The 144,179-nt window shown below is 32.6% G+C and overlaps 1 protein-coding gene across 1 annotated transcript; it reads left to right on the forward strand.

Annotated features, from left to right (window-relative positions):
• Window positions 1-39,137: 39,137 nt before the first annotated feature.
• On the forward strand, window positions 39,138-41,093 carry LOC107933882 (transcription factor bHLH19). Its single transcript, XM_016866191.2, has 4 exons — window positions 39,138-39,478; window positions 39,572-40,024; window positions 40,128-40,499; window positions 40,613-41,093. The coding sequence occupies exons 1-4, from the start codon at window positions 39,443-39,445 to the stop codon at window positions 40,688-40,690; spliced, it is 939 nt and encodes a 312-aa protein (XP_016721680.1). The 5' UTR covers window positions 39,138-39,442; the 3' UTR covers window positions 40,691-41,093.
• The last annotated feature ends 103,086 nt before the right edge of the window (window positions 41,094-144,179 follow it).

Here is a 144,179-nt window from a genome sequence, read left to right on the forward strand (position 1 = left end):
AGGCATCAAAAGATGAACACAAGGCACTTAGCCCATATTTATACATTAGACATTAAAGTCTCATACATGCAAAAATCATGCATCAACACAACATATTAGCTAATTTCTTTGCCCTTGGCCGAATATGCATGTCCATTTTTGGGGTCGATTTCAACACTTAATACACACATATACACACTAGTAAAGCATCCTCCCCCTTTTCATCAATTTAACACATGCATTGCTTATTAACATGCAAAGTTACATTCGGCCTTAGCACACATCTTGCTAGCCGATTCTTCTCCATTTAGCAACCAATGCACATATGTGCTCACACAAAAAAAATGCTAAAAAGGAGGTTCAAGAATCATCAAGCCATCATCACATGCATCATTAACAAGCTTCATATTTTGCATGCAATGGCATTAACACAACCTCCACCTAGGCCGAATCTTAACTCATCCTCATGCCTCATCACCACAACATCAAACATCAACCAAGAATGATTCATCCATGGTCAAGTGCCATTTCCATCACATAGCAAGATTTAGACCATGGGTTAGGTAGAACTCAAGCTAACAACTAAAACATGCATGCCTCTCATGGAACATCATCAAACATACCCTAGCCTAGCTACATGCATGGCCGAATCTCTTCACCTTTCTTCTTCTTTCCTTTTTAAAATTTTTGGCCAAGGATGAACCAAAGGATGAGAAAATTTTTCTTTGTTTTTCTTTCTAGTTTTGGCAAGCATGAAGATGAGAAAAGGATGAACAAAATTCCCCCCTTTCTCTTCTTTAGCTCACGGCAATGGGGGACAAACACTACACACACATTTTTTTTCTTTTGTTTTCCATTTCTTTATTACCCATACTCCTTATTTTATTCTTCCACTAACAAAACATGTTTCATGACATGTTTTGCCCATCCTTCCTTGTCATGGCCGGCCACTACTCATTAGGGGGGAAATTTGACATGCAAGTCCCCCCCTTTGTCCACATGCACTAATAGGTCCTCACACATTGACCTATCACATTTTAGAATTTTCTCACATAAGTCCTATTGACTAAATTCACATGAAATCAACCAAATTGAAGCTTGAAATTTTCACACATTCATAATTACATATTCTACACAATAAGTATCACATTCAAACATTTCGGTGACTCGGTTTAGCGGTCCCGAAACCACTTCCCGACTAGGGTCAACTTTGGGCTGTCACAAATTTTACCGTTTGAGTTGTTAATTCGGTAAAAAGGATTAAATCGCGTAGAATGCAAAAGTTGCATGCTATTAGTAAAAGGGAGTTATTTGTCCTTGGCTTTTAAATTGAGGGTCCTCAAATGGTAATTAACCCATTATAGAGTTAGTGGATGGCAATGGTTTGGCAATATTGAAATTTTGGGTTGGCTTTAAGGTTAAGTAAGTAAATAGTTAATAAATGTTAAATAATAAAGAAATAAAATAACACATGCATTTTATTTCTTTTGTTTCTTCAATCGAATATGAGAAGAAAGGAAAGCCATTGAAGCTTCTTTATGTTCGGCACTTGCATGCCTTGGTGGAGGTATGTTTTGTGTTTGGTTTTTAATAATTTTTACGTTTTTGAGATCGTTGCTTCATAATCTAGCTAGCCCATACCTCCGATTTCAAAATTGTTAGAGTATTTGGATGATTCCATTATTGAATATTTGAGTATATTGATGTTTAATGATAGAAAATAAATCTTTGATGGTAGATTATTGAGTTTTGTTAAGTAAATTTTGTCAAAAATGTCAATTTTGGACTAAATTGTGAAATATAATAAATTGTGTGGTAAAAGTGTGAATAAATTAAAAATATGGATTGATATGAGCATGTATGAAATTTGGATAGCTTGGGCTATGATGAAATTGACTAAATTTGCATTTTTCGATCTTAGGGACTAATTTGTAAAAAGGTCAAAAGTGTAGGGGTAAAATAGTAATTTTACCAAAATATGAAATTGAGTTAAAATAAATAGAATATGAATTGATATAGCTAAATTTGATTGATTAGATCAAGTTAAGCCTCGTACGAGTCTATATCGAGGGAAAAACAGAGTTTCAGACTAGTCGATCCATTTCAACGTTTTGACAATCGAGGTAAGTTCATATGTATTAAGCATTGTTAAATTTATGCTTTCAATGCTTGATATTGTATAAATTTTCTATACGTGATTATTTTTATGATTAACGACTTATCGGCTAAAATGGCACTTAGTGTGCGGTTCGAATTAACTTCGGCTTGAAGTGGCACTTGGTGTGCAAATTGAGATAGCTTCAGCTATATTTATATAAATGGAACTTAGTGTGCAAAGTATCGAGGATAGCACTTAGTCTGCGAAACATCCGGAATAGCACTTAGCGTGTGAGGTATCGAGTATGGTACATAGTGTGCGAGACATCGAAGATGCAACGGCATTATGTATATGTAAGAAATGGTAAGGATCGGTACAGGTATGTACAGAAACTCAACTTAATATGAAATCCATGAATGGTAAGTCCATGAGCATTATGAAATGATGTTGTGTTAATTTGGCGAATAATGATATATGTTTAGAAATGTATGGATTTTTTAATTGAAAGAAAGGAAGGTGTGATAAATTTAGTTATTATGATTTTCTTACTAAAACAGTTTTGGACAGCAGCAGTAGTCCAGCTTTGAAAATACACCAAAAATAGTAGAAAGTGAGTTGAGATTAAATAAAATATGGAATTGAATCTTATTGGGTATAGTTTTTTATACAAGAAACGGTGTCAGCAAAAGAATTTTATATTATGAGATATTTGAAGTTGTGTGAGACAGAGTCAGAACGATTTCAAAATCTCCTACTCTGAATTGATAAAATAATTAAAAATTGTACAAAAATATTTATGGGTTATAATTTATATTCCTATAATTCTTAATGAGTCTATTTTCAAGATAATTAATTTTTAGTGAAGAAAGGTCGAAGCTGTCGGGCAGCGAAACAGGGGTGATTTTAAAGAATAAAATGTACTAATTGGCTAAACCAAAAATTCTTAAAATTTTATGGTAAGAAGATATGTTAGTCTAGTATTAAGGAAAATTAGTGGAACTTAATTTGGAGTTCCTTAGCTCTAGATATAAATAAATTAGTGACTGTGATTCGAGAAAACAACTTGACCTGAACATGAGTAAAAATGTAAATATTGTTGTTTTACCTTGAGAAGCAAGTTAATAAATTGCTTATTATTTTCATATGAACTTACTAAGCTTTATAGCTTACTCCCCTTCCTTTTCATCTCTTATAGGTTTATTTAGCTAGCTCGGGTTAGAGATCGTCTGAGATTCAATCATACTATCAAGCTACCATTTTGGGTATAAGTATTCAAATACTTAAGTCTATGGCATGTATAGGGGCTTTATCTTTTGTAATTATGTCATTACTAATGTGGCCAAATGTGTTGGCCTATAATGGTTATAGTTCAATTTGTGTATAGCCATGAATGGTGGCTTATGTTGATTCTATGATTATATGCCTATATCATGGAGATGAGGCTTGTGATCATGTGTATGTAATGAGTTATATTGTTGGTGGTGAATGCTTGAGAGTTTAATTGAGATGAGATGATGTGTTGATAACTAAGGCTTACATGTGTGATATGGGAGTAATCTTATAAACTTTGATGTATGAGAATTAGTAAATTTGAGCTTGACTAAGCATGATGTTTTAAGTATGTAAAATATGATATGAGGTTACCATGATCTTGTATTGTTTGTGGATGATTGAATGTTCAAATGTGCCATGTTAATGGTCAATAAAAGTAAGCATGTGAGTTTGTTATTGAGGGTGGCAATTGGCTTGGAAAATAGCCTAAAAATTGTCCACATGGGTAGACACACAGGCATGTGTCAAGGCCGTGTGCGACACACGGCCTGCCCTCATGGGCGTGTAGTTTGGCCGTGTGTCCCCTACATCATGTACTTTATTTTCGAATTGGGCACACGAGCTGTAACACGGCCATGTGTCTCAGCTATGTGAGGGACACGGCCTGGAGGCACAGGCGTGAGCCTTGGCCATGTGCCCTTATTTTTGTGATGACGTCATAAACAGAGAGTTACACGGGCTGAGGACACGGGCATGTGACCCTGTTTCATGATGAAGTTTTCTAGGTTTTCCAAAAGTTTCCAAAGTTCTCGGTTTAGTCCCGAACCACCCCCGATGTATGTTTTGGGCCTCGTAGGCCCGTATAAGGGATGTTATGCATGTGTATGAAAAGTTTTAATTTGGATGAAATTTTATGGCCTACTTTTGTATGAATGTTTTGATGTAAGTCTGGTAATGCCTCGAACCCTGTTTTGATGTCGGATACGGGTAAGGGGTGTTACATTTTTGCTTTTGTTCAGCTATCAATGTTGGGTTAATTCCTCTGGACAAGGTTCTAGAAGAATTGGAAGTATTGATAGAACCATGGGTTGAAATAGCGCTTGTTCCAACATGTGGAGAAGTGTCAGGTTTAATAGAACCAACATATGGTGTCAATGAAGATCTAAAACGAGTTATCAGACTAGAGGCCGTAAGAAAACTCTCTTTGGAGTGCCACTCACAATAAACTCTACCTTCCTAGCTAACATAAAGCCTTCAGCCAAAGTTTGATGCTCAAACAGTTGCAAATATTGACTTACCTCATGCTTCAAGTTGCTAACAAAAATATCTAGGGCATAAGGTTCAGATAAGTTCAGTTGATTCAGAAGGCTTACAAAAGAGTCGTGGTAGCTCTCAACCGAGCCTTGTTGCTTTAATGAGACCAGCTCTGACATGGGGTTCCTAAACGTGTTGGACCCAAACCTTTCTCTCAAAGCTTCACCATAGTCGATCCAGTTGAACACTTGCATCCCTCTTATTTGTGGACATAAAAGTAGTGTAACACCCCTAACCCGTATCCATCGCTGAAATAGGGTTACGAAGCATTACCGTATAAACAAAACATTAAATTATTCATTTCAGACATTAATTCAAATATAATCAAATTATATTTAATCACATAAATAACGTCCCTTAATCGAGCCCTCGAGGCCCTAAAAATATTTTAGAAACAATCTGGCACTAAATTAAAAATATTTGGAAAGTTTAAGAAAAAATTAGAAAATTTGGACTGCAAGGGTCACACAATCGTGTAGCTAGGCCATGTAACCTTCGAAATAGGGACACACGGCTATGTCCCAACCCATGTCCTTGCCCGTGTAACTCTCTGAGTTGGGTTACACGGCCAAGCCACACGCTCGTGTACTAGGCTGTGTAACACTTGAAATAGCCTCACACGCCAGTGTGCCAGGCGTGTGTTAGGCTGTGTAACTACCTGACTTGTGAGCCTTAAAACCTACAGGGGACACACGACCATGTCGTATGGCCATGTGTCACATACGGCTAAGTCACATGCCGCTGTCTCAAGTTGTGTGAACCTAAAGTTAACCTTAAACAACAAGTTTACCATTTCAAGCTTTCTTGGATTCTAAGTAATCTATTTACCAACCAAAACACCTATTCAAAGTGACATTAATTAAGCCAAAAACATACCAAATCAACTTGTTAAGTGCCTAACCAATGTACCTCCATTGCTACCACAAGTATATACAATTGTACATCAAAATAAAACCTAAAACACAACTTATTAAGTCATCAAATCAACACCTAACTAATGTACCTATCGTAGGTACCTCAAATGCACATATCATTAATTGATGACATTTCTATTTGCATTAAAACATCTACCTCATTCACATATATTATATAATATGGAAATTTACACATAATATTATACTTAACATTTTACTTATTCCAAAACATTAGTAATAACTACATAAAAGCCTATTACATGCCATATAAACCGAATCAAACATTCCAAAAACTACTGAAGTAAGCTGGATAGTGTGACTTGAGTGCCGATCTGATTGTCCAACCTTCTGAGTATCAATAAGGACATTAAACAACACAAGTAAGCTCAATGAAGCTTAGTAAGTTGAACGTATTTAAACGATAAATCTTACCGAAGTAATTACAATAATTCAAACATTAACTATTCAACCACAAAGGTTTCCTGTCATCCACAATCTCAACTGATAAATCATATACGTTCAATTTAATACTCAAATGTATAGCAAATCCATCAAATTCATTAAAAAAATTACCTTATCAAGTTTTTTTATTCGAAGAATAATTTATGGATAGGAGCACATCATCAGCCCAACCATAACACGCCTGATGCTCATACAATCCAATCCCTCCAAAACACGCCATATGCTCCAAAGATCTGGTCCAACCGAAACATGCCAATGCTCATAAGAGCTAGTCAAACCGAAACATGTCAATTAGATAGTATAACACGAGAGTTCACAAAAAATGCTGAACATCGGTTTACTTAGGAAATATATAAACACATCCCTCCAAAACCATCTCTACTCCAATCCCCACATCACACCATGTCACGACTATACTCTATCCCACATTCAATCTAATCCGAACATCAAATTCAATAACATATCTCAAATAATCATTCATTATCAGCAATTAAATATATATATTGTATCATGTTATACTCTTTAATAATTCATATAGATGTTAAATTTTAAACCGTACGAACTTACCTAGACTAAATTGTAGCAGTTGCTGAAGTTCAGGAACTACTCCGTAATTTTTCCTTTTCCACAAATTTCTATGGGGTCTTAATCTAAAATATAAAATTTCTCAATTATCAGCTTACATTTCACATTCCAATCCATTTTAAAATTAAGACCCTTTTATTTTTTAAATTTACACAATTACCCTAAACTTTTATAATTTTTGTTATTTAGTCCATTAACTCAAAAAATTATCAAATTAATCGTTTTTCTCAAGTAACAGTTATAGTCGAATATATTAGGCCTTTATACAATCCTTACTAAACATCAAATTCACTATAAAACTCTAAAATTTTGACATTTTCACAATTTAATCCTTAATTCAAAATCTAACAAAAATCACTTCACAATTTCATCAAACAACACAACCAAACCTTCAAATACACAATTATAATAAAAAAAGTTCAAGGTTCATCACTGGCAACTTTTAAAATTTTTAACAGGTTCAAAAAACGAAGGTACGAGCTAGTTGTACTTAGTTGCAACAATTTCAAAAACATAAAATTTACAAGAAACATGTACTTCACTTACATGTAAGGCTTCTATACTTAGCTGATTCTTCAAGCTATTTTCTATGGTTTATTGGCAATGGATAAAGAAGAAATGAGGAAGAAAAGCTTATTTCTTCTAATCTGTTTTATTTTAATTTTCATTTATTTACAATTATGCCATTATCATTAATTTTTCTATCATTTTTAATTCTAATTGTCGTCCCACACATTAATTGTAGTTTAATTGTTACTTAAGTCCTTCCTCAACTATTAACTAATCAATTTGATTGCCTAATTTTAATAATTACTAACTTTTGTACTTTTTACAAATTAGTCCTTTTTTTCAATTAACTATTTAAACATTAAAATTTCTTAACCAAAATTTAATACGACTTTAATGACTCTATAAATATTCTAAAAATAATATTTATGAGTCAACACAATCGAATTTTATGGCCTCGAATCATTGTTCTGTCACCACTGAAAATCGGGCTGTTACAAGTAGTGCCATTTTAGAGCCCTTCCCTCGAGATGTAACAACACCGTCTTGATCTTGTCACCTTTAGGCTAGCTTTAGCCTCAAAATACTGTCTTAGTTTGATCCACCATGCCCTGAAGTCCGAACCATCGAAATGAGGACAAGCTATTATGTAATTTCTTTTTAACAACACTTCTTGTAGGGCACGATTTGGGTCACCTTCCACCATTGATGGTGTTCTATGGTGAGAACCTCCTGCTATCTCTTTAGGAGGAAAACCAAGGGGAGGTCTTCTTAAGATCCCTTTTTCTTTTTCTCGAGCAGCTTCGTTGTTGGCAGACCCTGATGAACCAAAGTACTGTTCAAATCAATCGAGGAGTCCAATTCTAAATTCTTACTTGAACCTAAGTAAGCGGACTTCAAACTTGGCATCCAATCTCGACTCCATTTTTGATAGTTCACCTTGCACCTTCACCATTTCTTGTTGCAAAATATTGACTTCCTTTTGAACATGAGTAGTTACACCTTTCTTGGCCATCGAAATCGGTAGCTCTGATACCTTATTAAGAGTTAAACCAGAATGTAGAAATTTGCAGAAACAAGGTTGAAAGGAAGAAAAAGAGAGAGAAAGAACTTAGAGGAGGAGAGGAAAATGTATAAAAACTATACTGCTCGTCATTCTCCTTACATCCAGACAATATTTAAAAGGAAATAAAACAAACAATTGACAACTGTCCTGCCAAAATAACTAATCATCTGTTACTTAAAAGATTAAAATGCATTGTTTTCATTAAGGTCGAAAGGTTCTTTTTTGCTCCAAGCCAAATACACACCATTTTATTTTGCTCAGTTTTTAGCTCATATCATTGAATTATTATAAAAAAAATATTTTAATATCTTTTAAGGAATTTAATATTTTAAGTGAATGAAGTTATAAAATATATGTTGAAATGAGAAAGGAGAAAATAAATAAAATAAAGATATGAATATCTTAACACACATATAAACTTATATAATAAATTTGAGGAAACAAGTATTTTTATTTTCTTATCTTTCCTTGTTTGTCATTTCTCTTTATTTTCCCTCATTTCCTCTCTTTCTTTACTTTCTCTCTTGCTAAAGTGCCTCCTAATCCTATGCATTCTTTTTATAGTGTTTTATAGATTACATATTTTATATAAAATGATTGTTTCCTATAAAAAGGAATTAGTTAACCATTGAGTGTTGTTGGAAGATAAGCAAACATGTAATCTACTATTTAGTTAACTCTGTTGAAAAATAGGTATAACTATAAATTTAGTTTCTCAATCTTTGCAACTTTTGTTAATTTGAATCCTACTATTTTTATTTTTTTAAAAATATAATTAAATGGTTGAACTTAATCTCAACTTTCAAATAGATAATAAACTTTCAATTTAATCAAATTACATCATTTAACTTTAATTACTAACAATTTAAGTCACTTAAAAACGTTGCTAAATTTTTTTTAATGAAGTAATTGAATTAACATTCTTACTTTGCGTGCTTTTAAGTTTATTTTTTCAAAGTTCAATAAGGTGACAAGATAGGGTTTCAATTTTTATTTTTTTCTTCTTAGTGCCAATGATAATATGAGAATAAATATTAGATTACCATTAGAGATTAATGTTAGATTGGTATTAGATTATGGTTTATTTTAAAATTAATAGGATACCGTTTAGGTGATTATTATACATATTTTGGCTCTCTCTTCGCAATTAAACTATACTGGAAAGCGACTTTTCTTTAGAATTTCTTCAAGCTTTGGCTTCTTGAATTTGTGTATGTGTCGAATGGCTTAAAATTATCTCTTTTTATGGTGTCAATTGCTTGAATAAAAGGGAATACTAATAGAATTTAACTGCTTCATTTGATTATTCTACAAGAATTTAAACTCTTTTATTTATTTTTATCTCTTAATTAATTTTAATTAATTAGAGAAAAATGATTATGACACAAATATGATGTTATTATTTTTATCAATGGTAGTTTTAGTTTGACCCACGGTAATTCCAACTTGACACATGCCACTTTGTAATTGGTCGGAGAATTTTCTTCGTCTACAAACCCAAAAATTGATGGAAAGTTAATATCTGTTAACTTTGTTGACGTGACATCCACGGTATGTCACATAATCAATTAATTAATTTTTAAAAATTAAAATATATTTTTTTTATTTTTAATTTTTTTAATTTTAATTAATTAATCAATTGCTGAAATGGAATCCATATGACAATTTATAGGTATGTCACGTCAGCAAAATTAATAAACATTAACTTTTTGTTGTAAAGTTAAATGGAGCGCTAAATTGATTTTTTTTATAAAGTTGAAGGACTAAATAAGTTATTATGCCTTTTTGATATTACATAAAATAAAAATACAACGTAAAAATATATTTATTTTATGAAAAATGTATTCATAGCATTACATATTTATATTAAAATTTTTATTAATAGAAAAAGTAATTAATAATAAATTTTTATGTTAAATTATAATATTAAGTCTTTAAAAATACTAATTTGTTATAAAATAAAGAGAGATGAAGAGAATAAAGAATAAAGAATAAAGAAAATATGAAAGCAATAGAGAATGAACTTTATTGATCGATAGGGGTGGTTACAATGCTTCATCAGAGCTCTATTTATAGGCATACAAAGTATAAAAGAAGTAGAGATCTAATTCTAATAAATACTAGAATTTAAAGTATACCAAAACTTTATCTTGATCATGATGGACATCCATTTAATAAGATATTCATAACACTCCCCCTTGGATGTCCATTGGTAGATAATGTGCCTCATTAAAATCTTATTAGGACAAACCCTATGGGATAAAAACCTAACGAGGGAAAAAGAGTACACAATCTATAATACGCATAATATGTTGCCTCATTAAAAACCTTACCAGGAAAACCCAATAGGACAAAACCTTGGTTAAGGGAAAACGAGTACAACGCGTATTTACTCCCCCTCATGAAAACATCACATACTTTATCATATTCTATATACTCAATCTTGAATACTAGTTTTTCAAATAACTATTTGAATGTATTTGCTAAGTATTTATATTACCATTCTTTTAAAAGTCATGAGTGAGGGAAATTTGGGGAAATATATTTTGATCTCTTCAGGAGATTCAATAATAATCATAACAAACTTTAATCATGATTCTTATAAAAACACAAATAAGTATTTTGGATCATTTTATAATCCTCCTTCAACTACTCAAATTTTCCACATATGTTCAAATTATTTCAATTCATATAAATGAATAATTTCCCAAGAATTTCAATATGCTTCTAGCATTCTAAATCCTTCAAGGATTTTAACATAAACTTTACTTTATAGTGATTTATAAAGGTTGTAACAACAACCATTAGATGCAAGTTAAATCTTTTATGAATTCTCAATTTAATAATATATCTAAAGGTTGTTGCATCCACCACAAAAAAAATATTATATCTTTTCATAATCAATACTAGTACTTAGCGAAAAACTTCATATTTTTATTCCGCTTTTGCAAAACTACTTCATTTGTATCCTCATTGGCTTCATACCTTTAGGTATTTGGACTACTGGTCCAAAAATTCTACGAATTTAGTTGTACTTGAGTTGCTTCTTTCTATTTTAATCAATTTATTCCATATCTATATTTTTCAATAGATTTATTCAAGATCTTTCTTTTATTTCATTATTTCAATAATAATATTGCATGCAAAATCATTGTCAACCACTTTTATTAATCGGTTCCACATTTTCTCGAATTGACATAACTTATTGAGATATCTTATTTTCATTATTTTAAAATTCAGTTTTAGGTACCTGAATCTCTTCTGAAGTTTTACTTATTAGTTATGTCTTGGGTTTCTTTTGGAACACCCGCCTCTACTATATGACCATCTAGAAGAATTTTTATATTTGGAACTGATCAATCTATTATTTTATTCCAACTGGTTGTCCTATTAGGATGTTGATTCAAATAAAAATATTAGATGGTATATAACACTTGGTTATTCTTATTAAGTTTGTAAATACATCTAACAGTTAACTTGTAATGGGTTATCCTTATTGAACTTCTGGTTCAAATTACTCTCCCTCTAACTCATTACAAGTTATTATTTCTCTCCCCCTAATGTTGGGAAATCTATTGAATCAAAATTGTAATCACAAATCATATCATAATTGAATCTTCAGTACATTCAAAACATCTAATAATACAAAGAAACTTGTAATTAATATATATTCCCAACTTTCTTTGAGCATTTATTCATCTTTGTGCATTGTGGTGGAGCAATTGGAACATATATGCACATATAAAAATTCAAGGATGACAAATATTTAGCTCTTGATCAAAAACCAACTGTAATGAGGAGTATTTATAACTTATTGGCTTGATAAGTATAACACGTAAATCAATATAATCTCATGTTGAAACAGAAAGTTTTGTTCTCATAAGTAATGATTTAGCTATTAGTTGGAGGCATTTGATAAACAATTCAGCTAAATCATTTTGTGTGTGAACATGAGTTAGAAGATGTTCAACTTTTATCCCAATTGACATGCAATAATCATTGAAAACTTTAGATGTAAACTCACTAACATTAGCAAGATGAATTGTTTTAATTGCATAATCTGAAATTAATCATTTAAACAAGTAATCTCGCAAACGACAGATTGCGAGTTGATAACACATGTGATTATTTTGTAGATGCATCTGTCAAAATCATATAATATGAAAACCATCCACATGGTGGATGAATGAGCCCATATTCATTTCAGAAATGCAAGACATTAAATCTCAACTTTAGCTAGTGAGTTTCTATTAATCGATTTTCATTGAGAACAAACAAAAAATGAGAATTCTTTAAATTAAAGAATCTTCTGGTTCTTTAATTGAATGTCCATATGAATTCTCAATTAATTTTTGCATCATATACGATCCAGGATGGTCTAACTGGTCACGGCAAGTAGTAAACGCATTTGTATTAGTAAACTTCTGGCATGTGTTTCAATTGTGCTAAATTGTAACAAATTGATAATTTTATTATCATTCCTTTCAATTTGTATCCACTTATAAGTACTATTGTGACATTTACTACTGGAAATGTCTAAATCAATGTGAAGTCTGTAATGCCACGAAGTCAATAAATATAATTTCCAAATAATTGTATGCAATATTCGCTTCAGGAAATATGCCAAAATCTTCAAATGCCCAAAAATCTATTAATAGCAGACTTTGAGAGTGAATCTTTTTTTCCATATGTATAACAGGTACATAACTAATGACTTTTCACACATAAGTTTTCTCTCTTGCAAGTTTTTATCAGCAATATTTTACCACGTAAATTTAATTTAGAACTTATTTTGAATACTGTAGAGTTATACTTACAGTTTTTTAAAAATACTTGCAACTTTAGATGCATTCAACCATAATAAGCTTTAGATAGAATTATCATATTCTATTGCTCATGAGTAGATCTTTCACAGTCAAATATTTTGCTTTCAACCCTTTAATAGGGATGATGACAAAGGAATATCATAAATATTACAAATTAATAATCCAATCCCCTTTTTTTATTCATATGGAATATAATATTTTCCTCGTTCACAATCTCAATATGAGATCCATTACAAATAACTTTTAAAAGTAATGCATTAATCATCACAAATTTTGTACTTTTTAGATAGTGATATATTAGCTTTTCTGGAGCTTTCAATTAATTTTGTAATATCAAATATTGGAATAATATTTGTTTGTTTTAGTACCAAATAAGATAAATATTTTCTATCTGTAATGATAGAATTCATTACTACATTTTCATATCATTCCTCAAAGAATATTAACAGAAACAGAATACTTGGGCATATGCCACATACGTGGCCAATAATTTTTCATATCATACTGATAACATAAGTTATCTTTACCTTTTGAAAAGTTATCTTGAGAACTCTCATTGTTCTCTTATTCATTACTATGTTCCCACTTGTGAAAATAAAATAAAAATAAAATAAAATAAAATAAAGAACACACAAATTTTTGTGTGGAAACCCTTTCCAGAAAAAACCACGGGTAGAGGAGAAAAAATTCACTATGTTGTATTCGAATGATTACAAGAGGAATAGACTATGTCTATTTATAGGCTTGCAAAGCCATATTCTAGTAAGACTGAAACACCTTATTCTAATCAATATAAAATAGATGGAGTTTAATAAGGTTTAAAAAACCTTATTCTAAAATAAAATAAAAGAAGTGTAGTTCTATATGGATTTTACTTTTATTTTATTTTACCACTGTATTTTACTTAAATAAGGATTCGGGCTATTTAATTCTAATAATCTCCACCTCGACACAAATTCTCAACGAACAAGTTCTTTATCGTGAACTCTCAACGAACAAGTTCTCCACCTCATCCATAAAACCCCTTAAGGGTTTAACTTTAACAATAGACTCCAACCAAGTCTGAGTAATGCTCAAACTTGGTTATAGGAAGTGGCTTAGTCATCACATTTGTAGGATTTTCACGAGTACTAATTTTATTCACAACAATATCACCACGAGTAATAATATCACGAACAAAATGATACGAACATTAATGAGTTTTGTTCTCTCATGAAACATTTGATCTTTTGTATGGAAGATTACACTCTGACTGTCACAAAATACAGTACTAATTTGAAGGTCTTCATTGAGTTCACTAAAGAGTCCCTTCAACTAGATAGCTTCTTTACAAGCCTCAGTATTTGCCATGTACTCAGCTTCAGTGGTAGACAAAGCGACTGTAGTTTGCAAAGTGGTTTTCCAACTGATTGCACAACCTTCGATTGTAAAGACATAATTTGTGAGAGATCTTCTTCTATCAAGGTCTCCAGCAAAATCAGCATCAAAATACCCAATGACTCCATCTCTAGTTCTTCCAAACTGTAAGCAAACATCAGTAGTACCTCGTAAGTATCTTAAAATCCACTGAGCAGCTTTCCAGTGTTCTTTACCGAGATTCAACATGTATCTGCTAACTGCACTGACTGCATATGATAAATATGCACGTGAACAAACCATAGCATACATGAGAGATCCTTCTGTACTAAAGTATGGAACATGTGACATGTACCCAATCTCATCATCTGATTATGGAGACAAAGCCGATGAAAGTCTAAAATGGGCTGCTAAAGGAGTTCTAATAGGCTTAGCACTCTATATATTGAACCTTTAAAGAACTTTCTCAATGTACCCCTTCTGAATTAGGTAAAATTTACTTGCTTTTCTATCTCTGAGAATCTCCATACCAAGTATCTTCTTTGCTGGTCCTAAATCTTTCATCTCAAATTCTTCACTTAGTTGGGCTTTGACCTTTCTTATCTCTCCTTTATCTTTTGCTGCTATCAACATGTCATCAACATAAAGAAATAGATACACAAAAGAACCATAACTGTTTTTCTTAAAGTAAACACAACAGTCAAAACTACTTCTTTTGAAATCATGAGAAGTCATAAAGGAATCAAACCTCTTGTACCACTGTCTTGGTAACTGTTTCAAACCGTAAAAGGGACTTTTTCAGCAAGCAAACATAGTCCTCTTTTTCTGAGACTGTAAAACCCTCTGGTTGTTGGATGTAAATATCCTCTTCAAGTTCTCCATGCAAAAATGCAATTTTTACATCTAACTTCTCATGCTCCAAATCATGCATGGCCACAATACCAAGCAAAGCTCGAATCGAACTATGCTTAACAACTGGGGAGAACACATCTGTGAAGTCTACTCCTAGAATTTGACTGTAACCCTTTGCAACAAGCCTTTGCTTTATTTCTGGGTTCTTCAAATTGTGGAGTCCCTTTTTTCTTTTTAAACACCCATTTACAACGAACAACCTTTTTACCTTTAGGAAGTTTCACAAGATCCCTTGTTCTATTTTTGTGGAGTGATTCCATCTCCTCTTGCATAGCAAACATCCACTTTTCTAAGTCTTCACAGCTAACCGCCTCAGAATAATTAGATGGCTCTTGATTCGCATCTATGTCTTCAGCCACATTTAAAGCATAAGCAACTAGATCAGCCTCATCATACTTCTTTGGAGGTTTAATTTCTCTTCTAGTTCTATTTTTGGCGATAGAGTATTACAGTGAAGAAGCAACTCTATTTTTAATTTTTGTACTAGCTTGAGGAGTGACTCTGTATTAATCTGATGCTCTACCTGCTTTTGATTTCTTTATTGGAAGAGTCTTTAAGAGATAAGTTAGGTAGTATAGCAGTTTCATCAAAAACAACATCTCTGTTAATCACAACTTTTCTATTTTAGGACACCATAACTTATACCCTTTTACACCAGCTTTATAACCAAGAAAAACACATTTAATGGATCTCAGCTCCAATTTTCCATTATCAACATGAGCATACGCAGGAAACCCAAAAATCTTTAAATCAGAATCATTCGCAGGATTACCAGACCATACCTCTTGCGAAGTTTTTTTCTCAATGGCAACGGATGGGGATCAGTTGATCAAAAAACATGCAGTAGAGGCTGCTTCGGCCCAAAACGACTTAGGTAAGTTGGCATTTGACAACATACATCGAACCTTTTCCATGATCGTTCTGTTCATTCGTTCTGCAATGCCATTTTGCTGCAGAGTATGGTGAACTATCAAGTGTCTCACGATCCCTTCTGACTTATACAATTTATTAAACTCATTAGAATAGAACTCTAAGCCATTATCTGTGTTGAGGTATTTTATTTATTTTCCCGTCTGTTTTTCAATCATAATTTTCCAAGACTTAAATGTGAAAAACACATCGCTTTTCTGCTTTAAGAAGAACGCCCAAACTTTTCTGGAAAAATCATCAATAACGGTTAGCATATAATTAGCTCCACCTCTCGAAGGCACTTTGGTTGGCCCCTACAGATCAGAATGAATATACTCCAACGTTCCCTTTGTGTTATGGATTCCTCTGGTGAATCGAACTCTCTTTTTCTTTCCAAAAACATAGTGCTTATAGAAATTCAGTTTGCAAATTCCTTGCCCATCAAGAAGTCCTTTTTTGCTCAATTCCGCCATGCCATTCTCACTCATATGCCCTAGCTGCATATGCTAAAGTTTAGTAATATCATCATCTGGCAGGGAAGAGGAAGCGACAGCTGCATCAACAGTAATAGTAGAACCCTGCAAAACATATAACTTGGCAGTCTTTTATTACCCTTTCATCACAACAAGAGAACATTTGGAAATCTTTAAAACCCCGCTTGCAGCTGTGCATCTGTACCCTTTTGAATCAAGAGTACTCAACGAAATTAAATTTATTTTCAATTCTGGAACATGTCGTACATCATTAAGTATTCTGACAACTCCATCAAATATCTTAACTTTAATTGTTCCAACACCTGTGATTTTACACGAAGCATTATTTCCCATCAAAAGAACACCTTCAGACACTGTTTCGTAAGTTGTAAACCAAACCTAATTGGGACTCATGTAGAAGGTGCAGCCTAAATCAAGTATTCACTCCTCGCTCACTTTAGAATTGTTGATCGAAGCGACTAGAAGTTCACCATCGCTGTAGTCTTCTACAACATCAGCTTCACCAGAATTTTCTGGTTGTTTTCCCTTTTCATTCACAGCCTCCCTTTTAATCTTGTTCTACAGCTTATAGCACTCAAATTTAATGTGCCCTTTCTTCTTGCAGAAGTTACAAGTTTTACCTATGTTTGAAAACTTTGATCTACACTTAGATTTACCGCAAAGATTCCGTTCCTGTGTCCTTCCACGATCATTACTACCATTCCGATCTTGTCTTCCATGAACAATAAGACCCTCTCCTTGAGAGTCGTGTTTAACCACAAGATGTTTCATCTTATCATACGAGGTCAAAGAATCATAAACCTCATCAACTGTAAGAGACTAGCGGCTATATAAAATCGTGTCTCTAAAGGTTGAGTAAGATGGGGGCAACAAACAAAGTAGAATCAACCTTAGATCTTCATTATCATACTGAACCTCTATGGCCTCCAAGTTTGAGAGAATTATTTTAAACACTGTTAAGTGTTCGTGTACAGACGCACCTTCCTCCAAACGATGAGCATAAAGACACTGCTTCATATGCAGCTTTCTTGTTAGAGTTTTCGACATAAATATTTGTTCTAGCCTCTTCAATAATGCAATGGCGGTCTTCTCTTTCATCACATCCTGCAAATTTTGTTGGACAAATGCAGATGTAATTGTGGTAACGTCTTTCGATCCTTATGCTTATTCTCTTCACCTGTTAATGTTGAAGGCATCTTATCTATCCTCAGTAGGGCATCCTCCAGATCCATCTACGCAAGAACTACTTGTGTAACACCCCTTACCCGAGACCGTCGCCGGAGTCGAGCATGAGGCGTTACCTGACTTACTAATTCGGGGCGTAAAATTTTCTTTTAAAATTAATTTATTTACATTCATTCAATATGTCCCAAAAAAGGCCCTCGAGACCCCAAAACGTGCAATTGAAACGGTTCAAAACCAAACCGAGAACATTAAAAAATTTTCGAATACTTAGCCAAATCAAAACAATTTATTTCATTATTCCTTATAAAACTGCCCACCTGCATCATAGTCAGTAAATAAATCATAACTGGAGTCACAAAACTCAAAATTTAAATTCGTGAATTTTTCCTGAAACTAGACTTATATATCTTCTTACTAATTTTTTCCAAAAGTTTTGGTCTAGCCAATTAGTACAGTTTATTAGTTAAAATTTCCCCTGTTGCACTATTCGACTACTTTGCCTCTCCTCACTACAAATCAATTTTCTCCCTGTACAAAATTCAAATAACCATGCCATTTGTTTCTCTTGAAAGTATATTCACTAAGGAATATAGAAATATAAATTATAACTCCTAATTATTTTTGTACAATTTTTTGTGAATTTATAAAGTCAGAACAGGGGATTCAGAAATCACTCTAACCCTGTCTCACTAAAATTCAAATATATCTTAATATACACTTCTTTTGCTTACTCTATTTCTTTCATATGAAAATAGACACAATAAGCTTTAATTCTATACTTATTCATCACCTAATTTAATTTCTACTATTCTTGGTGATTTTTCAAGATCACGTCACTGTTGTTGTTCAATACTATTTTAATGCTTATTTCACTTGTTCATGATTTCATTGTATTAACTACCATTTAGGCATACATAACACCGAAACATGTTCTTCATTAGCCATTTCAATAGCTAATAATTATCAAATATTTACATACCATTCTTTAGCCATATCATAAGGACATACACACAAACTGGCTAAGTCCTTATACATGCCATAAACTAGAACGTTTGTAAACAAAGATACCCATTTGGTAACTTGATAGTCGATAGTGTGAAATGATCTCCGACGACCTCCAACCCAAGCTTGCTTTTAAATACTCTGAAACATGGGAAAGTGAAAGAAGTAAGCTTATAAATCTTAGTAACTTCACATGTAAAATAATAAGCATTAGCAATCAATTTAGCTTACTATTATGCTGTCATAATTTGCTTAAAAAATGTTTAGTTGTTACTTTCCCATCTTACTCATCGGTAACCTTACTAAAGGCTCAGAATACAAAAGGCATCTTACTTAATAGCTTGTTTACATACCTGCAACATCTCACTTAACACATGAGTTTTCTTTCATAATATAAGCATATTGCCAATCATGTCATAAAGTGTCACAAGCATAACTGAAAATTCATCACTTACTTAATACTTGATAATCTCAATTACTTACAATCTCAATATTAAATAAGCCTCAAATGCATACATGTACTCTTTCTTCATGTTCTCACCTTGTTGTTTCTTTAACTTACTCTTTGAATTACTCGGGAACCTTTTCCTTTTTGAACTTACCATTGCCATGTCTTAACATGGTCTTACGTGGTATCCTTGCCTTATGACCTCACCAATGCCATGCCTTGGCATGGTCTTACATGGGACCTTTGCCTTATAGTAACTCACTAATGCCATGTCTTGACATGGTCTTACATGATTTCCTTGCCTTATAGAACTTATCAATGCCATCTTTACCTTACCAAATGCCATATTCCAAACATGGTCTTACATGGTATCCTTGTCTTAGTGCCAATGCCACATCTTCATGTGGTCTTACATGGTATCCTTAATTAATGCCGATGCCATGTCTTGACTTGGCCTTACGTAGGATCCTTGCCTTACCAATGCCATGTCTTAACATGGTCTTACATGGTATCCTTAACTGTCAATTCCCCCTTAAATGCCATGTTATGAACATGGAATTTTCCATCAATTCTTCCTTAATTGCCATGGTACAACCATGGACTTTGAGATATCAATGCCTTGTCATGTCATAGCTGAAACATACTTGCTCAAATTCTCAAGGTTAGTCACATAAATTAATAATAACAATACTAATAACAATAATTGCATAATAATAAAGTGCTACTCAACTTACATACTTACATTTTCAATCTCATCATATCATCAACTTAACTTATTCTCATCAAACTATGCTAGTCCATACTTTCTTGTTATCATACAAAGCCATAATACAAAATATGGTCTTACATATAAATTATACAAGTTCTCTTTCCAATATCTAATTGTTATCGAACATTAGTCATTATATTTGAAACTCAATACTAAACTAATTATGGCCAAAATATCAATTTATCATTCAAATATGCATAATTAAACGCTTATTAAACATGTGAACTTACCTCGATACCAAAACGACCATTTTACCAACTTTCCTGATTTTCGATTTTTCTCCCGTTCTAGGTCCAAATCTCACTTTCTAGGATCTAAAACATCATATTTCACTTATTTAATTAGTGTAATATTCAAACATTCCATAACTCAAACTTTGGCAAAATTACAATTTCCCCCTAAATCTTTGCAGAATTATGATTTTGCCCCTAGGCTTGGAAATTAAAATTTATCCATTTTTCTTATGTTTTATGACGCACTTAACATTTTTCCCTTCTATGGCAACATCAAATTCCCACTCTACCATGTACTTATGAACATTAGGCATTTTTACCTATGTCGTTTTACTCGTTTTCACTTAAAATCGCTTAGCAAAAGTTGTTTAACATAATTTCAAGCTTCATATTCTACCATAAAACATCAAAATAAACACATTTAACTTATGGGTATTTTTCCAAATATGAACCCTAGCACGAATTATTGCTAGAATAAGCTAAATCAAGTTACCGGGACTCCAAAAATGTAAAGAACATTAAAAACGAGGATAGATTTTTCTTTTTTAATTCTTTTAATTACTAAATAACCAAAATGCTATATTTAGAAAGCTTGGAAACCCTAACCTTGGCTTCCCCCATGCTATATTTGGCATCCATGAAGAAACTTTATTTTCCTTTTTTAATTCTTTTAATTACTAAATGACCAAAATGCCTTAAAGGCTTTTCTTTCAAATTTGTCCTATTCTTGTCCATTTTTCTCCAAACTTAAATATAATGGCCTAATTACTAAATAAGGACCTTCACTTTAAGAACCCATTTCAATTAAATCCCCTTTATTATCTAGACCACACATTTTGCTAATTTTATAATTTAGTCCTAATTATTAAATTAGGCACTTATACATAAAATTTCTTCACAAAATTTCCACACAATTATTCAATCAATGAATAAACCTTAAAACTTAATCGGAATAATTTTTTTTGGCCTCAAATTCGTGGTTTTGCAACCACTATTCCATTTAGGCCCTATTTCGGGATGTTACATTTCTCACCCCTTTAGGGATTTTCATCCCCGAAAATCTTACCTACAAATGGATTCAAAATTGATTTCTAGCAACACTATCAAATTCTCATTCAGCCTTGGCATACCCAACATTTTACTTCTTAAACTAAGGCTCTGATCTGGAATACCTACTGATAAGTAACTGACCTTATTTTATCATTAACCTCATACTCTCTGATGAAACGCAACTAACTCTTCTTTTCTTACCAAAATGGAAATTCTCTGCCACTAATTACTTTCAAAAAAAAATACTTGTTTCTCTTTTGAGTATCAATATTCTTACCTTTCAATTCTGTATACAATTTTTGATAATCTGTCTCTGTTTTTTGTAATTAATTTTCACTTTGCTCTAATCCTTTCTACTCAATTTAATTCTGCAAATTTCTCTTCCTCAATTCAACTATTAGTACAAAGGTGACATGCAGTAACATTTAGCAATCTCATGGTCAAAACTTACTGTAGCTTTCTTCTGAAGTCATGGTGCAACCCTGGATTTCCAACCATAACAACTAAAATTTACACTCTGAATGAATTGAAAACCTCAAAATGAATAACTCAGATAATCCTTCAATAGAAAAACTCATTCTTACTGAGAAGAATACACAAACTTCTTCGGGCAATCAACCATAGCTCATTTAACCTTTCGGTGATAATGCTAATTCTGTTGCACAATTCTTCGAAATACCCTCACATTTTCACACAAACATCAATACTAACTGTAATAGCTTCTGAGATACTTGAAAATCAACTTTAACTCTCTAAAAGTTCAGGTTTCGGATTCAAAGTCTGGTACATAACATTTCACACTCTTACTAGTATAACTAAATCAAGTTATCATCCATCTCTGTACTTCTCAAATAATCAAATAATTATCACTGTGCTAGGCATCATAAATGTTGCAAAATCTCTTGATTTCTCATTAACACATTTCTAGAAACCATAAACTCTTTATTGAAACCAAGTTGAATCATAATGGATACTTCAATTGTCAATATCTTCAACTATTTATACTTTATTAGCATGAATTCAAGCCAAACTAAACTTCATACAATGAGAACTTTAACAATCAGGCAACTTGGATTTGCAAAAATATACCTCTGATGTGACCATTCTAATATACGTATACAACTCTGTACCATAACCTCTAGAATATGTGTAATACCTCATACCCGTACCTGAGACCGGGATAGGATACGAGGCATTACCGAAATTTTCAGAATAATTTCAAGTAATTTATATTATTTAGTATTCATTTTCATGTTTCATGTAACATCCTTTTCATATATTCAATTCAAAATATCATATAAAATACGATATAATACTTAAATTGTCATATTTACTTGCTCATTCAGGGTATCCGAACCTACCTGACTAAATTGCAGAAATACCAAGATTTAGGGGCATATTGGTAATTTACCATTTTCTCAAATTTCACCCAATCTTAAATTGATAATTTTATTTAATTTATTAATTTAGATAATAAAACAATTTTTTCCCTTCAATTTAGTCATTTTTGACATTTTTACAAAATTGCCCCCTAAAGTTTTACTTTTATTCAATTTAGTCCATGAGCTTAAAACATGCAAATTAGCCATGCTAACTGAATATTCATATATATTTTTTCCTCCTCCTCCTCTCCATTCCACATCCTTAATGTATATAACATTCTTGTAAGTACGATTTCACAATTTACTTATTAATGCTCACATCAATCTGTTCACACGAGTCATAGTCACTCAATTATTTATAATTCGAGCTACAGAGCTCAAAATTAAGATCCCTAAATTTTCCCTAAAACTAGACTCACATATAATTCCACCATAAAATTTTAAGAATTTTTGGTTTAGCCAATTAGTACATTTTATTCATTTAAGTTTCCCCTGTTTCACTATCCAACAGTTCTGACCTCTCTTTACTAAAAATTAATTATATCATAGTACAAAACTTGGATAATGTTCCCATTGATTTATATTGAAAATAGACTCATTAAGGATTCTAAGCATATAAATTTGAGACTCTAATTAATTTTCTCCAATTTTTTGTGATTTTCCAAAGTCAAAACAGGGGAACCCGAATTCATTCTAACATTGTCTCACAAAATTCATTATATCTCATAATTTACAAATCCATTGCTTACACCGTTTCTTCTATAAAAAATTAGACTCAATAAGCTTTAATTTCATATTTTATTCATCTTCTAATTCGATTTCTAAAATTTATGGTGATTTTTCAAAGTTAGTATACTTCTGCTGTCCAATATTGTTTTAGTTCAATATGTTTATTACCATTTTTCCTCTAAATTTCAATGGTCATACAATTCAGTCCTTGCTCAATTAGCCCATCTATTAAGCTAATTTTTCTCAATTAACATTTTATTCCATCATTCTAAACTATTACACAATCTTTAAAAATCAGAATTTTAACACGAAACCTTAATTCACAACTTTTTCACAATTAGGTCCTAAAATCAATTTCTATTGAAATTACTTGATAAAATCATCAAACAACAAAATCAAAGCTTAAAATTCATTTTATTTCATCATAAACAGCTAACACTTATCAATGATAGCTTTTAATTTTGTTCATAAAATCAAAAACTAATGAATTAAACACTTGGACCTAATTGTAAAAGTCACAAAAACATAAAAATCTCAAAGAAAAGGGTAAGAATTGAACTCACTTATAAAAATATTTATGGCTCGGTTTATAAATTCGAGGTCTCGATACCTCGTTTTCAACCAAATTTACCTGATTAATTCTTTTAAAATCGCAAAATTCACTAATTAAAAACAATTCTTTTAAGTTCGCACTTGGCCTATAATTATTATTTGTTAAAATTTCTAAACATACTCGTCGGATTTAGTGATCTCGAATCACTGTTTCCGACACCACTGAAAATTTGGCTGTTACAATATGTACTATCTACTCTGGTCATTTATCTATTTATACATGAAAAATCAGCATTTACCTCTGAAGCCATGAATAATTCAAACATACATATAACTCAATCAACTGCTCAACTGAATCAGTCTCAACTAAAAGACAATAACTTTTCAAAAACTGTTCTTCTCTATGCTGTCATGATATCTCTAACATACATTCTGTCGTGATTTCTTCAAAGAGCTAATCACAAATCATTATTACTGCATACCTCGAAAGAACATAGCATTCGGTCTTTAACTCACTGATATATATATATATCAAGATTATGTGAAAAATGAAAATCAATACACATGTCTGAACTGAACTACACTGAGGCCACAATACTCATACTACTCAAAAATCATAATGCCATAATAAGACTGACTTCTCAATTGCTTTAGTAAATAATGTCCCGGGTGAAAATAAAACATCCTGATCATCTAAAAGATTTAAACAAAAATTTCAATAACAACCAGTGCAAAAGTAGAATCTTTATACCTCTGATAACTATACCTCTGTACTTTCATTATCAAGCCCGAACTCGTAATCATCATAAACATACTCATAATTAGAAGAAACCATTTTCATCAATAGAGCATTTTCTGCTAATGTCTCATGGCTGATACTTTGAACAGTAATTTATTAATAAAACCAAGATAATAAAATCTTAGAACATGGAGCTACACAGAATTCTTGATAACCACATCTCATGTAGAACAGTTAAGGTTTCAATAGCATCTTAGAAAATTTCCAAAAGGAAAGGATAATACTCACAAGCACTGGGAACAACTATGACAGAAGCCATAAAATTTTCCTTTACTTTCATTAAGCAATAGTTAACAATATAGATCACTAACATCATACAGATGTTACTGTCAACCTTCCATCTGTACGCTGAAGTAGAAAACTAGAATAGATAGAGCAATATCAATCACAGCTCAAACAAACTATAATGCTTTCATCTGTCTGTAAATTTAACTAACATTCTCATTGTAACACCCCTATCCCGTAACCATCGCCGGAATAAGTAAGGGGCATTACCGGACTTGTAACTCATGACAGAACAGTAAAACTTTTTTTTTTAAGATCATTCATTTGGATAAACACTAAACACAGCCAGGGATAAAATGTAAACTTCTATAAGTAAACATTCAAAAGATGTCATTTTCGCATGGCTTATATACAATAACCAAATTATTCTTTCGCTACTAGTCTATTCTATACATGCCATAAGATAATCCAATCTCATGGCTACCGTAATGGTAGATAGTGTGATGAAGTGCTGACGATCCCCGAGCTAGTAGTCAGAATCCACAACCTACAGACCAAAAACATGAACGAACAGAGTAAGCTTTCGTAAGCTTAGTAAGTTTTAAGCAAAACGATAATTTTGTTGAATAAATGACGTTTTTCACATATACTTAATCTAGATAAAATCTCATTTGACCCAATATACCTAACCAAAATTTCACATAATTTAATTCGCCTTTCTTTAGCCCTGAGCTTTAAGTCGCAAAGCGTTTTCATTCAATATCTTTGGTCATTGATTTCAACTGTTCGATGAAGTTAATCTAGAGTTTCATCTCGAACTATAATATCAATAAACGCATCACTTAACTCTCACATATATATACATTCGTACAATAGTGATCTAGATGGTCGAATATTTCCAAAGCACATTCTTCATCAACTGAAGATGGATTCACATGGTAAGTACATTCTTCACCAATTTACAACTTTCAATAATCCTTTCCACTTGTTCATAATCACATCCATATTTTCAAGTATTTCAACATGACAAGTACTAAATTTCTGTAGGCACCTAAAGAACCAAACATATTCCTTATTACATATACGTAAGTTTACAGAATATAATCCTTACCTTGTACTGGCACATCTAGCTGAACCCAACCCGTACTCAAATCATAAGGCCTTTGGGCAGAATATGCACTAATACATAAGAATATTTCATCCCATACTTCATTATACAAGCATACCATTACCAATTAGATCATTCTCATATTTGAAGTTATAATATTGATCACATTTACGTAATACTTATTTGATGGTAACTTACTGCAGATACTCAATATCAAAGTCTTACTTGAATCTTCAGGTCTTCAAAACCCGGATATAGTACGAGCACAAAGCATACAGACATTAATTCAGAATAATATTCCCGCATAAAGCCTGCGTGATCTTAACCCGGATATAGTACTGGCACAAATGCCCTTCGGGACTTATCACATTTATACACTTTCACATCCATCACATTGGCCATTTGGCCTTATCACATATATACACCTTCACATCCATCACATCAGCCATTAGGTCTTATCTCATATATACACTTTCACATTCATCACATTGGCCATTCGGCCTTATCACATATATACACTTTCACATTCATCACATCGGCCATTAGGCCTTGTCACATATATACACTTTCACATTCATCACATTGGCCATTCGGCCTTATCACATATATACACTTTCATATTCATCACATTGGCCATTAGGTCTTATCTCATATATACACTTTCACATTCATCACATTGGCCATTCGGCCTTATCACATATACATATCTTGTACATCAATTTCATCATAACAAAATTGACTAGGTATACTAGTCATTTACGGCTTATAGTTTCACTTTAATACGGATTTGGTACTTTGATTACTAATATTTAATCGATAGCTTATAAGCAACTCAAATAGTTTTATTAAGGTTTACAACATAATCACAAATTCAGCACAAGCTGTTTTTCCTGAGCAACAGTCATTAAATTATTCGTAAATGGAGCTACGAAACTCAAAATGAAGTACCGTTAATTTTCCCTGAAAATATACTCATACATATTTTATCCAACAAATTTTCATAATTTTTGGTTTGGCCAATCAATACCAGATTTTTCTTAAAGTTTCCCCTATTTCACTGTTTGACTATTCTGGCCACTCTTCACTACGAATCAAATTTCTCATTGTACAAAATTAAAAATATGTTCTAGTTTATTTAATTTGAAAATAGACTCACTAAGGCATCTATCATATAAATTTTGTCTTTTAAAAATTTTTGTACAATTTATAATGATTTTCTAAAAACAGAACAGAGGATTACAGTGTCATTCTGTACTGTCTCACACAACTTTAAATATCTCATTATCGGAAATTCCTTTGCTTACACGGTTTCTTTTATAAGAAACTAGACTCATTAAGGTTTAATTTCATGTTTTATTCAGCCTCTAATTCAAGTCCATAAATTTATGGTGATTTTCTAAAGTCACGTTACTGCTGCTGTCCTAAGCAGATTATTTCAAATTACACTTAAATTTCCAAGCTCAAACACTTAAGAACTTACCATTTGAGCTTAGAACATATCATGGCCCATCATATCTTATTAAATCAACTCAATATGTTCTATTACGATTGAATTTACTCAACGTTTAATCACTTAAAACTTACCTCGGAAGTGGTCGACGACTAGATATCCACGGCTATTCGTTTACTTTCTCTTTTCCTTTATCCGACTTTGATCCTCTTTGCTCTTAAGCTTAAGTGAAACAATAGATTGGCTTAGGTACTTAACTAATATTATTCACTTGACAATCACATTTGGCAATCACATATCATTTTCAATATGTATTAATTAATAAAACATGCCATGACTCGATTTCATGCTTATTTAATTTATATCTAATTCACATTCACAAGCAAAGAGTCACTTAATTTATCATTCTTTCTTATACAAGAATTTAATCATATTGCCAAATGTCCTTAAGTGTACATGGTACATACATAAGGCATACATATACATAATTCATATTCATTCTATTTAAGTACTTAAAACTTACAAAGGAATCAAACTCAAATACTTAAGAACCTACTTTTCAAACACACCTATAGCCGAAACATATGTATATGAATATAAGATTTTCCCTCATTTGAAGAAAGCACAAATACATAATTCACTCTCTCACATACCCTTTTTACACTTCACATTATCATATCCATTCAACACTTTCACTAAGTGTAGCCCAATATCTTATTCAACAACTAATTCGGATAACACATAAAGAACATCTCAATTTATATTCATTCAAAATCAAGCTAAAACTAAATTTAATTACTCAACTTAATATGCGGCATTTATCTACCAATTCAAGTGACAAGTTGAATTCATGGTCGAATGCAACAATCAACCCAATTACATAATCAATTTATCACTTAGGTGCTAATTTGAATAATTCTCATACAACTATTATCAATACACATTAATTTTTGTATAAGCCCCCACATTGCTGATTTTCACAATCAACATAGTCACAAGGGCTCACCCTATCCACTCAAAGTTCAATTCACCAATTAAGCAAATGCTATTAATGCTAAGAATTTTTTTTTTACAATTTATCCTAGTTTGCCGAAAGAAATTATGCCCTAATTCATGAACTTAAACAACATTGGCCAACTTTCCAAGCTCATTTGAGCCATCAAGCACATTTAGTTTGTTCATACTCAACTAGAATCAATTATCCTTCCAAAATCATCAAACATACAAAATATACCCCATTAAGCTCATGACCGATTGCTACATGCTTCATGAACACAAAAATTTTCACATGGGTCTTGTTGCAAGCTTCAAAACCAACCAAAATTCACAAATTTTCAAAGAAAATAACATGAACCTTACCTTATTTGAAGCCTTCTTTTGCCGAATGCCCTAAGCTCAAAGGTTTCTATTTTCTTTCTCAACTCACGGCAAGAAGAAGAAGAAATGGCCTTGTTATTTTCACCTCAAACATATTTTATTCATTTATTTTATTAACTTTTATTATTTCTATTTTATGAAACCATTTTCTTTAATATAAACAAATATATTATTAACATTATTTACTAACATACAAAGCACAAAATGCCAAAACAAAGTCATCATTACCTTCCACTAACATTAAAAGGGAAAATTTGACATGCAACTCCACTATTTTGCATGCATGAATCAACTAGTCATCACACATTTCCCCATCATACTTTCAAAGTTTACTACTAAGCCCTTTTTAGTGAAATTCACATTTATAACTCTAAGTTAAAACATCAAAAATGTCACACATGAATTAACACATATTATAGGCATCAAAATGAATATTAAATTATTTTTATGTCTCGGTTTTGTGGTCCCGAAACCACTTTCTGACTAGGGTCAAATTAGGGATGTCACACTCATACTGCAGGAATTGCATCTATGATCTTGCATAAATTTATATATATCTCTGAAAGTAAATGTACACATATAATAGTCGGAAAAGATTTTTCTATAATTTCTCAACTATAAACTCTACACTCAACTATTAATACGGCTCAATTATTATTCCTCTGTCTAATTTTGTCATTACTAAATTCACATTATCCCATTCACAGTTGGAATTTATTCAGAAGAAACTCTAACAATCATATAGCTTACACATCATACTTGAATGAGTGCATTAGCTGAGCCTGGCCTTTCTTTTATTGTGACATTTCAGTTATCCGAATGATTTTATTATTAACCTGGCATCCTTTTTGCAACTATGTTCATTTGCTAAATTATTCTCGACTCTGATTACAACATCAATAAATCTGTCACTGAACTCTTTAGTTTTCCACTTTAGCCTATTCAATCTAAATTTCATGAAATCTCATTCTGAATTACCTTGCTAATAAGGGGGTGAGGTTGTAACACCTCTGACTTACCTCTTACATACTCATGCATATAACTGAACACTCATCATATTAAAATATTATCACAATTATACAATTTGCTTCAAGCAACTTAACATGCACGTTCATAATACAATGACTTCATGATCATCTTATGAAAATTAGTACACTTATGCATATTCATAAATCTCGAGTAAAATTACTCATAGCATTCACTTAACTTCTCTAGTTATACATATAGCATCATACAAATTACAATTTAACATGAACACTTATCTCAATATAAACTTTCCTTTCATCTTATCTCATCTTTCATATTTCCCGAACAATTCTTATTCACAATTTATTCATTATCACATAAACATCATGAACCATTATTCTTACATTTTATGAGCCTCAACTCATCATAAACATATTGTCTGTACTATCAAACTTAGCTCGGTTGGAGTGCGCATCTGTCTGACAAAACATTTTATATCTGGGTCGGGAGTCGTCACACTATCATAGTTCAATATGGCATGTATAGATGGACTTTTACTCATACTGAATATTCTGAGAATAGATTAAACCTTTGGTCTGATACCAATAAATGTAACACCCCTTACCCGAGACCATCGTTCAGAGTCGAGCACGAGGCGTTACCTAACTTAACTTCCTAATTTGGGGCATAAAATTTGCTTTTAAAATTAATTTATTTACATTCATTCAATATGTCCCTAAAAAGGGCCCTCGAGACCCTAAAACATGTAATTGAAAAAGTTCAGGACCAAACTGGGAACATTAAAAAAATTTCGGATACTAAGACAAATCAAAACAATTTATTTTATTATTCTATATAAAACTGCCCACCTGCGTCATAGTCACTAAATAAATCATAACTTGAGTCAGAAAACTCAAAATTTAAATTCGTGAATTTTTCCTGAAACTAGACTCATATATCTTCTTATTAATTTTTTTTCCAAAATTTTTGGTCTAGCCAATTAGTACAGTTTATTAGTTAAAATTTCCCCTATTCCATTATTCGACTACTCTAACCTCTCCTCACTATGAATCAATTTTCTCCCTGTACAAAATTCAAATAACGATGTCGTTTGTTTCTCTTGAAATTAGATTCATAAGGAATATAGAAATATAAATTATAACTCCTAATTATTTTTGTACGAGTTTTAATGAATTTATAAAGTCAGAACAGGGGATTCAGAAATCGCTCTGACCCTGTCTCACTAAAATTCAAATATCTCTTAATATACACTTCTTTTGCTTACTCTGTTTCTTTCATATGAAAATAGACTCAAAAAGATTTAATTCTATACTTATTCATCACCTAATTTAATTTATACTATTCTTGGTGATTTTTCAAGATCACGTCACTGCTGTTGTTCAATACTATTTTAATGCTAATTTCACTTGTTCATGATTTCTTTGTATTAACTACCATTTAGGCATACATAACACCGAAACATGTTCTTCATTAGCCATTTCAATAGCTAATCATTATCAAATATTTACATACCATTCTTTATCCATATCATAAGGACATACACACAAAATGGCTAAGTCCCTATACATGCCATAAACTAGAAAGTTTGTAAACGAAGATACCCATTTGGTAACTTGATAGTCAGTAGTGTGAAGTGATCTTCGACGACCTCCAACCCAAGCTTGCTTTTAAGTACTCTAAAACATGGAAAAGTGAAAGAAGTAAGCTTATAAAGCTTAGTAACTTCACATAAGCTTATAAAGATTAGTAACTTCACATGTAAAATAATAAGCATTAGCAATCAATTTAGCTTACTAGTATGCTATCATAATTTGCTTAAAAAATGTTTAGTTCTTACTTTCCCAACTTACTCATCGATAACCTTACCAAAGGCTCTGAATATAAAAGGCACCTTACTTAATAGCTTTTTTACATACCTGCAACATCTCACTTAACACATGAGTTCTCTTTCATAATATAGGTATATTGTCAATCATGTCATAAAGTGTCACAAGCATAACTGAAAACTCATCACTTACTTAATACTTGATAATCTCAATTACTTACAATCTTAATATTAAATAAGCCTTAAATGCATACCTGTACTCTTTCTTCATGTTTCACCTTGTCGTTTCTTTGATTACTCTTTGAATTACTCGGGAACCTTTTCCTTTTTGAACTTACTATTGCCATGTCTTGACATGGTCTTGCGTGGTATCCTTGCCTTAAGAACTCACCAATGCCATGCCTTAGCATGGTCTTACATGGGACCTTTGCCTTATAGTGGCTCATCAATGTCATGTCTTGGCATGGTCTTACATGATTTCTTTGCCTTATAAAACTTATCAATGCCATCCTTATCTTACCAAATGCCATGTTCCAAACATTATCTTACATGGTATCCTTGTCTTACCAAATGCCATGTTCCAAACATGGTCTAACATGGTATCTTTGTCTTAGTGGCAATGCCACATCTTGATGTGGTCTTACATGGTATCCTTAACCAATGCCAATGCCATGTCTTGACATGGTCTTACATGGTATCCTTAACCGTCAATTCCTCAGTAAATGCCATGTTATGAACATTGACTTTTCCGTTAATTCTTCCTTAATTGCCATGGTACAACCATGGACTTTGAGGTATCAATGCCTTGTCATGTCATAGCTGAAACATACTTGCTCAAATTCTCAAGGTTAGTCGCATAACTCAATAATAACAATACTAATAACAATAATTGCATAATAATAAAATGCTACTCAACTTACATACTTACATTCTCAATCTCATCATATCATCAACTTAACTTATTCTCATCAAACTATGCTAGTCCATACTTTCTTGTTATCATACAAAGCCATAATGCAAAATATGGTCTTACATATAAATTATACAAGTTCTCTTTCCAATATCGAATTATTATCGAACATTAGTCATTATATCTGAAACTCAATACTAAAGTATTTATGGCCAAAATATCAATTTATCATTCAAACATGCATAATTAAATGCTTATTAAACATAAGAACTTACCTTGATACCAAAACGACCATTTTACCAACTTTCTCGATTTTCGATTTTTCTCCAGTTCTAGGTCCAAATCTCACTTTCCGGGATCTAAAACATCATATTTCACTTATTTAATTAATGTACTATTCAAAACATTCCCTAACTCAAACATTGGATAAATTACAATTTTTCCCCTAAACCTTTGCAGAATTACGATTTTGCCCCTAGGCTCTAAAATTAAAATTTGTCCATTTTTCTTATGTTTTATTACACGCTGTACATTTTCCCCTTCTATGGCAACATCAAATTCACACTCTATCACGTACTTATGAACATTAGGTATTTTTACCTATGTCGTTTTACTCATTTTCACTTAAAATCGTTAGCAAAAGTTGTTTAATATAATTTCAAGCTTCATATTTTATCATAAAACATCAAAATAAACACATTTAATCTATGGGTATTTTTCCAAATATGAACCCTAGCATGAATTATTGTTAGAATAAGCTAAATCAAGTTACCGGGACTCCAAAAAAGTAAAGAACATTAAAAACGAGGCTAGAACGGGCCTACTATTGAGCTTGGAAAGCTTGGAAACCCTAACCATGGCTTCCCCCGTGCTATATTTGGCCTCCATGAAGAAGATGGACCAATTTTGGCTTTATTTTCCTTTTTTAATTCTCTTAATTACTAAATGACCAAAATACCCTTAAAGGCTTTTCTTTCAAATTTGTCCTATTCTTGCCCATTTTTGTCCAAACATAAATATATTGGTCTAATTCTAATTAAGGACTTCCACTTTAAGAACCCATTTCAATTAAATCCCCTTTATTATCTAGAACACACATTTTGCTAATTTTACAATTTAGTCTTAATTATCAAATTGGCACTTATACATAAAATTTCTTCATGAAATTTTCACACAATTATTCAATCAATGAATAAACCTTAAGACTTAATCGAAATAAAATTTTTTTGACCTCGATTTCGTGGTTTAGCAACCACTATTCCGTTTAGGCCCTATTTCGGGATGTTACAACTTGCATCTTAATCTGCCACAACGCAAATCTAGTGTTGCGATCCAACAGTAGAATTTCATACTTCAAACATGCCATTACCGTGATCGAGATAAAGTACAATGCATATTTACGCATAACATGTTGCCTCATTAAAAACCTTACCAGGAAAACCCAATGGGACAAAACCTTGGTTAAGGGAAAAAAAGTACAACGCGTATTTACTCTCCCTCATGAAAACATCACATACTTTATCATATTCTATATATTCAATCTTGAATACTAGTTTTTCAAATAACTATTCGAATGTATTTGCTAAGTATTTATATTACCATTCTTTTAAAAGTCATGAGTGAGGGAAATTTGGGGAAATATATTTTGATCTCTTCAGGAGATTCAACAATAATCATAACAAACTTTAATCATGATTCTTATAAAAACACAAATAAGTATTTTGGATCATTTTATAATCCTCCTTCAACTACTCAAATTTTCCACATATGTTTAAATTATTTCAATTCATATAAATGAATAATTTCCCGAGAACTTCAATATGCTTCTAGCATTCTAAATCCTTCAACGATTTTAATATAAACTTTACTTTATAGTGATTTATAAAGGTTGTAACAACAACCATTAGATGCAAGTTAAATCTTTTATGAATTCTCAATTTAATAATATATCTAAAGGTTGTTGCATCCACTACAAAAAAATATTATATCTTTTCATAATCAATACCAGTACTTAGTGAAAAACTTCATATTTTTATTCCACTTTTGCAAAACTACTTCATTTGTATCCTCATTGGCTTCATACCTTTAGGTATTTGGACTACTGGTCCAAAAATTCTACGAATTTAGTTATAGTTCAGTTGCTTCTTTCTATTTTAATCAATTTATTCCATATCTATATTTCTCAATAGATTTATTCAAGATCTTCCTTTTTTTTCATTATTTCAATAATAATATTGCATGCAAAATCATTGTCAACCATTTTTATTAATCGGTTCTACATTTTCTCGAATTGACATAACTTATTGAGATCTCTTATTTTCATTATTTTAAAATTTAGTTTCAGGTACCTGAATCTCTTCTAAAGTTTTACTTATTATTTATGTCTTGGGTTTCTTCTGGAACACCCACTTCTACTATATGACCATCTAGAAGAATTTTTATATTTGGAACCGATCAATTTATTATTTTATTCCAACTGATTGTCCTATTAGGACGTTGATTCAAATAAAAATATTAGATGGTATATAACACTTGGTTATTCTTATTAAGTTTGTAAATACATCTAACAGTTAACTTGTAATGTGTTATCCTTATTGAACTTTTGGTTCAAATTACTCTCCCTCTAACTCATTACAAGTTATTATTTCTCTCCCCCTAATGTTGGGAAAACTATTGAATCAAAATTGTAATCACAAATCATATCATAATTAAATCTTCAATACATTCAAAACATCTAATAATACAAAGAAACTTGTAATTAATATATATTCTCAACTTTCTTTGAGGATTCATTCATCTTTGTGCATTGTGGTGGAGCAATTGGAACATATATGCACATATAAAAATTCAAAGATGAGAAATATTTAGCTCTTGATAAAAAATCAACTGTAATGAGGAGTATTTATAACTTATTGGCTTGATAGTATAACACGTAAATCAATATAATCTCATGTTGAAATAGAAAGTTTTGTTCTCATAAGTAATGATTTAGTTATTAGTTGGAGACACTTGATAAACAATTCAGCTAAATCATTTTGTGTGTGAACATGAGTTACAAGATGTTCAACTTTTATCTCAATTGACATGCAATAATCATTGAAAACTTCTGATGTAAACTCACTAACATTAGCAAGATGAATTATTTTAATTGCATAATCTGAAATTAATCATTTAAACAAGTAATCTCGCAAACGACAGATTGCGAGTTGATAACATATGTGATTATTTTGTAGATGCATCTATCAAAATCATATAATATCAAAACCATCCACATGGTGGATGAATGAGCCCATATTCATTTCAGAAATGCAAAACATTAAATCTCAACTTTAGCTAGTGAGTTTCTAATAATCAATTTTCATTCAGAACAAACAACAAATGAGAATTCTTTAAATTAAAGAATCTTCTGGTTCTTTAATTGAATGTCCATATGAATTCTCAATTAATTTTTGCATCATATACAATCCAGGATGGTCCAACTGGTCACGCCAAGTAGTAAACACATTTGTATTAGTAAACTTCTGGCATGTGTTTCAATTGTACTAAATTGTAACAAATTGATACTTTTATTATCATTCCTTTTAATTTGTATCCTCTTATAAGTACTATTGTGACATTTACTACTGAAAATGTCTAAATCAATGTGAAGTCTGTAATGCCACGAAGTCAATAAATATAATTTTCAAATAATTGTATGCAATATTCACTTCAGGGAATATGCCAAAATCTTCAAATGCCCAAAAATCTATTAATAGCAAACTTTGAGAGTGAATCTTATTTTCCATATGTATAACAGGTACATAACCAATGACTTTTCACACATAAGTTTTCTCTCTTGCAAGTTTCATCAGTAATATTTTACCACGTAAATTTAATTTAGAACTTATTCTGAATACTGTAGAGTTATACTCACAGTTTTTAAAAAATACTTGCAACTTTAGATGCATTCAACCATAATAAGTTTTAGATAGAATTATCATATTCTATTGCTCATGAGTAGATCTTTCACAGTCAAATATTTTACTTTCAACCCTTTAATAGGGATGATGACAAAGGAATATCATAAATATTATAAATTAATAATCCTATCCCCTTTTTTTATTCATATAAAATATAATATTTTCCTCATTCACAATCTTAATATGAGATCCATTACAAATAACTTTTAAAAGTAATGCATTAATCATCACAAATTTTGTACTTTTTAGATAGTGATGTATTAGCTCTTCTGGAGCTTTCAACTAATTTTGTATTATCAAATATTCGAATAATATTTGTTTGTTTCAGTACCAAATAAGATAAATATTTTCTATCTGTAATGATAGAATTCATTACTACATTTTCATATCATTCCTCAAAGAATATTAACAGAAACAAAATACTTGGGCATATGCCACATACGTAGCCAATAATTTTTCATATCATACTGATAACATAAGTTATCTTCACTTTTGAAAAGTTATCTTGAGAACTCTCATTGTTCTCTTATTCATTACTATGTTCCCACTTGTGAAAATAAAATAAAATAAAAAAACACACAAATTTTTACGTAGAAACCCTTTCAGGAAAAAACCACGGGCAGATGAGAAGAAAATTCACTATGTTGAATTCGAATGATTACAAGAGGAATAGACTATGCCTATTTATAGGCTTGTAAAGCCATATTCTAGTAAGACTGAAACACCTTATTTTAATCAATATAAAATAGATGGAGTTTAATAAGGTTTAAAAAAATATTCTAAAATAAAATAAAAGAAGTGTATTTCTATATAGATTTTACTTTTATTTTATTTTACCACTGTATTTTATTTAAATAAGGATTCAGGTAATTTAATTCTAACACCATTTTTAGTGGTCCATGAGTATATTTTTTATTTTCTTTATGTTTACATTCACTTCGGAGAATGCAACAAATCTAGTAGGATAGACTTATAAACATCCCAATAGATTCTTTATTTCATAATAACCATCGCAAACATGCGTGAGATTTCAAATCAAAATCTATATATGCATGTTGTCATGATTAGTCTCCAATTATAATAAACAATAAATAAAACATAGTAAAATATACTTGAAGATCTTTAATGTCATTGTCATCACTAGAAGGTATGAGATAGTTCGAAAATATTCTTGATTTCATATGGATAACGATATCAAATCTTTCACCATCCTTAAGAATAAAAAATAAAATAAGTTAATCAAAACAATGATAACATATAATGAAAGAAGAATGAAAAAAAATAATCAAATATGAAACATTAAATAAAAGAAACTTCCTGTAAAAACTTTGCATCTTGTCGTTAAAGAAATTGAAAATCATGGAGGATAAATTTGATCGTTGATAAAAGGAACTATCACTTTAAGCAAGATTGTGCTGATAACGTGTTATAAAATAAAGAGACATGGAGAGAATAAAGAATAAAGAAAATATGAAAGCAACAGAGAATGAACTTTATTGATCAATACAAGTGGTTATAATGCTTCATCAGAGTCTATTTATAGGCATAAGAAGTATAAAAGAAGTAGATATCTAATTCTAATAACTACTAGAATTTAAAGCATACCAAAACTTTATCTTGATCATGATGGACATCCATTTAATAAGATATTCATAACATAATTAAATATAAAATATTTTTAATACTATAATTATATATATAATAAATATATAATTAATAAATCCTAAAATCTATAAAATTTAAAATTAATGATAATAAAAAAAAATGTATGACACTATATATTAATTTAATAATATAATAACTATTTTTATATTTATCATAGATGATTCAACATGATTTATTATACAATACTAATAACATTACTAATAAATTTAATTTTGATGACTTGTGAATTTAGATTGTACTTTTTCTTTTATTTTTTTAATAATTTGAGAACTTAGGTTTTACTTTTATTCTTGATTAATTAATGATTAATATTTTAATTGATATTAAATGTTTATTACTAGTATTATCTTAATATAATTTTGTAAATTTATAGTAGGTTTATCTTTATTTAAATTGGATTTTGAATAAAGTTTAAATTGAGTTTAAATTTAAATTTGAGTTTGGATTTAAATATATATTAGATTTAATAGATGTAAAGTTGGTTAATTTGATTTAAAGGGTTTTGAATTTCAAAAAATTAACTATATAATCCGACCTTAAATTGAAACCCCCCATTGAACTGAAAAATCAAATTTATTCATAGTTAATTGAATTAGCTTGATTTGGTCAATTAAATTAATTTTACCAAATCATTGTATTTTAATAATGTTAGTTAAATACATAAAAGAAATATTGAATTAATCTTAATTTTTTCATAAAAAATTTAAGTTGCTATAGATTAATATAAACGCATTGGACGGAAGTAGTCAAGAAACAGAGGCTTCAGGTGAAGATTTAAAACTAGAAAAGAAGAGGAAGAAAGTGTTTCCATTTCACACTTTTGCGTGCGGAGGCAGGGATACTCAAACACCTGTCTCATTATGAGCTACCGGATTGGAAGAGAATTGTTTCAATCAATCAAACCCACGTCTGAACACACTTGTCTTTGGACTGCGGGTCGCTCTTCTTTTTCAACTCCCAACTCAACTGATGTTTGTTGCTTTCTCCATTTATTAAACATCAAATTCATTCTTAGCTCTGGGTCTCTGTGTTTTTCCTTCTTATATACCTTCAAATCTTAGTAACTTCATTTCTAAGATTTAAAGCTTCTTTAATGGAAATCGCTTCAGGCAAATGGTTATCTCAACTGGTAAATATTGTTCTTCCATTGCTTCCAACCATCTCAAGATATTATATACATATTTATTTTATTATATGAATTTTATGATGGTATGATTGGCAGGAAATGGAGGATCCCACTTTATTCCCACAATACCAAGTGATAAACCCTATTGACTATTCATTTCATGATGTCAATTTTCACTCTGAAAACTATTCAACCAATCCATATTATACCATTGGTAATTCATTCATTGAAGCTTCTCACGAGGTCGACGACTTTAAAAGGCCAATGAAACAACTCAAAACCAACAGTTGGAACTCTTGCATTACAGAAAATAACATCCCACCACCGCCAAAGCCTTCTTCTTCTTCCTCGTCTTCTCATTTAATCTCCTTCGACAACTCCAATTCATACTATGCCATAGACTATGACGTGAAACCGAAAAATGAGGTGGGTTCATTCACAAGGACCCCATTACATGCTCAAGATCATGTACTTGCTGAAAGAAAACGCCGTGCAAAGCTTAGCCAGAGTTTCATTTCTCTTTCGGCACTTATTCCTGGCCTCAAAAAGGTAACAAGTCTTTCTGTCTAATTATATATATTCAAAGATTTCAGTCTAGTTTGGGCTTTGAAATTAACTTGTGAGACATCTTTGGACTATTGTGCCTATGCAGACGGATAAGGCTTCAGTTCTGGGAGACGCTATCACATACTTGAAAAAACTTCAGGATCGAGTTAATGTGCTGGAGGAACAAGTTGCTAAGAAAACAATGGAATCAGTAATCTTTGTGAGGAAAACCCAAATTTATGCAGATGATGAGACATCTTCTTCTGATGAGAGCGTCCATGGACAATCTAACAACCCTTTCCCCGAGATCGAAGCAAGAGTTTCAGACAAGGATGTGCTCATTAGAATCCACTGCAAGCACAACAAAGGTTGCATATCAAACATCATAAACGAGGTCGAAAAGCTTCATCTCTTTGTGCTCAATAGCCACGTCTTGCCCTTTGGACAAGCCACTCTTGACATAACCATTACTGCTCAGGTAATTTATTCAGGTTTGCTTTTCAAATCTAACTTATACACAATGATAAGTATTTGTTTATACAACCCTTGAGACTTAAGCTTTAATTTCATGGTTATTATACAATATTACAGATGGAAGCTGAGTTTTCAATGACAGCGAAAGATCTTGTGAAAAGCCTACGACTGGCTTTGCTGAAGTTCATCATGTGATGAACTTGCAACACCATGTTCACACTGAGCCCTTGAGATCCCATGTAAGTTTTCCTGCGAAACATAAATTACAGCAAGACCAAGATGGAGAGTTCGAGTTATCAAAATATCCTTCGTGATGAGCACATAAATTTAATTATCAAAACCAGAGAATATAGTTTAAATCATTTTGAAGAAGATTACAAGCATAAATGATGTATAGAAGAAAAAGGAAGATTATGTGTTGGTGAGGAATGATGATTGTAATAGTTGTTTGCAAGGCACCGACAGATGAAGACCTTGTGAGAGATTGTAATATGCCACAGTTTCTCTCTTTTGACTTTTTGACTCTTCGATTTCTTTAGTCTGTATCTGTTTTCCAACTATACTTATCATAAAAAGTGCTGGTTTTGAATTTGTTCCAGGATTAATATGAGTATATATCCTTTGTTTTAATAATATTATTTTTTCATACTTTATACATTAAAAAAAATAAAATATTTCCTTAGTACAATTTATATTCAATTTTTTACTATTTCACCTATAATCATTATTAAAAAAATTTTAAATATAATATTTTCTCACACTCATATAGTAAGTGTGATATAATGTAGTAAGCAAAAAATTTATGTTTCATGGGTATGTATATATTGATTAAATGTCATCATTAATCATGTCCAATTCAATTATGAAATTATAAAAAAATTATTATTTTTATACAATAAATACTATTTTAAAAGCATTTTGTATAAATCTTGAAAAATATATATTAACAAAATTTAAACAAAAAATACAATTTAAATTTTAAATTTCAATCAAAACTACATTTAATTTTTAAATCAACTTTTTATAAATTATTACGTAATTTTTTTTCACCCATAAACTTAATAAATATTATCTCAATTTTAATGTAAGTTATAATTTGTCAAAAATATTTTGGAATATTTGTGTATTTTATATTGTTTCGAAGCAAGCATTAACTGTTTCTACCAAAAAGGCATGCATTAATTAAGAGATAACTTAAAAATTAACTCCTTTAATGTTATAACTTGAAATTTCTCAAGCCTCCTCTTTGCCATTAGATAACGGTGAGATTATTATTCGAGAGATAGCAAATATTATGTAGAGAAAGGGATATATCGTGGCAGGATATGAGGCATAAAGGGGTGCTTTGTGTTGAAAATTTTAATTGTTAATTGAATAGAAAAGATATTACTTGAATGGAAGTGGACAGTGAAGATGGCACCGTAATAAATATAATAAAGATAGAGAAAAAATTATTTATGCAAATTGATTTCGTGGAGTCAAGTTTAATTGAAAGTTGGAGGTTGAGAGCTGCTCGGGAAAGTTGTGAAGTTTAAGGTATTAAAAGAAAGTGAAACAGTGAAAAGGGAGGATTAGTCCAAATCAGAAGAAGTCACCAAGCAATTTATCCAAATGACAGGGTTCACTTGTTTTCCAATTCAATATTGGATTGGCAATAAGGGTTCGCATGTTGTAGGCTGTTTATTGTTAGAGAACGTATGAGGGAAGTGTATTTTGGTTTTCTTTGTAACCTCCCAATAGGTTTTATGATATAATAATATATTTAATTTTAGTCGAGCAAAAAAAAACTTGGGTTGAAGAACCCAAATGTGTAAGACTAAATAAAATAGCTAATACCAACAGTTTTTGGCGACATTTAGCAATTAATGAATCAAATGAAACCAAACCGACCAAATACACAGCATTTGGAAGAAGTTTGTAATGAAAAGAAGTCTGCAACAAGAGATTATAGAGTCAAAGTCGGGAAACTACGTGTAAGAAGGAATAGAGATAATTGCTACAACCTTTGTCCCAAAATCATTGTCGGTGCTGATATTCTTTCCTACGTGGTGACTATGACCTGAACAATGGTTGACCACTAAATACATGTAGAATATTGTAATTTAGGCCCTTTTCATACATCTTTGACAGTTCCACTTCATCACAAATTAAATGCTTCTATATATCCAATAAATTTGGAGTTCCCCCACCTAAATGTTAGGCAACTAATTCTAATTTTAATATGATTTTGTACTTACATAAAATTTTTTATTAAATATTTTAGGTTACACTCATTTACATCATACAAATCAAGTAAACTAAAATTTAAAGTAAAATATAAAATTGACATTTCAGCTATATCATATTTCTCACTTGTGTTTTTCTAGTCAAAAATGGTATTTAAATTATCAGAACATGACATATGTCATGTTCTTATACTTTTTTCAGTAAAATAAGATAAATTTGATAATTTAGATGTTACTTTTAATAAAGAAAAAGTTTTAGGTATCTAAATGAGAAAAACGATATAATTTTTGTAGCTAGACCTAAAATTTTCTAGTTATTTATTTTATGTAATTAAATGGATTTAATATTATAGATCCACATATTCACTTCAAGCCATTGATAATCTTTATCAAAGGAAAATTTATTTATTTATTTACTTTTTTTTAAGATCAATGTATCATTGATGTTTATTTAATTGTTCATAAATACTAATTCTTTTAAAGTTTGTAGGTGTCCCTCCTAACAATGTCAACTACATGGGTTTGAACTTAAGTTTCCCTCCTAAGAGTATAATTAATCTTACCATTGCACCCAACCTTTATTAGTAAATTTAGATTCAATTTATTATTATTATTTAAAAAATTTGGTACACTAAGAATAAAATTTAAAAATTTCACAAGCAAGATCGAGATGATGATGTATATAAGATATAGTAAAAACTTAAGAAGAAAAAACTATATAAAAAACATGAGACACAATGACAAATTTATAATTTTACTTGTGGAATTTTAAATGTCACTAAGAATTACAATTTATTTAGTAGTTATAAGATAACTTTAATTACTATTTATAACCTTGGCAATTTATTGATTAATCTTACAAATGTGAATGTAAATGATGAGTAGTTTGAATTGCAAATGTTATATCCATTGCCGTCTAATAAAGATATTATTATTTGATATGTAAGTGGTGAATTTAAATAATTATATAAACTTTAATCATTATTAATGAGATTATTTTTCACCATTTATAAAATAAATGTGAAAAGTATTGACGAGTGTATTAACAAATAGAAATAAAAAAGGAAAAAAATATATATTTAGGTTAGGTATATATTTGAACTGGTTTTATGAGTTTAGATGAATAAGCCAACCTATGAAAATGTAGATGAGATGAATATGGAGGATTAAAGAACAGAAAGTTAGCTTTGGCCTTTTACTTTGCTTTCTTTTGGGACAGGTTGGTGAAGGTTTGGTGAGTTTGGTCAAAATTTTTAATATTTGTTGTTGTTGTTTTTCCTTTTCTCTAATCATATCAATGCACAATAATTCCTTCCCTTCATTGAAAATGACTTTGTACGGTTGTACCTTTATTCCCTCATTACTTTTTTATTTAAATATTCCTTTATTTCTAGAAATCAACTTTGCAGAAATGAGTAGGCTTACACTTTCATATTTACAACGTAATGTTCTTGTTACTAAGTTAAAAGATTTTAAGTAAAAATGAATTGTTATATGTACAGTATTTTTTTATTCAGAACTTATTTTGAAACTATATGATTACATGAATATCCTAATTAATAGAATTTTTGTAGTTTTTCCTTTATTATTTTTCTTCCGATCATAAAATTAATGTAAACATGCTTTTCTAACAAGTGTTAATATAGCGGTAAAACAATTGCACTCTTAAAAAGGAACATATGTTCAAATCTTAGAGATGACATTGCAAAGAGTGGCAACTATAAACTCTAAACATGGACGGTAAAATGAATATGGAGAATATCAAAATGTAAACATACTTTTCCATAAGATAATGAATAAAAACATACTTTCTCATAATATAATTAATATAAGAATATCTTCCAATAAAAAGTTTAAAAATTTAAAAATTAAAAGAAAGAAATGTAATTTAGTAAACTTCATTTTTATTGATATTAGTGGCAAAAATTGCATCTTAAGTACCATAATTAATGGTTTTATTTATTATCATATTATATATATTATAAAAATATATGTAAACAATAATTATAAAAGAAAAAAAATGAAAGGATGGGTAATGATTTAAAAATAAGTTAGTTTGTATATAGTTATATATCTATAACATCATAATAAAATATTTTATTAAGTTTGATGTCACAAGTCAAATAACACTAACTAACACCAACTAACTTGTATAAATGCCAAAGTTGTTGATATTGTTGTTTTTTTTAAACTGAGATGTTTCTATCATTTAAACATTTATAAATTAAATATATCTAGTACTCTCAAGCTAGCTGCGTTCATACGAACTTGTTTCGGTGATGATTCGGGTCGTTTTAGATGTCCAATCGTGAACTTGAGTAAGTTGTTCTTCGTTTTCAAAACAAGATAAGTTTAAACAAGAATAGACTGAAGAAAGAAGGAAATGATTTTAAAAATAAAATAGCAAAGTGGTTAAAACAAAGAAAATGGATAATTAACTAAGGCTGAAAAAGAACCAACAATATTGGATTGTTGACCCGAATCTCAAATGGCTCTTAGGTGTTTTATGGTTTAAGGAAAACAACAAAGGATAAACCTTAATCCACTATCAATTAGTGATAGGAACCAAAGATATACGAACGCCACACTTAAAAGTGATAAGTTCGGTTAATAATGGAAAGGATAAATGCCGCAACTAATGCTTGATAAGCCAGATCAGTTCCAAAAGAACAAAGAGAATTGGATAACTCACAAAACTCAAGTTTAACATAAATTCAGAAAAAAGGTTCTCTTACAATAGGCTGATTACAACTATTTATAGTGTTAAAAGAGGCTAGCCGAATCGTCACTTTTATTCAGCTTAATGAGCTAAAATGAAAAGTCACAACTTTTGAAATTCTAACCTAAGTAACTCCTTCCTTTAAGACAATTCAATTCTTCAATTTAGCTGATTTCAATTCACTTGAATGCTTTAAGAAAAACTTTTGAAGTCTCCTGGGTTAGTCGAATGGACACCAGCAACTTGGATGGAAATTAAGCTCATGAAGTGATCATTTAATCAACAATCGGTTATGGAAGATGGAAAAGGCTGCTACCGAATTTAAGGATGTGTAATGCTCCCTTTAATTGATGATAACAACTCCTTTTAATGAAGAATAATGTTCCTCCTTGTATGTAACCGAAATTCACTTGAAAAGTCACATTAATCAATTTGTAACATCCCTTAAATGTAACGGTTTCCAGCTAAAAAGACACCTGCAATTAAGCACATTAAAACAAACATATTAAACACATTTAAACACTTATTAAACACAAAACACATTAAACACTTAACTTAAATAAATGAACTCAAACACATGCTCAATAAATTATTCCAGCAACTAAATTATTTAAGATAAGCATTTATTCTAACAACTCAATTAACTAAGATGTTTAAATACATGGTTTAAAATGCAAACTAAATAAACCGATGAGTTATTTAATGCAAGACTTAATTAAATAATGCAGACTTAAACTAACATGGGAGTTACATAATGTAGGTCATTATTTATGATGCATACTTAACTAACATGAGAGTTACATAATGCATTACTTTATTAAATGCAGAACACACAAAGTGCAAGTTAAAATTAAAATATGCAAACTTATTAATTTAAATAAAACTTAATTAAATTAAAAAGTCCTTAAAAAACATTGGCCCAATAATTAATCAGGCCTATGAGATGTTTCATCTTGCACTTGGGCCCCTCAAGTTTAGGCCAATCTCGATGGCGTCGAGTTGCGTCATAACATGATGCGACCGGGTTTGCATCATATCCTCTCTCTTGAAGACAATTTGTCCTCAAATCGGGCCACTTGCTCGCGAAAAATTTTCATCATCATAAACTTGAAAACTACACAAGTCTCGAAAATGAAACAGATTAGACGCTTGCCCTCCCTCTTTAGGAGGAATCCATTTCCAAATGTCACCTTCACGAAAATGAAAGAGGTTAGTAACAGCATGGATGATGAACTCGAAAGAAATTTTGGAATTGTTATGCACAATTTGAACAAATGTTCTTATGTCGGGATCAAAAATGAAAATTAGCCTTACCTTTTTGTCATGAATCAAAAATTGCAATGAAGACAACAAACCAAAATCACTAAGTATTCGAGAGTTAACAATATTCCAATTCGGAAATCTCCAATGATCACCAGGATCAAATACAATAATTCTTCTTACCTTCGCAAGTTGACTCGAAAGTTTCATGGCAGGTAACTCAGAAAAATCATGTAGCAACTGAGAAATATAATCTTGCAAAACATGATTAAATATTTTAAACCAAAATATAGGACATCCTCCGGAATAAAAAATGTAAGTTTGACTTTGCAAACCAGCAGCATTCATATCTTCACTTAACATCGACTTATGGAAACGTACTCCGGATTTGAACACATAATTTTGATCACTTGTGTCACAATGCCACAGAAATTTCATTTTCATCAAAAATTCATACATGCCAAATAAAGAAGATGAAGGCAAAAACAAATTCAAACAATCATATATATCAAGTTTTATTCGAACAAACTTACACAAATATGCGGAATTTACATAACGAATTAGAAAATTCGAATTTTCATCACACACAAGCAGTTTATGTGTTTGACACGTCAACCTTTTATCACAAAAACCCAAATTTTGTTCGGGCTGATTTATTCGTACTTCATAAAAAATCTTGCCAATGTCAAGCCCTTTAATAAGCAAACGCGTCATACCTCTACGTAACACAAAATCACTATCAATCAAAATATGACAATCATTCAAATCAAACTTTGTATGTGAATAATCTTTATCACACACAATCACACTTTGTTCATGCCAATTTAATCAAACGTCTTCAACAGAATTGCCAACAACAAACTTATCATAGGGAAAAATTTTCATGGCATTAGTTGAAACAAAGTCATTAACAATAATAGACGAACGAAACTTAACCAAAACAGAGTGAAGAGATCTGTTGAAAACTAACTTATCGGTATTTATCTGAACAACATTCAAATTGGTTGTTGTGATTCAATAACTAAAGACCCCTTACCTTGCTTACATTTGAGCACGTGTGGAATAACTTTACCTTCAACCTTACTTTTTTAGATCAAATGGAATCGTCTCTCATCGGGAAAGTAATAAAGTTGAAACTTGTCATTTGAATTTCCAGAATCCTAAAAAGAAGAAATAATATGAGAACAACTCGCATGTTGGTCGACAGAAACATTACTCATGTTTTCTTACTCACTTTCACTTTTTCCACTCGCTTCTTTTTCAGACTCTCTTTCTTTTTCCACAATATCTTTTTTGTTGAAAACTCACTTTCATTCTTTATTTTTCTTTCTTTTTCAACAACTACACTCGTTTTGGGATACTTTCTTTTCTTTCTTCAATCTCTCTTTCTTTTTCAACTTTCTTTTCTTGCTCACATTCTCTTTTTATTTCCTTTTCTTTTTCTTCCATGTTTTTTTTTTCTCTCAATTTCTTTTTCTTAGTTCCATTTGTTACAAGAAGAAGTTAACATAAAATATTCAAAAAGAGTAGACTTTCATTGGAAAGAGAGAAAGAATCTTCATACAAAACATGATCATCTCTTTGAGATTGACTATTCATGGACAAGTACGAAACACGCTCATTTTCTCGCATCAACATTTCTTGCCTTTCTTCTATTTTATTTTCTTTGTCTTTTTTCCTTGTTCGTTCATTGCAATATGAAGATGATACGAATGAATTAGAACAACTAACTTTTTGTTCAAAGGAAGGAAAAATATCTTCGTATGAACTACGATCACCTTTTCGTGAATGAGTCTTTGTGGATGAGTACTTTGGTGCACACGAAGAATTTTTTTTGCTTCCTCGTTTATTACCTTGAAAGGTTTGAAACTCGTAATTTGTTTCATACCGACTCGACTTTCTTGATGATAAGAACCTCGATATGACTCTCTTCCCACATACACATTGAAAGTTTGTCTCCTTGAAGATTTTGACACTGTCTTTTGACTTGAAGAAATTTGCTCTCATTAGGCTCTTGCTCAATGGCCCTGCTCTTCGACACGTTCCAATTGTCTCTTGATGGGCTTGAGTTTTCGATCAAATAGATGCTCTATTTCGCGTGTAAAGATTTGGAGTGTAAAATCTAGCACTCCTCTTTGAGTTGCCACATTTCTTTCGAAACTTATTGACATAGTACTTTACTCACACAAACCTCACCACCAATTCTCACAGGTTCACTCGAAAAAAAAAATAGATTTTCAGTCACACTCGTGTTTACACTATTTTAAAGGCTTTTTCTTCACTTTAATGAACTCACACGCTCTTTGCCTTTTTCCGCTCACTCCTCCTCTCTAAGTTCATAAGGAACTATTTAAACTTAGAAGCAATTGTTGTGGGGTGGCTTGAAGTGATGTTCAGTTTTGAGTAGGAATGTTGTAGGACAAACGGTAGGCTTGAATAGAGTATGGCCAAATGGTAGGATGTTGATTGGGTATTTCCAGGCAGCGAGTAGAATTTTCAAAAAACTCGGCAATGAAGAACTTGAACAATTTTTTTTCACTTGAAAGACTTAACATTCACTCCTTGAATTTGAATAGAGGCTGAATTTTTTTTTATTTCAAATTTTTTTAAAGAAATACTATACCGTAATGCTGAAAATGTTGATTCTTACTCCAAATTCGCTAGCTCTGATACCAAATTGATACAAGCTCGTTCCAGTGATGATTCGAGTCGTTTTAGATGCCCAATCATGAATTTGAGTAAGTTGTTCTTCGTTTCAAAACAAGATAAGTTTAAACAAGAATAGGCTGAAGAAAGAAGGAAATGGTTTTAAAAATAAAATAGCAAAGTGGTTAAAATAAAGAAAATGGATAATTTACTAATGCTGAAAAAGAACCAACAATATTGGATTGTTGACCCGAATCTCAAATGGCTCTTAAGTGTTTTACGGTTTAAGGAAAACAACAAAGGATAAACCTTGACCCACTATCAATTAGTGATGGGATCCAAAGATATACGAACGCCACACTTCAAAGTAATAAGTTCGGTTAACAATGGAAAGAATAGACGCAACAAGCAATGCAAACAAAGAGAGTTGGATAACTCAAAAAACTCAAGTTTAACGTAAATTCAACAAAAAGTCTCTCTTACAATAGGCTGATTACAACTATTTATAGTGTTAAAAGAGGCTAGCCGAATAGTCACTTTTATTCAGCTTAATGAGCTGAAATGAAAAGTCACAACCTTTGAAATTCTAGCCTAAGCAACTCCTTCCTTTAAGATGATTCAATTCTTCAATTTAGCTGATTTCAATTCAAATGAATGCTTTAAGAAAAACTTTTGAAGTCTCCTAGGTCAACCGAATGGACACCAGCAACTTGGATGGAAATTAAGATCATGAAGTGATCATTTAATCAACAACCAGTTATGGAAGATGGAAAAGGCTGCTACCGAATTTATGAATGTGTAATGCTCCCTTAATTGATGATAATAGCTCCTTTTAATGAAGAATAATGTTCCCCCTTGTGTGTAACCGAAATTCACTTGAAAAGTCTCATTAATCAATTTGTAACAGCCCTTGAATGTAACGGTTTCCAGCTGAAAAGACACCTGTAGTTAAACACATTAAAACAAACATATTAAACACATTTAAACACTTATTAAACACAAAACACATTAAACACTTAACTTAAATAAATGAACTCAAACACATGCATCAATAAATTATTCCAGCAACTAAATTATTTAAGATAAGCATTTATTCTAGCAACTCAATTCACTAAGACGCTTAAATGCATGGTTTAAAATGCAAACTAAATAAACAGATGAGTTATTTAATGCAAGACTTAATTTAATAATGCAGACTTAAACTAATATAGGAGTTACATAATGCAAGTCATTATTTATGATGCATACTTAACTAACATAAGAGTTGCATAATGCATTTCTTTATTAAATGCAAAACACAAAGTGCAAGTTAAAATTAAAATATGCAAACTTATTAATTTAAATAAAACTTAATTAAATTAAAAAGTCCTTAAAAATATTGGCCTAATAATCAATTAGGCCTATAAGATGTTTCATCTTGCACTTGGGCCCCTCAAGTTTAGGCCAATCTCGATGGCGTCGAGTTGCATAATAACATGATGCGACCGGGTTCGCATCATGCGTAAAAAATTATTTTCTCAATTAAAACTATCTTTGTTTTTTTTAATAAAAAAACCCACTACCTATTATTATTCATAATTCTCATTATTAGAAAAAAAATCCTATCCAATTTTTTAAAATTATTATTTTCAAAATTTATATATGAAATATTATTAATTTAAATATAAATGTACATTTAATATATTATCTTTTCATCCATGTTATGCGTTTTACAAACTTTTTTAGAGATAGACTTGTTTAAGAAATAGACTACTCACCTGAGTCCGAAGGTGCACTCAGAATATGTGAGAGTTTAAACAAAAAGTATGATGCGCGAAAAATGGCATTGATAAATTAATTAGGCTCATTGTAAAATATGAGTCCAGCTTGGGCTTTAACATTCAAAACCTGAGCCCAACCCATTTTCTACTTTGTAATATATATTTATTTTATTTTTGTATAGTAAGTAATTTATATAAAATAAAATATAATGTAAACATTAAAATATCTATTAATTTATCTATGTTTAAAATTTAATAAAAGAAATTCACAAAAAAATAAAAGAAAAACATTAAATTAATAAATATTAAATTAAAAATAACATATTTTTTGAAAAAGAATTAAAAATATTGGTAAGCCTAAAACGAGTTTGGGTTAGTCATTTTCAAATATGGATAGGTTTGAGCAAAACTTAAGACTCATATTTCGAGTCAAATCAAGCTTGAGGAAGTATGAAATGTACTAATATCACTATATTGGCCTGGCTAGACCTGACTCATGAACACGTCTAGTTGGAGATCAGGATTTAATTAGTTCATATATATATATATATATATATATATATACCACTAGTTTATATATAGATATGCATACATATGAAATAACTTCTTCTTTTTTTATCGGTATCCACCGTCTACAATAGTGACTAAACCTCTAGCTATAAATGTTATTCGAAGAGGTAAATGATTGGCCATGAAATGTGTTCCATTACCATAAATGAGGATTGAACCCTCGACCACATGGTTAAGGTTAAATAACTTTAAAATTTTAAGAAAAAATTTTAAAAAATTAAAAATAAATTTTATACCTTCTATTCTATAAATGTAAATGTTAAAATTTAATAAAGGTGTTTTGTCCTTTCTAATTGAATTGGTGTCTCGCTAACTCAGTCATAAGTTTTATATAAGTATCAATCATATAATATATTTCTATCTTACTTTCCTTTTTTAAACTTAATTTTACCAGTTTCTTTTGGTATTTTTTTGAATATATCGAATTTAATTTTTCAAATGAATTACTATATATGTATGCATATGACCTCTAGTTCATAATTGCCAGAATCGAATCAAATCGTTAAAAATTAGTTGAATAAATTAAATATCAGTTAAAATGGGTTAAAGTTAGTTTAAATATTTAATTTTATTGTTATAATTTATAAAATGAATGTTTATATTTATATTATTAGTTATTTACATTAACTTTTTTCTTAATTTTCTAATTTTTTATGCATTTTCAATAATGTTTTTTTTTTAATTTTTTTTCATGATTGAACTAAAGATCAACCGATTGAATCGAAAATCAGTGGTCTAACTGCCTTATTATCGATTCGATTTTTACAACATTACATATCATCTCCTATATATTAGCATGATCACTATGTGTGTATGTATATATATATATGATCACTAATTAGAAATGTGAAAAGACAACAATCTATTAATTCTAAATTTCAAACATACAAACGAACCCTTAGTTGTCACAATTTGTGCATATAATCTTGTTCATGATTTGTTTATGAGGTTTATTTAATTCATTGCAAAGCTTGTTTCTATAATCAAATTAAATCTGAATTTAAATTTCACCAAAAGAAAATAAATCTGAATTTAAATTATCTTAAATATTTTAAATAATTTTTTTCATAACTTAATTTTAGGTTCCGTAAGTTTCAAATTTTTAATTATAAATTTCACCCATTTATTTAAAAAATTAAAAAGTTAATCTTTAGAATTTGATAAAAAATTGAGAAGTTAGTGTAGATGTTAGTGAATGCATAAAATTTAATTGTTGATTTTTGCTAGTTTATTGTGATAAATTGTTACAATAATTGTTTTTGATAATTTATTGAATTATTAATTCTCATATCAACAACTTAAGAGTAAGGTTGAGCAGTAAAGTATTTTAAAATTTTGATGTAAATTATATAAATACATATAACAAAAAGGAGAAATTTTGTTTCTCTTTAATCAAGCCTTGCCACCTTGATTTCATACATTAAATATGGTTTATCATTAAAAGGGGATGCAATAGAAAAAGTCACGGGGTTTATCATCAAAGGATTTGGAGTAATGCTTGGGCGGTTAATTTTATGAAGTTATTTATGAAGATTGTCAACACTTCCTTTGAATTAAAGCATAAAAGATTTGGCTTAATTAATTCCAAAGTTTTGAATTAATAAACATTCTTGGATTCCATCTCCATGCAATTTCATTAATCAAGAAAGAGAAGTGGCCATGCCGCTGATTTCAAAATCATTCTCATTCTTAATTTTGGAGACCAATTTTTTGGAAACAATAATCAAAAACTCTCAGCATTATTCGACATAAAAGATACTTAAAAAAATAGGTTTTATTTTTATTTTGATACTATATTATCCTTCCCAATCATTCTCTTCTTGTTTCCAGGAAGTTTCTTTTTGAAACATTAATATTCAAACCGGAAGATGAAATACAATGTAGGCTTTCTTGTATTTCTATTTTAATATTTGAGCTTATCTGGTCCATAAATTAAAAATTATTTTCTAATAGGCTCATTTAAATTATATAATCATTTAAATTAATAGAGATTGGATTCAAATTTCACATATAATTTTTATTCTTTTACATTTATAATATTTATATATAATACTAAATTTATTTTTTTCATTTATCTATTTTAACTTCTTTTTAGTATGGTCACGTCTCTCTTGTTTATGTTTTATTTTTTTAAATATAGCTCGATTGAAATGGATATAAAGATGGTTGAAAGGCTTTATGTTGAATGATAGAATAGTACATTTTTAGAAATAAATTTATGGTGATTCAAGTTATATGAATGATAAAATAGGGAAGTTTTTTTTTTTGGTGTAAATAGAACATAGAGAAGTAAACTAAACAAACAAAACTAAAAGCACCACAAATCTTATTAGTATCAAGGGTTTCAAGTAACTCCGTAGGGGCTTTTGGCAAGACATGTACCCGTTCCGCATCTGTAGTAACCATCTTTACAATACAATCAACAACATGATTAGACTTCCTAGGTATATGCCTTATCACCCAATTTTCTTTATTCTGTAATAGCTTTTGAATTCTCACGACCAATGCTGAAATCGAGTTTGGTGAAGTTCTCCCTTGGATTGCTTGGAATGCCTCAAGGTTATCGATTTGGATCAAGATTCTATGGAAGCCCCTATCTTGCAATATGGTCAACTCATTAAGAATGCCCTATAACTCAGCTTCAGAAATTGAGCATACCCCTAAGAAGTAGTTAAAACCCATAATCCATTCCCCTAAATGATTTCGCACCACTCCCCCTGCATACGCCAAACCTGTATTTAAATTAACTGCACCATCAGTATGTAAATGAATCTAGTTATTTGATAAAGGACCCTCGAAGGAAAAGCATCTTCGATTCCTTCCTTCCTTATACATGGCCTAAAATTATCTTGCCCAAGTAATAGAAACTTTAACAATCTCATCTGCTTTCCATGTCAAGCTTTGGAAAACAAACAAATTTCTATTCTTCCAAATGCGCCATGCAATAAGGTCAAATAAACTTGCCTAGCTAACTTTTACAAAATCCAATAGTTTATCAGACTTTAAATTGGAGACTAACCAGTCATAGAGATTTGTTGTGAAAAACCTGCTTCATTGATTCGTAGGTATCATCTATCTCCACACTTCTTTTGCAGCATAATAGTCTCTAAGCACATGAAGAATATCTTTTGTAGCATGCCCACAAACCAAACAAGACCCTTTCTAACGAAAACCTTGTCATACCCGTTCCATGTTAGTGAGCAAGCGTTGCTTGAAAATGAGCCATAAAAAGAAGCAAACTCTTTAAGGACCCTTAACTTCCAATGAGTTTTCCAAATTTCTTCCCTAGAGTTCTAGTGGTTCTTTCTAAGTGAGCGGCAAGCACACTTAATCGAGAAAGCACCTTTTGAGTTCGATAACCAAGAAATCTGATCCAACCTCGCTTCTTGATATGGTGACAGAACACTCACAATACGCCTAATGATATTTTTTGGAATCCATATATGAAAAAAATCAAGATTCCAATTATCTTCTGAAGTAACCATTTCTTCAAGTAAACAATCCGCTTTTAGATTTCAATACAAAGGTATCCATTTAATTAAAGGTCCAATCTGTGGCAACCAATGATGTCACCAACATCTGACATACTTTCCATCACCAACCAACCACACTAGATTTTCTCTAAACAGTGGACATATTTTTGACAAGCTTTTCCGAAGAAAAGAGCTATTACTTTTCAAAATACTTTTTGGCACATGATCCTTCATACCATACTCCGATCGAAGAACCCTCATCCATAAGGCTTTGACATTTACCACTAAATTGAAACCCAATTTCATCATGAAAAAAATATTTTGATCTTTCAATCTCAAACCAAGCCCCCACAAGAGCTTGGCTGACAAACTAAGCCCTAATTTACTAAAGGCATCTTCCTCTTCCTATTAGTGGAGCTCCAAATGAATTATTTTGACAAACATTCAATCTATTCACAAATCTCTTTCGGGACCATCATAGACTGAATAAAATAGTTTGGAATGGATAAAAGCACATATTGTGCTAACGTGGCTCTTCCTGCAAAGGACAATTATCTCATATCCCAACTTAGAAGTTTACAGTAAACCTTGTCCAGCACGAATCTTAAGGTACTTTTGGAAACTGATTCATGAAATAATGGAACCCCTATATAAGAACCAAGAGCACGAACCTTCTAGAAACCCAACATACTACTAATTTGATCTCCAAGAGTCTCATCAACATAATGAGAAAAAAAACAAATATTGGTGTTTTGTGCGTTTACTTTGTGACCGAAGTAATCAAAAAATCGATTCAAAAGTTCCTTTATAACTTGGGCATGTCTCAAATCTGCTTTACTAAAAATAACCAAATCATTAGCGAAAAAAAGAAGAAGATAAATTTGGCCATGACCTGGAAAGTTTGATAGGACACCATTGACCATTTGAAATCACTGAATGAATATCATGCCCAAGCCACTCCATGCACAATACGAATAAATATGGGGACAAAGCACACCCTTGTTGAATCCTCCTTGTTGGCTTAAACTTCTATGTGGAGATCTCATTCCATAATATCTGCATAGTAGAATTAGAAATGACAAATATGATGACATTTCTCAAAAGATCTAGAATACCAACAACCTTGAGGGATGCATCAATTAATTCCCCCCTCACCCTATTGTAAGGTTTTCCAAGATCTATTTTAATCACCATCCATGCCTTCTTATTTTTCTTACCTTTCATAGAATGAATGATTTCCTGGGCAATGATGATATTATCAATAATATTTCTTCCTCCTTTTTTTTGGAGACGACTTTAGGAAAGACACTCCAAAATTGATTTATAAAGAACATAACACAAGCTTATAACGACCCCAAAGGCAGTGGTTCGAAAAATGTGGTTTTAGAACCCAATTTCTATAAATCAGATCTATAAATATTTTTATTAAATATTTACGGAGTTATTATAAAAGTGAATTGAATTTTGGTTAGGTAATTTCATTGAGTTAGTGCTTAATTTAAGTACAAGGACTAAATTATATGTAACACCCCAAACTCAGCCTACACACTTAGGTCGGATTATGAAAATTACAACGTTCGCAAAAACATTGTTGATTATATTACATGAAAAGTTAGTTTTATTTTCAGAGTAATAAAGTTATATAATTTATCAAAAACACAAGCTTTTAGAAGATCGTGTGTGAACATTTTAATGTAAACCTTTTTCTATTAATTTTATAAGAATAATCCCGAATGTTTAACCAACTGAGTTGTAACACGTCGTAATTAATTTCAAAACCTTGCAGCGAAAAATACTTTAAAAATTCTTATCTCTTAAAATCTTAAGGTTCCATCAATTATGTCGTCTTGAGTGTGTTTACAAGCTATAATTAATACATCTGCGAAAACAAATACCATAAACCAAAATTTAACGTTACAAAACAAATTAAAATCTAAAAGACTGTAGAGTTCAAAAGCAAAATCCAAAACATACTTATATCAAATTGTGGGAACCAAGCTCTGGAATCGCCACCAAGTCCTAAGACTGAAGGTCACCTGAAACGTATTAAAAAAATGAGTGAGCTAGAAGCCCATTGTGTGACTCGGTTCATAAAAAATATATACTTATAACAAATACAAATGTAAATACCATCACAAAAATTTTACTTATAATGTACACATTACCAGAAACATATGTCAGATCGAAATGTCATATTTCCAAAACATATTTCGAATTGAAATATCATATTGTCATAAACATATATCAGACTAAAATGTCATGTTTTCAGAAACACATATATCATATCAAAATGTCATGTTAGACCAAAACAAATGCAGACATAGATTTTACTCCCATCCGCTACACACCAACTCCGTCCAAACAATCACACAAATTAGGACTACAAGAGTCCACCCATCCAATCACACCAGGTCATGGTGGTATGCCACTCATATAAGTGCAACTGAGTTGCCAAACAGAAATATCATAGTAATTCGCCAGAATGAAATATATGTGGTCAAGCCATTATAAATGCAGTCAAGTTGCCATAACTAATATTGCAGATACACCGCCAAAAGATGCAGTAATATTGTAGAATCACACTTCCTCCATGACATAACATATCCCACTCCAATGCTCATGCAAATACTAACAGATATCATATGCACATGCACCATACATGTTTTTCATGTAACAACCCGTATTTGGGTCAAACAGAAATAGTAGTTTTGGGACCAAAAATATGAAGTAGAAATATTTGTTTTACTATTTCTTTAAGGTCTACAGCATGATAGAATAATTGTGTGAAAATTTTGTTAATAAATAGAATAATTGTGTGAAAATTTCGTTAATAAAATTTATCTATTGAGTACTTAATTTGACTAGAAGGACTAAATTGCAATAGGTGCAAAATTTGAGTTCTATAGGCTAAAGGTAGTAAGTTGTTATGAAATTCTAAATTAGAGGTTCTTAAATGGTAATTAGACCATTATACTTTAGGCTGGACAAAAATGGACATGGATTAGGTAAAATTTCAAAGTTTAAGTGAGGGGTAAATAGGTAATTTGGTAAATAAAGCCAAAATAACTAAATAAAAGATGTCTTCTTCTTTAATTTAGTCCATTGTAGCCAAAATTCTGGGGGGAACCATAGCTAGGGTTTTGGCCAAGCTTTCAAGCTCGATTGTAAGTCCGTTCTTGTCCCATTTTTAACAATTTTTATATTTTTAAGATCATTGTAATTTGATTTAACTATTTCAAGGACTAATTTGAAAGAAAATTAAAGTCCAAAATTTTACCCATGTTGAATATGCTTGTATTCAGATGTTTGATGGTAGAAAATGCATGTTTGTTGTTTGTTAAACGACTTTTGCAAAGTGCTTTTCGACAAAAAAGTCAAATAGGGAAAAGTTTATAAAATGTGTAGAAAAGTGTGAATAAATGAAAATGTGGGCTGTTATGAGTACAAACAACATTCGGCTAGGCTTGGATTGTAAAGAAATTGAAAGAAATTCATTTTACAAGCCTAGGGACTAAATTGTAAAATGTTGAAAAGTTAGGGGCAAAAATGTAAATTTTACAATAATGTGTTTTGGGCTGAATTGAATAATGTGATGATTAAATAAGTTAAATATGGTATTATAGATCAACAAAAAAATGAAGTTTGGGTCTAGATCAGGGGAAAACCAAAGTAGTTGACGAATAGATCTCTTTGGCCGTCTTTGAAACCGATGTAAGTTTGCATGTTGAATAAGCTTTACTTTAAATTTGTTTAAATACTTTAATTTATGCATGAATTGTGTAATCAACCTTACGGACACATTTGACAAAAATTTGGCAAGCGAGAAATCCCAATCGAACCTTAGGAATAGATTAGGATATAAGTGACATGTCATTAGGGTTTTATGTTATGTGATCCGAGTGCTGTCTTGTACATCCTATCGGTGGCTGAGTATACAGACATATGTTGCGGTTGCTTGACAGCTTTTGTGAGAAGCATCGAGTAGCTATGTCTTGACTGACAGTTTGTGTAAGCAAGCCCGTTGTTGGCTCGAGAACGAGTGTATATGTGATATGAGATAAAGGTAGCAATGGCTACATATGTGGCACCTTGTGTGCAAGGTTTTCAAGTATTTGAATTTATTATTCTGAGCGGTTTATTGCGTATGACAAAGATGAGAATGTGTATGAAATTATTTCGAGATGGTACAGGTATGTACTTAAAACTTATGATTATTAATTCATGATATGACAATTTTAAGGTAAGTTTGTAATGGTAGTGATTTTTGATCACAAGATTATGGTAAATTACATTGCCTTTGTTATATTACTTGCATGTCAATGTATGGTAAGGTATGCTTATTTCTTTCATACAAGCTTACTAAGCTATATAGCTTACTCCATTTTATTTTCCATGTTTTATAATGTCACCAAGCCAGGTCGGATTGGAGATCATCGGAGAAACAGAATGCTCAGAGTGATAAGAATTTTGAGAAACAAAATGCTCAGGATTGAGCAAACGGGTAGAGACATGGGCGTGTGTCCCAACCGTGTGAGGGACACGGCCTCAATCACGAGCGTGTGTCCCGACCATGTGAAGTCTGCACCTATTTTATGAAAATTTAATTAACCACACGGCCTAGCACATGGGCGTGTGACTTGGCCATGTGACCTCATTTTGTTCATGCTTTGCAAAATAGAGAGTTACACGAGTTAGGGACACAGACAAGTGTGACCACACGGCCTGCCCACATGGGTGCGTCCCAAACCATACTAGCATGTTGTAACGCCCCTTACCCGTGTTCCACATCGAAACAGGGTACGAGGTATTACCAGCTCATAATATATATCATTAAACGAAACCGAAATAGAAATACGTCATCCAAATAGATAATGTATCATTATAACATATGTCTTCAACAATATTAGCCAACTTCAATGGCTTATACAAAATAATTTGGTTAAATAATGTAACCAATATTTTTAAACCTAGGCAATTATGACACGTAACAAAATAACGAAACCTACTATACATGCCATAATTCAAAAGAAATGTTTAGTTCAAATACCCAAAAGTATAGATAGTGTGGCAGATCTTCAACGATCCTTAACTCCCGAGCAATGTCGGACGACACTATAAGACAAAAGAGAGAAAATAAAGTAAGCTTATATAGCTTAGTAAGTAAGTATATAAATAATAATTAAAGAATCTAATATGTTTACACATTAACTCAAGTGTATCTACTTTTAATTTCAATATTTACTCCACTTTGATTGAGCTGTCTCCCCTGCATCATGTTCACTAAATAAATCATAACTCGAGTTAAAAAACTCGAAATTCAAATCCGTAAAATTTTCATGAAATTAGACTCATATAACTTGTTACTAATTTTTTCTAGAATTTTTGGTTCAGCCAATTAGTACAATTTATTAGTTAAAGTTTCCCCTGTTATATAGCTCGACTGATTTGACCTCTGTTCACTACGAGTTGAATTTCTCCTAGTACACAATTCAAATTGCCATAAAAATGTTTCATTTAAAACTAGACTCAATAAGGAATCTAGAAATATAAAATATATTTCTTAATTATTTTTTAAAAATTTTTAATGATTTATCAAAGTCAGAACAGGGGATCACATAGTCAATCTGAACAAGTCACACACAAATATAAATATATCAAAACATAGAGTTCCTTTGCTTTCTATGTTTTTTTTATATGAAAATAGACTCATTGAGATTTAATTTCATATCTCATTCAGCCTCTAATTAAATTTATACTATTTTTTGTGATTTTTCAAAGTCACGTCACTACTACTGTCCAAAAACAGTGTTATTGCAGATTCACTCTTTCACACTTTCTTTGTATTAACCTCACTTAGCATACATATCACAATTCATTTTCACCACATTTCATACATCACAAGTATAAGTCCATGATTACAATGCCACCGTAAAATTATCCCGTTGAACAATTCGGATCAATCCTCGATACTTGATGGTTTCAGCACACTGCCCCACTATCATATTTCATATAATTCGGCTCTCTTGTACACATGGTGAACACTTAGTACCACCCATGTGACCTAGCCAATTTATCTTGTAGCTCTCTTGTCTACATGATGTCCTTCACTTGGAATCACACATGCGACCTAGCTACATTTATCTCTCCCGTAGCTCTCTTGTCTACATGGGATACATCCCGTATCACACATGTGACCTAGCTACTACATAGTATCTTGTAGCTTTCTTGTACACATGATGTGCACTCAGCACCATACATGTGACCTAGCTAGGCTCCATCTATATTATTCAATCTTTCCGACTGTTCAACCGAGATTTCTCTCTCTATTACTTATTTCTATTCCTCCAATAGTCGATTTATGTTTCAAAATTAGCTAAAATACATATAATAGGCTGAAATATAAAAATGTAAATGAAGTTAATGTATTATTTACATACAAACTTACCTTGGTGCAAAATATAGAAATTTTGCAATTTAGTCCAAAACCTTTTCCTTCCCCTGTTCGATATCGATTCCACGCCTTTCTTGATCTATAACAACACATTTAGCTCATTTAACACTCATACTATTTATTTCAATCCAAAAATCACATTATGGAAAAATTACATTTTTGCCCCCTAACTTTTACAAAATTACAATTTTTCCCCTAGGCTCGAGAATTTAATTTCAGCCCTTATTATTATGTTTTATGACATGCTGATCATTTTTCCCTTCTATGACAACATCAAATTCTCACTCTAACACATAGTTATGAACAATAGGTATTTTTACCGATTATGCCGTTTTTCTCGTTTTCGCTAAAAATCGCTTAGAAAAGATCGTTCTCCTAACTTCAAACATTCATATTCTACCATCAAACATCAAAATACATGCATATCATTCATGGGAAAAATTTTAAACATAAACCCTAGCTCGAAATAATGGTAGAAATAGGTAGACCGAGCTACGAGGATTTCAAAAATGTAAAGAACATTAAAAACGGGCCTTGAATGCACTTACTATTGAGCTTGAAAGCTTGGGAAAAACCCTAGCTATGGAGAACATGTAAGTTTCGGCCAAGCTTGAATGAAGATGAACACATTTTTATGCTATTTTTCCCATTTTATTTCATTTAATATGCAAATGACCAAAATGCCCTTACTACTAAACTTTCTTAAAATTCCATCCATGTCCTAATTTTTGTCCATATAAAGTATAATGGTCTAATTCCCATTTAAGGACATCTACTTAAAACCCCCATTTCAATCAAGTACTTTATGAACTAGAACACACATTTTTTTTACCTATTTCAATTTAGTCCTAAATATAAAATTAAACACCCAATCGATAAAATTTCGCAACGAAATTTTCACACAATTATGAAATCATAATATAAACACTAAAACTTAATCAAAATAATTTATTTCAACCTCAGATTCGTGGTTTCAAAACCACTATTCCATTTTGGCCCTAAATCGGGCTATTACAACTCTCCCCCCCTTTAGGGATTTTCGTCTCTGAAAATCTTACCGGTAAAGAGATTTGGGTACTGTTTTCTCATGGCTTCCTCCGGTTCCCACTTAGCTTATTCTACTCCATGTCTTTGCCATAACACTTTCACTAAAGCTATACTTTTCTTTCTCAACTGTTTTACTTCTCGAGCCAAAATCTTAATCGGTTCCTCATCATAGGTCAAGTCTGATCGAATCTCAATTTCTGTTGGTGAAATCACATGTGAAGGATCAGAACGATAACGTCGCAACATTGATACATGAAACACGTTATGAATTCTTTCTAACTCTGCCGGTAAGGCCAACCGATATGCCACTGGTCCAATTCTCTCAGTAATCTCGTACGGCCCAATAAAACGCGGACTCAACTTGCCTTTTCAGCTAAATCTTAGAATCTTCTTCGATGGTGACACCTTCAAGAACACTTTATCACCTACCTGGAATTCAATCTCTTTTCTTTTTAAATCTGCATATGACTTTTGTCGATCTGAAGCAGCTTTCAAGCAATCACGAATTACTTTTACTTTCTCTTCGGTTTCTTTAACTAGATCAACTCCGTGAATCTGTTTCTCACTAAGTTCAGTCCAATATAAAGGAGTCTGACACTTGCGACCATACAAGGCTTCGTACGGTGCCATCTGTATACTTGACTGAAAACTGTTATTGTAGGCAAATTCAACCAAAGATAGATATTTCTCCCAACTGCCTTCAAATTCTAAAACACATCATCTAAGCATATCTTCGAGTACTTGGATTACTCTTTTTGACTGGCCATCTGTTTTGGATGAAACGCGGTACTAAAGTTCAATTTTGTACCCAAAGCTTCCATTAACTTTTTCCAGAATCTCGAGGTAAACCTTGGATCTCTATCTGATATTATAGACATAGGTACCCCGTGCAACCTCACAATTTCAGCAGTATATAATTCAGCTAATTTATCAAGTGAGTAAGCGGTACGTTTCGGTATAAAGTGAGCCGACTTTGTTAACCTATCAACCACTACCCAGACAACATCCTTCTTTTTAGGAGTCAGAGGCAAACCGGTTACAAAATCCATGGTAATCCTATCCCATTTCCACTCAGGCACCATTATCGGTTGGAGTAATCCTGAAGGATGTTCAGCTTTTACTTATTGACAAATCAAACACTTGGTTACAAATTTAGAAATGTCCTTTTTCATGCCTGACCACCAATATAACTTCTTTAAATTATTATACATTTTTGTGTTACCAGGGTGAACAGACAAATAACCACTGTGCGCCTCATGTAATATTTTCTAAATCAATTCATCATTTTTCGGTACACATATCATGTCTCGAAACATCAAACAGCCATTCGGTCCAACTCGAAAATCTGAGTCGTAACCCGAGTCGCACTGAGTTCTCTTAGTTCGTAACTCACTATCGTTCTTTTGAGCATCACAAATTAGCTGGAGAAATAATGGTTTAGCCCTCATCTCTGCTAAGATTGACCCATCATCAGACAATTCTAACCCCATATTCATGGCTCTCAAAGTAAAAAGAGATTTCCTACTCAAAGCATCAGCAACTACATTCGCTTTTCCCGGATGATAATCAATCATTAACTCATAATCCTTCAATAATTCAAGCCATCTCCGCTGTCGTAGATTCAAATCCTTTTGATTCATCAAATACTTCAAACTTTTGTGATCAGTAAAAATTCGGCATTTTTCACCATACAAATAATGTCGCCAAATCTTCAAGGCAAAGACAATAGCGGCCAATTCCAAATCATGTGTAGAATAGTTCTTCTCATGTGGTTTTAACTGTCTCGAGGCATAAGCTACCACTTTACTCTCTTGCATTAGTACACATCCAAGGCCTATCAATGATGCATCACTATAAATTACGAACTCCTTCCCTGGCTCGGGCTGTACTAAAATTGGTGCTTCAGTCAATCGTGCTTTCAGCTTTTCAAAACTCTGCTGACATTTATCAGTCCGTTCAAACTTAACATTCTTTTGCAGCAACTTAGTCATAGGAGAGACAATCATTGAAAATCCCTTGACAAAACGTCTATAATACCCGGCCAAGCCTAAAAAGCTTCTAACCTCAGATACATTCTTTGGTGGTTTCCAATCAACGGTCGCAGAAATCTTGCTTGGATCCACCCAAATACCATCACCTGAGACTATATGTCTCAAAAATCTGACTTCACGAAGCCAGAACTCACTTTTACTAAACTTAGCAAACAATTTCTTTTCTTTCAAGATTTGCAATATGGTTCTCAAGTGTTCGGCGTGCTCAGACTCATCTTGAGAATAAATTAGAATTTCATCTATAAACACTACTACAAACTTATCTAAATATGGCTGAAAGATTCGGTTCATCAAGTCCATAAATATAGCTGGAGCATTTGTTAGGCCGAAAGGCATCACAAGGAACTCATAATGTCCATACCTTGTCCTAAAGGCGGTTTTCGGCACATCTGACTCCTTAACTCTCAACTGGTAGTAACCAGACCTCAAATCGATCTTTGAAAAAACTGTGGCCCCCTTTAACTGATCCAATAAATCATCAATCCTCGGCAACGGGTACTTGTTCTTTATAGTCACCTTGTTGAGCTGACGGTAATCAATGCAAAGCCTCATTGAGCCATCTTTCTTCTTTACGAACAATACGGGAGCACCCCAGGGAGAGAAACTCGGTCTCACAAATCCCTTGTCTGTTAACTCTTGCAACTGAGCCTTCAATTCTTTTAATTTAGTCGGAGCCATTCTATATGGAGTAATCGAGATCGGTGCAGTACCCGACAACAAATCAATGGCAAACTCTATCTCCCTGTTCGGAGGCAATTGCTCTGGAAATACATCTGGAAATTCACAGACTATCAGTACTGATTCAAGCTTCAATTTAGACAGCTCAGTATTCATTACATAGGCCAGATAAGCTTTACATCCTTTCCTCATGTATTTCTGTGCAGACATGTGCGAAATCGCCATAGGCAATTTATTTGATTCATCTGTTTCAACCCACAGAGTTTCACCATTTTCACATTTCAACTCTAGTGTTTTCTATTTACAATCTACCTTGGCATCATACAATGTCAATCGGTCCATTCCCAAAATAACGTCAAACTCATCAAATGGTAACAACATCAGATTAGCCGGAAAATAGTGACCTTGAATCATTAATGAGCAATTTTTGCAAACCTTATCAACTAGCACATATTGGCCTAAGGGGTTCGACACTTTAATCGTAAATGCAGTAAACTCAATAGGAAACTTTTTATTAGATACTAAATTCATACAAACATAGGAATGAATAGACCCGGGATCAATCAATGCAATAACAATAGCATCATATAGAGAAAATGTACCAGTAATCACATCGGGAGATGATGCATCCTCTCGGGCACGTATGGCATAAGCTCTAGTAGGCGCTCTAGCTTCTGATCTCGCCGCTAAATCTTTCATTACAGATTTACTGCTAGCTCCACCTCCAGTATTTCTCGATGGTCTACCTCTGCTAGCAGTAGTACTCTATCTAGCACTCTGAAATTTTTCTTCTTTAACTTTCTCCGGGCAGTCTCTGATAAAATGCTCGCGAGAACCACACTTGAAACAAGCTCGCTCATTTCCCCAACACTCACCAAAATGTTGCCTGCCACATTGCTGACATTCGGGCTTTCTAGTTCGCACATTACCCACACTTGCCACTGAAGTAGCTTGAGCTTTAGACCCCGAATATGCCCTACCATGATCTCTGTGTGAATCCCCAACTGAAACTGTCATTCGAGGGTTTGTCTCTTTGGACCTCTTTGATTGAGATTGAAATGACTTGCTCATCGGCCTTTTTCTGACATCTCGAGCCTCAATAGTAGCTTTTCTTCTTTCTTTGTTTAATTATTCGGCTTTAAGGGCTCGGTCAACCAATACTACAAATTCTTTTAGCTCCAAAATTCCCACAAGCACTTTAATGTCCTCATTTAGCCCATCCTCAAACCTTTTACACATAATGGCCTCGGTGGACACACATTCCTGGGCATACTTGCTGAGCCTTACAAATTCGCATTCATACTCTGCCACAGACATCTTGCCCTGCTTGAATTCAAGGAACTCATTTTGTTTTTGATCAATAAATCGCTGACTTATGTATTTCTTTCTGAATTCTTCCTGGAAGAAATCCCAAGTAACCCTTTCTTTTGGCACCACTGCTACCAAAGTCTTCCACTAGTGGTAGGCTGAATCTCTCAAAAGTGATACATCACACTTTAAGCACTCCTCGGGTGTACATGAGAGCTCATCAAATACACAGGTAGAATTTTCAAGCCAGAACTCCGCTTTCTCGGGATCATCATCGATCTTTACTCTAAACTCTTCGGCCCCTTGTTTTCGAATCTTGTCAACCGGAGGCTTGTTCATTCTTACCAAATCTATGCCTTGAGCAGCTATAGGAACCGTCTGAGGTATGGGAGGGGGTGGAGGAGGTTGAGCATTTAGGTTTGCTCGAATAAACTCAGTATACCAATTGCTCATCATTTGGAGAAAGGCATCCCGAGCCTCATCTCCTTATCTCAATGTCTCATGTCTACTTTCTACAGGCGCGGTCCCTTGTGCGGGAGCCGGCGCATTACTAGCAGCATCATCAGCCGCAGTTCCATCAGGATCCATTACTATATTAAAACAAAACACAGTTTAGAATAATCAGGAGTCACCATACTATCACAGTATATTTATGGCATGTATAGCTAGACTTTTACACACACTGTATTAGTCTGAGAATCGACTAAACCATAGCTCTGATACCACTAAATGTAACGCCCCTTACCCGTGTTCCACATCGAAACAGGGTACGAGGTATTACCAGCTCATAATATATATCATTAAACGAAACCGAAATAGAAATATGTCATCCAAATAGATAATGTATCATTGTAACATATGTCTTCAACAATATTAGCCAACTTCAATGGCTTATACAAAATAATTTGGTTAAATAATGTAACCAATGTTTTTAAACCTAGGCAATTATGACACGTAACAAAATAACGAAGCCTACTATACATGCCATAATTCAAAAGAAATGTTTAGTTCAAATACCCAAAAGTATTGATAGTGTGGCAGATCTTCAACGATCCTTAACTCCCGAGCAATGCCGGACGACACTATAAGACAAAAAAGAGAAAAGAAAGTAAGCTTATAGAGCTTAGTAAGTAAGTATATAAATAATAATTAAAGAATCTAATATGTTTACACATTAACTCAAGTGTATCTACTTTTAATTTCAATATTTACTCCACTTTGATTGAGCTGTCTCTCCTGCGTCATGTTCACTAAATAAATCATAACATGATTTAAAAACTCGAAATTCAAATCCGTAAAATTTTCCTAAAACTAGACTCATATAACTTGTTACTAATTTTTTTCTAGAATTTTTGGTCCAGCCAATTAGTACAGTTTATTAGTTAAAGTTTCCCCTATTATACAGCTCGACTGATCTGACCTCTATTCACTATGAGTTGAATTTCTCCCAGTACACAATTCAAATTTCCATGAAAAATATTTCATTTAAAACTAGACTCAATAAGGAATCTAGAAATATAAAATATATTTCTTAATTATTTTTTAAAAATATTTAATTATTTATCAAAGTCATAACAGGGGATCACATAGTCAATCTGAACAAGTCACACACAAATATAAATATATCAAAACATAGAGTTCCTTTGCTTTCTCTGTTTCTTTTATATGAAAATAGACTCATTTAGATTTAATTTCATATCTCATTCAGCCTCTAATTAAATTTATACTATTTTTTCTGATTTTTCAAAGTCACATCACTGCTACTGTCCAAAACAGTGTTATTGCAAATTCACTCTTTCACACTTTCTTTGTATTAACCTTACTTAGCATACATATCACAATTCATTTTCACCACATTTCATACATCACAAGTATAGGTCCATGATTACAATGCCACCGTAAATATTATCCCGTTGAACAATTCGGATCAATCCTCGATACTTGATGGTTTCAGCACACTGCCCCACTATCATATTTCATATAATTCGGCTCTCTTGTACACATGGTGGACACTTAGTACCACCCATGTGACCTAGCCAATTTATCTCATAGCTCTCTTGTCTACATGGTGTCCTTCACTTGGAATCACACATGCGACCTAGCTACATTTATCTCTCCCGTAGCTCTCTTGTCTACATGGGATACATCCCGTATCACACATGTGACCTAGCTACTACATAGTATCTCGTAGCTTTCTTGTACACATGATGTGCACTCAGCACCATACATGTGACCTAGCTACGCTCCATCTATATTATTCAATTTTTCCTAATGTTCAACCGGGATTTCTCTCTCTATTACTTATTTCTATTCCTCCAATAGTCGATTTATATTTCAAAATTAGCTGAAATACATATAATAGGCTGAAATATAAAAATGTAAATGAAGTTAATGTATTATTTACATACAAACTTACCTCGATGCAAAATATAGAAATTTTGCAATTTAGTCCAAAACCTTTTCCTTCCCCTGTTCGAGATCGATTCCACGCCTTTTTTGATCTATAACAACACATTTAGCTCATTTAGCACTCATACTATTTATTTCAATCCAAAAATCACATTATGGAAAAATTACATTTTTGCCTCCTAACTTTTACAAAATTACAATTTTTCCCCTAGGCTCGGGAATTTAATTTCAGCCCTTATTATTACGTTTTATGACATGCTGATCATTTTTCCCTTCTATGACAACATCAAATTCTCACTCTAACACATAGTTATGAACAATAGGTATTTTTACTGATTATGCCGTTTTGCTCGTTTTCGCTAAAAATCGCTTAGAAAAGATCGTTCTCCTAACTTCAAACATTCATATTCTACCATCAAACATCAAAATACATGCATATCATTCATGGGTAAAATTTTAAACATAAACCCTAGCTCGAAATAATGGTAGAAATAGGTAGACCGAGCTACGAGGATTTCAAAAATGTAAAGAACATTAAAAAAGGGCCTTGAATGTACTTACTATTGAGCTTGAAAGCTTGGGAAAAACCCTAGCTATGGAGAACATGTAAGTTTCGGCCAAGCTTGAATGAAGATGAACACATTTTTATGCTATTTTCCCATTTTATTTCATTTAATATACAAATGACCAAAATGCCCTTACTACTAAACTTTCTTAAAATTCCATCCATGTCCTAATTTTTGTCCATATAAAGTATAATGGTATAATTTCCATTTAAGGACTTCTACTTAGAACCCCCATTTCAATCAAGTACTTTATGAACTAGAACACACATTTTTTTTGCCTATTTCAATTTAGTCCTAAATATAAAATTAAACACCCAATCGATAAAATTTCGCAATGAAATTTTCACACAATTATGAAATCATAATATAAACACTAAAACTTAATCAAAATAATTTCTTTCAACCTCGTATTCATGGTTTCAAAACCACTATTCCGTTTTGGCCCTAAATCGGGCTGTTACACATGTGACCTTTAAGTGTGACAAAATTTTTTAACTTTGGTAAAATTTCCCTAAGTGTACGGTTTAGTCTCGAACCACTTCCAAAGTATGTTTTTGGCCTCGTAGGCTCGTATTAGGGACTTTATGATTGAATGCAAATGGTTTTAATTTGGTCAAAAATTTACGACTTGATGTTTTTTGTTTGCTTGCAATATGAGTCCAGTAATGCCTCGTATCCTGTTCCAGTGTTGAATACAGATAAGGGGTGTTACATTTAGTGGTATCAGAGCTATGATTTAGTCAATTCTCGGACTAGCATAGTGTGTGTAAGACTCTAGCTATACATTCCATATATAAATTGTGATAGTGTGATGACTCTTGATAATTGAAATTGTGTTTTCATCTAGTAAATGGATCCCAACCGAGAGATAGCTGATGATATTAAAAGTAATGCTCCGGCTCCCGCCCAAGGGACAACACCATCTGAAAGTAAACCAGTAATAGTTAGTCAGGGAGGAGAGGCTAGGGAAGCCTTCTTACAAAGGATGAATGAGTGGTTTGCCGAGTTTGTTCATACAAATCCGGTTGCCCAACATCCTCCACCTCCACTGTAACACCCCGTACCCGAGTCCGTCGCTGGAGTCGGACACGAGGGGTTTGCAGACTTAAATCACTTCTTTGCACAATCCATTTTAAATTTTTTCCAGGCAAGCTGGCTAACTGCGTCACTGTCACCTTAAAAATCATATCTTGAGTTTCACAAGTCAAAAATCAGTTTCGTGATTTTTCCCTGAAACTAGACTCATATATGCATCTACATATTTTTTTCTATAATTTTTGGTCAGGCAAATTAGTACAGTTTATTAGTCAAATTCTCCCATGTTACAGGGATCGACTACACTGACCTTTGCGCATTACGACTTGTATATCTCCCTGTACAGGGCTTCAATACTGATGCCGTTTGTTTCTATAGAAACTAGACTCAAAAAGTAATCTATGCATATATGGCATGACTTATAATTATCTCTGGTTAATTTATAATGAATTTCCAAAGTCGGAACAGGGAATCCAGAAACTGTTCTGGCCCTGTCTCACGAGAACCTGAATATCTCTTAACATACTATTCATATGATCGTTTCATTACTTTCCTATGAAAATAGATTCATCAAGGTTCGTTTACATAATTTATTCACTATTTAATTCCATTCCTGCTGTTTTTAGTGATTTTCCAAATCTACATCACTGCTGCTGTCAGCATCTGCCTTTAAGGTAGACTTTACCTATTTCATAGTTTCCATGATTCAACTAGCCCTTTTAGCATAAATAGCACAAATTATGATAGTGATTAACCATTCCCATGGCCAATCCTTGTTAAGCATATCCACACCTCTCAATAACCATATCCATACCAAATGATTATAACATTATGCTCAAACATATATAAGCCATTTTCGCATGGCTATCCAAAATTATACAAATCCAAAGGGTCCATGACCCACAACAAAAAGGGTAGTCCTATACATGCCATTTCAAAGTTCAACCAAAAGTATAACAAAAGGAGCTTTGATAGTGTGGGCGACTTCGACTTCAAAATCCCGAGTCCGATAGCTGAAGAACCAAAATCTATAAACAGAGAATCAAAGAAACGGAGTAAGCATTAAATGCTTAGTAAGTTTTGAGCAAAGAATTTAGACACAACCAAAGTATAGCATTCATGTAGCTAAACAGATAATTTCATATGCACAAATTTTCAATATCATACTTACTTCACATTACCAACCCTTATATTCATACACAAAGATTAACTTAGCCAAAGGTCGGTAGCTCATTTATCAACTGAGCGAATACTTATTTGTAAGGGCTCAACTAATTCAAAGCACATACGAAACATACCTCAATGTTGGGATGTTACAAGCGTATTAACTGAAATTTTTTACAGCAAGATCGTTCATTCCCGAATCACGTACCTTCGGAATTTAACCGGATATAGCTACTCGTTCAAATGCCTTCGGGACTTAGCCCGGTTATAGGAAATCGCACAAATGCCTTCGGGACTTAACCCAGATTTAGTAACTCGCACCAATGCCTTCGGGCTTAGCCCGGAATTAGTAACTCGCACAAATGCCTTCGGATCTTAGTCCGGATATGGCCACTTAGCACAAAGCCTTCGGGACTTAGCCCGGACATCATTCAAATAACCATGCACATTTAACAATAAATCATGACACATTCGTATTTCATTTTCATTAGCAAAACTCAAACACAAGACACTTATCACTCTTGCAATTTCGGCTCAATAGCCACACACAAAGAGCATGATTTTGATTTACTTAAAACATGATCTAATCAAATCATAATTTAAGCTCTATTACTCAAGAACTTACCTCGGATGTGGTCGAGCGATTTCGACAGCTATTCGATCACTTTTTCCTTTCCCTTATCCAACTGTGGTCCTCTAAGCTCTTGAGCTAATTCAAACAAATTTAACTCATTAAAGTCTCATTTTGCTAGCTTATGGCCGAATATGACAAGGAGTTTGATAGGTCACATGGCCACCTTTTAGCTCAAATACACAATGGTCATACGCATTTTTAATCACATCAAGCAATTTAATACAATTCATTCGAACATCAAAAGAGAAGCTCAAGGTACTTAGCCCATATATACATTAGACATTAGAGTCACATATGAACGAAATCACGAATTGAATTCAACATACTAGCTAATATTTACCCTTAGCCGAATTTTCTAAGTCAAGCTAAAGCCATCAATAGGCTACCTATGGCCGAACATACACATAACTTATGTACTCATTCATGTGGCCGAACATACATGTCTATGTTGGGGCCGATTGCAACACTTAATACATTCTACAAGTATGGTCACTTGTATTGACTAAACACCATTTTGTTTCAAGTTCAAAACTTGGCTAATACACACATATACACTAGTAAATCAAGCACTAACATTTGCACTTCACCTTACTACCATTTCTCATCCAATAACGTGAACAACAACCATATTTCTCTTCTACTTCCTACAATGGCCGAATGCATCACAACACCATACCATTTCAATTTTGGTCATGGTTGAACGAGGAACTTAATGTCTCACTCAAAGATGCTAAAAAGAAGATTCAAGAGTCATCAATCCACCATCACATGCATTATTACAAGCTTCACTTTTAGCATGCAAATAACATCAACACAAATCCACCTTAGCCGAATATCATCTCCATGGCATAGTAAAGATTTGAACCATGGGCTAGTTAGAACTCAAGCTAACAAAAAAAAAATGCATGAATCTCATGGCACAACATCAAACTTACCTTCACCTAGCTACAAGCATGGCCGAATCTCTTCAACATTTCCTCCCTTCTTTCTTTTGAATTTTCGGTCAAGAAGAATGAAAAAAGGATGGACACATTTTTTTTTCTTTTGTTTTCATCATTTTCTTTCTCTTTTTTTTTCCATTTCTTTATTACTAACTTTATTTTATTGTTTCCTCCCATGATGCACCAACACAACAAGTCTATGACATGTTTTGCCCATCACCATTTGTCCACCCTAATGTCATGGCCGGCCACTACTAGATGGGGGGAAAAATTGACATGCAAGTCCCCCTTTTTCAACATGCACTAATAGGTCCTTATGTTTTGATCTATCACATTTCAAAAGTGTCACACATAAGTCCTATTGACTAAATTCACATGCAATTTACTAAATCGAAGCTTAAAATTTTGACACATTTATTTTAGACAATAAATATCATATTCAAATAATTTGGTGACTCGATTTAGCGGTCCCAAAACCGCTTTCCTACTAGGGTCGCTTTAGGGCTGTCACAACTCTCCCCCACTTAAGAAATTTTCGTCCTCGAAAATCTTACTGGTAAATAAGTTTGGGTATCGTTCTTTCATGGCATTCTCGGTTTCCCAAGTAGCTTCTTCGACTCTGTGTTTGAGCCATAACACCTTTACTAATGGAACCCTTTTGTTTCGCAACTCTTTCACTTCACGAGCTAGGATACGAATCGGTTTTTCTTCATAACTCAAGTCAGATTGAATTTCATCTTCTGATGGATTAATCACGTGTGACGGATCGGATCTATAACGTCGAAGCATCGAAACATGAAAGACATCGTGAATCTTTTCAAGTTTAAGGGGCAAAATCAATCTATACGCAACCGGACCAACTCGTTCGGAGATTTCGTACGGCCCAATGAATCTCGGGCTCAACTTGCCCTTACGGCCAAATCTGAGTATCTTTTTCCAAGGCGAAACTTTAAGAAACACTTTATCTCCCACCTGATATTCAATGTCTTTTCGTTTCAAATCCGCATACGATTTCTGACGATCTGTGGCTGCCTTCAGACTTTCAAGGATTACCTTTACTTTTTGTTCAGCATCTTTACTCAAATCAACTCTGAAAATTTTACTTTCACCGAGCTCGGTCCAAAACAATGGTGTACGGCATTTACGACCGTACAAAGCCTCGTAAGGTGCCATCTTAATACTTGATTGAAAACTGTTGTTGTAAGCGAATTCAATCAAAGGTAAATACCGTTCCCATGAACCACTGAACTCGAGGATGCAACATCTCAACATATCCTCAAGTATCTGAATTATCCGCTCGGATTGACCATCGGTTTAGGGGTGAAAAGCGGTGCTAAAGTGCAGCTTGGTACCCAAAGCTTCTTACAATTTCTTCCAAAATCGCGAGGTGAATCTCGGATCTCTATCCGACACAATAGAAATCGGTACCCCGTGTAATCTCACAATCTGAAAAACATACAATTCAGCTAGTTTATCCAATGAAAAATCCGTACGTACGGGGATAAAATGGGCCGACTTAGTCAGTCTATCAACAACAACCCAAATCGCATCTTTCTTACTTGTCGACGGTGGCAACCCAAACACGAAATCCATCGTGACTCGATCCCATTTCCATTCAGGTACAATGATTGGCTGGAGTAAACCCGTAGGCACTTGATGTTCCGCCTTTACTTGCTGACATATTAAACACTTCGAAACAAAATCGGAAATGTCTCGTTTCATACCATGCCACCAAAACTGGCGTCTCAGATCGTTGTACATTTTCGTACTCCCCGGGTGAATTGACATTCGGCTACAATGGGCTTCGTTCAGAATCATCGAAATGAGTTCTGAATTCCTTGGAACACACAACCGACTTCTGAACCTCAAACAATCGTCATCATCAATTTGAAATTCGGATTCCATATTCGGAACACATTCAGCCCATTTTGCAACCAATTCATCGTCGACTTTCTGAGCTTCACGAATTTGATGAATCAATAATGGTTTGGCCTTTAATTCAGCTACTAACACATTGTCGGGTAGAACAGACAAGTGTACATTCATCGCTCGTAAAGCAAATAGTGATTTTCGGCTTAAGGCATCCGCAACCACATTAGCCTTTCCCGGGTGGTAATCAATGACAAGCTCATAATCTTTCAACAACTCAAGACAACGTCTTTGTCGCAGATTTAAGTCTCTTTGAGTCATCAAATATTTGAGACTTTTGTGATCCGAAAATACATGGCACTTCTCACCAAATAAGTAATGTCGCCATATTTTCAAGGCGAATACGATGGCAGCTAATTCGAGATCATGGGTCGGATAATTTTTCTCATGTGGCTTTAATTGTCTCGACGCATAGGCCACAACTCGACCTTCTTGCATCAACACGCAACCTAACCCAAGTAGGGGGCGTCACTATAGATGACAAACACTTTGCCTGATTCGGGCTGCACTAAAATTGGGGCTTCAGTCAAATAAGTTTTCAGTTGATCAAAACTTTTCTGAAATTTTTCCGTCCATTCGAACTTAATATCTTTTTGAAGTAGCTTCATCATGGGTGTGGCTATCATCGAGAAACCTTTTACAAACTGTCGGTAGTAATCGGCGAGTCCCAAAAAGCTTCGAACCTCAGTAATATTTCTCGGAGGCTTCCAGTTAAGTATGGCTGAAATTTTGCTCGGGTCAACTCAAATACCCGATGCAGATACCACATGGCCCAAGAAGCTAACCTCTCTTAACCAGAACTCACACTTACTGAACTTAGCATATAACTGCTTATCCCGTAAAATTTGCAACACTAATCTCATGTGCTCCGTATGATCGGTCTCATCTCTTGAATAGACCAAGATGTCGTCAATGAACACAACTACGAACTGGTCCAAATACTGTCTGAAGATCCGATTCATCAAATCCATAAATACCGCAGGGGCATTAGTGAGCCCAAACGGCATCACTAAGAACTCGTAGTGGCCATATCTCGTTCTGAAAGCAGTTCTGGGTATATCCGAATCTCGAATTCGCAACTGGTAATAACCCGATCTCAAATCTATCTTTGAAAACACTGAGGCTCCCTTTAGTTGATCAAACAAATCATCAATACGCGGTAACGGATATTTATTCCTTATCGTCATTTTATTCAGCTGACGATAGTCAATGCACAACCTCATGGTTCCGTTCTTCTTTTTCACACACAATACTGGTGCACCCAAAGGTGAGAAACTTGGTCGAGCGAAACCTCTATCAGTCAACTCTTGCAACTGAGCTTTCAACTCCTTTAACTTGGTTGGTGCCATACGATACGGAGCTATCGAAATCGGCGTAGTCCCCGGTACAAGCTCAATACCAAACTCTACCTCCCGCACAGGTGGTAAACCCGATAATTCTTCGGGAAAAACATCCGAGTATTCACAAACCACCGGCACAGATTCGGGTTTCTTTTCTAACTCTTTGCCATCAAGTACATACGCAAGGTATGCTTCGTACCCCTTTCTTACATATTTCTGAGCCGACATTGATGATATTACAGCTGGCAACCCCTTTAAGTCCGTAGACTCAACTCGGATTATCTCGTTACTTGTGCACCTCAAATCAATAGTCTTGCTTTTGCAATTCACAACCGCATCATGCACGGTCAACAATCCAAACCAAGAATAACATCAAATTCATCAAACGGCAAAAGCATCAAGTCCGCCAGAAAATAGGAACCTCGAATTACTAGGGGGTATTTCTTACACACTTTGTCGACAAGCACGTAACGACCCAAGGGATTTGATACCCGAATTACGAACTCAGTAGACTCAATAGGTAAAGTCTTACTGGATGCTAAGGTTTCGCATATATAAGAATGAGTAGAACCAGGGTCAATCAAAGCAATCACATTAGTATCAAAGAGAGTAAAAGTACCGGTAATAACATCTAGCGAGGAAGCATCCTTGCGTGCGCGTATAGCATAAGTCCTAGTAGGAGCACGAGCCTCAGATCTGGTCATAGCATCTCTAGATCCTCTCTGACCACCACTAGCATTGCCCGTATTTCTGGATGGTCTACCTCGAGCAGTGGTAGCACCCGGTTTCCCGCTTTGATTTATATTCTGTTCAGACAACCTCGGGCAATCTTTAATGAAGTGGTCAACTAATCCGCACTTGTAACAGGAGCGATCATGGAATCTACAACTTCCAGAATGCCATTTGCCATAATACTGGCACTCTGTTCTATCTCGACGATCATTTCCCACACTGGCGACCGAAGTGACTCGTGCACTCGAAAGGGGTCGATCGCGATCTCGTCTAGAAAAGCCCGAAGTGTCTCTAGACTGGCCTAAGCCATCTCTAAATTTCTTCGATGACTGTGGGAAGGGCTTCCCTGAAGACCTCTTACGAAACTCCCTTGCTCCCGCCTCAGCTTTTCTTTTCTCCATACTGAGCTCCTCGGCTTTGCAAGCTCGCTCGACAAGTGCCACAATTTCTCGGATTTCCAAAATGCCAACATACAGCTTTATATCATCATTCAATCCATCCTCGAAACGTTTACACATTACGGCTTCTGAGGAAATGCATTCTCGTGCGTACCGGCTAAGCCTTACAAACTTTCGTTCATATTCGGTAATCGACATGGAACCTTGTTTAAGTTCAAGAAATTCCTTCCGTTTTTGATCCATAAATCTCTGACTGATATACTTTTTCCGAAACTCGGTTTGGAAAAACTCCCAAGTTACTTGCTCTCTAGGCATAACAGAAGTCAACGTATTCCACCAATAGTAGGCAGAATCATGTAGCAAGGAGATAGCACACTTTAGGCACTCATCGGGTGTGCAAGATAGCTCGTCGAGTACCCGGATAGTGTTGTCCAACCAAAATTCAGCTTGCCCGGCATCATCGCTGTCTGTAGCTTTAAATTCAGTAGCCCCGTGTTTTAGGACTCTGTCAACTGGGGGCTTATTTGACCTTATTTGGTCCATTACCGGAGGTATTGTAGGTGCGGGGGTGGTATTTGTTGGGAATGGAGGTTGTGGAACAGCCGTATTAGTTCGAATGTATTGGTTGAACCAATCATTCATCACGCTATAGAAAGCTTGTCTAGCCTCATCATTCGGATTACTAGCATTAGGTTGAGAGTCCGCCGGCGCTGTCCCTTGTGCGGGAGCAGGCGCTACACTCTCAAGATCATCAGCTACCGCTCGGTCGGGATCGGGATCCATTACTATAAATAAACACATTTCAATTGTCAGAAATCACCACACTATCAAATAAATCACATAATGGCATGTATAGCTGGACCCAACGTATTACGGTAGTCCTAGAATCGACTAAACCGTGGCTCTGATACCAATTTAATTGTAACACCCCGTACCCGAGTCCGTCGCCGGAGTCGGACACGAGGGGTTTGCAGACTTAAATCACTTCTTTGCACAATCCATTTTAAATTTTTTCCAGGCAAGCTGGCTAACTGCGTCACTGTCACCTTAAAAATCATATCTTGAGTTTCACAACTCGAAAATCAGTTTCGTGATTTTTCCCTGAAATTAGACTCATATATGCATCTACATATTTTTTCTAGAATTTTTGGTCAGGCCAATTAGTACAGTTTATTAGTCAAATTCTCCCATGTTACAGGGATCGACTACACTGCCCTTTGCGCATTACGACTTGGATATCTCCCTGTACAAGGCTTCAATACTGATGCCGTTTGTTTCTATAGAAACTAGACTCAAAAGTAAATCTATGCATATATGGCATGACTTCTAATTATCTCTGGTTAATTTATAATGAATTTCCGAAGTCGGAACAGGGAATCCAGAAACCGTTCCGGCCCTGTCTCACAAGAACCTGAATATCTCTTAACATACTGTTCATATGATCGTTTCATTACTTTCTTATGAAAATAGATTCATCAAGGTTCGTTTAAATAATTTATTCACTATTTAATTCCATTCCTGATATTTTTAGTGATTTTCCAAATCTACATCACTGCTGCTATCAGCATCTGCCTTTAAGGTAGACTTTACCTATTTCATAGTTTCCATGATTCAACTAGCCCTTTTAGCATAAATAGCACAAATTATGATAGTGATTAACCATTCCCATGGCCAATCCTTGTTAAGCATATCCACACCTCTCAATAACCATATCCATACCAAATGATTATAACATTATGCTCAAACATATATAAGCGATTTTCGCATGGCTATCCAAAATTATACAAATCCAAAGGGTCCATGACCCACAACAAAAAGGGTAGTCCTATACATGCCATTTCAAAGTTCAACCAAAAGTATACCAAAAGGAGCTTTGATAGTGTGGGCGACTTCGACTTCAAAATCTCGAGTCTGATAGCTGAAGAACCAAAATCTATAAACAGAGAATCAAAGAAACAGAGTAAGCATTAAATGCTTAGTAAGTTTTGAGCAAAGAATTTAGACACAACCAAAGTATAGCATTCATGTAGCTAAACAGATAATTTCATTGCACAAATTTTCAATATCATACTTACTTCACATTACCAACCCTTATATTCATACACAAAGATTAACTTAGCCAAAGGCCGGTAGCTCATTTATCAACTGAGCGAATACTTATTTGTAAGGGCTCAACTAATTCAAAGCACATACGAAACATACCTCAATGTTGGGATGTTACAAGCGTATTAACTGAAATTTTTTACAGCAGATCGTTCATTCCCGAATCACGTACCTTCGGAATTTAACCGGATATAGCTACTCGTTCAAATGCCTTCAGGACATAGCCCGGTTATAGTAAATGCACAAATGCCTTCGGGACTTAACCCGGATTTAGTAACTCGCACCAATGCCTTCGGGCTTAGCCCGGAATTAGTAACTCGCACAAATGCCTTCGGATCTTAGTCCGGATATGGTCACTTAGCACAAAGCCTTCGGGACTTAGCCCGGACATCATTCGAATAACCATGCACATTTAACAATAAATCATGACACATTCGTATTTCATTTTCATTAGCAAAACTCAAACACAAGACACTTATCACTCTTGCAATTTCGGCTCAATAGCCACACACAAAGAGCATGATTTTGATTTGCTTAAAACATGATCTAATCAAATCATAATTTAAGCTCTATTACTCAAGAACTTACCTCGGATGTGGTCGAGCGATTTCGACAGCTATTCGATCACATTTTCCTTTCCCTTATCCAACTGTGGTCCTCTAAGCTCTTGAGCTAATTCAAACAAATTTAACTCATTAAAGTCTCATTTTGCTAGCTTATGGCCGAATATGGCAAGGAGTTTGATAGGTCATATGGCCACCTTTTAGCTCAAATACACAATGGTCATACGCATTTTTAATCACAACAAGCAATTTAATACAATTCATTCGAACATCAAAAGAGAAGCTCAAGGTACTTAGCCCATATATACATTAGACATTAGAGTCACATATGTACGAAATCACGAATCGAATTCAACATACTAGCTAATATTTCCCCTTAGCCGAATTTTCTAAGTCAAGCTAGAGCCATCAATAGGCTACCTATGGCCGAACATACACATAACTTATGTACTCATTCATGTGGCCGAACATACATGTCTATGTTGGGGCCGATTGCAACACTTAATACATTCTACAAGTATGGTCACTTGTATTGACTAAACACCATTTTGTTTCAAGTTCAAAACTTGGCTAATACACACATATACACTAGTAAATCAAGCACTAACATTTGCACTTCACCTTACTACCATTTCTCATCCAATAACGTGAACAACAACCATATTTCTCTTCTACTTCCTACCATGGCCGAATGCATCACAACACCATACCATTTCAATTTTGGTCATGGTTGAACGAGGAACTTAATGTCTCACTCAAAGATGCTAAAAGGAAGATTCAAGAGTCATCAATCCACCATCACATGCATCATTACAAGCTTCACTTTTAGCATGCAAATAACATCAACACAAATCCACCTTAGCCGAATATCATCTCCATGACATAGTAAAGATTTGAACCATGGGCTAGTTAGAACTCAAGCTAACAAAAAAAAAACATGCATGAATCTCATGGCACAACATCAAACTTACCTTCACCTAGCTACAAGCATGGCCGAATCTCTTCAACATTTCCTCCCTTCTTTCTTTTGAATTTTCGGTCAAGAAGAATGAAAAAAGGATGGACACATTTTTTTTCTTTTGTTTTCATCATTTTCTTTCTCTTTTTTTTTTCCATTTCTTTATTACTAACTTTATTTTATTGTTTCCTCCCATGATGCACCAACACAACATGTCTATGACATGTTTTCCCCATCACCATTTGTCCACCCTAATGTCATGGCCGGCCACTACAAGATGGGGGGAAAAATTGACATGCAAGTCCCCCCTTTTTCAACATTCACTAATAGGTCCTTATGTTTTGATCTATCACATTTCAAAAGTGTCACACATAAGTCCTATTGACTAAATTCACATGCAATTTACTAAATCGAAGCTTAAAATTTTCACACATTTATTTTAGACAATAAATATCATATTCAAATAATTTGGTGACTCAGTTTAGCGGTCCCAAAATCGCTTTCCTACTAGGGTCGCTTTAGGGCTGTCACATCCACTTAACCCCCAACCGGTTCCCCTAGCTCCCCAAGGTGTGGAATTATTAAGACTGAACAAGGCTTCTGTTGATAAGATTCGAAAACAAGGGGTTGAAGAATTTAGAGCCGATGTTGACGATGATACTGAGAGGGCAGAGTTTTGGCTTGAGATTTAACAGTCTTATTTAAACCCTAATCAAAACGGTGGTTTCGGGACCATGAATCCAAATTAGAAAATATTTAAATATTATTTTTCGTGTTTATTATATGTGAATTTGCATGTGTGAAAATTTCGTACGAAAATTTGATTTTTTGTATGCTTAATTTGATAAAAGGACTTAATCGCATAAGTTGAAAACTTGATAGTTTAAATCATAAGGGTTGAATTGATAGTGGCTTTTAATTATAGGGTATTTATGTTGCAAATTTTCCATGATAATATGTCTTGGACGGTCATGACCTTAATGAATAATGGTTTTGTATTATTTAATAAAGGTTAATATGGTAACTTATGAAATAATTTATAATATATCATTAACATAAAAAAATAAAATAAGGTTTCATATTACTTTGTTATTGCTGAAAATAAAAGAAGAAAGAAAAGAATAAGAAACAAGGTATTCGGCCATTGTTGATTCAATTTTAAGGTATATTTTGTTTCGATTTTTGATAATTTTTACATTTTTGATATCGTTGCTTTGAGTACTACCCGACCCATGATTGAATTTCTAATTTTGATGCATATTTTGAGTTATACCATTAATGAATATTTGTGTTTTGTGATGTTTGATGATGAAATATCAAAAATATGTTTTAGATTAATATGTTTTGTATTGGAGTTTTTGATGATTTTGAGTTATTAGACTAAATTGAAAAAATAGTAAATTGAAGGACTAAAATGCAAAATAAATGAAATATATGGATTGGTATGATAATAAGGAATATTCGGCCTAACTATGATATGGTGAGATTTTGTGTATTTTGTGTTTTATGCAATTTGGACTAATTTGTAAAAGTATGAATATCAAGGGTAAAATGGTAATTTGCCCATTTATGTGTTGTTGGATTAAATTGAATGAAATTGTGTTTAAATGAGGTTAATTTGAAATTATATAGATCAAGAACAAAGGAAATTAGACTTGGATCGGGCAAAAACAAAAATAGTAGAATAGCCGATTTGTAACATCTGTCGATATCCGAGGTAAGACTTTAAGCAATTAAACATGGTTTCTTTTGAACATAGAATGTTTTACTGTGATGATTCGAATTTTATAATCTATTAGTATAATAGCCGAATATGATATATCAATGAATTAATGTGGTTGAGCTTTATTCAACAATTTTTAAAACCTTTGAAAGATGGAATATTGGATGATTTTGATATATGAAATGTTGTGAAATGATTCTATAATTGTGATATTCGGGCTTTGAGCCTAGCAAGCCTTATGCTGGTGGCATTGATCGGGCTTTGTGCCTAGCAGGCTTATTGCCAGTGAATAAATATCAGACTTTGGGTCTAGCAGGCCTTGTGCCAGTGTGTGATTCAGGCTTATGCCTAGTAGGTTTTATGCCGGTGATTTATTTCAAGTCTATGTCTATAAGACTTTACATCGATGTGGAAATTGATCAAGTAAGTTGATCTAAATGACTTTTATATTAAGTCACATAGGTAAGTACATGAGAGCTTATATTGAACTTGTATATTCGCCTACAGGTGAGGTTATATTGAACTTGAGTATTTGATTACATGTGAGCTTATATTGAACTTGTATATTCGGTTATATGTGAAGTTATCTTGCATGTACATATTCGGCTATATGTGATGTTCTATTGAAACTGAACTTTAGGTTATATGTGATGTTTTATTTAACTTTTATATTCGGCCACATGTGATGATATAGTGAACCTTGTATATTCGGCCATGCATGCAAGTGTCCATGTGATGTTATATATTTGATTTTGAACATTCGGTCAAGATAACTTAATGTGTTAAAGTATAACATTATTGATATAATTCGGTTTGTTTGAATGTTTTGATTATTCATTGAGTAATTTAAATTGCTTAAGGCTTACTAAGCTAAGTTAGCTTACTCTGTGTGTGTTTTTGTTACTCTGTTTTATAGATTTTGATGGTAAGTTATGAGCTCAGGGATCGTTATTGAAGTCATCCACACTATCGTCCACTTTCGGTACTTTTTAAAGTCTATTTTCAAACTTATGGCATGTATAGGCTAATAAATATTTTGTTCAACTTTGGATATGTATAAACTTAGTCATGCGAATATGGCTTATCTTAAAAGTTTGGATGTGGTTATGTTTAGCAATGGTTTATTCCGTTTTGATTTTAAAGTTATGTTAAATGAATGGTAGGTATATGTGATTGGTGATATATGTGTTGGAAATAGCTTAAATATGATTATTGGACTTGGTTGTGATTGATAATTCGGTCATGGTATGTATAAATAGGGTTAGATAATTCGATTTTGGTACATGTACAGTTAATTATAACATGAGTTCATATGTTAAATGTTAAGTTAGTTTAAAGTATGTTTTGATATGCATGATATATGGTATGTTTTGTATTAATGAATAGAAATTGGTTCATTTTGCATGGAAAGTGTATGTATACTTAAAGTGATTAGTTGTTTTATTATATAGATATGGTTAATAAATTTAAATAAAGATTATTTATTGAGATTGTTTTGTTTGATATAGATTATAAGTGAGATAAAGATTAAGATTGTTTTGTTTGATATGTATACTTAAAGTCGATTTGTGTAATAATACACTTTGAGAATTATATGAATTTTAGCAGAATGTTAATTATGTGTATATATATGTACATGTTGTTTATTCGAATGACGCTTGCCATAATGGTTTGGTTTATAATGAAAGTATAAGTTATGTATATATTTGCTAATAAAAATGTGATTATTTTAATAGTATAAATTCGATTAAATTTTGAGGTATGATTCGTAAATGTAATATGATTAATAATGTATGATTAATATTTAATTAGTCATGTGGTTATTATATATGAATATGAATTGTATGAATATGTGAATGTTTGGAATTATGTTTTTGTTCAGTAATGCCTTGTAATCCTAGTCCGGCGACGGATACGGGTTAGGGGTGTTACATGAGAACTCTATCAAGGTATTTAATAAGCTTTCTTGCACACCGAATCAATGCTTGATATGTGCTATATCACTTCTAAGGGACTTAGCATACCAGCAGGAGAATACTCTTGTATCTGTGGTGCCGGACGACAGAGTTACTTGGAGTTTCTTCCGAGAAGAGTTCAGAAAGAAATATATCAGTCAACGGTTCATTGATCAGAAACACAAAGAGTTTTTAGAGCTGAAATAGGGCCATATGTCTGTGACTGAATATGAGCGAGAGTTTGTTAGGCTCAGTAAGTATGCTCGGGAATGTGTTTCCACCGAGGCTATCATGTGCAAGAGATTCGAAGATAGGTTGAATGAAAATATCAGACTGTTAGTTGGGATTTTAGAGTTGAAGGAATTTGTCGTGCTAGTCGACCGAGCTTGGAAAGTCGAAGAGTTGAGCAAAGAAAAGAGAAAATCTAAGTTTGAGGCTAGAGATTCAAGAAAAAGACCGATGAATAAGTCATTTTAGTCTTCATCAAAGAAATTAAGGGATTTGTATACTCATTCAAATGCTTTAGTTGGGTATCCCAACAAAGATCGTGGGAAGCAATATTCGGGTTCTAAGCCCCAAACTACGTCATAGCTAGCGTTGGTAATGCTAAGTCCAATAGACCTGAATGTCAACACTATGGTAGACGACATCCCGGTGAATGTAGGATAAATAACCGAATGTGGCTCCAAAGATCACTTTATTTGAGGTTGACTTGAATAGACTGAGAAAGATAATTTTCAGAATACAAGATCGAGCAACATACCACTAGAGGGAGGCCACTGAGAAATACTGGAAATGGGAATAGTAGTAGAGGTGCAATGAAAGATTTAATTGTGAGATCAGAGGTCAGAGCACCTGCTAGAACCTATGCTATTTGCGCTTGCGAAGATGCGTCATCCCCTGATGTTATCACTGATACATTTTCTTTCTATGATACTAATGTAGTTGTATTGATTGATCCTTAGTCGACTCATTCTTATATTTGCATGAATTTGGTATCTAGTAAGAATTTGTCTGTTGAGTCTACTGAGTATATGATTAAAGTGTCGAACCCCTTAGGCAAATATGTTTGAGTTGATAAGGTTTGCAAGAGTTGTCCTTTAATGATTCGGGGTCACTGTTTTCTGGCTGACTTAATGCTTTTACCGTTTGATGAGTTCGATGTAATTCTTGGAATGGATTGGTTGACTCTACATGATATCGTAGTGAATTGTAAACGAAAGATTATTGAATTGAAATATCAAAATAATGAAATTCTTTGGATTGAACCGGATGAGTCGGGTGAGTTACCAATTGTGATTTCGTCGATGTCAGCTCAGAGGTATGTAAGAAAAGGTTGTAAGGCTTATCTTGCATATGTAATGAATACAAAAGTGTCTAAATTGAAGATTGAATCTGTGCCGGTAGTTTGTGAATACATGGATGTGTTTTCAGAAAAGTTTCCTGAATTACCACTGATTAGAGAGGTTGAGTTTACTATTGATTTAGTACCAGGAACTTCACTGATATTGATAGCTCCGTATCGAATGGCTCCAACCGAATTGAAAGAATTGAAATCTCAGTTGCAAGACTTAATAGGTAAGGGTTTTGCGAGACTGAGTTTTTCGCCCTAGGGTGCACCGATATTATTCGTCAAGAAGAAAGATTACGATAAAGAACAAGTATCCTTTACTGAGAATTGATGACTTGTTTGGTCAGTTGAAAGGGGCAACAATGTTCTCGAAGATAGACTTAAGATTAGGTTATTATCAGTTAAGAGTTAAAGAGTCAAATGTGCCGAAGACCGTATTCAGAACAAGGTATGGGCATTATGAATTTCTTATTATGCCTTTCAGATTAACTAATGCTCATGCAATTTTTATAGATTTGATGAATCGAATTTTTTGACCATATTTAGACAAGTTTGTGGTTTTTTTTATTTATGACATTTTGATTTATTCCCAAGATGCATTTTAGCATGCCGAGCATTTAAGAATTGTCTTATAGACTTTGAGAGATAAGAAATTGTTTGCTAAATTTAGGAAAAGTGAGTTTTGGCTCCGAGAAGTAGGATTTCTAGGATACATTGTTTCAGGGGAAGGTATACGGGTTGATCCAAGTAAGATTTTGACGGTTGTTGATTAGAAACTACCGAGAAATGTATCTGAACTCAGAAGCTTTCTGGGTTTGGCTGGATATTATCGACGTTTTGTTAAGGGATTTTCGATGATTGCTACACCTATGACCAAATTATTACGAAAAGATGTGAAATTTGAGTGGTCTGAGAAATGTCAAAAGAGTTTTGAACAGTTGAAAGCGTTGTTAACTAAGGCACTGGTGTTAGAGCAACCCGAGTTGGGAAAAGAGTTCGTGATTTTTAGTGACGCATCCTTGAACGGTCTTGGTTGTGTGTTAATGTGAGAGGGTAAAGTGATAGCTTATGCCTCGAGACAGTTGAAACCACACGAGAAGAATTATTCGACGGATGACTTGGAATTGGCTGCTATTATGTTCGCTCTGAAAATTTGGAGACATCATTTATTTGGTGAGAAGTGTCGCATCTTTACTGATCACAGGAGTTTAAAATATTTGATGACTCAAAAAGATTTAAATTTGTGACAACGAAGATGGCTCGAGTTGTTGAAAGATTATGAATTAGTGATCGACTATCACTCGGGGAAAGCGAACGTAGTCATAGATGCTTTAAGTAGAAAGACTTTGTTTTCTTTGAGGGCAATGAATACACGATTAACCTTATCCGACGACGGATCAATTTTGGCCCAGTTGAAAGCTAGACCAATATTTCTTCAGAAAATTTGTGAAGCTTAGAAAGGTGATAAAGAGTTGCAGGCTAAAAGAGTTCAATGCGAATCGAATAGTGATTCAGAATATCAGATTAGACCCGATGTTTATTTGAGGTTCTGAGATAGGATTTGCGTACTGAGAGATACTGAACTGATTCAGAAAATTCTTCATGAGGCACATAATGGTTGTCTATCTGTCCATCCTAGAAGTAAAAAGATGTATAATGATTTGAAGGAATTGTACTGGTGGTTAGGCATGAAACGAGACACTTTAGAGTTTGTAACGAGATGTTTGATTTGTTAGTGAAAGCCAAACATCAATTTCCTTCGAGTTTACTTCAGCCTATGACCATACCCAAGTGGAAATAGGATATAGTTACAATGGATTTCGTAATGGGGTTACATCTGACTCTGCAGAAGAAAGATTTTGTATGGGTTGTTGTTGATAGATTGACGAAATCAGCTCATTTTATTCCAGTATGTACCGATTATTCACTTGATAAACTTGCTGAGTTGTACATTGCTGAGATTGTTAGATTGCACGAGGTGCCTACTTCTATTATTCTGGATAGAAATCCAAGGTTTACGCCGTGATTTTGGAAGAAATTGCAAGAAGCGTTAGGTACAAAGTTGAATTTTAATACTGCATTTCATCCGCAAACCGACAGTCAATCTGAGAGAGTGATTCAAATTTTTGAAGATATGCTTCACTGTTGTGTTTTAGAGTTTGAAGGTAGTAGGGAGAAATATCTACCATTGGTTGAATTTGCTTATAACAACAGTAAGATGGCATCGTATGAAGCATTGTATGGTCACAAGTATCGAACTCCATTATACTACACTGAGCTTAGTGAGAAATAGATTCACAGGCTTGATTTGGTCAGAGAAACCGAAGAGAAAGTGAAAGTAATTCGTGATTGTTTAAAAGTAGCTTCAGATCGACAGAAATCATACGCAGATTTGAAAAGGAAGGATATCGAATTTCAGGTTGGTGATAAAGTGTTTCTGAAAGTGTCTTTGTGGAAGAAAATTCTTAGATTTGGTAGCAAAGGCAAGTTGAGTCCGCATTTCATTGGGTCGTATGAGATTATTGAAAGAATAGGGCCAGTGGCATATCAACTAGCTTTACTGTCAGAGTTGGAGAGAATTCACAATGTGTTTTATATGTCAATGTTGCGATGATACCGATTAGATCCTTCATATGTAATTTCCCCAACAGAGATTGAGATTTCGACCCAATATGACATATGGTGAAGAATCGATCAAAGTGTTAGCTCGAGAGGTTAAACAGTTGAGAAATAAAAGCATAGCTCTAGTGAAAGTTTTGTGGCAATGACAAGGGGTTGAAGAGGTTACGTGGGAACCCAAGGAAGCTATGAAAAACAATACTCTAACCTCTTTTTTGGTAAGATTTTCGGGGACGAAAATCTCTAAAGGGGGGAGAGTTGTAACAGATCATTTTTGGGTCAAACTGAAACAGTGGTTTTGGGACCAAAACTCCGAAGTAGAAATATTTGTTTTACTATTTCTTTAAGGTCTACAGCATTGTGTGAAAATCTCGTTAAGAAATTTTATCGATTGGGTTCTCAATTTGACTAGAATGACTAAATTGCAATAGGTGCAAAATTTGAGTTCTATAGGCTAAAGGTAGTAAATTGTTATGAAATTCTAAAGTAGAGGTCCATAAATGGTAATTAGACCATTATAGACATGGAGTAGGTAAAATTTCAAAGTTTAAGTGAGGGGTAAATTGGTAATTTGGTCAATAAAGGTAAAATAACTAAATAAAAGATGTCATCTTCTTCAATTTAGTCCCTTATAGACGAAATATTGGGGGAAACCATAGCTAAGGTTTTGGCCAAGCTTTCAAGCTTGATTGTAAGTCTGTTCTTGTCCTATTTTTAACGATTTTTATATTTTTGAGATCATTGTAACTTGATTTAGCTATTTCAAGGACCAATTTGAAAGTAAATTGAAGTCCAAAATTTTACCCATGGTGAATATGCTTGTATTTTGATGTTTGATGGTAGAAAATCCATGTTTTTTGTTTGTTAAACGACTTTTGCAAAGTGATTTTCGATAAAAAAGTCAAATAGAGACATATTTGTAAAAGTCTATAAAATAAGTAGAAAAGTGTGAATAAATGAAAATGTGGGCTGTTATGAGTACAAACAACATTCGACTAGGCTTGGATTGTAAAGAAAGTGAAAGAAATTCCTTTTACGAGCCTAGGGACTAAATTGTAAAATGTTGAAAAGTTAAGGGCAAAAATATAAATTTTGCCATATTATTTTTTAGGCTGAATTGAATAATGTGATGAGTAAAATAAGTTAAATGTGGTATTATAGATCAACAAAAATGAGGTTTGGGTCTAGATAGAGGGAAAACCAAAGTAGTTGACGAATAGATCTTTTTGGCCGTATTTGAAACCGAGGTAAGTTCATATGTTGAATAAGGTTTACTTTAAATGTGTTTAAATGCTTTAATTTATGCATGAATTGTGTAATCGACCTGATGGACACATTTGACAACAATTTGGAAAGTGAGAAATCCCAATCGAACCTTAGAAATGATTAGGATACAAGTAAAATGTCACTAGGGTTTTATGTTATGTGATCCGGGTGCTGGTTCTATACGTTCTATCGGTGGCTAATTATACTGGCATATGTTGCGGTTACTTGACAGCTTGTGTGAGTAGCACAGAGTAGCTACGTCTTGACTAACAACTTGTGTGAGCAGGCCCGTTGTTGGCTCGAAAGCGAGCGTATATGTGATATGAGATAGAGGTAACAATGGCTACACATGTGGCACCTTGTGTGCAAGGTTTCTGAGTATCCAAATTTATTATTCTGGGTAGTTCATTGGGTATGAAAAGGATGAGAATGTGGATGAAATTATTTCGAGCTGGTACAGTTATGTGCTTAAAGCTTATGATTATTAATTCATGATATGATGATTTTAAGGTAAGTTTGTGATGGTAGTGATTTTTGATCATGAGATTATGGAAAATTACATTGCCTTATGTTATATTACTTGCATGTCAATTTATGGTAAGGTATGCTTATTTCTTTCATACGAGCTTACTAAGCTATATAGCTTACTCCATTTTATTTTTCATGTTTTATAGTATCACCAAAATAGCTCGGATTGGAGATTGTCGGAGATCGCATCACACTATCAACTTTCATTTCGGGTATCGATGATCTTAACATTTTGAGAATATGGCATGTTTAGGGACTTGGTCATTTTGTTATATGAGTCATTAAGAATTTGGCCAATTGTATTGGCTTGTAATTGTCAAGGCTTGATGTGGTATTTGGCCATGAAACTTGGCTTAGTTTGGTTGAATTGGTTGTAAGCTTATATAAATTTATATATGCATGTGCAATTATCTCTTATGTGATGTGGTTTATAAATGCTTGGTAAATGGTTGAATGTGGCTTAATGGTTTTGGTTATTGAATGGTTAAGATTGGCTCATTGGTGTGCTAGAAAAACTAAGTAATATTATGCATGTCATTGGTAGTCATATAAAATCTTGGAGAATGTGAGTTGGTATGATTTGGTTTAACAAATTATGGTGTTGAAAATGTGTTGAGTGAGGATAATGAAATGACATGATTTGACCTTGTTTTGTGGATGTTTGGTTGCCTAAGTATATCATGATCTATGCCATTGAACTTCTGTGTATAGAGGGAAATGAGGGTGACAAATGGCTTGGTAAATAGCCTTTATTTTATCCATATAGATAGACACACGGGCGTGTGTCTAGGCCGTGTGTGACACATGGTCTACCCCATGGGCATGTGTTCTGACCGTATGTCCCCTGCACCTTAATTTTGAGAAACAAAATGCTCAAAATTGAGCACATGGGCAGAGACACGGGCGTGTGTCCCGACCGTGTGAAGTCTGCACCTATTTTATGAAATTTTAATTAACCACACGGCCTAACACACGGGCGTGTGACCTCAATTTGTTCATGCTTTGCAAAACAGAGAGTTACACGGGTTGAGGACACGGGCGTGTGTGACCACACGGCCTGCCCACATGGGCGTGTCCCAAACCACACGGGCGTGTGACCTCTATGCATGGCAAAAATTTTCTAAGTTTGGTAAAAATTTACCTAAGTGCTCGGTTTAGCCCCGAACCACTTCCAAAGCATGTTTTGGGCCTCGTAGGCTCGTATTAGGGACTTTATGATTGAATGAGAATGGTTTTAATTTGGTCAGAAATTTATGACTCAATATTGTTTATTTTCTTGCAATGTGAGTCTGGTAATGCCTCGTATCCTGTTTCAACATTGAATACGGATAGGGGTGTTACATCTCACATCAGAACATACTGACAAAATTATCAGATTACAGATCATATACAAATTTCACATTTTAAACGTACTTGCAATTGTAACACTTACCTTATCCCTATCACGTACATTCGTAAAATATCAAATTTCATATTTTAGAATCATAGACCCCATAAAAAGTCTAATTACAAATTTCAGATTCTATTGAGTATAAGTGAAAATTTTCAAAAAGTGGGCCCACATAGGCCAAATAGCTCACATTGTGTGTTGTCCACATGGTTTGGCACACGGTCGTGTGATATAGAATAGTTTTGAAAGCAATCTCTGTTTTTTAGTATTCCTGAGTTTCTAACGTTGTTTCGGGTTAGATTCACAGACGTGATGACAATTATGATAAACCACCCAATGGCACACCCAAAATCTTACAAGCAATCATTAAAATGGATCGATTAATGAGAAATTATCAACCCCGAAAACTTGAATTCCATCCCTAAAATCCAACACAAGAATCCTCAAATCTGATAGTGACCCACTTTCCATGAAATTAACACCAAAGTTAATCATTCTTAACTTGCAGAGAAATTGCTAAACATCGTATGATATACAATTCTCATCATTAAGCACAAAAAGAAATCAGCAACAAACTTTACTTAACCATTCAAATTTTCCCACTTCAAAAAAGATCAATACTTCAAAACAAATTACACACTTACAAAACTTGTCGCAACATCTCAACAACACATGAAAGAAGATGGATTAAAATAGCATAATTGTAAGGAACTGTAACATCCGAAATAGGGCCTAAATAGAATAGTGGTTGCGAAACCATAAATACAAGGTAGAAAATTTTATTTTATTAACCTTTTAAGGTCTATGGCATGATTGCATGATTGTGTGAAAATTTTGTTTAGAAATTTTATCGATAGAGGGTCCAATTTGATATTTAGGACTAAATTGCAAAAGTTGTAAAATGTGTGTTCTAGTTCACAAAGGTACTAAGTACTTGCGAGTAATGGGTTTTTAAAGTGGAGGTCCTTGGATAGTAATTAGACCATTATACTAGTTTGGACAAAAATACCTAAAGGAAGATAAAACACCATAGTTTTTAATTAAGGGCATTTTGGTCATTTAGTTATTAAAATGAATTAAAAACAAAATTAAAAGCCAATTTTTGTCCATCTTCAACCTCTTGGCTGAATTTCACATGAGGAAGACATAGCTAGGGTTTTTCAGGCTTCCAAGCTCTATTGTAACTCCGTTTTATCCCCGTTTTTAATGTTCTTTACGTTTTTTGAGTCTTGGGAACTTGATTAAGCTTATTCTAGCAATAATTTAACCTAGGGTTTATATTTGGACAAATACCCATAGGTGAAATATGTTTATTTTGATGTTTTATGGTAGAATATGAAGCTTGAAATTGTGTTAAACAACTTTTGCTAAGCGATTTTATGAGAAAACGAGTAAAACGACATAATCGGTAAAAATACCTAATGTTTATAAATACATGTTAGAGTGAGAATTTGATGTTTCCATAGAAGGGAAAAATGATCAGCATGTCATAAAACATAAGAAAATATGATGAAGTTTAATTTCCGAGCCTTGGGGAAAAAGTGTAAATATGTAAAAATTTAGGGGAAAAATATAATTTTGCCAAAGTTTGAGTCAAGGACTGTTTTAATAAATGTGAGTATTAAATAAGCTAAAATTTTTTATTATAGATCAAGAAGAACGAAATCCGGAGTTAGACCGGGGAAAGAAAAAGATAGTGGACTAAATCGATATAGTTGATCGTATTTTGTTTCACGGTAAGTTTGCGGTAAATAAATGCAATATTCTATTGTTTTATGTTAATGTTGTTAATTTCTAGCATGTGTATATTTATTTTATGAAATTATTCAAAGAAGACTCAAGCATGAATTGACGGAGAAGTAATTTCAGAAAGTCCCGGTTGAACCTTAGGAATGTGTAGGATACAAATGTCATGACATTAGGGTTTAAGGATACCATGTAAGACCATGTCAAGGCATGGCAATTGGTAAGGTTTCTAAGGCAAGGAAATCATGTAAGACCATGTCAAGACATGGCATTGATAAGTTACTATAAGGCAAATGTCCCATGTAAGACCATGCCAAGGCATGGCATTGGTGAGTTCATAAGGCAAGGATACCATGTAAGACCATGTCAAGACATGGCAATGGTAAGTTTCAAAAGGATACCACATAAGACCATGAAAAGTCATGGCAATGGTAAGGTACCCGTGTATCCTTAGTATTCCAAGTGGTTCAACAGGAGAATTTAAAGAGAATATCAAGGTAAGGTAAGGTAAGACGAGTTATGCTAAAAAAGTAAGACAAGTTCATGCTAGAAGAGCAAAGGTAAGTATATAATGTTCATGCATGCTTGATAAGGAAAAAGGTAAGTAAAATGTATTAATAAATTTGATTAAGTAAGTAAGAATTTAAGTAAGTAAGTGAAGAAGTTTAAAATATGTCTATGACAATTAATGAAGTTGCATTAAGTAGTATCATGCCAAGTAGTAAGATAATTCTTATGAATGTTGTTATTTATTTGCATGAAAACCTACTAAGCTTAATGTTTACCCCCTTTATTTTTCTTCTTTTATAGTTTTGTCAAGCTAACTTGAGGATCGTAAAGTACGTCGGAGGTCCGGGCACACTATCACAAGGATTATTTTGGTATAACTAGATGTTTCATTTTGAGTATGGCATGTATAGCATCGTAGCCATTTTGTGTGAATGATCTTATGTTATGACTGATGAATGGTATGTAAATGCTTATAATGATTAGCTGTTGGAATGACTAATCAAGGACATGTTTGGTGTTATGTATGCCTAAATGCTAGTTATTCCATGGAAACCATGAAAAAGGTGAAATTAGCTTTAAAATAGTATCGGACAACAATAATGACACGAATTTGGAAAATCACTAAAAATAGTAGAAATGGATTTAGATAGTGAATGAGATATAGAATTAAATCTTATTGAGTTTATTTTCATATGAAAGAAACAAATTAAATAAAGGAGTTGTATTTTACGAGATATTTAAATTTTGGTGAGATAGGGTTAGAGTGATTTCTGAATCCCCTATTCTGACTTTAAAAATTCACTAACAATTGTACAAAAATAATTAGGAGTTATGCTTTATATGTATAGATTTCTTATTGAGTATACTTTTAAATAAAATAAAATGGCATGGTTATTTGAATTCTTTACAGGGAGAAAATTAATTCGTAGTGAATAGAGGTCAGAGCAGCCGAACACTGAAACAGGGAAAACTTTAACTAATAAACTGTACTAATTGGCTAGACCAAAAATTCTGAAAAAAATTTATAAGAAGATATATGAGTTTAGTTTCAGAGAAAATTTACGGATTTGATTTCGAGTTTCGTAACTTGAGTTATGATTTATTTAGTGACTATGACGCAGATGGAAAATTTATTTATGAAAGATGAAATAAATTGTTTTGATTTATTTAAGTGATCGAAAAATTTTTATTGATTCCAGTTTATTCTCGAACCATTGAAATTTCATGTTTTAGGGTCTTGAGGACCCTTTTTAAGGACATATTGAATGAATGAAACTAAATTAATTTTAAAAGCAAAATTTTATGCCCCGAATTAGCAAGCTAAGTCAGGTAATGCCTCGTGCTCGACTCCGATGACGGTCTCGGGTAAGGGGTGTTACAGGAAAAAAAGTAACTTTTAGGTGAATCAAAAAGAGAATTTTGGAAGAATATGGATGAAGGAAAAAGAAAATGAAAATTGAGTATAAATACACAAAAATATTTCTTAAACCAGATACCAGATACCAAAAGTTAGGGGTTTAGACAAAATTGGCAAAAATAACCAAAAAGATTTGAACCCAGAACCTTCTTCACACAAGCACAATCCTCTAATCACTGAACCAAATCAATTCACTTTACAAAATTTCACAATCATAACTCAAAAATCAAGGTGTGACTACTCTTGGTTTCACAAACCCCATTTCTTCTAACCGGGTTTTTGGGATGTGCCATTGCATAAGTGGTAAAATTACAATTTACTAAAGAATTATCACTAGGAGTTAAGTAAATGGGTTAAAATAACAAATATTCACTACATTAAAAACATATGGCCAGTTGTTAAACTATAGTGTATATATATTATATGTTATAATTTAAAAAATAAAATAAAACATAAAATAAAGCCATAATAAAACAATAGAAAGTGGATTGAAAGAGAAACACAATTCTCTTTTCATCCTAAGCAATTCGAAACAAAAGAGAAGGGGTGAAGACACCCGGCTTAAGATTTAAATTTTCAAGATCAAATTGGTTAGTGCAATTTAGTCATTTTCTTGTAATTTTGACATTTTTGGAACCCCAGTATTATAATCTAGCTAACCCATATAGTATTTTTTGCTATTGTTCAAAATTTAAGATGTTTCCATTATTGAATAGTTAAAGTTTTAGGGACTAATTTGATAGTTTTTTAGGTTAAAAGTGAAAAAGGATTAAATTGTAAAGTCAATTCATTAATTTGTGCAATAGTAACCAATTTGCTAAAAATTTGAAATTTTGGGGTAGAAATGAAAAATAGGGAGTTAAATTAGGTTATGAGTGAAATTGGTATGAAAATTTAGGGTTAATTATGAAAGTTTTGTTAGTTTTGGTTTTAGGGACTATACTGAATAAATTGTAAATTTTTCATAAATTACCAATTGAATGTGAAATTGTTTGTGTGTTGATGAAATGTGACACTTATTTTGATCCTTAGCTAATGTCAACTCAGAATTCGCAAGAAAGAAAGGAAAAGAAAATGTTGTCGACGAGTAGCTTGGAGTATACGGTTGGTGTTTCTATAATTGGAACTATTTCAACTGATGCTTTTATACATTGCATTATTAGGTAAGTATATAAGGTAAGTTAGTCCATTGAAATAATGTTGTGAAATACTAAATTCGAATTGAAATGATGTGATCAAATGATTATTTGTGACAAGGGATTAAATTGCATAGTTGTAATAATAATGTATATTGTATGCGAAATTAGATTCGATATGGAAATGAGACATTTTGTTATGTTTATGAATGAATGATTGAATTGGTGAATTGGTAATATGAGATTAAGTAATTGGTTTACAAATTGAATTGAAAAAAGGATTACCTTATTAATTGTTCGGGTAGGGTCGGGTATAATTGACATGCCATAAGATAGAAAGAGATCAGGGTTTTACGACAACGTGTCGGGGAGTGCTGGGCACCCTATTTGTCGGTTATATTGACCAGTGCTGGGCACATCTATTTGTTATTTTACTAGCCAACATAGGGCGCAATATATTTTTATGGATTTATCCGTCAGGCACTAGGTGCCAAACTTTGGTGTGTTGGTTGGATTTGCGCATCCAAGTCCGAGTCATGTTAATAGGGGAAAAATAAAAAGGAAAGATGAAATTGAAAGCGACAATGGAAATGAAAATTATAGTATATGAAATGAATGGAAATAAGGATATTCGTGAACTTTTGATAATTATATAATGAATGTATGAAATGAAAGTGTGATGATTCATGAAATACTCATTTTTGAATTGAATACTGAAGTTATAAAAAAAGAATGAAGAATTATATGTTTCTTTTCATTTATCTTATTGCATTTTAATCATGTAATTGGATGTTTTGTATTATATTTAATTATTCGGATTATAGAATCACCATTGAATTATACTCAGCGTACGTTTTTTTTCTCATACGCAGGTTAGTTTCCTAGTAGTTCTATTCTCGTCTTGGCAGCCAACAGCAATCCTGAACTGAAATATTGGTGAATGGTCCTTTTTGGTTTTGTCATGTACCTAGGTATGATATACTTATTTTAGTCATTTTGAATCATGTTGGTTTTTAGCGGTTTTGTAATTTTGTATAAGTGTAATGGTAGTGGTCAAATTGTTGATAGCTTGAAAGTGGTTTGCTTTGGTTATTTTCTTAATGTTGTTATGAATGAGTTGGTTACATGCTTGGCTTTATGTTTGATGATTGCTTGAAATTAGTTGATACATGATATGTCTAATTGTAAGGTTAAGATAAAAATTAAATATGGAATGGTTAAATGACTTAATGTGTTCAAGATTGGTATGTTTGATCATATTCATTTTGGTTATTTTGATTTGTTGAAATCTGGTGCCAATGAAGGCATATTGGTTAGGCACTTAGGTTGAATGATTAAGTATATTTCAAGCATGTTTGAACATGTTTTGAAGGTATGAAAATGGTTGATTTGGGTTTCACTTGGTACCCAAGTGATGCGTGAAGATTTGCCTTGTTTTGGAAGCCATTTTAAGAGCCACGGCCTAGGACACGGGCTATCACACGACCGTGTGCCATACACGGCCTCCTCATACGATCGTATGTCTTATTAATTTTAGGTGCAGTTTTTTCCCACATGGTCATAGGTTGTTACATGGCTTGGAGACACGATCGTGTGACCCTCTTTTCGATTTGTACATGGTCTGTCCACATGACCATGTTCTTGAACCACACGGGCTGAGCCTTGTCACACGGCCTGGCTACATGGCCGTGTGGCCCTTTTTTCACATGGCATCAGGCTGTTGCACGGTTTGTTCACACAACCATGTGAGCCATCCACACTGGCAAGGGGCACGACTGTGTGTCCCCTGTGTTTAATTTTTTTTAGCTTTTTATTTTTAGTTCAAATCGATTTTTGTTCATTCTCTAACTATTTTAAAACTTCTGTATACTCAATAATTAATTGGAATAGATGGAATAGTACAATATATTTATGTTTGTATGTGATTAATTAATATTTATCTGTGATTTTTTTATTTGTAAATTTTTTGTAATGGAGAAATTTTGTTAGTGGCATCCTATTGCTCTGGTCCGACGATCGAATGAGTGTAATTCTTTTCCACTATCCTCAAGCTCATGTCTGCCGAGTGTGGGCTCGCTTCGAATAAGAAATTTTTCATAAAAATTATCAATGGGGTAATTTCACAATTTCTCTAAACTTTTGGGGCCAAGTTGTAAATAAGAAAAATATCTCTAGAAATTTTATAAAATAATTTATTCAAAGAATTTTCTCTCTATAACTTTTTCTTGAATTCAAATGTATCAAAAGTAATGACCCAAAACTCTTTTTAAGGAGAGTTTAGAGAGCTTAACTATGATTAAACTTAATCACTTTAATATTAAATTAATATAATATTTATTAAGATAAATATTAGATTAAATTTAATATTAAATCTTATCAAATTAATAGAATATTTATCTATAATATAAAAATTAAATTAAATTTAATATTAAATTAATAAAATACTATTAAGATAAGTATTAAATTAAATTAAATATTAAATCTATTAAAATAATATTATTTTTGGAATAGTTAATCTAAAATCAAATTCTCTGGTAGAGTCCTAGTATGAGTTTGATTCTTTCACTGCTCAACCATCGAAGACCCGTTGACGCTGACCATTTTCTAGCCATCGTCACAGTTGCTAGCACCCGGAGATGGTTCGATTTCTACCAGTTAAATCCGGGCCAGTTGCGGACAGACCGATCTGATCCAGCCACCAATTGGACTGTCGACTTGGTTTCACATACTAGGCAAAGTTCGAACAGTTTTTGGGTCTTGTTCTTGGTTTTGGGTTCCCGGGCCCAATTTACGATCCTAAGTCCAATTTTAAAGTTTAATTACCCATTAGACTAATTGTCTGAGTTGAAAATTAATTTTAAAAAATATCATATTAATTTTAATTAATCTAATTAATTTAATTTTTCTTGATCAAAATTAATTTTCCCAAAAATCACTTAAATTTTCCAAATTAATTTTTCAAGAAAACTCTTTAATCAAATTTTCTATTTGCACAATTCTTACGATCGCCCAATTTAATTCCACATCGAATAAATCGACTCAATTAAATTATTTGCAAATTCATAAAATTTTCTTCTAATTCAAATGCAGCCCGATCAAGCTTTTGTTGAGCTAGCAGAGAGACCAATTGGACAAATACAATTAGACTTTAGAAATTGCAATTATGTCCAGAAGCATCGTTAAGATAATTAGCAATTACTTAATCATAGAGTCAGTCCTCAAGAAGTTTTACAAAAGCAAGTCATCCAATTGCTTTGTCCAATGTCTTCGTCATGTGTATGTTACCCTCATATGATATCCTTGATTCCTTTGAGCTAAATCTGTTCACCCAATACAATTCTTTTTTATCTCATTATCACCATTGTGTCTTCTCAATGATTAATATGATCACTACCAAGAAATGATTGTGATAAAATGCTCGTTGGAGAACAAGAAACCCGTGGCCACGTTCCACATTTGTCAATCCACACTATGCCAATACGAGGATATCATTAACTCTTTAATTGAGCTATGAATTCCATTGTTGCTAGTAAAGCCATGCCATACACAAGTCATGTACCCAACATATCATCTATCGGCTCGATCATTTTTAGAGCATAAGCCTTCACTTATACCAAAGCACATGAGTTAGATACGTATGGTCAGTGACTAACTCATAATTTAGGTAAATCACATCATGAATGGAACAAGTGAATTAATTAACAAATGGATTTAGAACTAATTCATCTTGGGTCTAGCCCCATGTATCATTCTTCCAATGAATACATCTATATCTTTACCCATGGAGTCAACTACTCCGATAGTCAAGACTAGCCATCTCCTCAATTGGAATTGTAGATGACATAATAATCCTTCTCAGTATTTGAATCAAATGTCCACTTTGATTCTTTTACGGGATTACGGTCTCATTTAGATTATTTACTAAAGTAAGTTGTCTTTTTCACAATGTAAACATTCTCATAATGCCACTTATCATCAGTTTGAACATTTACATTGCAAGACAAAAATTGCTAAGTGAAATTATAAGGGCGTTTACATTGTGAGAAAGATAATCAATGAGCTAATATTTCGAAATGAAGGTTAAGGACTAAATTATAAAGTTTTCAAAATTTCTGGAAATTCTTTTTGTAAAATTGAAATTAGAATTATAAAATTAGGCATATAAAACTTATTTTTACATAATTTCAAAGCATTTGGTATCTTTTAAGGTCTTCAATTTGATTGTATAAAATTCAGGACTGATTTGCAAAGATAATAAAATATGCCCAAAACCACATCTCGACCACGCGAACACCACTTCACGACGTCGCTTAGTAAGGGTCCCTCCTGTGGATGACACGATTTTTGGCATCGGGAGGATGATCCCTCATCGTAATGTTCGGATGTCACTTGCATTCCTTTAAAAACAGCCCAAATTTGCATATGACACTTTGGCACTTTACCAAGCATACTAATTCGTACTTTTAACCAAATTTCTCTTATCCAACACATCATATAACTTTCATAGGTCATATTAAATATGTTTAATATCACTAAAACAAACACTAACATATTTTAACATTCTATCTAATTTTCTGTGAAAATTGAACGTCAATAATGACAATGAATCGTAAAGAAAGAGAGAAAAGAGCACATAGAATTTTATGTGGAAACAATTTCGGGAAAAAAACCAAGGGCAGAGGAGAAGAAAATTTACTATGTCAAAATTCAAATGATACAAGAAGAGTATAGACTACGTATATTTATAGGTTTGTAAAACCATATTCTAATCAAAGTCAAATAGAAGTAATACAGTAAGGTTAAAATACCTTATTCTAATCAACATCAAATAGAGGAAGTAAACTTCTATACGGATTTCATTTGTGTAGCCTCTACCGTAGATCCCCCTATCTTTTCACTTGTATTTTATTTTAACAGGAATTTGGGTCACAGTATTTCTAACATTATCTATGCTAACATGCATTTCTAAAATCACCAAACATTTACTCGTCATGTCAAATTTGCATCTCATGCATTTCTAATGGAAAAATAAAATCATTTAATACCAATAGGCTATTTTCGAATTGTCTAAACAACCAACATACCATTTAAACATCGTTAACAACATTTCACCGAGAAGCATGCATATCATTCAACATACGAGTTAACCATCAAACATGCATATTCAAGTCAACATTCTCAAGTATACTAATTAAAAAAAACTAGTTATAAAAGTTGATGAATAGTCCTTAAAATGTCAAATATCCCGTAAAACATCCATTTAACAAACAAGCAAAAATATATAAAGTCTAAGTCCCAACAAAGTCCCACGTTGCCTTCATTGTCTACAAAACCAAACCAAATCACCTACTCCAAGGATTACCTTGCTGTGAATCACAACTTGCACACTTTTCCCTCCTCACTCAAGCTATTTTCCTAAAAATTTTTCATAAAAGATTGTGAGCTTTTACAAGCTCAGTGAGTGCACATGAATGCCACAATTGATAACTCTTGAAAGGAGTTATAGTTCAAACCTCTAAGTTGGATTAAATGCCTGTACTTAAGTAGATATATTTGCATTTTTAGGTTATTTTAGAACATTGCATAATAACACTTGGATTGTGTCTTAAATGTCATTTCATGTTACTTTTATTGTTGGGAAGAAGGGAATTGGTGTAGCACCCTTAAACCATATCCGTCATCGGAACAGGGTTTTAGAGCATTACTAGAACTTTCAGAAACATTTACAGATAAATCATGCAAGTTACTATTCAAATTTCGAAATCATTTGTAACGTCCCTTAAATGGACCCTCAAGGTCCAATATGAGCATTAGAATCGAGTCAGGACTTAATCAGAACCTCTAAGAATTTTTCACAAAATTTCAAAAATTTTCCAAGGTATAGGGCTGTGTGGTCCAAGAGACACGCCCGTGTTATCCAAGGACACACTCGTGATGGAGGCCGTGTTCGACCCCGTGTAACTGCCTGACTTGTGCACACGACCATGCCACACGCCTGTGTGCTAGGCCGTGTGGTTAATTAGTTCAATTTAAAATTAGGTGTAGGTTTCACATGGCCAAGACACACGCCTGTGTTCTAGGCCATGTAGCACACACGGCTGAGACACACACCTGTGTCTTTGTCCGTGTACTCAATTTTGAGCATTCTATTTCTCGAATTTAAGGTGCAGGGGACACACAGCCTAACTACACGCCCATGCATCCGGTCGTGTGTCACACACGGTCTAGAAACACGCTTATGTGTCTACCTGTGTGGACAAATAAAGCCATTTCTAGCTTCATTTCTCACCCAAAATCACACCCATAACCTGCACTTGAATCACACATCCAAATAACAACCATTTCAAGCATTCAAATCGAGAAAATTCCATCATTCATCATGGCATATCATTTCATGCATACATGTCTATAATCTTACCTTAGTTAAGTCCTCAAGTAAGACATAATTTGATCAACTACTTAACATATATGTAGCTACCATAGTTTGACATTACAAGTATATTAAAACAAACCAATACTAGCCATTCCAATAGCTAGATTACAAGCATCATTTACATTTATATGCCAATATAGCCAATATATCCTATACATGCCATTACAACCATAATTGATTTACCATATTGTACCGACATGGGCCAATGGATAATGTGAGTGACCTCCACCAAGCTTCCAATCCAATGAGGTTCCACATTACTATAAAATAGAGAAATAAAATTAAGTAAGTGTAAAATGCTTAGTAAGTTCGTATAACATGGTACTTAACTTACCATTTATTCTATTTTGAGGTAACTATGTAAGGCACATTCATTCAATTTGACCTCAAGCCCTACACATATCCTCATTGCCCTTGTTAGTCATATATTCCATAATAAAATCGAAAACATGTATTGGCTCAATAACAATCAAGTTTCCATGCACATATGCTTTCCACAACATGTATAATTCACATTACTGTATCTCAAGTATATTTTCATATAACACATCTCGAGTTCAGATTATTTCATATCAAAACTTTACACATTTTGCTCGAAATAGCAATGTCACACGAGTAGTAGTACACTTAACGTGTACAAGTCTATAACCAAGGATGAACATATTCATCAAAAGAATCCCATGTAAAAATATCATCTCATGTTTTCATATGTTAATTGTCATGTAGCATCATTTTCATGGATTTCAGACAACTACGTGTAATAACTCATTTCTTATTCATGTCCTTTCATGTCAAGATTTTTACCCGTTAAATTTGTTCGGAACATCGATGGATACACATATAGTACACCCAAGGTGTACAAATCAAAATCCATCAATTCATGTTCAGTGATACCTATAAGGTACTATTTTAGAGAATACACTCTTAAGCCACGCATATATACAATAGGATTACCAGTCTGGCTAAATCCTTTTTATGACAAATGCTCTAAAGAGCTTGATCTGGATTACCCATCCGGGATAAACTCAATCCATAACATATGCTCGAGAGGACTTATATCAGGATTACTCGTCCGAGCTAAATCCTTTCTGAAATGAGGTCAATAGGATTACTTGACCAAGCTAAATCCCGTTAGCAACAAATGCAGGACCTCATTCATTTTGGGAAATCACATATCCATCAAATTTTCCATTTATTCAAATGTAATTTAGCATCTTTCAAGCATTATCAAGCATGAGGCCAATCTCATTTATTTATGCATTTATGCAATTCAAATGTTCACATTCAACTTAAGCATAAAATTTACATTTTTATCATTTATCATTTATCGGGCATTATAATTGATCGAGCTCATTTATCGAGCTCTACCGTGTATGTGATCATTTCACATATTTATGGCATTTATACAATTCACAAACACAACATTTAATTCAACCATAAAAACATATACAATTTAGTTACACGAACTTACCTCGATAAATGTTCGTGTACATAAATCTACTAATCCGATATTTTCCTCTTTTCCTCTTTCTAACTTCGAGTTTGGTCTATTCCAGATCTATATGAGTAAATTTAACGTCAATTTATCACATTTCACATTCATGTGGACTCAATTTACATCCTAGGAAAAATTACTATTTTGCCCCTAACTTTTCCATAAATTCCAATTTCATTCCTAGGCTCGAAAAATGAAATTTATGCAATTTACTCCCTATTCCAAGCCTAACCAAAATCCTATTACAAAATTTACAGCACATGTACCCATAAAAATTCAGCATTTTTCTTCAATTTCACAACTTCACATTTTAGTCCCTAAATCATGTTTTCATCAAAAATCACTTTGTAAAAGCTGTTTATCTATCAACAACCTTTCATTTTCTACCATAAATTTCAAATTTTCAGCATATATATTCATGACCCATTTTCCATACTTTGATAACTTCTCAAATTAATCCCCCAAATAGATAGATTAAGCTATCCCGGTTTCAAAAATATCAAAATTACTAAAAACGGGACAAGAAAACTTACCCAATTTGGCCAAGAAAGTTTCTTCTCTCTCTCCTAGGGTTTCCATGTATTATTTTGGAGAAGAAGATGATAAAAATGATTTTTATTTATGTTTAATTATTTATCATCTTTTAATAATTTTAATTTCCAATTTAGTCCTTAGCCTTTTTCTAATTTTCCACGGATGAATCATATAAAAATATCTACTAACTTTTCATTAATGGTCTAATTACTATATAAGGACCTCAAGTTTTGAATTCCATAGCTATTTAATCCTTCTAGCTACTAGAATTCAACTTTTACATTTTATACGATTTGGTCCTTCTTGTAATTAAACACATAGTCGGTAAAATTTTCTTATCAAAATTTTCACATGACATTTCTATCATATTACGGATCATGTAATAAAATAAAAATAAATTTTATTTTCAACTCAGATTTGTGGTCCCGAGACCACTATTTCGATTTCACTGAAATTGGGTTGTTGTAATTGGTTGTTGTATGCAGCAAGTGCAGAAATGATGAATAAAAGGAGAAAAAGGAGGAAGAGAATGAAGGAAGTGAAATATTGCCAAAAGGAGGAAGAGAATGAAGGAAGTGAAATATTGCCATGGAAAAAGGTTGGATCGATTGCCAACACAAATGCCATGAAAATTCCAGAATAATGCTGACGCAGCACTCAGTCATTGTCACTCTTAGCCAGCTGGACATGTACCAGATAAATCCACTTCAAAAAGAGGAAGAAAAGTGTGTGCTAAGAGAGAGGACCTACCTTAAAAAAGATGAAAGAGAAAAAAAAGAGGGGATAAAGATTTTGGAAGAGGATTTGGAGAGCAATTTTCTCTCTGGAAAAACTTGTGAAAAATTCCAGAAAAAAGGGAGAGGGTATCAGCTTAAGAGGAGCGCATAGATGTCAGGAAAGGGACAAACAATCAGCCTTGGGTCCTGCACGATTCAACAACGTCGAAGTTAAACCTGGAGTGGTGAAAGCTTCCTACAATTCTACCTTTATTCTGTTAATTAGTTTCTTTGATTTCTACACTGTTAATGATGATGTTGAATGTTATTTTGATTTATGATTTTAAATCCAAGCCCATGAGCTAATTTCATTTGGGTTGGAATTACTGGATCTATCTTGATATATTTAATGATCATGGTGATATTTTGAGTAGATCTATTATTTTTTCGGTTTGGATTATTTTAAATATATGCATGCAAGCTCTAGACATAAATGAATGCATGGTATATCCTTTGTCTTGATTTAATTCTGAAAAGGTTAAATAAGTTGGATCATAACCGAATGATACAAGTGAGTACTCGAGCAAAGCACTCTAGAAAGAGTTGTGATCTGTATAGACTAAGGAATAATATTGTTAGGTATTGTTCTTGAGACTTGTAGACATACAAAGACCTAGAATGATAGCTTTAATTCTAGCTCTCGAAAGAAGTAGAATACAGTAGTTATACTCTGAACAGTAGTTTGGTCAAGATTTTACCATGATATTATTTTTTTGTTAAGATATAATCCAAGTAATTACAACCTTCCCATTCAACAACATCAATCCTCTCAACTTTGTCTCATAGAATTGCCATAAAATTTTATTCATTATTTGTTTTTAATATTTCATACATTAATACTTCACTTCAAATCATTATTCTATTTACTTTGCCATTAGTAATAACTCAATCATATTTTTACCTATTTCAATCCCTATGGAGATGATCTTACTTATCACTTTATTACTTTATTCGATGTGTATACATGCCCATTCACATTTCATATTCACACGCGACAACAACCAAGCCACAATATCAAGGTTATGAGAAAGCATACTATATCCTTCACTCGTGGCATAACATTAAGCATAACACATAGCAATCATACTGATAAATTGACATTTTGTTGTCATAATTCATAGAATTTCACAATGATATATTGGCATATTGTGACTATGAAATATATATAAACATAATGCATTGGATAATTGGATCTCCAAACACAACCAATGACTCAAAGAGTCTCGTATATAGGTATCACCCTCCAAACACAACCAACATATAACTATTACCCTCCAAAAAAAACCAGCATATCTCGAGGCCTCAACGTCCAAACACAATCATAAAGCGGTGAGTACTCACAATCCTCTGACATGCCAATGATATCCAATGATTTGAAGATATCATAATGCCAATATATCCACTTGAACATACCATTATTTTTTGGTTTATGCACACTTTCACATCATATTTGACATGTCATAACACATAACTAAATATCATAAAATGCACTATCAAGTGCTCATGTAATGTTCAAAGAGCCATATCACATAGATCTCATATAATGTGCATAAATACAACAAACTCATGTTTTTCATATCAATAATTGATCGATTAGAGATACTTACCCTTGAAACATAAAGAATAGGTTTGGGTTAACCTAATCTCCCTAATAATGCATAACATTAGGCCTAGAATGGTAGTTCCGAACACTCACATTTGCAACCTTTGCTTTAATGACAAAAGCTAAAGTAAGCTTTTGTTTGCCTTTGTCTTTGCTTGTAGAAGCTCTTGGTTGATGCAACACTTTGCACACACAATAAACACATTACAAGCTCATTATAAATAGCCTTGAATAAAATCAAACAACAAGGAAAATGCAGATCAAGCCTCTCTTATCTCACTATCGAAAACTAACTATTTTTGTCGAAATAGAAGTTTTGACACTCAAATCTTGTTTCTAATCCTCAATTTTGATTCCAAACATATTAAATTTTATTTAATTTCAGATCTAAACCATTAATTTTACTTAAATCCATAAATCTAAGATTTTTGGAAATTCAAGCTCTTAAGAACATGTAAAAGAGGGAAAATGCTTGATTCCTAAAAATTCGTTAATGAACTATTAAATTGAGTTGAAATAAATCACTTTGAAACATCATATTTACTCAGGATTTTGAGATATTCCATTTTTGGATCAAAGTTTACTTTAAAAACATAAGATTTAAATAAATCTCCTTACAATCATTTACAACTCAAATTGACTAGACAACACACTTTATTCAATCATAGAAAGTCAGAATGTTACCTTGGTTTGTTGAAAACAATGATCTACAACTTTAATTCAAAGTTTTACATGTGACAGCCCTAAATTGACCCTAGTCGAAAAGTGGTTTCGGGACCACGAAACCAAGTCATAAAAATAATTTACAGTCATGTTTGATGCTCATTATATATGAATATGCATGTGTGAAAAATTCATGCTTAAATTATGTGTATATGGTGCGAAATTTATTAAATATGACTTGTGTGAGAAAATTTAGAAATGTGCTAGGCAAATGTTAAAGTGGCCTATTAATGCATGTTAGAAAATGCTTGTACTTGCATGTCAAATTAGCCAAATTCTAGATGGTGGCCGGCCATGTTATGGACTAAAACATATTATAATTATTTTATGTTAATATTTATGTTAAAAATAAAAATATGGATAATAAAAAAAATGTTGAATTGTGGGAGGAGAAACCAAAGTTTCTCCATCTTTGCTCCTCATTGCCGTAACTAGAAGAGAAAAAGCTTTGAGAAGTTCGGCTATGGTGGTTAGCTAAATGAAGGTAAGTTCAATGATGATTCTTGGATTTTTAACATTTTTGAGTTAGTCATTAAGTTCTTTGCTCATCCCATGACCAATTTGGAATGGTGTGGTGTATTGAGCATTCAGCCATGGTAGAAAATGGAAGAGATATATGGTTGTTTTCATGTTTAATGAATAAGTTACAAATGGTTGTTAATTGTGATAGTTTAAGGTAATTTTTTAGTAGTTTGAATAAATGAACAATAATAATAATAAATCATCTAGTGAATTGGTGTAATTGCCGAATTTGAACTAGGAAGTTATTGACTAATGTTTGTACTTTAAGTGATAGAATAGAGTGAATGCTTGGAATGTGATATGTATGAATTATAAGTTGGATTAAAGGCTGTCATATTGCCTTATCATTTTTGGAAATGTGCTTTGTTAAAGAAATTGAGGGTTGATGTTTAAGTGATGTAAGTATAGGTATATTCGGCTTGTAGTTTTATAGATGTAATATGAGTGTTAGGTCGGAATGATGTTTAAGTACGAATGTATTTGGATGGATGTGCTTATAAGTATAACTTGAGATAAAATGGTGTTTAGTCATTATAAATAACCATATTTGTAGAATGTGTTAAATTATATATATTCGGCCTTAACATAGATATGCATATATCTATAAAGTTGTTAATGCCTAAGTAAGATGTTGGGTTGTGCACGACTAGAGAATATATATATACATATATATGCGTATGGTGTTTGATAGTTAACCATTAAGTCATATGTACCTCAACCTTATAATATACGTGTATTATATTAAATCGCCTATTTGATTTGAAATTAAATGAATTCAATTGTTTTAAATTAAGCTCAAGAGCAAAGAGGATCTAGATCTGATAAGGGAAAGGAAAAAGTAATCGAATAGCCGTTGAAGTCGTTCGATAACATCCGAGGTAAGTCTTTGAGTAATGGAACTTAGTTTATGATTTGATTAAGTCATGACATATAAGCATAACAAATAAACGGTGATATAATGATTCTACTTGAATTATATATCGAGGTAATTAGTTATACTTATGACTGGTAGCCGAACGTGTATAGAGATCATGTTACAAAGCCAATCAAAATCATGCTCTTTGTATGTGGCTATTGAGCCGAAAATGGTAAAGGTTGATAAGTGTCTTGTGTTTGAGTTCTAGTAATGAAAATGAAATATAAATGTGTTATGATTTATTGATATATGTGCATGATTATTCGGATGATAACCGGACTAAGATCCAAAGGCATTTGTGCTAGTGACTACATCCGGGCTAAGTCCCGAAGGCATTTGTGCTAGTGACTATATCCGGGCTAAGTCCCGAAGGCATTTGTGCTAGTGATTATATCCGGGCTAAGTCCCGAAGGCATTTGGGCGAGTTGCTATATCCGGCTAAATCCCGAAGGTACTTGGGTTTGGAAACGAGCGATCTTGCTGTAATAACTTCAATTAATACGCTCATAAATCCAAACGATAAGGTATGTTTCGTATATGCATTGGAAAGGTTGATTCCTTTTAAATAGTATTCGCTCAATTGATTAACAAGCTTCCGGCCTTTAGTCAGGTTTGATCCTGAGTGTATGAATATAATGGTTGAAGCATGAAGTAAACATGATTTTGGGAATATACGTATATGCAATTGTTCATTTAGTCATACGAACGCTATACCTTAGTTGTAAATAATTTCATTACTTAAAACTTACTAAGCATCAAAATGCTTATTCTGTTGCTTTAATTCTCTGTTTTATAGATTTTGTTCGTCAGCTATCGGACTCGGGAGTGTCAAAGTCGAAGTCGTCCACACTATCTAAGCCCCTTTGGTACTCTTTTAGTTGAATTTTGATAATGGCATGTACAGGGCTGACCTTTGTTGTTAATTAAGTATCTTTTGGTAATGTATATTCATATAGCCATGCGAAAATGGCTTGTATATTTTGAGTATAACATTATGGTCATTTTGTATATATGGTCTTATGATATGGTTATTAAGTGATGTGGAAAGGTTGGTAATGATTAGCCATTGGAATGGCCAATCATGGTCCAATTGGTGCTACGTACGACACGGCTAATCGTGATTATACTTGAAAATGAAGTATGTCAATTTACTAATTGATTCATGGAAAATTATGAAATAGGTAAAATTTACCTTAGAATAGATGTTGACAGCAGCAGTGATGTGAATTTGAAAAATCACTAAAAATAGTAGGAATGGAATTAAATAGTTAATAAATTATGTAATAGAATCTTGATGAGTCTATTTTCATATGAAAGAAACGAAACGACCATATGAGCCGTATTTTATGGGATGTTTAAGTTTTCATGAAACAGGGCCAGAGCTTTTTCTGGATCCCCTGTTCTGATTTTGGAAATTCACCATAACTTAACCAGAGACAATTAGAAGTCATTCTTTATATGTACAGATTCCTTTTTGAGTCTAGTTTCATTAGAAACAAATGGCATAAGTATTGAAGCTCTGTACAGGGAGATATCTAAGTCGTAATGCATGAAGGTCAGAGTAGTCGAACCCTGAAACAGGGGAGACTTTAACTAATAAACTGTACTAATTGGCCTGACCAAAAATTCTAAAAAAAAATTTGTAGATGTATATATGAGTCTAGTTTCAGGAAAAATTTACAGAATCAGTTTCCGAGTTTTGGAACTCGAGATATGATTTTTAAAGTGGATGTGATGCAGTTAGCCAGCTTGCCTGGAAATTTCGAAATGAACTGTGTAAGTAAATGAATTAAGTTCGTTAACACCTCGTGTTCGACTCCGGCAACGGTCTCGGGTACGGGGCGTTACATTACATGAGATGAACAATGGCGAATTTGGAGAAGAAATCATAGTTTTTATTTAAAATTGGAGGTTATTTTAGTGTTTGAGAAGTTAATAGATCTGAAAGGTGAATTAATTTTGAAGGAAACTCTCAGATTTAGATTTAAGAGAAATTCAAAATGAAGAAGATTAAGTAGGGCAGGTGACGAGTTATTGTAGCCAACCATTTTTCAAAAATTGGGCAATTGCCCCATAATCCCCTTCCTATTTCTTCCCCTTTTCAAATCAATCCCAATTCAATTTAAAATCCATTATTTTCAAATTCGACCTCGTAATTAAATTTCATTTTAAATTAATTAATAACCAATTGTTTAATTTTTAATTTCCTTACTTAATATTTTATATTAAAATCTTATTGTTATTTTAATATTTTAATTAATTATTTATGACCCTAATTTTAGTATTCGATTCAAACCCTCAACTTAGCAACCCGGTTCTCCTAATCTGAATTTTAGGATGTGACATTTAGGGCAGGGCAAAGCCAAAATTTTCTTTTAAGAGGGGTAGAACTAAGTTATATATTTTTACAAAAGTAAAAATGGAATTTCACCATTTTAATAACCTATATCTTTATAATTTTTAAAGGATTAAATCAATTTGTTATATTTTTCTAGGGGAGGGGAAGTGTAATTTTACCACTACTAATTTAAAATTTTATAAATTATAAAGGGGCTAAAAAAAAAGAAGTTTTCAATTTTAGAGGGGTTAAGGCCGTCGCCAGCCCTCTTTGCTCTGCCTCTAATTTAGGGTTTAGGTTGTTATTTGGGATGTACTATAAATTGATTAAGAAATATTTATTTTAAATGTTGTATGGTTGATTTTTTTAATTTTTGTTCGATATGAATTTTTTTTTGATAATGTTATTTAGTTAAAAAAAGTGAGTTGATTTTTTAATCAAATTTATTTGTATATTAAAATGGTGTAGGGTGTTTGTGATTTCTTTGAATAGGTTGTAAAGAAAGATGGTAATGAGAATCTTGATGAATTGAAAAGGCATATCCAAATGCTATTGATTGAGAACAAAAAAGTTAAGATTGAGAACATTAAATTGAAGAAAATGGTGAAGGTAGACAGAATAGAGAGGTCGGTGATAAAGGTTGCAAAGTAAAAGGAGAAATGAAGAGTGTATAAATTGCTTATGACAAAGACTAAGAATGATGTGTGCTACTATAAGGTTGCTTTCATCATATCTTGGATAGTTTTGTTGTCCTTAACTTTGTGGTCTAAGGTGTTGAATAATTATCTATTATGCTTTTGCATTATTATTAGTTTTGGAACGGGAAAAAAAGTTTTGAGACTTATCAAATGTAATGGAATGATTTAGCTTTTGAAAATATGTTTATGAGCAAATTTACATTTCTAACAATTACAAAAAAAAAAGAAGCTAGAATATACACTCAAGGATTCAAAATGTAATAAACCAATTTTAAAAGTGAAGTATGTAATATGTTATAGCCAATAAGTAAATGAAGTAAAGTAAAATGTAAAAAAAAATAAGATATTGACATTTGGTTAATAGATTTAGCAAACTAATTTTCATGTAAGAAGATCAAGTATAGTATGGAGCAAATTGTTACAAATTGTTTGTCATACAAAAAAGACCAAGATATTGATGGTGAACAAAACATAATTTGCCTAATTCATTAAATACAAAAAGAATATAATACCAAAAAACTCAAAATTTGAGCAATTCAAAAGTGCAATATAACTAATAAACTTTTTCAAGCAAGCTAATGGCTTGTCCTCCTTGGTACTAATTTAGGTATCTTAGTATCAGATGATATTACTGCAAACCTCAAGTGAGAATCATGTTTAGAGGAATATGGTGTAGGCGTTGAGGAGGCTACAAGATGAGATGTTGTAGGTCTTGAGGAAATAACAACTTGGGAGGAAGTTGGTGTATAGATGTTGAGGAGGCTACAAGATGAGATGTTGCATTCTTGTTTTACCTCTTACACCAAAGGGACTACTCATTCCTCCAGCTTGAAGATGTGAATGAGAGATAAAGGATGTATGTTGGAGAAACTTCTGTTTAAAAACAATTTTCTATCATAACGGAAAATTAAAATTTTGAAAACTTGAGTCGATTTGTGATATTTATAGCAATAAAGTTTTCCTAAAAATACTCGTATTTTGTGCGAGACAGATCCTAAATATTTCCAACTTTCAATCGAACAACCTTCTTCGCTATTCTTATACCACAAATCACTTCAAGTATGGGCTCGAACAATCACAAATCAAAAACAGAACCAAAAATAATTTTCTTACTTTCAGTACAAATGTAAATATCTCTCTATAGAAATCGATAAATCGTTATTTCAAAAGAAAAAAAAAGAATTTATACTTAGAAAATAAATTTTGAATATTTTCAAGTGGAATAACAATATCTCAAAGTTGTGTGTATTTAGCCCTACCGATGCCATCTATTTATAGGGAAAAATTGAAGAATCTTGGTTGAATTAGTAGAATACAAATAATAGTTATTTGATAGAAAAACAAGTCCCCTAGTTCTACTAGGAGAGAGGAATGGTTATGTGACACCTCAAACCCGACCGGGACGGACCGGCCTGAATTCAAAGTGTTACATTAGCCGCCGAAGTGACTCTCCAGCTAACGACCACCCGACACACACCCCAACCTTATAACACCTCATTTATGACTAATTAACTATCATTTATTAATGCAAAAGCAATTTGTGAACCATTTTTAAACTTTTTCTAAGTATTTAAACCTAAGGGTATTTTGGTTATTTTACCACCTAAGGTTAAACTATCCCGATTTTATTTCTAAATATTTACAAACCTTTTTTTAGCCAAATTGTGCAAGCCCTAAAATTTTTAGCTTAATTCGAGTTAATTTACTATGTCAAATTCTAGTTTTATTATTAGGGACTAAATCATAACTTTTACAAACTTTTAGTACATTTTCCAAATTAAAAATTAAGAGTATTTCTACCAACTATTAACAGATTTTATAAACTTCTTGAAAAGTTTGATGTTGAGTTTCATTGTCTGAAGTTTGGTTGCTTCTACTTAAATGTTCAATTTGAGCTATCATGAAAGTGATTTGATCTTTAATTAATTCCATTAATACTAGTAGTAAGACTCTACTATTTTTCCTAAATATAGCACTTGTTTTTCCAAGAATGTGGCACCAATTTTGAAAACATTCATCACTCAAAAATTTTGTTTTAAAGGAGATGTCAGAATAGATTTGTCATTTGGTTGATTATCTTTCTCCTCAAATGAAAATTGGCAAGCTAAAATTGATCCACAAGCAAAAACTTTTTTTGCGTAATGCGTTGTAGCAGCCTGTTTATCAGTGGTGTCAAAAACAAAGGTTTTGGGGCCACAATCTGATGAGTAAGTTTGTAAATGTTATTATTTAATATTTACGAGTCAAATATGGTATTAAAGTAAAATTTTATTTGGCAAATTGTGCTATTTGAACGAATAATTAGGTTCAAGTGGTATGTCCTTAAAGTCAAGTGGTTTTAGAAAATGTGGTATTGGAACCTCGTTTCTATAAATCAAGTCGTAAATATTTTATATTAAATATTTATAGAGTGTTATTAAGATTGTATTAAAGTTTTGTTAAGAAATTTTAATGTTTAGATTGTTAATTAAATAAAAAAAACTAAATCATAAAAGGTGTAAAACCTAGTCGTTATTGAATTGCAATGGTTAATGGATCAAGTATTAGATGAGAGAGATTTTATATTGCAATTATACCAATTGTATTATTAGTGGATGATTGTGGGTAATTAAGTGCTTCAAATTTGATTAATTTTACAAGCGCAAAACTGTAAATTTATAGCTAAATGAAATTTTAAAGGAAACAAAATGCCCAAAAATGCTATCATATTCTTACTTTCTCAAAGAAAAATCGATTCTTCCATTTTTGGGGAGAAACACATTCGGCCAAATTGATTTTGATGCATGGTAAGTGTTTTGATCCCCTTTTTAATGATTTTTATGTTTTTAGGCTCGTATTAACTTAATCTAGCTAACTCGGGGGTCAATCTGTTAAATTGTTAAATATTTAGAATTTTACCATGGATGAATTTGAGATGTTTTGGAAATTTTATGGTAGAATCTTAAGCTTGGTTTTTAGATATGATTATTTTGTAAAGTAATTTTTGGTAATTTTAATGTTTAAGGACTAAAATGTGAAATTAGTATAAGTACGAGGACTTACTATGAAATAACAGTAAGTATGGGCTATAATAGGGTTCTAAACAACTCGGATAAATTTGAAATTGAATAAAAATGGTTAATTTGCATGTTTTGGGCTTTGGGACTAAATTGTATAAAAGTAAATTATTGTGGGCAATTTTGTAAAAATTTATAAAAGGACTTAATTGCATAAAATGAATTGATTTTTCTATTAAAATTAGTGAATTGAATGAAATTATTATTTTAGATCAAGAACGAGTGAAAAATCGAGGAGAAGGGAAAATTTCCAAACACCCCTTGTACTTAGTCATTGTTGCAATTTAGTCCGGTAAGTTCATATGAACTATAATCGTTATAATGTTATTTAAATTAAATGTTTACTATGTTGTTTTTAATGTAAACGAAACAATATATATGAGAATGTATCCACATTATGATGAATTGACGGATATTAAGTCTAGGTTGAACCTTAAGAATTTTTAGGATACAAATGACATGTCATTAGGGTTTTCATATTTCGGGTGCTGGTCTTGAATGTCCTACTGATGGCTGAGGTCCTGCATTTGTTGCGAATTCTCTACAGCTCATTTGAGAAGCATCGTGTAGCTTACATTTTGACTTATAGCTTATGTGAATAGGCCCATTTCACAACTCATGTGAGCATTTATGTAAAGGAAAGGTTACGGTTATATCTATAGGCACACTTCGAGTGAGCTTTCCCGAGTATACGATGTAATTCTAGATGGTTCAACGGGTAAGAAAAGGAATGAAATGGTAAGTGACTTAATGGAAAGGTTCATAACCATATGAAAAGATTGATGCTTATATAATGTCTCTTATGAAATCTATTTTTGTTATAAATGAGCTTATATGATTGTCAATGAATCTACTAACATGTGAGCTTGATGGTGCTTGAATAGACTTATATTAAACTTATGGCATTAGAAACGATAAGTAAGCAAATGGAATGAATAATGATCCTATGGTAATGATGATAAATTAAATGTTATATTTATATATGGTTGATTTCATATGTATCATGAACAAGTATACTAACTTGTGAGTATGATGGTGTTATATAGGCTTTTATTAAACTTATGGCATTGGTAAATGTTTATACTTATTCTATAAAGTTCATTATTGAAATGGTATGTTATGTTTAAAGTTTATAAGAGCTTACTAAGCATTCATTGCTTACGTAGTTATTTTCCTTTACTTTACAGATTATCAGGAGCTCGATCGGTTAGAAGTTCCTCGGAGATCTATCACACTCTCCATTGGACAATTCAATAGTTGTTGAGTAATTTGGAGGTTTATAATGGCATGTATAGGGTGATTTGTAATGGTATTACAGTGTATGTGTGAATGGTGATTTGGCATGTATAAGCTTTGGAAAGCTATGTTGATTTGATTCACTTTGATGCCTTTCCAAGTTTGGTTGTTTTGGTAGATTTAAAGTGCTTGTTTAGATGGTTCTCTTGGCATGTTGATGATGGTTTGAAAATTTTCACTTGAGACATGTTTTTGTTCATATTTTAGCTATGTTAGTATGTATGGAAATGACAAATTAACATGTATAGGATGAATATGTTAACAGTAATTTTGTATGTTTGTACCTAGATGTTTATGTATGGTTGATGGCTTATAATGCTTGTTTAAGTAAGTCCTTTTGGTCGTTTTTAATGATGGATGTGTATGACATTTTGGTACAAGATGTTGGCTTGAAAATGGTCAATTATGATGTGTTTTAGGCACATAATAGAATGAGGTCTTTATGCATGGAATTAGGTAATGTTCACATGTTTTGGAAAACATTGTCTTATTATAATTGTGGTGCCTTTGAATGACATATTGATTAGTTGATTTAGGGTCATGAAATGGCATTTTGATGTATGTTTGGATGATTTTTAGGCCCCTTTAAGGTGCATAAATGGATTGAATGTTTATGCATGAAATGGTATTGAAATGATTTGATTTTAGGTAAATTTTAGGTTCACACGGCCTGAGACACAGACATGTGATCAGCCGTGTAAGGCAAATTGCCTGGTGACACGGTTGTGTGTCATTTGAAAATTTCTTAAGGTTCCAAGTCAGTGAGTTACACGGCCTAACACACGGGCATTTGACACTACCGTGTGACCCTACTCAAAGAGTTACACGGGTGAGGACACGGGCTAGGACACGGCCGTGTGTCCCTAGTTTAAAAGTTACATGGCCTGAGACAAGGGCGTATGGCTAGGCCATGTGCCGTGTCTCAGCCGTGTGAGGCACATGGCCTAGCCACATGGCCGTGTGACCTCTGTTTCGCAATTTTTTCATCTTTTTCCTAAACTTTCCAAACTATTTCAAATTGGTCTCGATTTACTTCTAAGTTATTTTTAAGGCCACAAGGGTTTAATTTAAGGACAATATGCATGTGTATGAATGGTTTATGATGTGATTAAATTATTGAGTGATATAATATTTAAATGTTTCTGATTGTACGGTAATTCTTTGTAACCCTAATTTAGTGACAGAGATGGGTTAGGGGTGTTACATTTAGTGGTATCAGAACTACAGTTTAATCAGTTCTCCGACTAAACGTGGCATGTATGGATCTAGAACTACATGCCATTATATACCTGTGATAGTGTGATGTCTTTTGACTCTAATGGGATTTGTTTTACATATAAATAAAATATGTCTTCCAACTGAGCTAATTCTGATGATGGTGAAAGCAATACTCAAGTCTCTGATTAAAAGGTTTCTAATGATGAGTAGAAATCTGTAAAGGTTAGACTAGAGGTTTATAGTGTTTATATTAATAATGAATGTTATGTTTGATGTGTGTATATTAGAACTAATTTTTTTTTTGGCTTTACGACCTCCACCCCCTCATCCTCAAAGTCTTTTACAACAGAATATTCACAAGATTTATGTTGTTAAGTCTGCAGAAGAAGAGTTGAAGAGTTTAGCAGTTGAATGAGTAATAATGTAGTTAGAGTCGAGAGTTGGATAGCTAATATAGAGAGTTATAGATGAGATGTGCAATGTCACTATTAAAAGAAGAAGTTATTCACTAGTAATAGACTTTATCTGGTATAGTATCTAAAGAACGGGTTAATCAGAATTTCTTCTGAATTGATTATTTTAGTGAAACTCAATAATATGAGATCACGTAGTTTTGAATGTGAATAGGTTTGAATGCAGTCATTATGACCGAGTATCTTGTAATGATCTCCTATTGGTATTCTATGTGCTTTTTTTATCTTTAATGGCATATGCGGTTGTTTTCTCTTCAGATGTGGTTCTTATCATGTGGGAATGCTGGCTAATCATAATGTTAGGCAGAGATATGGTTAATTTGGTTGAATAATTATCGACATTGCTCTATATTTGGTATTATATTCAAATATGTTTTGGTAGAGGACTTGATGGAAAAACTTATGTGTTGTTATTTTTCTGCTTCTACTGATTGTTGCTCTACTTTACGTATATAAAATTTATGTTGTTTATGTCACAGTTGGTTCTAGTGTGTCTGAGCAATATTTTCCTTCTGGATTTTTCTTTAGGGTATCATCAATTTCTTTAACAATCAATATGTTATTATTCTGCCGCATGGTTTTCAATATAAATAGCTTTGATGTGGACGAGTGTGTTCGTAAGACTCATAAATTTGCATGTTTTGACAGAATAGAAATGGGTTATATTCTCAGAAGTTTAGTAGGGCTTTATATCTTAGACTTCTTTATCTTGGTTTTCTTATTGTTTTTATTGTCTATTCTATCATAAATGGCCTATCTACGAAGGATACATATTGGTTTGGAATTATTACATTTGTTATGGTTATAATTCTTGGTTGGGTCATGGGAGCATGTTGATACAGATCTCAGCTTTTTAGAGGTTGATTTGTTGTACTTATTGTTATTGGAATTATATTGGGTTTCTTTTTCTCTTTTTCTTTGGAGTGCATTGTTGGTGTTTGAGGTATTGTTTTATCTATACAGTTGTAACGTCAGCCTTATTAGAGTATTGTAGTATGTCTGAAGGAAGGTATTCATGGGAAGGAGTAAAATAATACTTTTAATTCATCTGATGGTTGTGGCTCCAGTATAGTTCAATGCTTTGATGTTAAAAATGGGAATAGTCTTAATATGTTCAGCTTTTAGCTATCAAGAAGGGATAAATAGTAGTAAAGGGTAGACGGTGAAAAATAAAGCATAGCATCGCATTTTAATTCTCCTTACTCAGATATCCCAAATTATGTCAGCAAGTTAAAATTTGATGTCATATTTCGTATGACTTAATACAGTTTGTTATGATCTTTAATTGGTATTCTGAAGGAATTATGATATATTATATGTTTGGATTATCTTGACGACAAGAAGAAAGAATTGATTTGAATTGTTACTATCAAGTTGATAAATTGACTCATTTGTTTTAGTCAGGATTGATTGTTCACTTGAAGAGCTAATTGAGTTGTATGTACTTGAGTTCATCTCAAGAGTCGGGAATAAATTTTTACGAATTCACGGACAAGCAGACGGACAGTCGAACTGAGAAATTCAGGTTCTAGAAGATATGATATAGGGATATATCAACCAGATTAGAGATAGTTTGGAAAATGTTATTATGGGTCAAATTCATTTGATAATAGCAGTTATCACTTTTATTTAAATGATACTGTGTGATGCTTTTCATGAAATGGAATGTAGAACCCTAGTATGCTAGCCAGATAGAGCGACAACAAGTTAGTCGGGTTAGAATAACTGGAATGTTCATCAGGTGAGAGTTTGTTATGAAAATTATGAATTTTAGCTAAACATTATGAATTATCAAATGTATCTGGAACCTGATGATTTGGATTTTTCGGTTATGTTTTGACAGGTGATTTATAAATAATTTTTCGGTAGTTGTACTACTAATGGTGAAGCTACTTCAAGAAAGCAACAAATTTGTTCAGTTAAGTCAAATATCTACTTCAACCTTAGTCAGAGAAGAATTTATTGTTTATAGTAACGTTTTATTCAGACGAACTTGAATTATGATGGTTTGAGTATTTTGAAGTCGAGGGTTAAACCATTAATTCTTTAGAGAATTTTGATATGCATAGAGAAATATTCGAATTAGTGCACTGAACAATTCTGGAATTTCATTAGACATCTTATATGAGGTTCTTGGAATTATCTATTTGGTTTGCATCAAACAATGACGAAAATGTCTAATGGCTTGATACAAAGGTACTGTTATTCAAGAATTGAATTAATTTTGGAGTTATTCTGAGAAATCTGTTATGTCTATAACTCAAGATATAGTATCAAGTATCTAGGGTTGGGAAGGAAAACCTTGATCTAAAGATTTATTATCAGGTGAGAAATTTCGAGGACGGAATTTTCGTAAGGAGAGGAGAGTTGTAACAGCCCGTTTATCAGTGGTGTCAAAAATAATGGTTTCGGGGCAACAAATCTGACGAATAAGTTTGGAAATATTATTATTTAATATTTATGAGTCAAATATAATATTAAAATAAATTTTGAATTGGAAAATATGCTATTTGAACAAATAATGTTATTTAATATTATTTGAACGAATAATATTATTGGAAAATTAGGTTCAAGTGGTATGTCCCTAAAGTCGAGTGGTTTTAGAAAATGAGGTGTCGAGACCTCGTTTCCATAAACCGAGCTGTAAATATTTTATTAAATATTTATGGAGTGTTATTAAGGTTGTATTAGAGTTTCGTTAAGAAATTTTAATGTTTAGATTGTTAATTAAATAAAAAGAACTAAACGCTAAAAGGTGTAAAACCTAGTCATTATTGAATTGCAATGATTAAATGGACCAAGTATTAAATGAGGAAGGTTTTATATTGCAATTATACCAACTGTATTATTAGTGGATGGTTGTGGGTAATTAAGTGCTTGAAATTTGATTAATTTTATAAGGGCAAAATTGTAAATTTATAATTAAATAAAAATTTAAAGGAAACAAAATGCCCAAAAATGCTATCATCTTCTTACTTTCTCAAAGCAAAACTGATTCTTCCATTTTTGGGGAGAAACATATTCGGCCAAATTGATTTTGATGCATGGTAAGTGTTTTGATCTCATTTTTAATGATTTTTATGTTTTTAGGTTCGTATTAACTTAATCTAGCTAATCCGGGGGTCAATCTATTAAATCGTTAAATATTTAGAATTTTACCATGGATGAATTTGAGATTTTTTTGAAATTTTATGGTAGAATCTTAAGCTTGGTTGTTAGATATGATTATTTTGTAAAGTAATTTTTGGTAATTTTAATGTTTAAGGACTAAAATGTGAAATCAGTATAAGTACGAGGACTTGTTGTGAAATAATAGTAAGTATGGGTTGTAATAGGGTTCTAAACAACTTGGATAAATTTGAAATTGAATAAAAATAGTTAATTTGCATGTTTTTGGCTTAGAGACTAAACTGTATAAAAGTAAATTGTTGGGGGCTATAATGCCCTGACTTCTTAATTTTGTTTTTACAAACTTTGTCATAAGTGAGTATTGGTAATAATGATCAAGTGCTTAAATTTTTGTGTTGGAAGTCTCAGGTTCGAGTGTCAGTTTAAGCGTTTTGTTTCTTAGCCTATCTGATTTTTGATAAATTATGTTTTGTAGTCAAAATAATTTTGGAGTTGTGTTCTTTAAATGAGTTTATTGGAAAACAAAAGAGATTAATAATAATAATAATAATAATAATAATAATAATAATAAATCAAGTAGGAAATATTTCTTTTAAAGTTGTTTTATTTATTTATTTAATTTTTGAAAAAAAAAAGAAGATAAGAAGGAAAAAAAGACCCCAAAACCAATGTTTCCCTTTGCTATTCCCCAAATCATGCCATAATTGAAAGTTGAAAATAATTTGTTCTTTCTTTCTTGTCCATTCGTTGTTCCTTCTAGTTGTTTTGGAAATTTTCTTTAAGCTTTGGATTCTTATTCGTTGGATCTTCAATTTCGCTCATCTTAGGTAACTTTTTGTTAGTTCTTAATTATTTAATTTAAGGGGTTTCGGGATGCAATTCGTATTGTGGAATTTTATTATTGTAGATTAATTGGATTGTTGCATTTAGGTGGGAATCATGAAATGTTTGGTGCTCCTTCAACATCGTAGTTTTGCGTGATTGCGGTTTCATAATCGGCAAGAGTATGGAGGAGTGTTGGTGTTTTAGTGACTTTGATTCTTGACTATCTCATGCCTAAATGTTGCATTACTCATTTTATTTGAAGTATTTTGGTCTCAAGAGTCTTGTGATTGCTTTCTCATCAAAATTGAACAAGGTGTGTAACAAGAAACTTGAAATATGGCAAATGACAAAAGCCAAAAATAGGGCCCGTTGACGCCATACGACTGTGCACTTGGCCATGTGGTAGGTCGTGTGCAACACACGACTGTGTGCAAGGCTATGTGTGACAAACGACCTAGGCCATTTTGGGTCATGTGGGCCACATGGGTATGTGGGCCCAAATTTCAAAAATTGTCCCTAGGGTCTTACTCGTCGTTCCGATCTACTGTGAGTCTTCTGTAGGGTCGGTATGTGTGATATGAGTCGTAAAGCATGAAACTTCCTCTTGTTAGATTGAAATTGATGTAAATAACATCTACCTGAGTATTGCGTAGTATGATATGTACGATATGTTCTAACATGTAAGAAGATGTTTAACTATTCTTATACGAGCTTGCATGTGACAGCCCTAATTTGACCTTAGTCAGAAAGTGGTTTCGAGACCACAAAAAAAAAACTGAGTTATATAAAAATATTATAAGTTATATTTCATGTTTATGAAGTGAGTAAATACATGTGTGAAAGTTTAAGCTTTGATTTGGTCATTTGCATGTGAATTTAATTATTAGGATTTATATGTGACACTTTCGAAATATGATAGATAACTTATAAGGGTCTAATAATGCATGTATGAAAAAGTATGGTTTTGCATGTTAAATTAACCATTTATAGGTAGTGGCCGGCCATGCTACTAATTATATAATAAAATATGAATTTTCTATTAACTTTATTTAGTTAAATGACATAATATCATGAATTAATGAAATAAAAAAAATATAGAAAGTGGGTGAAAACAACAAAGTGTTCACCTTGTTCATTCCAAAAGCTGAAAGTGAAGAGGAGTTGGGAAGAAAGGAGCCATTCGGTCATTTTAGGTCTTCATTAAGGTATGAAATTCATGTGAATTCTTGAAATTTTAGATAAATTTGAACTAGTTACCAAGTTCTTTAGGTAACCCATGTTAGAAATTTTGATTTTGGGATGACTAGAACTTTCGGCCATAGTAGTTATTGAGGATTAAGGTTTTTGTTTCATGTTAAATTGGATGAATCTTGGTGTATGGGTGTTTGGACTAAACTAATGATCAAATAGATGCATAGATACAAAGTGAGAAGAATCGGCTATTATGTTTGATACTATTGCCGAATATGAAAATGTTATACTTGAGTAATGTATGTGGTTGGAGTTGATAATATGAAAAGAATGCTTAAATGTGTTATAATTGATTAGGTGTTAAATTAAAAGTTGCTAAAATTTTCATTGTTTTAGTCGAATATGTGTTTGTTTAAAGAAAGAATTGTTGAAGAATGTATGTGAACTTGGCAAGTTTATTCGGCTTAGTACATAAATGATGTGAAAATTTTGGAATTTATTTTTGATTATGTGTATGTATGACCAAGTATAATCGGCCACATGAGTAAAATGAGTACTTGATGTTATATTATAATTATTGAGCTTAAGTATATGGATGTATGTATATGTGGTCATATAATGGCGTTTTGGTTTGAAAGTTGAATGATGAATTGTTATTTAAATTATATGAACATTCGGCAAAAGTAGCCATGGTGTATAAAATTGTATTATTTATGAAATTTGTAAGTTTAAAATAAATTGTGGCAATGATAAATTATAATAAAATGAGTTTGATATGTGATTGCCGAATGTGATTAACAAGTAAACATTATTGGTAAAAATATTGAATACTTCTACTTGTATTCATTAAGCTCAAGAGCAAGGGGATCAAAGTTGGATCGGGGAAAAGAGAAAGCAATAGAGTAATCAATCCACAACCGTTCCAATATACCGAGGTAAGTCTTTGAGTAACGGAACTTAGCTTATGATTTTATAGGTATCACATAAAAGCATAGTAGATAAATTGTGATCTTATGGTTCTATATAAATTACATAGTGAAACAAATGATTTTTATTTTATATGACTTGGAGCCGAATGGTTAAAGAATTCATGTGGAATAGCGAAATGAAATCGTATTACGTGTATGTAGCTATTGAGCCGTAAGAGTAAAGGTTGATAAGCATATTGAACTTGTTTTCTAGTAATGTAATGGAAATGCTAATGGGTTATGATATATATGTGCATAGCATTCGTGCGGGTTATTATAACCGGGTTAAGTCCCGAAGGCATTCATGCGGGTTATTATAACAGGGTTAAGTCCCGAAGGCATTCGTGCGGGTTATTATAACCGGGTTAAGTCCCGAAGGCATTTGTGCTGGTTGTTACATCCAAGCCAAATTCCGAAAGTATTTATGTTTGGAAAGGTGCGATTCTGTCGTAATAATTCCGATTAATGTGCTCATAATCCCTAATATGACCAGGTAGGAATTGTATATACATTGGAAAAAATTTAGTACAGTATAAGTTGTGATTATGTAAACGAATAATGCTCTCCCGGCCATTTCTTAGGGTTATATGAAGTCTATAGCTCACTCGAGTTACATGAAATTGATTCAAATGAAATTCAGTTAAGTTTGATTTCGAATGTGTAAACATATTGATAGAAGTGTAAATTAAAATGAATATGTGATCTTGTGCATAGGCATTTATTTATCCTTATGAATGCTATTTCTTTTGTGTTTTTGTTTCAAATGATTTCCTTACTTATAAACTTACTAAGCATCGAAACACTTACTCTGTTGCTTAAATTCTCGGTATTATAGATTTTGTTCGTCAGCTATCGGACTCGGAAGTGTCAAAGTCGAAGTCATCCACACTATCTAAGCCCCTTTTTGGTACTCTTTTAGTTGAACTTTGATAATGGCATGTATAGGACTGACCTTTGTTGTTAATTAAGTATCTTTTGGTAATGTATATTCGTATAGCCATGCGAAAATGGCTTGTATATTTTGAGTATAGCATTATAATCATTTTGTGTATATGGTCTTATGATATGGTTATTGAGTGGTATGGAAATGCTTGGTAATGATTAGCCATTGGAATGGCTAATCATGATCATATTTGGTGCTATGTATGTCAAATTGCTAGCTAATCCATGGAAACCATGAAATAGGTAAAATTTACCACAAAATAGATTCAGACAGCAGTAGTGACGTGAATTTGAAAAATCACTAAAAATAGTAGAAATGGAATTAAATAATGAATAAGTTATGGAATCGAAGCTTGATGAGCCTATTTTCATATGGAAGAAGCAAAACAGGTATATGAGCTATATTCTATGATATGTTTAAATTTTTGTGAAACAGGGCCAGAGCGATTTCTGGATCCCCTGTTATGACTTTGGAAATTCACCATAAATTTTACAAAGATAATTATAAGTCATGATTTATATGTACAGATTCAGTATTGAGTCTAGTTTTATTAGAGACAAATGCAATAGTCATTGAAGCTCTGTACAGGGAGATATCTGATTCGTAATATACAGAGGTCAGAGTAGTCAAACCCTGAAACAGGGGAGACTTTAACTAATAAACTGTACTAATTGGCCTGACCAAAAATTCTGGAAAAAAATTAGTAGATAGATGTATGAGTCTAGCTTCAAGAAAAATTTACGGAACTGGATTTTGAGTTTTGGAACTCGAGATATGATTTTTAAAGCGACTGTGATGCAGTTAGCCAGCTTGTCTGGAAATTTTAAAATGAATTGTAAGAGCTGTTTAAGTAATGAATTAAGTCCGTTAACACCTCGTGTTCAACTCCGGCAACGGTCTCGGGTACGGGGCGTTACATTGCATGTGATATGCATTTTGATATATGTTATTCTATTTTATCTGATGTTTTGTCTGTATTTGGTTATGAGGTGGGTTATGTATTATGAGGAGAAAGTATTCTGTGTGAGGCGATATTTGGCCAATATACTGGCAACAACACTACTATTAATCTAAAAAAGTGTCTTATAGACACTACACGGTGTGTAGGGTTAGGTGGGTGTTTTTATACCCCAGTGGTCTGATGGGATGGTAGGAGTTTGTCTGTAGAGGATGGTTTAGGGTTTAAGCCCTAAAACCCATGAGACTAAATCTGAATTTTGTTTCTATATTTATGCATTACATACTAAGTTATCAAAACTCACTTTCTGTTTGCCTGATTTGTTCAGGTAACCCTCAGATCTAGGCGGGTTAGTGCGACGGAAGCTCAGATGTGACCACTTTTCCATAAAATTTCATTTTCATAAAAATTTACTTAATTTTCTGGTTTTTGAGAGTTTTGTAATTTTGTGGCTCTCTGGACTTTTTGGGACTGTTTTGGTTTTGGATTTTGATTTTGGATTTCTAGCGTAGCAACTGATAAAACAGTATTTTTAAAAACGACAATTTTTTGAAGTAACAGATTTCAAAGAAAAGGTTCGATTTACCAAAATATAACATTTTTCCGCTACAAATCATTTGATATAATTGAAAGACGTAAACGAACATGTTTTCCAAATAAGTATATCAATATGTTTTCCAAATAAATCAGACATACTAAGTAACAACATTTACGATGATTCGCAAATAACAAGGAAGTCATTTTATAAATTTTCTTTGTAACACTTCCAGATTTGGCCGTAACATCTAGGTCGGGTTTGGGGTGTTACATTTAATGATATCAGAGCTAGGTTGCAAAACTCGGACTGTAATAGCCCAAAATTGGGTCTAGTTGGAACAAAGGTTTCGGGACCACAAAATTTGAGATATAAATAATTATTTTATGATTATTTTGAGGTCTATGATATGATTGCATGATTGTGTGAAAATTTCGTGAAGAAATTCTATGCATAAAGTGCTTAATTCGAAGTTAGGGACTAAATTGAATAAGTTACAAAACTTGCATTCTAGAAGTTTCTAGTATGAAATTGATTTGAAATATTAATTAGGAGGTCTTAAATAGAAATTTGACCAATTTCTAAGTTATAGACAAAAATTGGACATGGATGGAATTTTTGGAAAGTTTAGTAGTAAGGGTATTTTGGTCATTTAGGGGTAAAATGAATTAAAATACAAAATTAAAAGCCAATTTTGCCCATCTTCTTCACCATGGACGTGTATACCAATGGAGACTCCATGGCTAGGGTTTTCAAGCTTCCCAAGCTCAATTGTAAGTCCATTCTAACCCCGTTTTTCAAGTTCTTTACGTTTTTGGAGTCCTGGTAACTTGATTTAGCTTATGCTAGCAATAATTCAACCTAGGGTTCATATTTGGAAAAATACCCATAGGTAAAATTTGTGTATTCTGCTGTTTTATGATACAATATGAGGTTTTAAATTATGTTATACAACTTGTGCTACTCGGTTTTAAGTGAAAACGAGCAAAAGGGCTTAATCGGTAAAAATACCTAATAGTCATAAATATATGTTAGAGTGAGAATTTGATGTTTCCGTAGAAGGTAAAAGTGATCATCATGTCATAAAACATAAGAATAAGGGATGAAGTTTAATTCCCGAGCCTAGGGGCAAAAGTGTAGATATGCAAAAGTTTAGGGGCAAAATTGTAATTTTTCCAAAGTTTGAGTTAAGGACTGTTTTGAATAGTACATTAATTAAATAAGTAAAATATGATGATTTAGATCCCGGAAAACGAGATTTGAACCTAGAATGAAAGAAAAATCGAAAATTGGGAAAGTTGGTAAAATGGCCGTTTTAATATCAAGGTAAGTTCATATGTATTATAAGCATTAATTTATGCATGTTTCAATGTAAAATTGATATATTTACTATGATCTCCGAGGTGTTGAAAGTATGTAAGTTGGTATGATAATAATACAACAATAATGCTGTAATTTATATTTGAAAGTTAAATTTAGTGAATTAATTGAATTATGTTAAATTAAATGATTATGGTGCCAAGTTTATGAATTGATTTAAAAATATGTCTACGGTACATGAAGTGCATTGAATTATCATACATAAATGTGATTTCTATGATTATGGATATTATGGGAAATTGTAAGTTCATATGATTTTTAATAAGACAATGTGTAATTTAATGTTATTGCGTTGATATTAAATGAGATGTAAGTTTATATGTAAGTAATACATCACTATTACTTGTATTATGATATTTTATAAAAATATTGGAAATATGTTTGTGGATAATTACTTGATTGGTGAAATTGTTGGAAAAGAGAGAGAAATCCCGGTTGAACCTTCGGAAAGATTGGATGATACAGATGGTATGTAGCTATGTCACATGTATACTGCTGAGTGCACATCATGTGTACAAGAGAGCTACAAGACATTATGATGTAGCTAGGTCGCATGGGTGATACTATGTGTACACCATGTAGACAAGAGAGCTACGGGATATATGTAGCTAGGTCACATGCGTGGTTCCAAGTGAAGGACACCATGTAGACAAGAGAGCTACGAGATAAACTGGCTAGGTCACATGGGTGGTACTAAGTGTTCACCATGTGTACAAGAGAGCCGAACTATATGATGGGTGGAGCTATGTGATGAAACCACCAAGTATCAAGGATTGATCCGAAGTGTTCAACGGGAGACTCTCTATGTATTGCTTTGTGAGTTTTGTGATGAATATGTGCAGGAACTTGGTTATGTGAATGATGTGTTCATTAAGTGACTAGGATGTGGTAAGGTTATAAACAAGTAAGTTATACATAAGGATGATTTTATGGTGACCTTGTGATCATGGGCCTATACTTGTGATGTATGAAATGTGGTGAAAATGATTTGTGATATGTATGTTAAAATGAGGTTAATACAAAGAAAGTGTGAAAGAGTGAATTGCAATAAAACTGTTTTGGACAGTAGCAGTGACGTGACTTTGAAAAATCACCACAAATAGTATAAATTGAATCAGAGACTATATGAGATATCAAATTAAATCTTAATGAGTATATTTTCATATAAAAGAAACATAGAAAGCAAAGGAGTTCTATATTTTGAGATATTTATGTTTTCGTGAGACTGATTCAGAATGATTACGTCATCCCCTGTTCTAACTTTGGAAAATCACAAAAAATTGGATAAAAATAATTAGAGGCTAAAAATTATATTTTTAAAATCCATAATGAGTCTATTTTCAAGATAAATCAACAAGAACATTATCAGAGTTCTGTACAATGAGATAATTATTTTTTTAGTGAAGAGAGGTCAGAACTGTCAGAAAGTGAAACAGGGAAAATTTAATGAATAAACTGCACTAATTGGCTAAACCAAAAATTATGAAAATTTTATGGGGGAAATATATGTGAGTCTAGTTTCAGGGGAAATTTACGGATCTTAATTTGGAGCTCTTTAGCTCAAATTATAAATAATTAAGTGACTATGACTCGTGTAGACAGTTTGATGTGAACATTTATTAGTAAATTGTGAAATCGTACTTACAAGAATGCTATATACATTAAGGATGTGGAATGGAGAGGAGGAGGTGGAAAATAAATATATGTGGAATACATGGAAACTATGGTATATGAAATATTGATATAATGAAATAAATGATATGTGTTTATAAGAAAACAAAAAGAGAATGTTATGTATCATGACATGTATATATATATATGACTAGTCTCAATGTAATGCTTGTTGGGTATGGAATTGAATTGAAATGTTTCAGACAAACATGTTATTCTGCGCATCTGAATCGTGGTATTTTATAAAGATATGATCTAGCTTTAAATATGAATGCTTGATGATTAAGCTGAAGATATTTGGTAAGATGATAATCTTGGTATAAATGTATAAGTGGTACTATAATAAACAAGGTAAAATGAGTATGAGAGACACCTGTATGATGACATACAAATGCTATGTTTGTGGTTTAATTGAGGATGTTTAATCATTAAATGAATACCATGTTATATGCTTTTGATTTTGTATAAGTGTGTAAGAGATCGAGGTTGACCAAAGCTTGGAAAATAGCCTAGGTATGTTCCACACAGGCAGAGACACGACCATGTGTCTCAGCCATGTATGTAACACGACTTTGGGAGACGGGCGTGTGGAGCCTTAAAGCATGAAATTTCCAAGATTTTCGTAAGTTCTCAGTTTAGTCCCAAACCCTTTCTAAAGTATGTTTTGGGCTTCGTAGACTCAAATAAGGGACTATGTGTAAGAGAATGAACGCTTTGAAATATGAATAAAATTTTATGGCTCGTATTTTAGTTTAATGTTTGTATATTTGTCTGGTAACGCCTCGTACTTTAGCCCGGCCTCGGATACGGGTAAGGGGTGTTACATTTAGTGGTATCAGAGCAGGTTTAGTCGATTCTCGGACTAACATAGCAAGTGTAAGAGTTTAGTTATACATGCCACAAATATGTGATAGTGTGATGTCTCTTGACACTAATAAGGACTATTTTATTTAAAATGAAATATTCTCCAACCGAGCTACATCTAACCATTTGATAGCGATATTGAAGTATTTGAATAAAGAGTAGCTATGATGTGTTAAACTTGGAAAGGTATGAATAAGAATTCGTGATATATGTATATGTGATAATATGTGAGATGAAAGTTTATATAGTGATATATTTATTCATATTTGTTTGGCCTTCATATGCTGTTGCATGCTTGACTAAATTAATTAGTAAATGTGATGATTAAAGTTATTCAAAATTCATAGAATGTATGAGTGAGTGCACTTGTTTGAAATGAGATAATTGGAAATTTTATGTAAGACAGGTATGAATAATAAATTGTTTGAAGTGGATAGTATGATTATAATGACATATGTGGATAATGAAAAAAATGTGTCATATAGATATATGTCAGAATCGAGTTAGAGACTGTACGACCTCACCCCCTTACCGATGAGGTGTATATAATGGAAATTCATGAGAATCATGTTGACTATGTTCCTACGTGTGGAATCAAAGAGTTCAGTGATAAAATAACTATAGATATGACCAGAGTCTGAGAATGGTTGATAAGTGAAGGACAGAGTTAGAGAAATATCAGAGTTTACTGAGTTATCTTGGGATTCAAATTGATGACAGAGTGTTTCTGAAAGTATCGTCTTGAAAAAAATTAGTTAGTAATGCTGAAAATTATGAGAAAGATACTAAACCTCACTCCGGTAAGATTTTCGAAGTCGAAAATCTCTAAAGGGGGGAGTTGTAATAGCCCAAAATTGGGTCTAGTTGGAACAGAGGTTTCGGGACCACAAAATTTGAGATATAAATAATTATTTTATGATTATTTTGAGGTCTATGATGATTGCATGATTTTGTGAAAATTTCGTGAAGAAATTCTATGCATAAAGTGCTTAATTCGAAGTTAGGGACTAAATTGAATAAGTTGCAAAACTTGCATTCTAGAAGTTTCTAGTATGAAATTGATTTGAAATATTAATTAGGAGGTCTTATATAGAAATTTGACCAGTTTCTAAGTTATGGACAAAAATTGGACATGGATGGAATTTTTGGAAAGTTTAGTAGTAAGGGTATTTTGGTCATTTAGGGGTAAAATGAATTAAAATACAAAATTAAAAGCCACTTTTGCTCATCTTCTTCACCATGGACGTGTATACCAAGGGAGACTCCATGGCTAGGGTTTTCGAGCTTCCCAAGCTCAATTGTAAGTCCGTTCTAACCCCGTTTTTCAAGTTATTTACGTTTTTAGAGTCCCGGTAACTTGATTTAGATTATGCTAGCAATAATTCAACCTAGGGTTCATATTTGGAAAAATACCCATAGGTAAAATTTGTGTATTCTGGTGTTTTATGATACAATATGAGGTTTTAAATTATGTTAGACAACTTGTGCTACTCGGTTTTAAGTGAAAACGAGCAAAAGGGCTTAATCGGTAAAAATACCTAATAGTCATAAATATATGTTAGAGTGAGAATTTGATGTTGCCATAGAAGGGAAAAGTGATCATCATGTCATAAAACATAAGAATAAGGGATGAAGTTTAATTCCCGAGCCTAGGGGCAAAAGTGTAGATATGCAAAAGTTTAGGGGCAAAATTGTAATTTTTCCAAAGTTCGAGTTAAGGACTGTTTTGAATAGTACATTAATTAAATAAGTAAAATATGATGATTTAGATCCCGGAAAACGAGATTTGAACCTAGAATGAGAGAAAAATCGAAAATTGGGAAAGTTGGTAAAATGGCCGTTTTAATATCAAGGTAAGTTCATATGTATTATAAGCATTAATTTATGTATGTTTCAATGTAAAATTGATATATTTACTATGATCTCCGAGGTGTTGAAAGTATGTAAGTTGGTATGATAATAATACAACAATAATGCTGTAATTTATATTTGAAAGTTAAATTTAGTGAATTAATTGAATTATGTTAAATTAAATGATTATGGTGCCAAGTTTATGAATTGATTTAAAAATATGTCTACGGTACATAAAGTGCATTGAATTATCATACATAAATGTGATTTCTATGATTATGGATATTATGGGAAATTGTAAGTTCATATGATTTTTAATAAGACAATGTGTAATTTAATGTTATTGCGTTGATATTAAATGAGATATAAGTTTATATTTAAGTAATACATCACTATTACTTGTATTATGATATTTTATAAAAATATTGGAAATATGTTTGTGGATAATTACTTGATTGGTGAAATTGTTGGAAAAGAGAGAGAAATCCCGGTTGAACCTTCGGAAAGATTGGATGATACAGATGGTATGTAGCTATGTCACATGTATACTGCTGAGTGCACATCATGTGTACAAGAGAGCTACAAGACATTATGATGTAGCTAGGTCGCATGGGTGATACTATGTGTACACCATGTAGACAAGAGAGCTACGGGATATATGTAGCTAGGTCACATGCGTGGTTCCAAGTGAAGGACACCATGTAGACAAGAGAGCTACGAGATAAACTGGCTAGGTCACATGGGTGGTACTAAGTGTTCACCATGTGTACAAGAGAGCCGAACTATATGATGGGTGGAGCTATGTGATGAAACCACCAAGTATCAAGGATTGATCCGAAGTGTTCAACGGGAGACTCTCTATGTATTGCTTTGTGAGTTTTGTGATGAATATGTGCAGGAACTTGGTTATGTGAATGATGTGTTCATTAAGTGACTAGGATGTGGTAAGGTTATAAACAAGTAAGTTATACATAAGGATGATTTTATGGTGACCTTGTGATCATGGGCCTATACTTGTGATGTATGAAATGTGGTGAAAATGATTTGTGATATGTATGTTAAAATGAGGTTAATACAAAGAAAGTGTGAAAGAGTGAATTGCAATAAAACTGTTTTGGACAGTAGCAGTGACGTGATTTTGAAAAATCACCACAAATAGTATAAACTGAATCAGAGACTGAATGAGTTATCAAATTAAATCTTAATGAGTATATTTTCATATAAAAGAAACATAGAAAGCAAAGGAGTTCTATATTTTGAGATATTTATGTTTTCGTGAGACTGATTCAGAATGATTACGTCATCCCCTGTTCTAACTTTGGAAAATCACAAAAAATTGGATAAAAATAATTAGAGGCTCAAAATTATATTTTTAAAATCCATAATGAGTCTATTTTCAAGATAAATCAACAAGAACATTATCAGAGTTTGTACAATGAGATAATTATTTTTTTAGTGAAGAGAGGTCAGAACTGTCAGAAAGTGAAACAGGGAAAATTTAATGAATAAACTGCACTAATTGGCTAAACCAAAAATTATGAAAATTTTATGGGGGAAATATATGTGAGTCTAGTTTCAGGGGAAATTTACGGATCTTAATTTGGAGCTCTTTAGCTCAAATTATAAATAATTAAGTGACTATGACTCGTGTAGACAGTTTGATGTGAACATTTATTAGTAAATTGTGAAATCGTACTTACAAGAATGCTATATACATTAAGGATGTGGAATGGAGAGGAGGAGGTGGAAAATAAATATATGTGGAATACATGGAAACTATGGTATATGAAATATTGATATAATGAAATAAATGATATGTGTTTATAAGAAAACAAAAAGAGAATGTTATGTATCATGACATGTATATATATATATGACTAGTCTCAATGTAATGCTTGTTGGGTATGGAATTGAATTGAAATGTTTCAGACAAACATGTTATTCTGCGCATCTGAATCGTGGTATTTTATAAAGATATGATCTAGCTTTAAATATGAATGCTTGATGATTAAGCTGAAGATATTTGGTAAGATGATAATCTTGGTATAAATGTATAAGTGGTACTATAATAAACAAGGTAAAATGAGTATGAGAGACACCTGTATGATGACATACAAATGCTATGTTTGTGGTTTAATTGAGGATGTTTAATCATTAAATGAATACCATGTTATATGCTTTTGATTTTGTATAAGTGTGTAAGAGATCGAGGTTGACCAAAGCTTGGAAAATAGCCTAGGTATGTTCCACACAGGCAGAGACACGACCATGTGTCTCAGCCATGTATGGAACACGACTTTGGGAGACGGGCGTGTGGAGCCTTAAAGCATGAAATTTCCAAGATTTTCGTAAGTTCTCAGTTTAGTCCCAAACCCTTTCTAAAGTATGTTTTGGGCTTCGTAGACTCAAATAAGGGACTATGTGTAAGAGAATGAACGCTTTGAAATATGAATAAAATTTTATGGCTCGTATTTTAGTTTAATGTTTGTATATTTGTCTGGTAACGCCTCGTACTTTAGCCCGGCCTCGGATACGGGTAAGGGGTGTTACATTTAGTGGTATCAGAGCAGGTTTAGTCGATTCTCGGACTAACATAGCAAGTGTAAGAGTTTAGTTATACATGCCACAAATATGTGATAGTGTGATGTCTCTTGACACTAATAAGGACTATTTTATTTAAAATGAAATATTCTCCAACCGAGCTACATCTAACCATTTGATAGCGATATTGAAGTATTTGAATAAAGTGTAGCTATGATGTGTTAAACTTGGAAAGGTATGAATAAGAATTCGTGATATATGTATATGTGATAATATGTGAGATGAAAGTTTATATAGTGATATATTTATTCATATTTGTTTGGCCTTCATATGCTGTTGCATGCTTGACTAAATTAATTAGTAAATGTGATGATTAAAGTTATTCAAAATTCATAGAATGTATGAGTGAGTGCACTTGTTTGAAATGAGATAATTGGAAATTTTATGTAAGACAGGTATGAATAATAAATTGTTTGAAGTGGATAGTATGATTATAATGACATATGTGGATAATGAAAAAAATGTGTCATATAGATATATGTCAGAATCGAGTTAGAGAATGTACGACCTCACCCCCTTACCGATGAGGTGTATATAACGGAAATTCATGAGAATGATGTTGACTATGTTCCTAAGTGTGGAATCAAAGAGTTCAGTGATAAAATAACTATAGATATGACCAGAGTCTGAGAATGGTTGACAAGTGAAGGACATAGTTAGAGAAATATCAGAGTTTACTGAGTTATCTTGGGATTCAAATTGATGACAGAGTGTTTCTGAAGGTATCGTCTTGAAAAAAATTAGTTAGTAATGCTGAAAATTATGAGAAAGATACTAAACCTCACTCTGGTAAGATTTTCGAGGACGAAAATCTTTGAAGGGGGGAGAGTTGTAAGAGCCCAAAATTGGGTCTAGTTGGAACAGAGGTTTCGGGACCATAAAATTTGAGATATAAATAATTATTTTATGATTATTTTGAGGTCTATGATATGATTGCATGATTTTGTGAAAATTTCGTGTAGAAATTCAATGCATAAAGTGCTTAATTCGAAGTTAGGGACTAAATTGAATAAGTTGCAAAACTTGCATTCTAGAAGTTTCTAGTATGAAATTGATTTGAAATAATAATTAGGTGGTCTTAAATAGAAATTTGACCAATTTCTATGTTATGGACAAAAATTGGACATAGATGGAATTTTTGGAAAGTTTAGTAGTAAGGGTATTTTGGTCATTTAGGGGTAAAATGATTTAAAATACAAAATTAAAAGCCAATTTTGCTCATCTTCTTCACCATGGACGTGTATACCAAGGGAGACTCCATGGCTAAGGTTTTCAAGCTTCCCAAGCTCAATTGTAAGTCCGTTCTAACCCCGTTTTTCAAGTTCTTTACGTTTTTGGAGTCCCGGTAACTTGATTTAGCTTATGCTAGCAATAATTCAACCTAGGGTTCATATTTGGAAAAATACCCATAGGTAAAATTTGTGTATTCTGGTGTTTTATGATACAATATGAGGTTTTAAATTATGTTATACAACTTGTACTACTCGGTTTTAAGTGAAAACGAGCAAAAGGGCTTAATCGGTAAAAATACCTAATAGTCATAAATATATGTTAGAGTGAGAATTTGATGTTGCCGTATAAGGGAAAAGTGATCATCATGTCATAAAACATAAGAATAAGGGATGAAGTTTAATTCCCGAGCCTAGGGGCAAAAGGGTAGATATGCAAAAGTTTAGTGGCAAAATTGTAATTTTTCCAAAGTTTGAGTTAAGGACTGTTTTGAATAGTACATTAATTAAATAAGTAAAATATGATGATTTAGATCCCAGAAAACAAGATTTGAACCTAGAATGAGAGAAAAATCAAAAATTGAGAAAGTTGGTAAAATGGTCGCTTTAATATCAAGGTAAGTTCATACGTATTATAAGCATTAATTTATGCATGTTTCAATGTAAAATTGATATATTTACTATGATCTCCGAGGTGTTGAAATTATGTAAGTTGGTATGATAATAATACAACAATAATGCTGTAATTTATATTTGAAAGTTAAATTTAGTGAATTAATTGAATTATGTTAAATTAAATGATTATGGTGCCAAGTTTATGAATTGATTTAAAAATATGTCTACGGTACATGAAGTGCATTGAATTATCATACATAAATGTGATTTCTATGATTATGGATATTATGGGAAATTGTAAGTTCATATGATTTTTAATAAGACAATGTGTAATTTAATGTTACTGCATTGATATTAAATGAGATGTAAGTTTATATGTAAGTAATACATCACTATTACTTGTATTATGATATTTTATAAAAATATTGGACATATGTTTGTGGATAATTACTTGATTGGTGAAATTGTTGGAAAAGAGAGAGAAATCCCAGTTGAACCTTCGGAAAGATTGGATGATACAGATGGTATGTAGCTATGTCACATGTACAGTGCTGAGTGCACATCATGTGTACAAGAGAGCTACAAGACATTATGATGTAGCTAGGTCGCATGGGTGATACTATGTGTACACCATGTACACAAGAGAGCTACGGGATATATGTAGCTAGGTCGCATGCGTGGTTCCAAGTGAAGGACACCATGTAGACAAGAGAGCTACGAGATAAACTGGCTAGGTCACATGGGTGGTACTAAGTGTTCACCATGTGTACAAGAGAGCCAACTATATGATGGGTGGAGCTATGTGCTGAAACCACCAAGTATCGAGGATTGATCCGAAGTGTTCAACGGGAGACTCTCTATGTATTGTTTGTGAGTTTTGTGATGAATATGTGCAGGAACTTGGTTATGTGAATGATGTGTTCATTAAGTGACCAGGATGTGGTATGGTTATAAACAAGTAAGTTATACATGAGGATGATTTTATGGTGACCTTGTGATCATGGGCCTATAATTGTGATGTATGAAATGTGGTGAAAATGATTTGTGATATGTATGTTAAAATGAGGTTAATACAAAGAAAGTGTGAAAGAGTGAATTAGCAATAAAACTGTTTTGGACAGTAGCAGTGACGTGATTTTCAAAAATCACCAAAAATAGTATAAATTGAATCAGAGACTGAATGAGATATAAAATTAAAGCTTAATGAGTATAATTTCATATAAAAGATACATAGAAAGCAAAGGAGTTCTATATTTTGCTATATTTATGTTTTCGTGAGACTGATTCAGAATGATTACATCATCCCCTGTTCTGAATTTGGAAAATCACAAAAATTTGGAGAAAAATAATTAGAGGCTAAAAATTATATTTTTAAAATCCATAATGAGTCTATTTTCAAGATAAATCAACAAGAACATTATCAGAGTTCTGTACTATGAGATAATTATTTTTTAGTGAAGAGAGGTCAGAACTGTCAGAAAGTGAAATAGGTGAAATTTTAATGAATAAACTGTACTAATTGGCTAAACCAAAAATCATGAAAATTTTATTGTGGAACTATATGTGAGTCTAGTTTCATGGGAAATTTACGGATCTTAATTTGGAGCTCTGTAGCTTGAATTATAAATAATTAAGTGACTATGACTCGTGTAGACAGTTTGATGTGAACATTTATTAGTAAATTGTGAAATCGTACTTACAAGAATGCTATATACATTAAGGATGTGGAATGGAGAGGAGGAGGAGGAAAATAAATATATGTGGAATACATGGAAACTATGGTATATGAAATATTGATATAATGAAATAAATGATATGTGTTTATAAGAAAACAAAAAGAGAATGTTATGTATCATGACATGTATATATATATATGACAAGTCTCAATGTAATGCTTGTTGGGTATGGAATTGAATTGAAATGTTTCAGACAAACATGTTATTCTGCGCATCTGAATCGTGGTATTTTATAAAGATATGATCTAGCTTTAAATATGAATGCTTGATGATTAAGCTGAAGAATTTGGTAAGATGATAATCTTGGTATAAATGTATAAGTGGTACTATAATAAACAAGGTAAAATGAGTATGAGAGACACATGTATGATGACATACAAATGCAATGTTTGTGGTTTAATTGAGGATGTTTAATCATTAAATGAATACCATGTTATACGCTTTTGATTTTGTATAAGTGTGTAAGAGATCGAGGTTGACCAAAGCTTGGAAAATAGCGTAGGTATGTTCCACACAGGCAGAGACACGACCATGTGTCTCAGCCGTGTATGGAACACGACTTTGGGTGACGGGCGTGTGGAGCCTTAAAGCATGAAATTTCCGAGATTTTCGTAAGTTCTCAGTTTAGTCCCAAACCCTTTCTAAAGTATGTTTTGGGCTTCGTAGACTCAAATAAGGGACTATGTGTAAGAGAATGAACGCTTTAAAATATGAATAAAATTTTATGGCTCGTATTTTAGTTTAATGTTTGTATGTTTGTCTGGTAACGCCTCATACCTTAGCCCGGCATCGGATACGGGTAAGGGGTGTTACATTTAGTGGTATCAGAGCAGGTTTAGTAGATTCTCGGACTAACATAGCAAGTGTAAGAGTTTAGTTATACATGCCACAAATATGTGATAGTGTGATGTCTCCCGACACTAATAAGGACTATTTTATTTAAAATGAAATATTCTCCAACCGAGCTACATCTAACCATTTGATAGCGATATTGAAGTATTTGAATAAAGTGTAGCTACGATGTGTTAAACTTGGAAAGGTATGAATAAAAATTCGTGATATATGTATATGTGATAATATGTGAGATGAAAGTTTATATAGTGATATATTTATTCATATTTGTTTGGCCTTCATATGCTGTTGCATGCTTGACTAAATTAATTAGTAAATGTGATGATTAAAGTTATTCAAAATTCATAGAATGTATGAGTGAGTGCACTTGTTTGAAATGAGATAATTGGAAATTTTATGTAAGACAGGTATGAATAATAAATTGTTTCAAGTGGATAGTATGATTATAATGACATATGTGGATAATGAAAAAAATGTGTCATATAGATATATGTCAGAATCGAGTTAGAGACTGTACGCCTCACTCCCTTACCGATGAGGTGTATATAATGGAAATTCATGAGAATCATGTTGACTATGTTCCTACGTGTGGAATCAAAGAGTTCAGTGATAAAATAACTATAGATATGACCAGAGTCTGAGAATGGTTGATAAGTGAAGGACAGAGTTAGAGAAATATCAGAGTTTACTGAGTTATCTTGGGATTCAAATGATGACAGAGTGTTTCTGAAAGTATCGTCTTGAAAAAAATTAGTTAGTAATGCTGAAAATTATGAGAAAGATGCTAAACCTCACTCCGGTAAGATTTTCGAGGTCGAAAATCTCTAAAGGGGGGAGTTGTAATAGCCCAAAATTGGGTCTAGTTGGAACAGAGGTTTCGGGACCACAAAATTTGAGATATAAATAATTATTTTATGATTATTTTGAGGTCTATGATGATTGCATGATTTTGTGAAAATTTCGTGAAGAAATTCTATGCATAAAGTGCTTAATTCGAAGTTAGGGACTAAATTGAATAAGTTGCAAAACTTGCATTCTAGAAGTTTCTAGTATGAAATTGATTTGAAATATTAATTAGGAGGTCTTATATAGAAATTTGACCAGTTTCTAAGTTATGGACAAAAATTGGACATGGATGGAATTTTTGGAAAGTTTAGTAGTAAGGGTATTTTGGTCATTTAGGGGTAAAATGATTTAAAATACAAAATTAAAAGCCAATTTGCTCATCTTCTTCACCATGGACGTGTATACCAAGGGAGACTCCATGGCTAGGGTTTTCAAGCTTCCCAAGCTCAATTGTAAGTCCGTTCTAACCCCGTTTTTCAAGTTCTTTACGTTTTTAGAGTCCCGGTAACTTGATTTAGCTTATGCTAGCAATAATTCAACCTAGGGTTCATATTTGGAAAAATACCCATAGGTAAAATTTGTGTATTCTGGTGTTTTATGATACAATATGAGGTTTTAAATTATGTTAGACAACTTGTGCTACTCGGTTTTAAGTGAAAACGAGCAAAAGGGCTTAATCGGTAAAAATACCTAATAGTCATAAATATATGTTAGAGTGAGAATTTGATGTTGCCATAGAAGGGAAAAGTGATCATCATGTCATAAAACATAAGAATAAGGGATGAAGTTTAATTCCCGAGCCTAGGGGCAAAAGTGTAGATATGCAAAATTTAGGGGAAAATTGTAATTTTTCCAAAGTTCGAGTTAAGGACTGTTTTGATAGTACATTAATTAAATAAGTAAAATATGATGATTTAGATCCCGGAAAACGAGATTTGAACCTAGAATGAGAGAAAAATCGAAAATTGGGAAAGTTGGTAAAATGACCGTTTTAATATCAAGGTAAGTTCATATGTATTATAAGCATTAATTTATGCATGTTTCAATGTAAAATTGATATATTTACTATGATCTCCGAGGTGTTGAAAGTATGTAAGTTGGTATGATAATAATACAACAATAATGCTGTAATTTATATTTGAAAGTTAAATTTAGTGAATTAATTGAATTATGTTAAATTAAATGATTATGGTGCCAAGTTTATGAATTGATTTAAAAATATGTCTACGGTACATGAAGTGCATTGAATTATCATACATAAATGTGATTTCTATGATTATGGATATTATGGGAAATTGTAAGTTCATATGATTTTAATAAGACAATGTGTAATTTAATGTTATTGCGTTGATATTAAATGAGATGTAAGTTTATATGTAAGTAATACATCACTATTACTTGTATTATGATATTTTATAAAAATATTGGAAATATGTTTGTGGATAATTACTTGATTGGTGAAATTGTTGGAAAAGAGAGAAATCCCGGTTGAACCTTCGGAAAGATTGGATGATACAGATGGTATGTAGCTATGTCACATGTATACTGCTGAGTGCACATCATGTGTACAAGAGAGCTACAAGACATTATGATGTAGCTAGGTCGCATGGGTGATACTATGTGTACACCATGTAGACAAGAGAGCTACGGGATATATGTAGCTAGGTCACATGCGTGGTTCCAAGTGAAGGACACCATGTAGACAAGAGAGCTACGAGATAAACTGGCTAGGTCACATGGGTGTACTAAGTGTTCACCATGTGTACAAGAGAGCCGAACTATATGATGGGTGGAGCTATGTGATGAAACCACCAAGTATCAAGGATTGATCCGAAGTGTTCAACGGGAGACTCTCTATGTATTGCTTTGTGAGTTTTGTGATGAATATGTGCAGGAACTTGGTTATGTGAATGATGTGTTCATTAAGTGACTAGGATGTGGTAAGGTTATAAACAAGTAAGTTATACATGAGGATGATTTTATGGTGACCTTGTGATCATGGGCCTATACTTGTGATGTATGAAATGTGGTGAAAATGATTTGTGATATGTATGTTAAAATGAGGTTAATACAAAGAAAGTGTGAAAGAGTGAATTAGCAATAAAACTGTTTTGGACAGTAGCAGTGACGTGATTTTGAAATATCACCAAAATAGTATAAATTGAATCAGAGACTGAATGAGATATCAAATTAAAGCTTAATGAGTATATTTTCATATAAAAGAAACATAGAAAGCTAAGGATTTCTATATTTTGATATATTTATGTTTTCGTGAGACTAATTCAGAATGATTACGTGATTCCTGTTCTGACTTTGGAAAATCGTAAAAATTGGGAAAAATAATTGAGGCTCAAAATTATATTTTTAAAATCCATAATGAGTCTATTTTCAAGATAAATCAACAAGAACATTATCAGAGTTTGTACTATGAGATAATTATTTTTTAGTGAAGAGAGGTCAGAACTGTCAGAAAGTGAAATAGGTGAAATTTAATGAATAAACTGTACTAATTGGCTAAACCAAAATCATGAAAATTTTATTGTGGAACTATATGTGAGTCTAGTTTCATGGGAAATTTACGGATCTTAATTTGGAGCTCTGTAGCTTGAATTATAAATAATTAAGTGACTATGACTCGTGTAGACAGTTTGATGTGAACATTTATTAGTAAATTGTGAAATCGTACTTACAAGAATGCTATATACATTAAGGATGTGGAATGGAGAGGAGGAGGGGAAATAAATATATGTGGAATACTGGAAACTATGGTATATGAAATATTGATATAATGAAATAAATGATATGTGT

Source organism: Gossypium hirsutum, chromosome A12 (assembly GCF_007990345.1).
Source record: "Gossypium hirsutum isolate 1008001.06 chromosome A12, Gossypium_hirsutum_v2.1, whole genome shotgun sequence".
Taxonomy (NCBI): Eukaryota; Viridiplantae; Streptophyta; class Magnoliopsida; order Malvales; family Malvaceae; genus Gossypium; species Gossypium hirsutum.

Bases quoted from the DNA above. Each gene is read 5' to 3' on its own strand.
- LOC107933882 (XM_016866191.2), top strand. From the start codon at position 39,443: ATGGAAATCGCTTCAGGCAAATGGTTATCTCAACTG. The intron at 39,479-39,571 runs GTAAATATTGTT...TATGATTGGCAG, and splicing joins GCAAATGGTTATCTCAACTG to GAAATGGAGGATCCCACTTT. The intron at 40,025-40,127 runs GTAACAAGTCTT...GTGCCTATGCAG, and splicing joins TTATTCCTGGCCTCAAAAAG to ACGGATAAGGCTTCAGTTCT.